Genomic DNA, 116,173 nt, shown 5'->3' with positions numbered 1-116,173 from the left:
GCCAAAGTTATTCCTTTGTTTAAAGCAGAAAAGCCACGTTGTTTTAACAACTATAGACCCATATCTATATTGCCTTGTTTTTCAAAAATACTAGAAAAGATTGTACACAAAAGGATTATGTTTCATGTAGAGTCTGATTCAATTCTTTACAAACACCAGTATGGTTTCCTTAAAAATCATTCAACTTATATGGCTTTACTTTACCTTGTTGATAAAGTTATCTCTGCACTTAATAATAACGAATTTACTTGCAGTATTTTCATAGACCTTTCCAAAGGCTTTGATACAGTAAACCATAATATTTGATTGGAAAAGCTGCATAAATATGGTTTCAATGATATTGCATACAAATGGTTAAAACTGATGTCTCCAATAGAAGACAGTTTCTTTGTGTTAATGGTTGCTACTCCAACAAAGCCAGATTAATATGTGGGGTTCCAGGGGAACTGTACCAATATTAATACCAATATTAATACTTATTTATAATAATCTTTGAATATAAAAAAATATATTATTTTATTATTTTCAGTGGCAAAAGATCATACTCTAAGGATTTATGTAAAATTAAAATTGAATCTGCTGAGATGCCTCAAGTTCCGAGTATGGGGTGCCGGACCCGTTACAACGGGCGATCCGGTCTCTGTACGACTGCAGTAGGAGCTGTGTCCGCATTCTCGGCAATAAGTCAGACACGTTCCCGGTGGGTGTTGGCCTCCGCCAGGGCTGCCCTTTGTCACCGGTCCTGTTCGTGACTTTCATGGACAGGATTTCTAGGCGCAGCCGGGCGGTGGAGAACGTCAGGTTCGGGGGTCTCGGGATCACCTCTCTGCTATTTGCAGATGATGTGGTCCTGTTGGCCTCCTCGGATCGTGACCTCCAGCATTCATTGGGGCGGTTTGCAGCTGAGTGTGAAGCAGCGGGGATGAGAGTTAGCACCTCCAAATCCGAGGCCATGGTGCTCTGCCGGAAACCGGTGGATTGCTCCCTCCAGGTGGGGACGGAGTGCCTACCTCAAGTGAAGGAGTTTAAGTATCTCGGGGTCTTGTTCACGAGTGAGGGTAAGATGGAGCGGGAGATCGACAGGCGGATCGGTGCGGCTGCAGCAGTAAAGCAGGCGCTGCACCGGACCGTCTTGGTGAAGAGAGAGCTGAGCCGGAAGGCAAAGCTCTCAATTTACTGGTCGGTCTACGTTCCTACCCTCACCTATGGTCACGAACTCTGGGTCGTGACCGAAAGGACAAGGTCGCGGGTACAAGCGGCCGAAATGAGTTTCCTCCGTAGGGTGGCCGGGCTCAGCCTTAGAGATAGGGTAAGGAGCTCGGACATCAGGAGGGAACTTGGAGTCGAGCCGCTACTCCTTCGCATCGAAAGAAGGTGGTTTGGGCATCTGATTAGGATGCCTCCTGGACGCCTCCCACTGGAGGTTTTCCGGGCACGTCCAACTGGGAGGAGACCCCGGGGAAGACCCAGAACACGCTGGAGGGATTATATCTCCCAGCTGGCCTGGGAACGCCTCGGGATCCCCCAGTATGAGCTGGAAAATGTTGCGGGCGAGAGGGAAGTCTGGGTCAGCCTGCTTGGCCTGCTGCCACCGCGACCCGACCCCGGATAAGCGGAGGAAAATGGATGGATGGATGGAGATGCCTCAAGTGTCATCTACAACATTCCTATGAATTATTATTGATGAGAGTTTAAGTTGGAGTAAACAGATTGACAGTTAGTAGAAAAATAAACAAATCTATTGGAATAATAAGGAGGGTTAGACATCTTGTCTCCTTGTTCTTTATTACAGTATCATTTATCCCTATCTTTCATATTGTAATATAGGATCAGCACTTTTCCCACTACTCTGCAAAAAATGTTGGTCCTCCAGAAACGTTTCGTTAGGATCACAACCCGATCAGTCACACTTCTCTTCTGCTCCTCTATTTCAGAAACTGCAGATTCTTACTATTCATCAATATTTCTCAAACTTGTGTTTTCATTTATAAGATACTTTCAGGTGAAGGAACATTCCTGATCATTTCAAGACCTACTTTAAAGTCAATTCACAGGTTCACTCATACTCAACTCATCAATCTTCAGACCTTCATCCTCCTACATTACTGACTAGCAGAGATCAACTTTCATAAGATTTAGGGGAACCAAATTATGAATGACTTTTCCCACCTCACAAAAACATGTTCCTCAAATTTCTTTTTCAAAAGGTGCTTAAAATAAAATGTAATTGCTGTTTTTATGTATTAGTGTTCATGTCTTTCTTGTTTTAGCGGTTATATTACATGTATAGTTGTTTCACTCTTAGGGACTTGTAGCATTACCATTGCTTATGAGTTACTGCAGGTGTATAAACTGACATCCCTGAACAAACACAAGCCCACGCTCACTCTCACATGCACACACATGCTCTCATATGCTCGCACACACTCTAACACATCGACACAATTACATTTTCTTTCTCTTTTGTTGTTTGTAATGTATTGATGTTATCATATTTCATATCTTGTAAAAACATCTTGTCAGTAATATTTTAGGTAGTCATATCTTATGCATGTTGATTTTATGTTCTGTGTAATATTGTAACATTTTAATATTATATAGGTGGAGGCTTCAAATAAGCCCAGTTAGCTTTCTGCTTCTTCCTGCACTGTGATATTATTTATCTCCGATATGTTTGTTTATTTAATTACATTTTTTTAATTGTGCAAATAAATAAACATCTAAGTTTTTAGTCACAGAGGAAGAAGTGGCAAGAAAAGCCAAAAAGGATTCCTTCATGGTCTGCTCCCGAGGGCGTCAACCTTCAGGCCGTCAGCTCGGTCGGCCTCAGGGCCGACCAAAAAAAACAATTACAAAGCTCGGGTAAAATGTTTCAGGGTGCTGTAGTCACTAGGAACTTACATTCTGCAATGTCTACGATTAGAGACTTTTTCAGAAGTTGTAAAAGAGAACATAACCTATGTGCGAGTAGTCAGAGACTTCATGGAGGACCTCGGTCAACAGCCTGAGCGGTGCACCTTTTCCAGTGTATCTGGTATCACTGGACCATGTTAAGCAGAAAACTACCCCTGGCACTACTACTGTCGTGCACCCTTCACAACGACACATGGTGTATAGTCTCTACAGTGCTATTCCAATTTTAGTAGATCCTGAGATGTTTTTGTACACTTTTACACCTTAAAACACCCCCGACCACTGCTTACCTTGCTCTACCTCATTCCTAACCAACGAAGGACATATGCCTGGTTTGCTACTGAATCAACCAGGCATTATAATCAGTACCGGTATCTGTGTGTGTGTGCACCTGTGTGTGTGTGTGTGTGTGTGTGTGTGTGTGTGTGTGTGTGTGTGTGTGTGTGTGTGTGTGTGTGTGTGTGTGTGTGTGTGTCCTAGAAGAGAAGTGGAGCAGTTAGTTGCTGACTCAGCCTCCTTCAATCTGCATAGTGACTCCCCCTGGAGGTGCACACACACACACACGCACGCACGCACACACACACACACACACACACACACACACACACACACACACACACACATACCTGAAGCTCTTCCTACAAACTGAAGTTAAAGGTGGTTGCAGAATAAGAATAATAACAAGAAATACAGTATTAATTCCATGAGTCAGCAGACAGAATGAGTTGTTTCAGAGTGGCTCTTCATTACTGCATGGTGAACATGTACAGTTGTGGTGCAGTGAAAGTAATGTAGATGATTGAGGTTAATCATGTAATAATTTTCTGCCCAGAAATTAAAATAATATTTAAAATCCTCTCCTTACTATTGCATCTATGTTGCATGCTCATCGCCGTTATTAATGAACCCGATAACTTTAACACAGACCAATAGTTTAGGTTTGTGGTCATCAAACTGTAAAATCATGACAAAGACGAGTGTTTGGCAGCATGTACGTTCGTATGCCAGCACCATACGACAGTATATCAACATGTCCGTCTCTCTCCCTCCACAGTGTGTACCGTGTGTATATTTTGTGCATGTTTGATTTTTCTTATATTTCCTCCTTTTGTTTTCCATGAATGTGTTATTAGCTCCAGATCACTACCATATTATTTTTTGAATAGCCTAGTATTCTCATGGAACCCCATTGAGCTGTGCCTGCTGAGCTGTCCCTGACTCATAGAGTGCATCCTGGAGGTTCAGCCCTGACTGCATAATGAGCTGCTATCTTACTAAACCAGATGGCTTTTTCACAATCTAACAATGGACTTTATTGTTAGATTGTTTTCAACATCAAGAGTGAACATAACTTCACATTAAACCCCTATAAAGAGGGATTTATATAAAACTGGTGCTCTTTGTGTCAGTGAAAAGAGTTTGGCAGTAGTGTTCAAGTGCCCAAAGTCTACTTGAATGTCCTGACTAATATCATTTGTGGCTGAATTAAAACTCAGAGGTAAACATAGCCGCACTCTTCTTTCTTTTTTTCTTTCTTTAGCTGCTAGAGGGCAGCATTTCACTGTCAATGGTGCATGAATGCAGCAGAGTACCATCTGCATAACCTGCTGGGAAGAGGAGGAGTAAGGCAGAGCGTTGTCTCTTTAAGCATCCAGAGGACAGATGTTGGTGCACAAATGATCTGCTTTAAGACTCATCCGCTGAGCTTCCAGAGCTCAGCCTCTTTCTGCTGGATCCACACATCCCACAGTAAGTGTTTGATGAGACTTTCTGTGACATGTCCAGGTCTTTCTCACTGTCTTCGTCTGTGATGGACAGTTAAAGCAATAGAATGATATATTCATAACTAAGAATTAGTGTATGATCACCTGAAACTAAGAATGGGGTTGTTTTTGTTAGCTTCAAATGAGCCCATCATATTTACACGGGGAGCGGGTCCTCTTCACAGAAGCCACCATGTTGCACCACCATGTTTCTACAGTAGCCCAGAAGGGACAAACCAAACACTGGCTCTAGAGAGAGCCTTTCTCGTTTGAATGTTATCTGAAGGCCACCGCAGTTCTCTGGTGAAGGCTGTGTTGTTGCTGAGGATTCTTGCATGTAACACGTTGAAGTCCGTGAATGGTGAGCAAGACATATTCCATCAAAGGCAAAGAAATAGAAACTGGACTCTGATATTTCACTAGATACAACTACACAATGCTACAGTGAATGTGTCAACTTATTAGCCTGTCTATGCAGCCCCTCAGTGGCTTTAAGCAACAAAAAAAACAACTATTTGTGCTCCTGCGTCTAGCAATACCTGTCACCTGTGTGAAAGTTCTTACCTGCAGTATATTGCACATGATCCTAAGAATAAGCATGCACTTACTGGACCACTTTGGTGTGCTACATTGACTCCATGTGGTTCCTACAGGAGTATTTTGAAATTTGATATTGCTACTTCTACTGAAGTAAAGGATCTGAATACTTCTTGCACCACTGCAAACCCTACATCAACTTATTTTTAACTGACTTGAAGCACTGACTATATACACTGTTGGTGTTGTGGATGCTCTAAACACAAAAAAACAAAACAAGCAAAAAGCCTCCCAGCTGAAATTTGGGAGGATTAAGAAGGGGAAGTCAGAGGGCTGAGCACAAATGGCATCTATTCAATCTTTAGATCCTCTGCGACATTTACAGATTAACTATAACAAGAAGAAGACATTTTGAGACACTCACAATTCTCCAGGATCATTGATAAATAACATCATGAATAAGGCTTGACCCCATTACGCTACAACTAGCATTCACTTACATTCTCCGTTCACCAGAATACTTTCTTAATGGAACCAGGAAACCTGATCACAACCATTGAGTTTTAGCTACATTGGTCTGTCAGTGTCAGAACAGATGTTGAAGTTAAAGAGCGGCCTGGCACATCAGTGCTACTCTGACGATTATCTACCATCAGCCAATGGCCTTCCTTTCATTTACTGTAAAAAGTACATTTTCCTAAATGCTGGTTCTTCAAATATTCAACATGTAGCAGATATAAAGGAATGTGTATTTGGGTCAATGCTGCTTTGTCTCTTCATGCAGGTTGCTCTCTGTGTGATCCCTCCTCTTCCCCCTTCATTACAGTGATCATTACTGTCTGCTGCCCTCCTACATATCCCTTGCCACCTAGTGAGTTTAAACGTTAACTGGATGTGACTGGAGGCACTAGCCCTTTAGTTTGCAAAACTGAACAATAAATACTAGAATTATCTCACTGACAAGAAAAACAAAAAATGCTTCAATTCTGCAGTTGTGTAGCATATCCAACACTGCACCTTTTAGTACGTCATAATCACTGACCTATTCTGACCAAATCCACACAATAATTATAGAGAAAAACAGAACAACATGATAGCAGCATGCAGCCATAACACTAAGAGGGTTAAAATTAGTGAACTGTTATTGTACAGTGTTGAGCTTTAACAGTGTACCGTGACAGAAAGCTGTTAAACAGTGCCAGTAATATTGTACTGAAATGATGAAGATAATAATATGATGACATGATAAAAAATTGGACAAAGTCATTAATGACAGAAAAATATGAGTTAAAATCAAAATATGAAATATCATAGTGCTGTAGAGTTCCTATACTCTACCAGATGTGCACGAATAGGATTATATCATATATATTGCACAGGGCTTGGAATTAATTGATCGACAGTGCCATTTTAGTTTTTTTATATTTCATTTATATTTGCCATTATTTTTCAGTGATAAGGTAGCCCTGTTGTTGGTTCTGTTTCATATCATTTGAACACAGAGCTTAATAACTAAAAGCTTCTGCCTCTTAGCTGCTTTTCTCGCTAGGTTGGCTATTCCATACTAAAAACAATAAGCAGGCCATGTAATATGTTCAGGAGGGTTCTGGGAGGCTCAGAGCCTGTCAAAGGTGTTGCCACACACTAGAAGGTAAAAGGACATCGAAAGGACAGTATCTGACTCGTGTGTTTGCAAACATTTTCTTCCTTAAAATAAAACTACACTTAATTACAATGGAGGTTTCATTCTTGTAGCTTGGGTCATTGGTTGTATTGCTTGTGATATTATTACTAACAATAGTTTAAAAGAGTTTAAAAAAGCCGACAGCCAATCCAGAGGATCTAAGCCACTCTATGCAGAGGTCACCCTGAAACATCGCTCATAGTCCCTCATTGTGCAGGAATACTGTGAGCACACTTAAAGTAAGTACACTAGTTCATGTTGAAGCAAGAGTTTGGCATTGTTTTCCAAAAAACCTTTGGCTGATCAGAGACCTCTGTTAACTGTGTTCCCAGAACAGTATGATGATCTCTGGTTGCTACCAACATAAACAGCTGTAACTGTACAAACAATCCAGCTGACAATTGTGTGCAAATAAAACAATCAGTAATCTGGCACGTCTCAGTGGCAGTGAGAGACGGTGTGACTGCTGAAAATGTTTCATTTCATTCAGTTTGAATACCATAAAACTGCTGATGAAAAAAGTCTGCAGTGTCCAGTGTTCTTTTTGGTATGTGTATATTAATATTGATTCAGCATAGTCATAAATCTGATCAAAACATTCCATTAGCATCAGTTTTAGAAGATGAACCAGAGATGAACTGGTTCCCTCTACAGTAAGACCCCGAGAGAAGTCAAGAGTCAGAGGTCAAACTCACCATCCACCATGTCTTGGCAGTGACATCATAACATAGTTGCCACTTCACCGAGCTGTCTGCCTCACCGCAACCTCCAGGTGTAGCTGACATCGCTATGGAAACAGAGGAGGTGTTAAATGGTCGAGACGGCTTTGGAGAAAAAACAGGATCTGTGGTAATTCCGACCGACTAGCAGTACAGGGTGTGTACAGGGTGTGCTTTTGCTCCTTTTCTCAGTATTAATGTTTCTGTCCTGTTGGAGTTCAGTTCCAGTCCTTGTAGATCCCAGTCCTGGGAGATCCCAGTCCTTGTAGATCCCAGTCCTGGGAGATCCCAGTTGTAGCTTGGTAGAGATTATGTGATAATGTAATAGTGCGTTAATATTTTAAAATGCATCTGAAATCTGTGCTCTTGGTTCAACACATTAATCCAGTCTCAGGAACTCCGACAACAGATTATTCACTCAGAGAAGTTTTAACCACACAGCCTACACAACATAAAACATAGCTTTGAACTACAGAGCCAGCCTGATGCAGCTCTGTTCCTCCTCTCCGTCCTGCTAGACTCCCACTGAACCAAAACACTGACAGTAGAGACTTTCACAAGTCCCGGTCCACCATGTGTTCTACTTGTAGCAGTTATTTCGTTGTTCACCAAGCCTCTTACCTGCCACTCTTCCTATCTCCCACAGCCTCCGGTAAATCCTCCGCACAGAAGCTGTAAAAGATTCATACAGGAGCTGAAATAAAAGTCTTGTGAATTGTTTCTATTCAAGTAAAACTCCACAAGACTGCAGCTTTTGTTAATTAGGTCTCCTCTGATCACCCCCACACACGGCTCAGTACTTCACTCTTAGTCCTCTGTGAGTCCTGAATAGATCCGACAGTTGTTTGTCCAGCGTCTCTCAGCACCTGTCCAGCAGTGGTTTACACAGCGACTCCCAGCTTATGAAGTCCAATCAAGTTCCAGTCACTCTATCTCATTCCAAGTGGGAGAAAAGTACCAGCAACCACTGAGTAGGCTGTCACTCTGAAGAGGCGGATTAGGAAGTAGTAGACACACAGAAAGACACACACACACACACACACACACACACATAAAATGCTTCTTAGGGACTCCTGCAGCTGGTATGACATATAAATACATAACAGTTGTATCATAGATGGTCAAAACACAAATGAGGTCAAACCCGTTTTTAACATGACTTGGCCTGTCTGTGACTCAGTGCCCTTCTTAATTTGAATCCCTCACACCCAAAAGGGTTCTGCAAGAGAACTCACATAATTCTGTGACTTCATACTGGAACCCTTCATGGTGTTGTTGAGAACCCGAAGAATGCACAAGAAGTTGTAAATGAGCAGAGCTTTTTGTAATACTGGATCATCTCGTAATAAGGACATCCTCCCTTCAGTGGTTACAATACCGACATAGTGTCGGTCCAACGATCATTTCCAAAGGTTTCTCTGCCTCTGTATGTACGTGACAAAAGGGCAGTTGCACAAAACATAGTAGCATATTAGAAAATAAATAACAACATGCCAATAACAACATAACACATTGTGGGCTACAAAAAAAACAATTTTACAAAAGAGTCCCTCTTTCCTTTTTTTAGATGTACATGTCCCTTTTTTATTGAGAAGTAACTCTCGACTAGTGCGAACCAACGCAAAAGTGTGTTGTAGCAGCCCTGAAGGACCCATGCAGCAGTGCGTTGCCCGTACCGGCCCAGGACTATGGCTCGGGGAACGAGATCCCTGTATGGGCAACGGACTGCTGCACAACAGTTCACTGACAGGCTTCTAGTGACACATTACACGTACAAGGTTCATTCCTATCCAGAGCCTGCAGTGATTGTTTGAAGAAATATTGTAAGCCATTGTTTACTGCTTGATTTTTCGTTACATATAAGAAAGTAGAGATGTGAAGAGAAGTGCTTTTCAGTTTCAAATATTTACTGAATAAGAGTTTTAAATCAGTAGCACATGTAAGCCTCCTGTGTGAAATACATACATTGGGAACACGGGAACATATCAAGCAGCACTCAGCCCATACATAGAATGGAGGTGGAAAGTAAGAGAAATAACTAGATAAAATGACGTGATGCCGTTGGTCGATTCATCCTGTTCTCCCCAATTTGAGTCTGGTATGGTCACTGATCTTTACATAGGTAATGATTTGCTGCTTTATTAATGCTCTGGACCACCGTGAACTTAAACGTTCTTTGTAAACCAACCTTTTCACTGTGCTGTTACCCTCAGCAGAGAATACTGTGGAGGACCGCAGGTTTTTCAGGGTGTGGCAACAGTGTGGTCAGGTTAGTGTCTATGTCAGCCCACAGAGCTGGAGCCTTTCAGCTGAGGGCTTGAGGTCTCTGGATTAGACTAACCACAGCCTACTGTGGAGAAGGTCAGGACTACTCTACCAAATGTCAAACTCCTGTTTTAGGCTCGCCTTTAACTGGCATCAGTATTTATGGAACCTTGCTCTTTACTGTTCTTTTCAGTGGATGTTCACATTCTATTTACTGCAGCAGGAGAGGAAAGAACGGAAACTTTACCGTAAGAATTTAGCAATGTGAGACAGCCCACCTGCCACCACACACATGTACTTACTGTAAACTAAAACACAATCTTGTAATTAGTAGTCCAATCAATCAACTCCTGGCTTCTACCCCCCCAGTTAATTAGCAATTAACCTCCCTCAGAGGTGTAAACATCCAGCCAATCAGGCTTAAATATAGCAGCCCAAAGCCAATCACAGTGTTGGTCCAAAAGAACAACAAAGAGAACATAAAGAGAGAAAATTACAGGATAGAATGCACACACAGAAATACACACAGTCTCCATTACCCAAACCCCTGACCCAAACAGACCTTACATTTACAGAATGACAGAGCAGAACAGCCCTCTCTTTTCTCCTCTGTGTCTGTAGAATCTGCTGTGCTTTTTCTGTCAATGCACAGCTTTTATTCAGTGCTACGCTCTCAGTCCTCATACATGTGTTCCATAAAAAGTTTCATTGGAACAGATACAAATTAGATATCTGTGCTCTTATGGCTGTATGTTTAAATTGCTGTTTATTATCAAATAATAAGCTCACCAGACAGATTTGATTCAGTATCATTGAACAGAACTTTGGACTTCCTGTAAACTATCATGGCTGTGTGACCAGTAGTTGTGACTGGATTAATCTGTTAATTGCCCCCTTGACAAGTATTTGTTGTTGGGTCAGAGTCTTTAAACCCCCAACAGAACCTGGTTGTGAGATGGTGGACACTAACCACAATGGCCATCTATATACAGAAAGTCACATGATATCAACAATGGGAAATGGGAGCCTATTTTTACCAGCAATGACAGCAAAGCTAGTATTGGTTTCACCTTGTGAGTCTATGTGTGATTGATCATAAGTTTGGTCCTGGAGACACGGAATGTAGTAGAACTACCAAAGGAGTGGTTTGTAGTACTTTTTCAGGCGTCTGTCTATCTGTCTGTCTGTGGACAATAGAGTGACAAACGTGCAAGATGCAGTCACAATACTTTCCACACAAAAGGGCAGCTGGCACAGGGGCAGCAGACACACGTTTCACAAGTCACTGGCTACAGACACAGAGAAAGCATTCCCTCAGTCTTTCACTGTCTCTACCATTGTGTCTGTTGAACTAAGCCAAGTTAACCAACCAACCTCCAGACGACACACAACACACCAGTGCACTCCTCCTTCTCTCTGGTGACTTTAATCATGCCCCCCCGTCCTCCACTCTGCCCACATTCACCCAATACGTCACATGCCACACCAGAGACAATAAAACACTGGATCTCTTCTATGCCAACACCAAGGAGGCATACTCTTCATCACCTCTACCTCCCCTGGGAAGATCTGATCACAACCTGGTGCACCTCCTGTCTGTGTACAAACCTCTTGTACAAAGGCAGCCAGCTGTGACTCGCACAGTAAAACGATGGTCCGAGGAAGCCGAGGAGGCTCTGAAGGACTGTTTTGACTCTTCGTGTGGGAAGTATTCAGTGACGACCATGGGAAAATCTCACTCACTGCATAACGGACTACATCAACCTCTGTGTGGAGAACACCGTACCCACCAGGACTCTACAGTGTTTTTCCAACAGCAAACCTCGGATCACTCCTGATATAAAGACTCTCCTCAAGGAGAAGAAGAGGGTCTTTAGATCAGGAAACAAGGAGGCGCTGAAGACCGTGCAGAGGGAGCTTAGGAGGAAGATCAGGGAACGAGGAAGGAGGACCAGCTGCAGCAGAGCAACATCAGCGGGGTCTGGAGGGGCCTCAAGGCGAAGTCTGGCAACAAGGGGCCCAACCAACAGCCTATGGGGGATCAAAAGTGGGTGAATGACCTGAACTTATTCTTTAACAGATTTGATCAGTCACCCCCCCCCCCCCCCCCCCCCCCCCCCCCCTCCTCCTCCTCCACCCCCTTCCCCACAACACTCGGCTCCCCTCCACACTCCTCACACACCACACTTCATGAACAGTGCCCCACCCCCCCTCCAACAACCTACGGCACACAGCCCCCATCCCCCATCCCCCAACTTGTCCCTTACAAGGTGAGGAAAGAACTAAGGCCACGTCCACACTACTCCGTTTCCATTTGAAAATACATGTTTTGCTACGTTTACACTGAGCGTCCACACGCTTCTCGAGCACCGAAAACGGATAAGTTTGAAAATGCTCAAAACGGACGACTTTCCTTTTCTTAATATTAATGCTTATTTTGCTCTGCACAACTATTTTGAATTCCGCAGATAAAATGTAAAGGAACAAAAGCAGTAATTTCTCTCCAGTAGGTCAGGGACTTCAGTCACCAGCAGCTCCGAGTGAGAACAGACAACAACGAAACCAAGAGGGTTCAGGTTCAGGTTCCTTTCATTGGTACCCGTAGGTAGACTTGGTTTGCAATAGAGGGCGAGGCGTCCATCTCGACAGACATCATAATCATCACAGACAACAAGACAAACATGATAAAAGTACACAAGGCTACAAATCAGTCAATCAATAAATTAAATAAATAAGTACACAAACGTTGTTTCTATAGCATCTGTGCACTATGCTATGGTTTGTTCACCTGAGTGTTGGCTGCTGGAACAAAGCTGTTCTTATACCGCTTTGTTCTACACAGTGGGACCATATACCTCCGTCTAGAAGGAAGAAGCTGAAATTGCCTGTGCAAAGGGTGGGGGGAGTCCTTTAACATGGATCCGGTTATCCGTTGTAACTGTCTGGTGTACAGGGACTCTAGGTTAAGCTGTGACTCACCAATCAGCCTGCTCGACCATTTCACAATTTGATACAGAGAGTTTCTGTTCTTTAAAGATAGGTTTCCAAACCATGACACCAAAGAAAAGGATCAAATCGATTCAATAAAAGCAAAAGTAAAATAATCTGCAGAGCCCAGTGGTGGTAGTGGGAGTGATTTATAAGCGTTCTTCACTGACCCATAACAAAGGTCTAATGTCTTATCCCGCCTGGTTTGACAGGAGACATATTGATAAAAGTTTGTAAGTGTCTTTCTAAGGGAGACATGGTTAAAATCACCCAATATGTAAGTTTGGTGCATCAGGTGAAGTCGACTGCAGTTTTTACACCACATCAAAGATAGTGCTGGAGGCAGAGGCGGCGTTTGCCTTGTGTGGATGTACACTGTTATAAAAAGTTGTGGAAACTTGCGGGGCAGGTAGAAAGGACGCAACGATACAGATAAAAGTTCGACATCTGGCATACAGATGCGTTCTCTGACAGTCACAGAGCTGCAGTATCGTTTGTTAAAGTATAAACATACCCCGCCACCTAGAGGTTTCCTCATCACTTCAACCTTTCGATCCAAACGAACGAAATGGAGCTCCAAAACCGTCGATGGACAGGTCGGTGTCCTGGACTGTCTCAGTGAAGGCCATGACGCAGCAGTCTCTGAAGTCCTTCTGAAAACGAACATTTCCCTGGAGTTGGTCCACTTTGTTCCTCAGGGACTGGACATTCCCCATGATCACCGAGGGCAGAGGAATCCAGGTGAGCCGCTGTTTCCTCAAGCGTAGTTTGACCCCTCCTCGTTTACCCCGCTTCCTCTTCTTATCCCTCGTTGCACCACAGGTTTAATGAGAATCTCTCAGAAAAAAGTCCAGCAACTGTAACGTGACATCTGTCACACGAGCTAAACTCGCAAAGTTCTGTTGCAGCAGCACATCTCTGGTGTACTGTGTCCTTTCCCCGTAGACAGCCCCGATGACGTCGCAGGCAAGCAGTAGATATAACAAGATCCACAAAGCGGCGTTTATGTGTAAGTGTTGATTTTAAAGTAAATTTGATGGGTGAGATAGAGATAGAGTAAGACCCGCAGCGCTGTAACTAACGCTAAGTCTGAAAAATAAAACTTCTAAAACTCTCCACGAAATATGTCTGTTTGAGTTCATGGAGGAAGATTTTAGAGAAGATCTTAAGTATCAAACACGACCTTTCATTATTAAAGACTACTTTATCACTGTCGTATTTTTTTAACTAAGCAACCAATCTACTTCCTGTTTACATCGGCACCCACGCGCATGCCCAGTGTACGTGAATAGTCACGTGATATTCGTTTTCAGGTGTTTTAGTGTGGACGAAGATCATTTCGAAAACGGTGCTGAAACGCTGTGTGGACGGAGATCGTTTTACAAAAATTTAGTTTTAAAACGAAAACGGAGTAGTGTGGACATGGCATAAGAAGGATCAAGGTGAGAAAGGCCACAGGTCCAGACGGCATCAGCTCAAGGCTCCTCAGGTCCAGTGCAGACCAGCTGTGCGGGATAGTGGAGCACGACTTCAACTGTGTACCACAGCTGTGGAAAACATCCTGCGTGGTACCAGTCCCAAAGACCCCGCGAACCAAGGACTTCAACAGCTTCAGGTCGGTGGCGTTAACATCCCACCTGATGAAGAGAAAGAGGCTGGTCCTTGTGCTTCTCCGCCCCCTGGTGAGCTCATCTTTGGACCCACTTCAGTTCGCCTATCAATCTGGCATCGGGGTGGATGACGCTGTCAGCTACCTGCTACACAGATGCCTTTCTCACTGTAAAATGCTGGAAGCACTGTGAGAGTCAATAATCGGTGCTATAATTACACTGTGCAATAAAAAATAGTCTTGTCTGTATATATAATATTTTATTTAATTTAATTTGTAGTTATATTTAGTTACTGTGCATTTTTGTACTTTTTTTATTTAGGAGATATTCTTACTTATTTATAATACTTGCTGCTTTTGTTTCTTTACCATGTATCTTGTGTGCACTGTCCACTTTGCTGCTGTGATCCTGTAAATGTCTCCACTGCGGGACTAATAAAGGATTATCTTATCTTATCTTATCTTTTTTGATTTCTCCAGTGCCTTCAACACCATCCAGCCTTTGCTTTTGAGGGACACGCTGGAGCAGACCGGGCTGGACCACCACCTCACTGCATGGATCTTGGACTACCTCACCAACCGTCCACAGTATGCGGATACGGGTGTGAGTCCGACCTGGTGTCCTGCAGCACGGGGGCCCCACAAGGAACTGTTCTAGCTACATTTTGGGATTTATCTTCTGCTGCTCAGGGCAGACGCCCCCCGATTACAAATCTCCCAAGTGCCAAAGACTTTAAGACTTTATCATCACATATAATCTGTTCATTTTCTTTTCTTTATCTGATTTGTCTCTCCTGATTGAAATATTTTAGCTGAGCTTCTGAAAAAACTGAAATACATTGTTGAATAATGGCTAAGTGAGAAGAAAACCTAATAAAAATGAAGATGATCTTAATTCATAACTAATACTTCATTAGATTATTAGGTTAAATCCTGCTTATGCTGAATGTGTCACACATGGCTGGTGAATACAGGTAACAAGAAAAGGACACAAATGCAGACAATAGAGACGGAGGGATAGAGTTCATTCATTGATAACCTGGATGAAGGAAGTAATGAGGCAGGTATGGGTAAAAACCCGGAAGGCAGTCGAAACAAATCCAAAGGAGCAGACAGGAAATCCAAAGTTCAAAAAAGATCTTTCAGAGGTTCAAAACAGGCAGGTCACTGTTATCCAGTTTCAGGTCTCAGATAATAAGATTGCTTGGTTTCTGAAACAGGCCCTTTAAATAAACAGTACTTTACAATCAAATGAACACGTATTGAAGAAATGTAAACCCATAAATTAACATCTGTATGAGAATATTAAGTGTCAAACTTAGTTTGAGCAGTGACAAGTATATTTTTGTACAGAGCATGTTACATGACAAAGACAAAAGGGGTTTGCTCGTGGTCAGGAAGGGCAGCTGATTCAGTCAGCACAGGTTTTATAACTCACTTCAACTCCCAGCTAATTGGTTTGGGATATGGCGGACGCTCACCGCAAAAATGCAAATGAAGTGGATGTGGGTAGGGGAAGTGTGTAGGGGCCGGATAGGAATTGGGCCAAAGAGGCAGAATGTGACAGGAATACAGACAACTGAGACAGACATTTTGACAACAATAGTTGTATTTCGTAGGTGATTGAAGAATTCCAGTTCTTTAGAGCAATCTAAGCCAGGGAATAGATCGGTCACAAATGGAAGGACCAACCATAAAGACTAAATGTTGTTCCACTGTGAGCCTCCAGACCAGCATTACTGCTTCTTGTCACATATTCTCTGTAGAAGCAAACTGGAGGGATTAGCATTGGATATTCACTCATTTGCTGTTTTGATGGTGGTGGAGAGCCCCCACATATGATCAGTTGGGTTGTGATGTTACGACCAAAAAGGCCACAGCATATAATTCACATCTTTTTCATTCTCATCAAACCAGTCGGGGAGCTTCGGTGTCATATCATATAAACAGCCTTATTTATTTCCATAGAGTCAAGTCATTATATCACTTCTTCTTCTGTGTTATGGGCCCCTCTGGTGGTGCCAGAAAACTAGAGCAGTTCATGAATGTGGAGGGAAACTAAAAGACTCCTTTTATGGCTGCAACATTCCATACATGTCTTGTGTTTTTTTCACACAATTTCTGACAATTGAAACCAAAGTAACTACGTTTTCAGAATTGTATTTTTATATTTGAAAAGGAAAAGAAAATAACTATTTGTTTTTTCAAAGATCAACAGAGACATTAATAATGACTTGCTGAAGTCAGTATGACAAAAGTGAATCTAAAGCGGCCATATTCTTCACTTGATGAGCAGGTGACTTAGATTTGGTGGCTGTGGTGCTCTTCCTTTGGGTCTCTACAGACTGGTTTGTTTATCACCTTCATCCATCCATTCAGCCTTTCTTTCGTAACCCAACTCCTCTTCATCATCCCTGCAACACAAGGCAACAACATTCAGACAGGTCAGTCATTTCCTTTTCACCTATTTGACCTGCAGTTATCAAGGAGTTAACGTTCGTCATACTGCATGAATCCTGATACAAGACTATGATGAAGGCGTTAGAAGAGTCCGTTGTTCTCTAAATGTAGACACCTGTGAGTGAAGGTTTTGTTTGATTCATCAGCGACTGTAGTGAGACATTCAGTTCATCCCATGCTCACAGCTCACATCATATTAATATTCCTTAGAATGAATACTAAGACAGTATTTTGCAATCTGCCACATCTTTTGTCATGCAGGTGCTGTGTGAAATGTGGAATTTGAAGTAACTGAATCACCCAGAGCATTATGAGCTTTTGTGTGTGTGTGTGTGAGACAGTGTGTGTGTAGCTGACCGTTTTTTCTTTAGTAGTCTATGAATGATCAGGATGGTGAAGACGATGAAGAGGAAACCAACTACAGCTGTCAGACCCACCAACCAGGGCTGAAGAGTCACTGATTGAGATCCTGCTCCTACTCGCATGCCGGTCTGCACACCTACCACACACACACACACACACACACACACATGTGTACAGAAAAGACTGGTATTTGGTGATAGGTGCTATAACAGCTGCACTTAAATAATGGACTAATATGACAGCAAATATTTACTGCATGGCCATATTTGACATGAGTGCATTTTTCTTCTCTTTTGAGCCATGTTGAAGACAAACTTTATTCACTTTGTGATGGACACTGAGTTATAATGGGCACTTCTAGAATGAGCTGAGATTTTGAGTAAAGTTGCAAGAAAAAAAAGTATATTGTGGTTTACAATACAGGAAAGAAAATATAAGTATAAGTACAGTATTAAGTCAAACTATTCAGGGAAGGACATTTTCATTTAAAAAAAGAATTCTCATGCAATGACACAAAAGTACATAATGTTGAGAACAATATCACAATGTTTTGAGACACAAACATCAAGACATTTTAGTGGCACTAATAAACCATGGTAGGTTAACAACAAAGGGAAACAGATTACTTCAGCTGTCATCATTGTTTCTTACTTGAATGGGGAACACAAATATATACCGACACATAAACCTCCATGTTCATATGTTGAGAGATGGAACAGAATATAAAAGTTTTACCTTTGTTAGCTGAGCAGCTGGAGGCAGTCAGCAGCACACACAACACAACAAAAGACGGATTCATCCTGAATATAACAGAACAAGTCGACTTAACGCTGTACACCGGGACTGGACCTTCAGCTTAACTGGATTGCTGAGAAACACACACACACACACACACCTAACTAATTATGATCAAAGTTCAGTCTAGAGCAAGGTTGTCACAATCTGAAATCTGGGTGTGTGTTATCTGCTGTGTTACTCATCAGCCAGTTCATGTATACTGCATGCATTATAGTACTAGAGTTCATAAACTCCGGTTGTGTCATTTCTGTGAGAATCTGATGTCATTTGATGCCTATTCACAGCTTGTGAGGTCGACGTTCGCATGTGCCATAAATTGTCAAAAAATAATCCTCTGATGACTGTAATTAGCATCTAAATACACTCAGACTACCTGGCCAGAGCCTCCTTCACTCCAGCATGGGAGGAAACTCCTTTTAAAGAAGAAATATCACTCGCCACCGAATTGATTAACTACTTGTTTTGTTTTGCTTTGTATGGGGATAGGTTACTCTGGTCCACACTCCAATACAGTGGGTGGCGGTAATGCACCTTTCGCTGGATGCCATCCGCCATAAAACTTAAAAGAAGAAGAAGAAAAAAAAGACAAGATACTTGTTGCTGCTGGTGCGTAGAAGAAGGTTCGCTTTCACGTGGAGTTAAACACTCACGACACGTTGATACTCATTTCACTAAACACACGGACAATGTCTCGATTGAAAAGAGCGGGTCAGGCGGATCCTCTGGCGGGCTTCAGGACGGAGAAGACGGAGCCTACAATCCCTTCCGGTCTGTTGAAGGCAGCCAGAAAGAGCGGCCAGCTCGACCTGTCCGGCCGAGGGCTAACAGAAGGTAACCGCACTGGGACTTGTTAGCTAACTGTAAATCCGTGAGGGTTTAGTTCTGTCCCACTGTCAAATCATCGAGTGTTTGAGGGCTCTCTGGCACATATTTTGAGCCCTTTATGAACCCTTTCCCTAAGTCAGTATGAAGGCAAATCACCGTCAAAACCCGAGAGCGCGTATTTTACTTTGACGAGCACTTTTTCACTCTCGCGCGAGCAAAAGTCGCTCGCGAAGCTTAAACCTGCTCCCTCGCGAGTAGATTTTCTTTTTGACAGTAAGTGAGCGGACCCAGTCTCCCTTGTATCTCTACATCTGATTGGTTACAATCCTCGTCTTTGGACAAACCGGATATCAGTCTGACACAGACGCCAGGTGTGTAAGGTGCGTTCACACCAAACGCGATGAACGCGGCGCGAATCGCGTTCATCGCGTCCATCGCGCCGCCGGCATCGCCAGGGACTATTTGTGTTCATTCGCGTGCATCGCGCTGGACGCGCCGGAAAGGGGGCGTGGCTTATCGGCCTGAAAGCTGTTCAACTGTCCGCCATCAACCGTAGAAAAATAGCCTCTATTTCTGCTCAGTACGTGTTGTGGAAGTCCCAGATATCACGGGGAACTAAACGCCGTCATGTCTGGTTCATAACATAGTCCGGAGGAGCTCCGTGGATTTCATCGAGCTCACTGTGTCTAGCGAGGACTTCACTGATGACGGGGGGAGCTACTCAACGCTGATTGGCTATCGCGCTGGAGCGTCACGTGATTTTTTTCGCAGAAGTTCAAATATTTCAACTTCTGCGTTTGGGGCGTTTCGGCGTTTTGACGCGTCAAACGCGCTGCGCTATCGCGTCCATCGCGTCTGTACATAGACTTTGTATGTAATCACGCCGCGTTCATCGCGTTCATCGCGTTTGGTGTGAACGCACCTTTAGAGGTGGGTTTCAAACCGCCACTAAACACTACTGTACTCCACTACATCTCAGGATGTTCTACATTTGTCTGACAGCTGTAAACTTTTCAGACTGTAGAAGCTGATGAAATACAAATTATGTTTATAGCGTTGTTAAATACAATAATTAAAAATGTGTTAAAGTCAAGTTGCTCAGGTTGGTTTAAATTCATTCACTCCATCATTCTATTAGACAATGTGTGTTTGATAGTCAAACTGTGACAAACAGCTTAAAGAAACTCTTTGATCTTAATTGATTAAAACATGATGTGAACATATTTAATCATACTGTTGTGTTTACAGAAGAGATATAATGTAGTTGTATATAATATGAGCAACAATTTGGACCTGCTCAAAGATCTGGAGCCAAGATTAGGGACCACTGTTTGTATATTAACTGTTAAATCACTGACAAGTAATTAGTGGATGAAAAAGTATTCAGATCCTCACTGCAGTAAACGTACTAATACCATACTGATGAAACAATAATTCACTACGAGTAAAATACCTGCATTCAAAACCTTAGTTAAGTATGTTATTATCAGCAAAATGTACTTTAAGTGCAGAAAGTAAAAGTACCCGTGCAGTAAAATGTACATTATTTGCCCCTGACCTGTAGCGCAATCTGAAAATCTCCCCGACGTCTGTGTCAGTGATATCCGGTTTATCCAAAGACGAGGTTTGTAACCAATTAGATGTAGAGATACAATGGAGACTGGGTCCGCCCACTTACTGTCAAAAAGAAAAACTACTCGACTTTTGCTCGCGCGAGAGTGAATTTTGCTTGCGCGAGACGGACTTTTGCTCGCGGAGTGATATAAAATCGCTCGTCAAAGGGTACATGCCAAGTCTCTTAATTGCATCCCCGTTTCCCTCACTTGGCTCCTTTCCTTGCGTCTTAGTCCCTCCCACCAGGGATGCATGGAGAGACGCAAGGAAACCATGCGAGGAGAGAGGAAACTAGGAAATATATTTTAAGAGACATGAGACGTCCTTTCCTCAGTTGCGTCACGTGAAGCGACGTCTGTTTCTGATGACGGAGGATCACAGTCGGCTTTAACAGCTGGAGAGACTTTTGAGAAGTTTGTGTCTGTTCACATGATCACTGTACTTAATAATAGTAACTAATAAATGCACACAGTAATCATGAATGTAGAGGTGTTGTCTCTCTGTAGTCTGTTAACAAACTGTCTGTTTATAAGCGCAGGATCGATTTCTACCGGCGGAATGCGTTCGTCTTATTTATGAATTATTTGTGTCTGAAATGATGATAAATGATGTAAAAAGCTCTATGACTTTAATTGTTTCCTTAATAAAAGTTTTTGAGGGAAATATCAGATCATGAAAACACAAATCTTTCTAATAAATGAAGAAAGTTATTTGTGGTCCTAACCGTGGGAAGGACTAAGACGCAAGGAAAGGAGCCAAGTGAGGGAAACGGGGATGCAATTAAGAGACTTGGCATGTACCCAAAGTAAAATATGCGCGCGGCTGTTTGATTTTCGCGCGTGCATGGATCTCATTTGTGGTCTCGGATTTTGACAGTGATTTGCCTTCATAAATCAGCATTAGATGCAGACTTTGCCCAAGGAAAGTACCCACAATTCTTTGCAATGTGACGCTAATCTATGTCATGTTTTTTTATTTTTTTTTATGTTTGTTAAATTCTCAGTATAACTAAATGATTTGCTTATTATACATATTCCAAACAAAAAATCTTAAAAAACTCTTTAAAAATGTAAACGAATCATTTATTTTTTTGGTATTTTGGTCAGACACATGCAACGCTGATTACCGTAATATGTGTGGTATTTGTTATAAATGTATGTTGGTACATAGAGGGTGATAAGAAGCTGTAGTTGGAGGGACTTAGGACCCAGGGGAATGTAGGTGAAGGAAACAGGAAGAAACACAAACAGCTGTTCACCGCTCGCTTGTGTTAAAAATGTCCGCTTAATAATAAAAAAAAACTACATTAACGCGCGATAAAATAATTGTCTGCATTAATTAATTAACGCATTAACTTGCCCAGCAATAAAGATATATAATGTACAAACAGTCCTGTCTATGTATATGACAACATGAAATACAACAAATTAGTTCTTAATCCAAGAGAATGTTCCTAATGATTTAATCATTTGATGACAGCAGCTGTTTGCACTTAAACATGTCAGGATTACAGATAAAGCATTATTACAGTTATTTCATTTTTCTCAATTAGTGGCTGGCTAGTTAGCTAGCCAACGTTAGCTTGCTAATTCCACCATGTTGTTATGTTAACGTTCCACTGGCTACAGTAAGTGAGCAGAACAGCAGACTGGTGGCCAGCAGCAGCTCTGGGAGACGGAGGCACGAGGGTTTGAGCAGATTGAATTCAGCCGCAAGTCGTTTCAGAAGCTGTAGCCTGCTGTCCTCCCAGTGGTGGGGAGTGAGATGGACTGCACGGTGTAATTCTTGTCTTATTTGTGATTATGATGAACAGTAAATTAATCAAATTCATTGCCCCATGCCATATCATTATTTTCTAAACTACTGCTGCTATCCTTCCTCAGCTCTGGCTGTCATATTTGTCGACGCTGCATTGAGGCTTCAGTCATAGGAAGTGGGCGTGGTTTCCTCTCTCAGCCCTTGCCCACTTTTTAGCATTTTTAAAAATGATGCAGTGGTTGGACTGAGGCTTTAATGAATTTGAATCTAAGTACATGTTTGAAGTGATGTTCATCCTGTTAAGCCCGAGCGTCGTACAATTGGGGGACCCTCAAGAAAGTTGAGTGTACAGTAGTGCTGGGCAGTATACCGGTTTAACCGGTTCTTACAGTGAATGCCTCAGTCCCTCAGGATGTGTATCGTCTGAACATTGACACACCAGAGGAGGCCCACCAGAATGTTTCCTTCGGAGTGTCAGATCGCTGGTGGGATCAGACTGACCTCACCAAACTACTCCTCTCATCCAATCATCTCACACAACTGTCTGATGACATCAGACTACTTCCAGCACTCACTGCTCTGGATGTAAGTAACTCCACCAAGTTATACACATTGTCACAGTTTTCCTCTTCCAGTTCCCGTTTGCTAGTTGTTATGCCTGCTTCTGCGTACGCGGAGTAAGAGCTTCTTCAAAAGTCTCTGTCAAGTTACCACAGCTTCTTTCGACCAGAGTTCTCTAACTAAATGAGAACTCAACTGAAAAGGAAAACGAATCTGAAACGGTGTAAAAATGAACCCCATTCTAATAACACTTGACCCAGAGCTCCTGTGATGTGGTCCGAGCCTGATTCATTCACCTTCTGAATATTTAACCTACTATCTACTGAGACACTAACACAATACAAAGCATCTACTTTATTATTTGTAGGTACTGATGAAAGAAGTTTTAACTGAGACATCCGTCACATTTATGATTTATTCTTATTCTAGCTGTTAAACTATAATGTTAATTTTGCTCTGGCAGCTCCATGACAACCAGCTGAGCAGTTTACCCAGTGCTTTGGGAGAACTGCAGGAGCTTCAGCAACTGCGACTCAGGTACACACACACACACACACACACACACACACACACACACACACACACACACACACACACACACACACACACACACACAGTGCAGACCCGACAAAGCTATTGAATTGAATATTACGGCATGATGCGATGGGAATGTTTTTATTGTAAAAACGTAATACTGCAAATCGTGCAAAGTGGAGGCGGCTGTGCGCAAACTACATGGTCCTGTGTGATTGCACCTAGCTGTGTGTCAGTTGCCTGTTCAGGGGAGGGAATATGTAGAGCTTCCTCTGCTTAGGGCTGGGAAGTTACATCCTGTGACACCACATATCCAGCAGGGGGCCCAGGGGAAGGCAACTGTGCAGCTTGTACTGAAGGATCCGAGGTATTCAAAACCTCACACACAGCATGTGGGACCACAGTCACTCCAGTCTCTGAGGGTGGGGCGCTCACAGCCACAACAAGAGAACAATCGGGTTGGCTGGCTGTAGTGTCCCCATCACTTGCATCATCCATTTGTAGGAGCCAGTCAATTGTCTTTGTCACACTGTCCTGTACAGCAACAGGAACCACTAGGTCACATTGTCCACTTCCAGCAACTGAAGAGCAGCTCGACTCCAAGGCGTCGTCACCTCTCATAGGGAGAAAACTCACAGGGAGTAGGAGGTTTCTATGAACAACTTTTCCGCTTGATGTAGCAGGATCTCTGATGCTGTACACATTGATTCCAGGCCTCACAGAAGCCACTTCATAAACTGTGGATTCCCATTTGTCTGCAATTTTCCTCTTGTGTCTTTCACCGCGATTTGCAAGCAAGACTCTGTCGCCAACAGTGGGGGGTGACCCTTTTGCTTTGCGGTTGTAGTTCTTGGCCTGACGAGCCTGTTCTGTCCGACTGTTCAGCCGGGCAATGCGTGCAGCTTCAGACAGGTCATGTTTCAAGCGAGAGACAAACTCATGGTGGTCAACAACAGCACCATTAGGGAGGGCATGCTGGAACACAACATCAACAGGCAGACACGGAATCCTCCCAAACATGAGAAAGAAAGGCGCAAAACCTGTTGTCTCGTGTTCAGTGCAGTTGTAGCAGAACGTCAGCATCTGAAGCATTTGTGGCCACTTGGCCTTGGACTGGGGCGGTAGAGCTCTTATCATGTTCCCAAGAGTCCTGTTGTATCACTTGACAACTCCATTCCCCATAGCATGGTATGGGGTGGTCTGTGACAAATTTAGCCATTGGCTGAAAAGGCGATGTTTCTCAGTCTGGACGGATAATAATCCATTGACTTACATCTTGACTAAGCATAGGTTAAATGCATGTGAACAAAGATGGGTTTCAAGGCTTGCAGCATACAGTTTTGACCTGAACTATGTCCCTGGCACAAAGAATGTGGTTGCCAATGCACTGAGTAGGGAGCCATTTGTCCGGTCACCGTCTTGTAACTGAACCGTATGCCTTGTTACTGAACCATGTAATGGTATGGTGGATAGGACAGTACAAGATGCATTCAGATGTACTAATAATTGCCATTTGGTTGTTGACCAGTCCAAGGAGGGAGCTGTTGTCACTCCACCTCCTCTGCAGGTTTCCCTCTCTTCACAGGATGTTTCCGGCTGTGTTGGATGCACATGACTCTGGAGGTGTCAGTCAAGTGAGAGGCACAGGACCAGCTATTTTTGCCGATATCAACCAGATTGATTCGCTACCAAGGAGTGAACTGGTTAATCTGCAAAAGCAGCATGAGGTCTTAAGCAGAGTTTTATTTTACGTCCGGCGTCGCAGGACGTAAAAGAAAAACCACTATCCAGGTCACGGCACCAATGTAACCTCTGTGAGATGTCTCCTGGCTAAATGAATCTCTTGGAGCTGGTCAGGCTTGTGGTAACAGCAGGTTTATTCCACATCTGCATCTATGACAAAGGACAACAGTAGGATGTTCATCACTTGTGGACAACAGGAAAGTGTCCACACTTGTCATGTGCCACTTTCAAGACAAGGGAACAAATCTTTGTTCGCGCCACCACCTGGGAAACGTAATTTTTCTCACAATCCTCAACCATGGGAACCCATTTTCTGAACAGCAAATCATTATAGAAGAAGTAGCCATTAGCCGCACTATTTATCTCAAAAACAGGCAAAACTTGCTCAAATATTTATTTCAAAGAAGAATCATCACATTGCTCCTGTACTACCTGACACAGGAAGCTCAGACATAGATGGGACGTCCAACACTACATCAACACTTTTGCTGTTGACGTGACACGTCAGGATCTGATTTGCCCATAGCACGTGTAAATACGCAGGATGTATAGACCTCTGGCAACACTCTGGAGCTCTCGTCAGACACGGAATCAATAGCACATCATGTGACCACAGGTGTTGGAGGAGTGTCAGTGCAAACTCAGCTACCAGCCAAGCTGTTGCCCTCTTCCTCGTTACAGATATTACTATTGTCTAAGTTGACACCTGTGTAAAGTCGGATTCAAAATTCTCACTTTCTTTGAAAGCCTGTCACACGAAACAGCATCAGAACCACTTCCCAGCCCATAAACAACATTGGGAGCCACAGAGCACTCTCTGAAACTGATCTTATGGAGCAACACATACTCATCAGCTGACAGGGCAGCATTAGCTGTGATTTTTCATTTGATGATATATGTCGCAATATGGTCAGGAAGAATATTTTGAAACTGCACCAAAATCATCAAATCACACAGATCTTCAAAAGTAGTAATGTCAAAAACAAAATGTAATTATTTTTCACCAGCACCCCCCTTTAAATTACCTCATAATCCTAGAGATTCACAAACTTTATCCAACAAAGACATTTAATGTTGGATCTGTCTAAGAGTATAATCATGGCTCCCTGATCATGGATCACCTTACCAAACTGTTTGCTGCTGTATCAGTTGTAACTATCTCAAATGCACACAACCAATTAAATTAAATGTCTGGCCTGTGGTGGGACTAACCACATAATAAACTGAAATATAATGTGTGTTGGTTCTCCTGTGTGGCCAGTCATAACCAGCTGACTTCACTGCCAGTTGAAGTGTGTACTCTGAAGAACCTCTGTAGCATCAACCTCCAGCAGAACCAGCTGGAGAGCCTGCCAGACGAAGTGGGACATCTGGAGAACCTGACACAGCTGGTAATTACCACAATATGTATGTATGTAGGTAGTTAGTGTATTACACTCCCACCGGACTGTTTCTGCTGGGTTGAGTGATTGGCTGACGGAGGTGTTATGTTTGGTTGAAGGACCTGTCTAACAACCATCTAAAGGGCCTGCCCTCCAGCCTGGGCCGTCTCATCCGGCTGCAGAAACTGAACCTGTGTCACAACAATCTCAGCTATCTGCCTGCCACCCTGGCCCAGCTCACAAGTAAGACCAGCTCTTCTGCTTCTTTACATGGCTGCCGTTCAAGCCCGGATAGAACTATAATGTAAGGTGTCTGTCGGTCTAACTATGATGGAAGGTGTCTGTCTGTCTGACTGTCTAAATATAAATGTTCTTCACATATCTCGAGAACCGTTCATGTTATCTATTTCACACTTGGTGGTTGTATTGCTGGGAACTCCATTAAGGGATTTTTAAAAAATGTGGGGCAATTTAGACAATATTAGTAAACCTTGTGGAAATAAATACACAGCCTCTCTGTAGCAGTGGGGGCGGAGCTTCATGGCTCTGTAGTCCAGTATGTGGTCTGCAGTGGGCGGACTGCAGTTCACTTTGGATGCTGGATAGAGCCCGCTAACGCTACGTGGATGCTGGATAGAGCCTGCTAACGCTACATTGATTCTGGATAGAGCCTGCTAACGCTACATTGATTCTGGATAGAGCCTGCTAACGCTACATTGATTCTGGATAGAGCCTGCTAATGCTACATTGATTCTGGATAGAGCCTGCTAACGCTACATTGATTCTGGGTAGAGCCTGCTAATGCTACATTGATTCTGGATGAAGCCTGCTAACGCTACATTGATTCTGGATGAAGCCTGCTAGCGCTACATTGATTCTGGGTGAAGCCTGCTAATGCTACAAGGATGCTGGATAACGTTACAACCCAACTTTTCTTCACTTCCCTGGAGTCAACGAGGAGATAGCCTTCCAAAACAGCACCGCTCTCCCACTGCCACTTAAGTTGTCTTAAGTTTTAGCCACACTTTACCCATGTCAAATTACCTCCAGTCATTGAATCTGTGCCATACTTTGTAACTGCGGTGGTTATGTCAAAGCAAGGGAGTCATATGCCTTTATGGAAATGAATTCCTCCAGTGTATTTTACTAATGTTTCTGATAATGGATGTGGTTTCCAGGGCCAGATTTAGTAATTTGATGGCCCCAGGCAAACATCATCTTCCTTTACTTTTCACCCTTTCTCCGGAGTAGTACTCAAACCTTTCTTTCCGAAGTAAAACTATTTACTATTAGTAGTAAAACTATTAATACCACACAGTAAAAATTCTGCTGTAAAATGTGACAGAGAGGCATTATCAGCACAAAATTTACTTAAATTTACTTAACGTCTGATTTAGCAAATGATCAGAGTGGTTGAACAAGATGTTTATCAATTTGTAAAGTGTGCCGTCAAAAACAGACTGTTGCGGCGAACACTTTGGATATGTTCCACCATCTTTGAGATAGTCCTCACCTGTCCAAGTCAAGATTTAAAAAAAACAGGAGGTGCTGATTAACTAAGTGTCACGTAGTTCACAATGTGCCTACGGGCTATAAAAGCTATTCCCATATTTTTTAAATATCCAAACTATAAACACTAACTGGAAATGGTTGATGATGATAATAAATGCTGTAGTTCCTTATCTAAATTAGAAATATTCTGATTAATGATTGTGAAACCGTGATGTTTCCTCTGACAATAAACCTAATATCAAAATCTCACCTGCTGAAATCCTTAGGTTCTAAACAGTTTTGAACGGGCACTGCAAAATGTCTTGAGTTTCATTGACAGTAGTTAAACAGCAATTGTAAAAAGGAAAAGGAGTGGAATTAGTGCTATTAAATGTGTGTATGTATATGTACACATTATATATGTGTATGTATACACATTTAACATTTGAGTTCTGACTTGATCTCACAGATGTTAAGCTGTTGGACTGCAGCAATAACCAGCTGACTGACATTCCTGCCAGCCTATCAGGTATGCTTGCTCTGGAGCAGCTCTACCTCAGACACAACAAGCTCCGCCTCCTCCCAAAGCTTCTTGCACCAGCGCTCAAGGTAACAATAGCAACATGAGTTTCCCCAGGTGTAAAGCTCATTTATGGTATAACTGTGTGTGTGCGTGTGCGTGTGTGTGTAGGAGTTGTATGTGGGGAACAACCACATTGAGCAGTTGGAGACGGAGCAGCTGGCCTGCCTGACAGCCATCTCTCTTCTAGAACTCCGAGACAACAAGATCAAAATCCTCCCTGAACAGATCACCTCACTGAGCACGCTCACACGCCTCGACCTCACCAACAATGACATCACCACGTAGGTCATTGGCATCATGACAACGTTACTGTTTGTGTCCATGAGCCAAACTGACATGTTTGAAATATTTAGTCAGTACCAAATGTGACCACTAGCTCTGCCATTGAAACACATTATTGTTTACATTTACTCCGACACTATTTAAATTATGTGATATAATCCTAAATAATTTCCGTGTGATGGTGTAAACCAACACTGTGGAGTGATCTAGATCAGAGGTTAGCAGCCTAGCCTTCTATATTTAGCAGTAGACACTGTCAGTACCCTATCATCACCTGGGTTTCAGGTATTTCATGTGAAAAGCATCTCTCTCTGTCAGTCTTCCAGCATCTCTCAGCCTGCTGCCCAATCTGAAAGTGTTACTGTTGGAGGGAAACCCTCTGAGAGGAATCAGGAGAGACCTGCTCACTGTAAGTAACACACCGAGACAGACAGAAGATAATGCAGAGCTAGTTCTGAATCCTAGTATTGGTGAACTAGGATTATGCAACAACATGCATAACGACAGCCCTTACATGTAAAATCACTGTAAACCGCTTTTATAAAATGTTTACTACATATTAACACACAGATAATCATTCTAATGCAAAGCATATGTTCTTCAGCAACACAAAACAGAACGGTTGCTTAAAGATTGGGGTAGTTAGTAGCATTTATCTGGACATCACCAATAATTGTGCAGCATACGCTCTCGCTGTAGTTTGGGTACCGGTAGGATTGAAGGGACGATTCACATTGATGTCCCGTCACTGACACCATATCTTTGCATCTCGGCCAGCCTCTGGTTTTTGTACTGTGGTGCTTCTAGAGCAGTGGTTGGCGTAGATGAGAGGTAGCCAACACAGTGCCCACAGGGACCACGTGAGTCACCCGCAAGGCATGTTCTAAAAATAGCACTAGTCTCCATGGAGCTCCGTCTAAAATCCATCTAAATTCTTCTTCAATCGAAAACGCTTGCATTAATGTAGATTTTAAAAGGCAGAGGCCGCCGCACCGCACTAGATTTTCAGGTTTCGAATGGCGGGCGCTTCCCATTGGCGCCGCCGCGAGCGCACCCTGTCAATCCCCCGTCAGTCCTCGGAACAGGCTGCGGGGCGACAACTCGTGGGTAGCGGGGGTAGAGGCGAGGCAACTGTAATGGTAAAAAATATATATCAGTTTCATGAAATGGTTTAGAAACATTTGACGGCTTAGAAGAACAGAGGTAGAGACATTTAGGCTTGTCCAAACATGGTTTACGACCAGACCACATACTGAGTGTTACTGTTTTACTTTCGAGGGTCGTAAAGAGAGACACAGGAAGGTGAGCAAAAGTTCACACTGGGGGTTTCTTCCTCTCCTGGGGATGTTAAAGGGTCACGTAAATGAATCTGACAATGAGATCAAGGGAAAATGGGAGATCAGATCAACCAGCGTAAGACACCTTTGACCTGTCTAAAGGCGGAGACTGTTTCTGTTGTAGTGTATATAGTATGTGAGGATTTGAACTGATGTTGAAGAATGCTTCCAGCAGACTGTGTGAAGAGCTGTGTTGGAGATTCTCCCTCTTGCAAGAGAATAAATGGAACAGGACAACTTTGAATGATTTGGAGACTTGGATTATTTTGATTTGCGAATATCACTCTCTTCTCCCGATTAACATAGAACTATTCTACGACACAACGCAGTCCGACCGAAAAGGCCCAGACTAGAGGTGCCCTTGAAGTAGCTCTCAGTGTTAAAGTAGGTTGGTGACCCCTGGCGTAGATTGTAGCGGTGCCGGCTGCTTTACAAATCTGTGCCAACATAGAAACAAGGACGTTCACTCCCATGGACTCTATACCATGGAGAAAAGGACTCATTATGTTAATGATAACAATACTAAATCAGATTTTTTTTGCACTTTTCAAAGTATTTAGAGAGACTTTAAATTCATTAGAATAAAAAAACTAAACGCATTTGGTATTTTTCACTAATATGTGTGTAGAAATGTTCCTTTTGATCACAAAATAAGCGCACGCGCAAAATTACTGTTGGATTCATGACAATTGCGCACTGGCTAATTTTGGTCTTGACATTGTTCGTATGTTAGTGAATCAGAATTAAATTAAATTCAATTTATTTTGTATAGACCAAAACCAAATTCTCCTCAGAGGGCTTTACAATCTGTACACACGACATCCTCTGTCCCAGGACCCTCACATCAGAACAGGAACAACTCCCCCAAAACAAACCTTTACAGGGAGAAAAGAGGAAGAACCCCTAGAGAGAAGGATGGACAGAATGTGTACAGAATGAACAACATAACAGAGTTACAACACATTCAATGCAAATGACAGAAATGATTCATATGAGAGTAGTAAGCAGAAAAATGATGGAAAAATTACATCTTCTAATAATAACAGCAGCAGTGGATATAGTAGAATAATAATGATAATAAAAGCAGTAATGGTATCGGTAATAGTAATAGCAATGTGACTATTAATAATAAAGATAGTAGCAGTGGGAGTCAGCAGGGCCACGACATCCATCTTCAGTTGTAGTCTGTAGTATTTGTCATGTTCAACCGCCTCAACAAGTAGGACTTAAAAACACAAGCCAATGGTCCAGATATAACCACGATCCATGGAAACCTGTGAGGAGAGAAAGCACAAAGACTCCGGGTCGTCAGTAATGTGTAACGTGTTAGTAATCATTCTCATGCTCGCATACTGCCACGGCCCCCGTTTCTCTGCATACGGTATACGTTTGGTAGATCATGGAGCAAGCAGTGGGTCACTGTGTGACTTAGTGGAGAGCAGGACCGCTCTTCAATCAGAGGATCGCCGGTTCGATCCCCGGCTCCGGCCCCACTCGTTGCATGTCGATGTGTCCTTGAGCACATCCAGCCTGTGGTGATAGAATCTGAATTGTAGGTTGCTTTGGATAAAAGCGTTTGCTAAAAGACTGTAATGTAATGTAAGTTGTTATAAATGAGGGTTAGGGTTAACCCGAACACTGAGATATGGACTGTGGTTCAGGAAAAAAAACAAAAAAACGGTTTGATATTAAAGTTTATGCAAAAAAAGAATAATGGACCAAAAATCAAAAAGTACCGAATAGTGAGAAGCTTCATTCATAACCTTGATATTTGAATTCTAAATAAAAATTTGAATGTAGTTTAATGAATGCGGTTTTAAGATGACATGCATTCATTTAAAAGGTGTGTGTTTAAAGAGAGCCGGCCGGGCGGTCATCATTTATGTTTCATCATTTATGTTTCATCATGGTCCGAGGCCGTTCTAAATTTCAGATGAATCCCTGATTTTTGCGTTAAACGTGCGGACACACTGTTTATGAATGAAGCCAATATTATCTCCTATCAGCAGCTACTATTCTCGTTTTCCCTAAGCTGCTGTCACTTGCCAGCGATATTCTGTTACAGTGTAGCTTCTGGCAACATAAATGGAAAAAGGTGAGCATAATTGACTACAAATCAAAATATGCAAGCTAGCTAACGTCACATTGTTAACTTACAAACGTGGTCTTTTATGGCCTAAATCTTTCTCTGACCCTAGCTGGCTCCTTCCTATTTATTTCAGCATGTACTACAGGCCGCATCACAGCGTTCTATAATAGTTCTGACTACTCTTTTTCACCATGCATGTTTACATCCCTGTACTTTACTACAAGTCTCTATATCATATCAAGATATTATTGTTGAATTGAATAAAAACAAATCTTGACAGATCTAAATGGAGTACAAATATAGAGCACAATAGATTGTTGCAGTATTCAAATAGCGGGAAATCAGCTTGTTCCAAAGCTAAGAAAGTAGCACAGTGTCTATAAACCAGACCGCGCCTGTGTCACCGGAAAGGTGCTCATTTATAAGAAAAGTTTCCATCTGACAGCTTTAAAATCAGTGCAGTCACACATTGTTCCCTGCACACGTCTTGAGATAATAGTACTAGAGCTTTGCAGGTGATGCGTAACAGATGTTCTGTGTGTATTTAACAGCTGGTAATGTTCACAAGAACAAACATTCACATTAATATTCTTCTGTTGTCTTCCTCACAGAAAGGGACCAATGAGCTTCTGAAATATTTAAGGGGAAGAATTAAAGGTACAGTTGACTTTTTGTGCTGACCTGAAACTGTTTTCACCAGTGAACCTGAAAGGGCTCAAACACGTGTGTTCATGAGACATGTCAGACACAAAGTTTTCCTAATTCCATCAGGAGAATTACTGGATCAGGTTGTCATCATGCATAAGGTACTAGCTAGATGTTTCTGAGCTTTTAACAACATTTCAAGGTCGCTCTGTGGAAGGAGGCGGTTGGCTCTCAGGGCTGACAGGTAAGGGGAGTGCAGAGAGCCACCACCCTGACCAGTACAGAGACTGTTTCATCACACGGGGACTCAGAATTCACTGGGAGTGGGTCGGTACTACAAACCACTCAACACCTCCTCCAGACAGGAAGACTGGACGACACGGACGACAGCTGTAGGGGGACCATCAGGTACAGGGCTGTCATGGCTTCAGTCAGAATGACATACACAGTAATCACAAAAGAAACGGCTGTAAAGCAATGAATATGTAATATTACAACAAGGCAGAAGCCCGAGAAAGCCTAAGAGCCTGTTGGCTGTGTGCACTTAGTTAGCAGCGTTTACTGAAGCAGGATGCCATCTTAGAATAGGAGCAAAGGACAAGAGACTGAGCACAACATCAGTGGTCTGTGAACTCAAGAACAAAAATGCTCATCCACTGTGAAAAGGTCAAAAGTCACGGACCAGGAGTCTGACAGCGGAGACCATCTCCTCCATGAGACTCAAGTTCTATACTGAAACTGAGCTGTAATTACAAGTTCAGAAAAAGCTCGTAAGTGGACCTGATTATACTGTGTGACGTGTGAATTCAACCACTGACACCAGTAGTGAGGGCTGTTCATGTCTTTGTTCTCATCTCAGCTCACCTGATCCTCCACATGCAGTGTCTGATGTGGCTGGCTGCCACCAAGTCCACCTGACCACAAATTAGATTTCTTCAATTCATCAAATATTGCAGATTAATTATTGGGGTTGTGAATATAAAAGATAGTTCAGTAAAACAGAGTTGTGTGTGTTGCAGAGGATCCTGAGAGAGCAGATGAAGAACAGACAGCTATGACCCTACCCAGCCAGGCCAGGGTCAATGTACACAACATTATCACTCTCAAGTCATTGGTGTACAGGTTAGTGATCCACTCATGTGTTAACCTTTTTCATCAGAGCTTGGCGAGACACTTGTTAGTTATGTACTTTGTGGTATCTGTGCTTGTTGTGTCACTGCTATGTTAACACTTGCTTCACATACAGTTTGGGAGCAGCTGGTTGTTCCAGGTTTCTGTGTGCATGGTGTGACCTTGTTTACTGCTACATACATCCTTCCACGCAGTGTGCTGAGAGGGTTTTCAGTTCTAATCAGATCAGTCAGGTCGGGGGCAACGGCCAGGTTGCACAAACGTATATGAAGCAGAGAGAACGAAGGTCAATGATAAAGTTATGATGTAAATAAATCCCAATATGTCCGATATGAACAGCTGATATTAGCTTGTCGCACATCTATTGGTATCCGCATATATGTGACATATATGCTAACAACATATATGTCAGCCTATCCGTAAGAAGAAATGTTATAATATGTTTGAGGTCATTTAGAAACCGTGTCTCCGTTACAGAGTTTGTCCACTTTCTTTTATATGTTATTTATAGTGCTGGGCAAGTTAACACGTTATTATCACGTTAAGGCATTCATTAATTAACGCAGATAATAACTTTATCGCGCGTTAATGCAGTTTCTTTTTTATTTTTTATTAAGCTGACATTTTTAACACAAGAACCGGGCAGCGAGCGGTGAACAGCTGTTTGTGTGACATCACTTCCTTCTGCTGCCGCTCTCCCCTCACCGGGTGACACGCCCGGTCCGGAACTGTCAGTTCCTCCTGTCTCACACACACACACACACACGCACGCACAGGATCGTGACAATATCAAAATACATATTGTGGAGTTTTTAAATAAACATATAAGCACAAACTGCTCTTAACTGCAACTCTTTATTAGCATAACTTCCACATTCACGTTACTTCCACGGTACAGACTACAAGCTCCATGCTTCACCTACATTCCCCTGGGTCCTAAGTCCCTCCATGTACAGCTTCTTATCACCTTCTATGTACCAACGTACATAACAAATACCACACATATTACACAGTAATCAGCGTTGCATATGTGTCTGACCAAAAAAAGCAATGATTCATTTAAATTATTTTTTAAAGTTGTTTTGTTTGGAATATGTATAATAAGCATATCATTTAGTTATCGCTACTGAGAATTTAACAAACATAACATGACGTAGATAGGTTTGCAGTTTTCAAGAAGTATATTTCAAATTGCATCTCATCTAAAGTTGTGAACACCGGCTGAATATCTATTATCACAATCATTATAACTGTGTTATAACTGCTACTGTGTAAAGAGAATACTGCTGTTAAAAAAAACCTGATTTGTTTCAAGTGTTTGCAAACCGAATGTTATTGCACTTTCGTACTTTTTAGTACTTTTAAAATAAAAGTGCGCAATATACTACTTTTGAATTCATTATTGAATTCAAAAGAATTATGCGCATAACAATGAGATTAATCTCAGAAAAAAAATGGTAATCGTTGCCCAGCACTAGTTCTTTATTTATTTAATTTTCAATAAAGTTGTATCTTACTTATCTAAAATGTTTATGTGTTTATGGAAAAGCCAGTGGTGTTCTAATATCATGTCAGACTTCCTGCTTCAACTCTGACCGACTCTTTGTTCTGTCGTTGTGTGGACACTTTTCCTTTGCAATGACAAATCACTAGCAACATGTCAGGTGGGTAGTAAAGATTAGGTTCAGATCATCTGCATGTTAGTTAGTTTCAAACCTGTCTGACAGTGTTGTGTGTTGTTATGACGACAGTGTTGTTATGAATGATCAAAATGAAAATAATGGATATATAAGCAATGATACTGAATGCTTTGTGTGTGTTTGTGTTTAGTGAGAAGCAGGCAGCTAATATTCCAGATGAGCTGTTTGATGCTGCAGCAGATCAAAGTATTACCACTGTTAACTTCAGCAAGAACCAGCTGACCTCCATACCTCCTAGGTACACACACACACACACACACACACACACACACACACAATGCAGGTGGTGCTGACATCGTCGCTGTGTGTCATGGACCTCAAAGATTGTACTGCACAGAGATGCCTGACCTGATGTGTGTGCTGTGTGCAGACTGGTGGATCACGTACCCTCACTGTCAGATATCAATCTGGGTTTCAACAGACTGACCTGTTGTTCTCCTGACATCTGCAAGTTCCTGCAGCTGATGCACATCGACCTCAGGTACAGTCTAGAATGCTTGTTGTCGTGGTATAAAAGCTCTGCATCCACTGTATTTACATGGATAATTATTGTCCACGGTGACACAAAATGTCTTGTTTTTCCAACTGTCAGCAACACAAAGATATTAAGTATATGAAGCTGCTAATACTGTCCTCTATCTGGTGGTTCTGTCCTGTTTACCAAACATTTACATATAGGATAATTCAATTAAAAAGCCAATACTTTAACAGTGTTAGAGATCCCATATGTGAAAACAGGATTTTGATATAGAACCATTAGAGCCTGGGTTAATATATGTCTTGCCTCTTCTTATTTCAGGAATAACCAGCTGAGGGATTTACCATCTGAAATGAAGAACTTAACTAAACTATGCTCCATTATCCTCAATTACAACAGGTAACTTATTGATTCAGGACCAGTCCGACTCCACACCCGTTCAGTGGAACTAATGAAAAATACCGTGATACTCATTTTTGGTCATACCGCCCAGCACTACTCCACACACACACCAGAATTCACCCCTTCGAGCTAACCCCCCTACTGGTAATAACAATTTTACTGGTGTATCTCCCTATGCAGACTGTTGTTACACATAGGCACCCAGTGAGATGTTGCGCTGTGTGCAGCGGCTCCCTCTGGCCCGGGCCTCTGCAGTTGATAGCTGTGTCTTTGTGGCCGACAGGATGGTGTTGATTAATGCCGCTCCAGATTGTATTTTTATCAGCACTCTCAGGACCTCAGGCTGGGGTGGAGGGCTCGCTGAGGTGTTCGGGAACTGATTTACTAGTCGGGTAATGAGCACCGGGCTTTCTCCTCACTGCAGAGGACCAAAGTTGGTCGTTGAAATCCATTTGATTGCATCTTAATTTACCCCCCTACTAGGGGGTCTCTGTTAATGCCTTTAAAAATCTGTCAACATCAGGCCAATCTTCATTTGTCATATTCCAATCGAGTGGAACATTTATTTTAAGGTTGTAGTTGTCTCATATAGAGCGCTGCATGGCCAGGGACCTGCTCCATCCCTATATCACCAGCAGGTCACTTAGGTCTTCTGACAAGGGCTACATAATCAAGATGCTTCCGCAAGGAAACACTACCAGCCCATCACAAACCTACCATTTATTTATTCAAAAAATGACCGTTTATCATCATAGCTATGCTGTTGATATCCCTATTTACTAATGACTTTGGTTCCCTAGAATCCCTCTATTGACGAATAGACCAAATTAACAGCTGAATGTCTCAACAATGTCTTTGGCCAAAAGGACAAAACTGAAATAATTGTATTTGGTAAAAAAAATAGAGACATAAAAGGATCTAAAACTGTTAAAAGCCTTGCTGCCCAGCTCTGGAACCAAAGTCCTGATTGTATCAAAGGTAGCTATCAACATTCAAATCTAGACTTAAAACGTGATTGTTCTCAGACGCTAACTGATAGAATGCACCTTCTTTTAGCTCATCTAAAGCACTCTTCCTTGTTTAGTGAATTTTTGTATGAATATTTGACCTGCTCACCTGTGAAGCACGGTGTATGAACTGTGCTATATAGAGCTCCTACAGGAGCATCCTCTCTCCTCTGAGATGGCAGACCTCAGTGGGTTTCCGGGTCAGGGGCGGAGGAGCGAGGATGAGAGGAGCAGCATTCGCTTAACTAGCTAGAAGTTAAGTGAGTCTCCTACAGTTTTTCCTCTCTTGTGTTTTTACTGATCGCAGGTTCAAGTCCTTCCCTGAAGTCCTTTATCAGATACTGTCCTTGGAGACGGTGTTGCTTGGTAACAACCAAGTGGGCGAGGTGGACCCTCATCGTCTGATGAAGTTGGTTCATCTGTCGACACTGGATTTGTCAAACAATGACCTGCTGAACATCCCCCCTGAAATGGGCCTGTGTGCCAGCCTCAGGTATGGAGCACAGTCTACACACTGCTGTCCATTGTCCCGACATGTTGGGCACACCACCACCAGTCAGCTCCTCTGCCTCTGGTGCTCAGTATTTTTCCTGATGCTCTGTAGGAGTCATACTATGATCATGACATGTATCCACATTTCCTCTTGGTTGCTTCTTAATGAAGTTATTCAGCTCTGTTTTTAGTCCCTATCCAAAGCACAGTGTGTTAATGTCTAGTACTTCATTGTGGTGAGGTCTAATTATGTTTTCAAAATGATCTGTGTTTCTTTTGAGTTGAGGAAAATGGATTGTAAGACCTGTATTGTTTCTCAGGTGTCTCAGTCTGGAGGGGAATCCTTTCCGCACACCCAGAGCAGCCATCATGGCCAAAGGAACAGATGCAGTGTTGGAGTACCTCCGCAGCCGCATACCTACATGACCTCAGCCCAAATGGCTCCGCCACCATGCTCACAGATCTGTTTTCATCAATGTTGACATTTAAATGCATTAAAACAAATTGTTCTTGATCTTGATGTTACACAAGTTTGCAATTCAAAATCCACAGCATCCCACAGAATCACTTTCTCTCTGAAGTTGATCTGGTTTGTATTAGATGTATTAGATTGAATGTCATGAATATTTCTGGACAATCTGATTCAAACTGATGCCTACATGTTTGACTGAAAAAAAACACTTCTCTTAATAAAGTTAACAATCAGATGGAGTGGTTGTATAATAGTGTAGCAGCAGTTCTTCATTAGAATAGAAGCTATAATACCAACATTTAAGATGGGACAAAACTTTATTTATCCAGAGAGAATTAGCTGTAAGCAGTTGCAGTACAAAAGTATGAAAACATATATGTGTGTGTGTGTGTGTGTATATATATATATATATATATATATGTATGTATATATATATATATATATATATATATATATACACATACATATATATATACATACATACATATATATACATACATATATATACATACATATATATATATATACATACATATATATATATATACATACATATATATATATATACATACATATATATATATATATATACATGTATATATATATATATACCACCTCCATCCGGGCTCATTACGTGCACAGTGATATCTTCTCGCCCACACTCAACATCTCGTCGTCCCCTTTTCTCCTTGACTAAACTGATAGTTGGGGATTCCATAATCAGAAACATCCATTTCTTCAACGCAGCCACACACTGTTTCCCCGGAGCCACGGCCTCTGACATCCGGTTAAAACTGCCACGCCTGTTGCATGCGCTCTCGACCTCTATTTGGAGAATTATAGTTCAACTTCCACACTCGGCCGTAGACTGCAACAGTTCAGCAGCGTCCTCAGCCTCCACACTTGGCTCAGTTGGTAGACAGATGGTATCCGTCCTAACACCTGGGTACCCACATGCTTGCAGCTATTGTGCAGCACGCTGTTGGATCCAGCCCCACCTGACTAGTTGCACTCTACTCACTCACCCCTTCCTTTTCCTCTCCTCTAAGCTGCCACCTCAGAGCAGAGTTTCCCATGACTGCTCCCCCTACTGGCCCAGCCTGTCATTAACCCCCTCAGCTGTAGTTCTCCCCATTCCGACTGTCGTGACAGACAGGCTGCCCCGTTCACACCGCACTCTCAAAGTCATATACAAAACCAAGCTCTCTTACATCCATCCCAGTGATGTTCACATAAGCTCCCAGCGCCAGTTTATCGTCTACAACTCCACTTCTGTCAACTCAATCCAGTCTCTGTGGACTCAGCACCAGCTACAACCACTCCCTCATTATGACGTCATAACAAACAGCACGTGAGTCCAGCCAACCTCAGAACCCTCCCCAAATCCTCACAACCAATCACAAAACAGTGTATGTTCAACACCAGGTGACAACTAAAGTCTAATCATCAATGAATTAATTGCTGACATTAACTATATCCTCTGTCTATCTAAAACTTGGCAAAAGCACCTGGACTACTACGCACTCAACCAAACCACCCCTACTGGCTATCATTACCTGGACAATCCACGCCCTGATGGCCGCGGTGGAGGAATGTATGCTCTTTACCGCCAACACATAAAAACCAGTCTGACTAACATCCAAAGTCCATCCTCATTTGAAGAGCTGACATTCAAACTCTCCCCATCACTCTCTGTAATATCAAGTCCATCTGTCCCTCATCACTCTCCACCCTCACAGACCTTGTCAACCTTTACAATGACACAGTGTTGTCCTGCCTTGATCAGCTCTTCTCAAAACCAGAACTGTCTTTTTCACGCACAAGCTGAGCTAACCCAACAAGAACCTAAGGCTACTCCTACTCCTGGCTGTCTGATGTCCAGTCGCAGGGAAATAAGATGGATGAAATAAGACTTCAGGCGAACCCAGCGAAAGGAGGTCGGAGGAAAAATAATTGCACGAATAATAAAAAGGTTTTTGCACCTTGTAAGTGTGTGAAGTTGCACCTTAAGTCCCTCTGAAATGTAGAGTAGAAATATAAAGTGTCAGAAAATGGAAGAACTCAATCCACATGTACATAAAAACTGTATAGATATTTCATTAGTACAACTAGCCTATAGATGATAAAATATGTGGGGAAGTGATTTATTTACACCATGCGACCATGATGCACGTGGAACTCAACAGTTAACTTGGCTGAACTGAGAAACTCAGAAGTCAACATCCCATGCTAACAGCTACACACATATCCATCCCTCTTTAAATAGACACTACAATTATCAGCGTCAAATAAAAGGGCTTACTTACTTGTAGAAGTTAAAATCTTCAGTACAAATGAGCCTTCAACATTCAGCTAAACCTGAACCACCTACACAGTGCAATTACAGGATGAAAGTTCCTTATTTCATACTGCTGCTATGCAAACCAAATATTATGTGACACAGCAACAACCCCCAAATGTTCGGAATATTTGGTTTAAACATGATGAACTCACAACGGGGGAGGGAACCTTTTCTGAAAGCAATGAAGACCATAAACACCATGTTATTACAACATCGGATGACTTTAATCCACAACTCCAGTCATATTATAACACAAGTCTATTTTACACTGCTCAGTTAGCAGCTAAGAAAAAAAACAAACAGTGAATTGGACGGGAAGCCAGAATGTGTAGGGAAGAACTGAGTTTAGCCACTGGTAACATCTTGAACTACTGAGAATAAATGATGCAGGACTCCGTTTACACCTGATGATGATTTAGTTGAAAGTTGAGCATTTTAAGTACAAGTGGATGTATTTAACCCCCCATGTCTGCTGATGAATGTCGCCCAAACACAGTGCTCTTCAACCATGTGTCATGACAAAAGTGTGCAGCTTTTCATTCAAAACAATACAGGCGAGAAGCAATCGAGATAAACCAGCATCTCTCGTGGTTTACTGGAATAAAAGCAGGTGCTTGGTCCTCCATCACACGACACTGAAAACCTCTGTTCTACACTAGGTCATTTGGTCATTTGGTCAGGAAACAGGAACGGTTTGGTTGGTAGAAGCTGTGTCCCACTTCAGAGGCTGCCTGCAGAGGTGTGTCCTTCGGAGGACTAAAGTTACAATACTTGACCTCACAGAGACCACCGTTAACGATGCATTCAGGCGGTCCTTGTCAGCTCGTAAAAGTGGACATGTCATATCCGTACACTGGTAATACACACAACAATATTCCGACTTGACAAGTAGACAAAAAGTAACCAGTGCAACAGATTTGGGGATATTGAAGACTACAAACAATGTACCTTTTTGTGTTCTTCAAATGTATACAAAAAGAGGCTGCATCTCAATGGGACAGTCAATATACCTTATCATGTAGTGTGGACTCCACAGGCCTCTGGAGTGGGACACATAGAGGAAATGTTAACCTGTGTTTTATGACGAGAAACTCTTGAACGTATCTCAGGAGAGGCACTAAACGTCCTCCCTCGACACTGACAACACATGGAGAGCAGTGTTTCCAAACAGAAAGAAGATCACATCAGGCAGGTTATGCGTCTGATGTTCTGTTCCTGAGTAAATGCAACCTTGGAGTGAGAGAGAGCAGAATTCTAAAAAAACCCAAACCAGAGAGTGGCTCCCTGGCTGACTGGTGATCAGTGGTAATGTGTTTACAGTGGAAAAGTCTGGAGGGGGATAAGCAGAGAGAGATGATGTCGGAACAGAGGACACAGCAGAGTGCTCTCTCCTCTTCTCACCTCTTCTCCCAAGGTCTAGAGGACGTTTTCAGGTCAACACAAAACAAGAGAACAACCAAACAAAAAGCTCACTTCACTGACTGGTGGGACCACAGCTGTGTTTCATCCAAATGTGCTGATCCCAAGTCAGCAATGAGCCGTTTACTGCTGCAAATCGTAGCTAACATTGGTAATTTATAGACCTTGGCAGGACATCAGCATTTTGGAGGGTAGAGTCAGGGGGTCAGACGGAGGTCAGACGTAGAAAAGTCGTACCCTGGAGGTGCTGACATGGAGGTCGTCATCGTAGAACTTGGTCTCAATGATCACATTACCACTGGAAAACAAAGACACAGTCTGAGGCATTGAAGTCCACTACTGTGTCATGTACACTTTAGAACATTACACATTCATGAATGTGACTGCAAGAATCAACAAAAGGTTTTCAGGAACATTTCAACTGATTACAACGTGGGTCCTAAAACTGTAGTTTTCTTTCCTGTCCGTTACAAACAGGTCAATAAAGAGGTCTGGTGACAAATAAAAAGTCTGACAGAAGAAACTCGCGGGGACGGGTTGATTGTCCAGATGATTTAATTTCAGCACCTGGCTAGACCGGACCTGTGAGTGAGGTGGATGCATGTGGTCTCTGCTCTTGAGAACATACTATCGATAGTGTATTTCAGCTTATATTTATCATCATCAGTTTACAGTTGTAATCATTTAATTAAATGCGCCTGCGCAGAAAGAAGTAAACACGGCAGCGGCCTCCAGAAACTTCAGCCATAACAGGACCCAGTCTTTGGGAAGAACTCATCTAAACCACTTTAATAAGTGTGTTCATTTAAATTCACCATGTTTTATTATCATGAAGGACAATATTATCACAAGGACAATATTGCCAAAGTGTAAAGTAATAATAAGATTATAAAGAAAATGAAAAATATATAATTAATAAAATCTGCCCGTAACAGCTGGCCATTTTGTTGCTTTTGTAGCTCGTAGTGTGAACATAGCACAGGAAATAACACTACAGCAAGAACAGATGATAAAAGTTGAAGCAGGTACACTGTTAACCTTTGTTTTATCTCGTCTAACCAGTGGTTTGTATTTCTAGCCCATCAGACTTTACTGTGGTGATGTTACGGTGTTCCCAGATCTGAACGATTAACTTGGTGTAGACCAGTGGTTCTCAAACTTGTTGTGTCACGCCCCACTTTGGAGGAAGAAAAATGTTCATGCCCCAACAAAATTGTAACAAAATGGTTCATGTTGAACTTTTATTGAAATAACAACATTTTGTGACTCCTCCATCTGTGCTTTTTCAAATAATAGAATAAAGAAAATTGCAATCACTTTCAAGTAAACCAGATTGCTCCATCAGACAAAAACAAATACAATGTGCAATCACCTTTGTTAGAACAATGCAAATAAAGTTCTATCTGTGCAAAAATAACTCAAGACGCAAGAAATAGCTTATTGTGGCTGAAATTAACCTGTTTTGCACTGAATATCTTTTCAAGATAATAACAATAAAGTGCAACCTGTGAAAAACTAAATAAGTTCAAATATTTGGCAATAAAGAGTTTTACTGAGTTTCACACTGCATATCTTTTCAAAACAACAATAACGTGCAACCTGTGCAAAACAACATGAGTGCAGGTATGTGTGATACCAGGAGCATTTTATTTTAAATATGAGCTTCAAAATGTATCATTCTGGTGTACTCTGAGAAGAAAATTAAGTGATAAGACATTTACTTTAAGCAAAAAACTAATTTATTATTCAGTTATTAATCAGTATTTCAGCTCTATTATTATTAACCTTTATTTAGACAAAAGCCAATGAGACCGAGGTCTCATTTTCAAAAGTTTTAGTCAAATAAAACCAAAGATAGCGAGAGTAGCGAGAACCATCGCCTGTACAAAATAAAGAGATTAGTTTTCATTGAACCCTGTTACTGTATGGCTTCATATTAACTTCCACTGTTACTGTACAGCTGTTAGAATTGTGGCCAATCTTCTATTTGCAATTAATATGCATTAAATCCACGGTTTCTGTTTACTACCAAGAGTAAAATAATAGCTGTGATTTAACTGCACATGGGACTGTTGGGACCAGATGTACTCTGGCTGTGGTTATTACACTGAACAGTGTGATGAGAGGACACGTGAGCCCTTGTTGCTGTACTTTATCTCCTTGGACCAGAGGCTGCATTTAGCATACCCTGCCTTACCAATGTATTTAAAACACTGTGACAGCAGGAAGCTGTACTCAAGTCTGTTTAGACCTCCACCTTTATCCAGGCCCAGCTCCACCTTTATCCAGGCCCACCTCCACCTTTATCCAGGCCCACCTCCAGCTTTATCCAGGCCCACCTCCACCTTTATCCAGGCCCACCTCCAGCTTTATCCAGGACCACCTCCACCTTTATCCAGGCCCACCTCCACCTTTATCCAGGCCCACCTCCACCTTTATCCAGGCCCACCTCCACCTTTATCCAGGCCCAGCTCCAGCTTTATCCAGGCCCAGCTCCACCTTTATCCAGGCCCACCTCCACCTTTATCCAGGCCCAGCTCCACCTTTATCCAGACCCACCTCCACCTTTATCCAGGCCCAGCTCCACCTTTATTCAGGCCCAGCTCCACCTTTATCCAGGCCCACCTCCACCTTTATCCAGGCCCAGCTCCACCTTTATCCAGGCCCACCTCCACCTTTATCCAGGCCCAGCTCCAGCTTTATCCAGGCCCACCTCCACCTTTATCCAGGCCCATCTCCACCTTTATCCAGGCCCAGCTCCAGCTTTATCCAGGCCCAGCTCCACCTTTATCCAGGCCCACCTCCACCTTTATCCAGGCCCAGCTCCACCTTTATCCAGGCCCACCTCCACCTTTATCCAGGCCCACCTCCACCTTTATCCAGGCCCAGCTCCAGCTTTATCCAGGCCCAGCTCCACTCACATCTCAACCCTGCGTCAAGCTGCGCTACACAAACAGCCTCCTCTTCCTGAAGCTCTTTGACCTCATCATCTCATCAGTATCTGGGCCTTTCATTCTACTTTGAGTTAAAACAAACAACCTGCATCTAGATCCGCCGTTTAACGTTAACGAGTGCACCTTCCCCGGAACACGGGGGGCTGCATGTTTCCTCTCGTTACGTTTTTTCCTCCTAAATCGCGATAATGACGAACGTTAACAGTCCACAAAGTTCCGCATGCAGTGGACGTTATTAATAACCTCTTTAATAACCCTAGCCCTATTTTTAGGCCTCTGCTCGAAAATTTCATACCCATACTAAAGAGAGTATAAATCTCTTAACTATAAGGTCTATTTGAATCATTTTGATGTTATAATAACAGAAACACTTGTGAGATTTGATCAGATGTGTAAATATCAGTGTATATGTTACTGGTTAATACTAAATGAAGATGGTACACAGCTCAAATTGAAAATATTTGCTTGAAATAAAAGCACTTTTATTGATATTATTTATTTGAAATAATGCAGCTCAAAGCCTAAAAACCCAAATCATAGCACAACATGTCAGTCTCACAAAAATGTGGCTTTGATAAAGTGAAGCAGAACAAAGTTATAGAGGTTTTAGTACGAAAGGTCAAGCCAAATTCTCATTTTGGAACCAGCTGTTGCAGCTGTTCCATTGTACTTTTATATACTATATAACTATATATTTCACTTGTTTTATCACTAACAGTGTTCAATCTAACCTAATACAACAGTTTGGCATCATTTTGAGAGCCAGAATCCTCTCTCAGGCTGTAAACCATGGATGATTCTCATCTGAGCTCCAGTCTTCATGTGTGTGTTGGGAGCTCAGCCAGCCTTATGATTGGTCAATTTTAGAAAATGACACCATTTTAGATGGGTCAGAGTCTTAGGAATGCGGTAGCAGTAGCCTGGTGTTGATTGACAGTCTTTAGCCAGTAATAATCGAAAAAACGCCGCACACCCCCAAGCCTAAAATTCCATTCGCCAAAAGTCTGACCCCTTCGCCCCGGGTCCCACAAGCTAGGTTGACCCCCCTTCTCCAGGAAACAGAGGAGAGAGACACAGGATTGTGCGTAGGAGCAGTGTTTAGCCGGCAAACGGGGAATTATGCCGGTCTTTTCGTGATTCTTCGTAAAGGTAAGGTCCTGCTTGGATTTTCTTTTTGGATAAGTGGTTTATTGTTCTGGCGTTTGTTTGCTCACAGCTCTGTACTGGTTTCACGGAGAGAAATGCTGAAGATATCTCTGGCTTCTGTGTCGAATTCTCATGCTCTGCGATGTATTGCTCGGCCGTGTAGCCGTTAGCTTTGTGATGAAAAATTGAAGCGGAGTGCATAGCTCGCAGACTCATGGCGACAAATACGTGATATTGTGGTACATCTTCTAGTTGCTTATATTAGTTGTGTATAGTTGTGTTTGGAGTGTGTAAAAGGTGACTTACATGATAGTGTTGCCCAGATGTTGCTGTTTAATCTGGTATATAACATGTATACATGCATTTTTTTAGCTCTCGATATGTACATCTTTTCGACGATATATGCTACCCCCTCTGAGCCCGAGAGCCCCTACATTTGGGGGTGTTATGCGCAGGAGGCACGTCTGAACTGTAACGGAACATAATGGAACTTAAACTTTAACGGCGGGAAAGACGGTGTAGACATCTTAACGCTGATTGGCCAAGACTCGACACGTCACATCAAAGATGTTTTACTGTGAAGATCACAACATCACCTTTTCTCCTCGTCTCACTCCAATCTGAGAAACTCTAGGGATCTACACGATTCACGCGGATGATATATTTTGATTCAAAACGGCGAATTTCGCCAGAAAGCGACAAGTTTGCAGGTATAAATAACGTTCTTAAAATTAAAAAAATCTGCATTTCCCCCTGCGTCCCACCTGCAATACCACTAGTGTATTAGGCGCGCCCCACAGTTTGAGAAATACTGGTGTATACAATGTTATCAGAACCAATAAAAATGATGGACAAAACAATGAAAATAAAACCCACACTGTGAAAAGTTTCCTTTTAACATTCCCTACTCATTTGTAAGATTGTACAAATATTCCCAATCCTCTAATCTTCAGGTCATTAGAAATACATTGCCAGACTGGTGCAGAAGGTTTACACTACACAGGTTGTTTCTAATGTGCACACATTTAAAAAATAACCTGTAACACTGTTTTTAGTTTCCTTTTGTGTTGGTTAGATGTCTCATAGCTGTACAAAGTTAAATAGAAAAGATGAGGAAATAAGATCTACTACATGTGTCAGCAGTACGGGAACCTCAAACAGAGAAATGAGCTGATTGGAGACTCACGTTAAAACATTGGCTGGCATCATCTGGGACTCTGGAGCTGCTTCTATCAGAGACTGCCATGTGTTGGTGGAGTTGGGGATAACAAAACCAAACTCAAAGAACCATTCTGGACAGAGACACAGAAAGACAAAGAGTTCAGTGTTGCCCTCACAACATACAATATCATGACTAAAAAGCCTGATTATAAAGTAGTTAGTGCACCATGATGACCTAAAGACAGAAACTAGCAACATAAACATGTTATGCCAGTGTGTATTGTGTGTTGTCTCCTGGGGCTTCCTGTAACCTCACCTCTGTACAGCAGGGCCCCAGGGAGAGCACTGCAAACACACAGTAATAAGGAAATGACAACAGCTAACAGTTCTCTGTTTTTTAAGATATATTTTGCCATTTCGGCTTTATTTGATAGAGACAAACAGGAGAGGCAGGGCAGAGGGAGGGGATGACATGCTGGGCTGGAGCAAACCCAGGCTGCACCAGACAACGTTTGGTAGAAACTCCCCCGCTTAGTCTAGGGGTGGGTAGCATACCGGTTTCATCACCGTCACCGGTGTCACGTTCGATTTATTCATTTATTAATACTGTCTTTACAGTGATAAATACACAAGTTTTGGTTTTAGCACACACACCCATTGAACTACGTCACTCCCACACAGTTCATACTGTCTATTGTTACGCACAAACTACCTTTGTTTCGTTGCAGAACCTATTTATCTTTTCTTTTCCTTATTTTATTTGAGTGTCCGTGTTAACAGGTTGGAGCAGACACACGGCGCGCTAGAGCAGCGAGGCTGCAGCCGCTGCTGTCCTGCCACCAGGCCTCAACTAATAATCTTCACTGTCTATTTTTCGGAGAAAAAAAATAGACATTTCTGAAATGATCAGAAATGCCTCCAAAATACCACATGAAGGAGCATCATATAAAAGTCATGAACTTTTGACATTTGGAGATTTCTGTAAGAATTGCATTTTTCGGAGATTGGATGACGAGCGTTTCTGTTCTGGAAACTGCTCAGAAATCCCCTAATTGTCAATGTCCCTAGGAAAGCCATACATCCTCTGAATGCCATAGGTCTGTAGTTTGTGGCTGTTCACAAGGCTGTGATTATCCAAGAGGTCACAACAGCTCATTTTATACAGTGACATCAACTTTATTTTAAATGGTCTCACTATGTGAAATGGCCACTACCATCATTCTGGCCATGATGAAAGGCAACATCTATGGAGAAAAGAGAGCTTGGAGCAGCACAAATGCTGTTGGTGTCAGATGCAAGACTTATTAATCGATCTCTCATCAGTTACGTTGTATGCTATTAAACTAACAGGTGAAAATAAATGGTATTTATTCTGTCAGAGGGTTGCCATCTTTCCCCTCTTCTTTATATTTTGTAGACTAATGGCTGTCACAGTCTGTATCATCATCAATTTTGAAAAAATGATTTTCTTACAGAGATTATGAGTCTTTTGCAGGAACAGGGTCATGGTGCAGAGTTAAAGACTTTATATCGTGTTGCCAACAGTCATTTCTTCATTTTGATGTAAACAAGACAAAAGGATATGATTAGGGTTCTTAATTTAATTTCTGACGAATAGCTGACCCTCATTAAGCAATCGTTAACTGTTAACCAACAAGATGTATGCCTTGCATGCAGGGTGCTGTGGTTGAAGTGCTTATCAAGCCGCCCAGCTGTAACGATAACACAAACAGCAGGGCGGCTGTGGCTAACTGGAGAGCAGGGTCGTGCATGTCGATGTGCAAGACACTGTGAATGGTGACAGAGAGACTAAAAAGCGCTATAGTACAGTCCATTTACCATTTATGGATTAAATCCATCATGTATCAACTGCATTCACCAGCTGCAGCGAATGTGCAAAACAGGCAACTGAACCTCCAGTTCCCCTGTCTGGGAACTCTAACCTTCTGGGAGAGTTGTCAGCTGTGTGTCTGCCTGCATACTCTGTCCAGTGTATTGTACGCGTGGCAGAATGTTAGCGAGTGTCCAGTCGAGAGAGAGTGAGTGAGTGAGTGAGTGAGTGAGTGAGTGAGTGAGTGAGTGAGTGAGTGAGTGAGTGAGTGAGTGAGTGAGAAGTCAGCAGTATCGCTATAGCTGTGAACGTAGCAGTGCACTGTGTGTACAGTTTGACGTGAATAAATGCTACAACTCTTCAAGGCCCGTAAGGAGACGCAAGTTAAGTTTCTGTGTCGTGTTGTCACCTGCTGTTAGAGTGAAGGGGGTTAGCCCCCTGAGCTAGAAACAATTCGGGTTCAGGCACATTTTAGGTGGACGTAATTCCTCTTTCAGCTTTTTAAAATTTCTTCTAACTGATAGTATTAATCGGTCAAATTCTTATTTTTGGTTACCAGTTAAACGGTTAATAATTAACATCACTACACATGATTGTTGATTTCAGGAAATCTTTCAAATTGTGTCATTGTTAATCTGTCCTGAGCTGACGGGTGTTGGACACCCCTGACTGTGGTGATTGCTTCTTTGTTTCTTTTCAATCAATCTTTATTGCCCCACCTCAGGGCAGCTGCTGCTGATTGTGGGTGGCTGTGAAAAAGATCTGTTCGGTGAGTGTCTTGAGGAATTGTGGGTCGGTTGTTTTGCCTGGCCTGGCACTGCTCACTTCTCTCAGGCCTCTCACTGCCCGGACCTGCCGTCCTCCAACCTTCCACTGGATGCAATCCTGAGCTGCAGTCAAAAGAATGACGTCCTATATCTTTTCCGAACCACTTTTCCTTGATGGAAAACATCATGAGGTCAAGGAAAGATGAGAAGAAGAATGGTAAATGGACTTGCATTTATAAAGCGTCTTTCTGGTCTTCCAACAACTTGAAGCGCTTTACACTTCATGTCAACATTCACCCATTCACAGACACCATGCAAGGTGCCAACATGCCCATCAGGATGCAAGCTAAACTCACTCACACACAGACACACACACCGATGGCACAGCCTTCGGGAGCAATAGAATGCTCTGTATCTTGCCCAAGGACACTTTGACATACGGACTGTTGGAGTCTCGGATCGAACCGCCGATCTAATCATCAACATCCGCTGTTGCATCGTTATGTATCCTAGTACAAGTGTAGTCAGGTTCTCCGAGCACCATGGTTCTCTTTTCCAAAGTCCTTATGAATTCTCCTTCACATCTCTCCTTGACCTCAAAATGTTTTCCATTGAGGGAAAGGAAAAGTCACAGGTATAATTTGTTTGACTTTTGGAACACAGCCCAGCTCTTAGCATGCTACATAGATACTTCTGGCTCTTTTCTTAGTCACCCTCCTGATAAATGTTTTACTGTTTGTACAGAAGAATTAGCTGTTTAACTTATCAGAGTGGTGGAAGGAGGCAGTTAAAACAATTGGCCCTACGACAAAACTGGCTTAAGAATACTTGTATATATTGATAATATGACATTATTCAACATCCTTGGAATGTTTCTACTGCTCTGTCCACTAATTATAATTTGTGTTGCTTGGCAAAGTCTGTTCAATTTTACAAAGAAAAAATAGAGGAAAAGAGACTTATTAGCTTTTCTGTCAGTTAGTGTCGCCATCTTATTTACTTTGTTTCAGCACTAATCTGTGTCTAGAATGTAGGACTAAGGCAGGTTATCAATGTTCTAATTCTTTGCTTTGATTGGTTTTGATTCTTTTTCATATCTTTTACCACTTATATTAGAATATTTTCAATCCGGATATACTAATTGGAGCTGTTGTTAAACCACATGTCAGCATTAAATTATTATTTTCAATAACTGTCTGTCTTGCTAAATAACAATGCCAGACAGGTGAACTCGTGTGTTCCAGTACTGAGTGAGGACCTTTACCATCCTTGCAGATCATTTGGCTATGGCAGGAAGTGGACCGAAATGAAAGGCTCTGCATTGTGTTGCTTCAGGTACTGGTGAGAAGTTGAAATACAATCCAGGAAGTCCAGTTTTAGCAGTACCTGAGTCATCAGATACCACAACACAGCACTTTAGAATACTTTGAGACAGAATGCATCTCCATCCATCAGCTATAACCGATCCTCTAGAGCAGGGGTCTCAAACTCATCTTCACTCTGATCAGCATCAGCATCACGTCGCCCTCAAAGGGCCGGCTGTAAATGTAACTCCTCCGAACATGTTGGTAAATAACTGTCTCTGCATTTGATTATTGTTTATTCAAGTGTTAAAATAGTACATACAGTTATATAAATGTAAAAATATATTTAAGCACATTTCTGTTATTATAACTTAAATCCTTTTAATTTAGGGTTAAGAAACCCACATTACTCTATCAAACTTTAGAGAAAATAGCAAAGACAAATATCAAACACAAGTTATTACAATAACTTTGTTCAAAGCTTAAAATCCTTTCAAGGGTGCGTTTACTTTGCACAATCCCACATGAAGTATTTCATGTGTTGTAAAGCCACGTTTAAAGTATTCGATGTACTCACAATACATTTATATGTTAAATGTAGAGTAACCAGCCAAAGAGCTGCTTCTATCACTGTGTTGAAATATCTCATCATTATGACTTTCTATCTCATAATTTCGACTATGGGGATATTTTTATTATCAAGTCTAAATTTTAATATTTTGTAATATTTTTTTAAAACATTTTTTGAACTTTTTTTTGCTGGCGGATTCGCGGGCCACATAAAATGACGAGGCGGGCCGAAGGTTTGAGACCCCTGCTTTAGAGGGTTGCGGGGGGCGAGTAGTAGGATACACCCTTGACAGGTCGTCAGTCAATCACGGGTTTTGCACATAGAGACGGACAAGATCAGTGGAATAGTGTAAAACCATTGGGATTCATAGTGCCAATAATGGTCAAAACACCCAAAGTTACCTTTTACTGACTGACCTTCAGGTTCTGTACCTTTAAAAAGTTCAGATTACCTTCTAGACACTGTCCTTTGAAGAAAACTTTCTGTTCCAGTCTGAACTTTTCCAGTTTCTCTGAGGAGGAAAAGTTTAATTCTCTGGACACTGCTTTACACTTCAGGATCTTCTTCGGGACACGAGCTGCAGAGACAATGAAACTATAATTAATCACAACAATAAAAACAACCTGAGTCAAATTCCTTGTATGTGCAAGCATTCTTGGCCAAATACAGCTGATTCTGATTAACAGAGCTATAGATTCAAGACCTGAAACTTGTTGATTTAATAAATGTGACTCACAGCAACCAGATGTTTAACACACTTCCTTTGTAGGTGACCTTTTGTAGGCTTCCATTGTAGCCTATCAGCTGAAAGAGGCCTGTGACTGTATAGTATCAATACTAGCCCTTGTATAAAGGGTTTGCAAAAAAATCATTTCTTTTACATGGAGAACAAAATGCTTTACAACGGCTCAACCAGAAGGAATTCTAAGGGCAGAAAGAGACAAAGATCCCTCTGATCAAAAGTTCAATAAGAGTAGAACAAATCATCATCAAAATGTGTGCAGATTTAAACAGGACCAGCTTCCTGTTTTGGTGTCAAGTCTTTCACAATAACGCAGCCTGTAACAAGCTGGAATAAACAGGCAACGTGTTGCTTTAGTAAAGCTCTCCTTCAAACTTCACAATAGAAATAGAAGTTAGTCTAGTGTTGGCCCTGTCGGAGTATCAGATGGACATACTGTGGATTGACAAATCAGAGTTTAGACTGAGTTTAACAACCACTGAGTAGACTGCAGAGGGCCCAACATTTAATACTGTTTGGACTTTTTTCCCCCAGGTTTAATTATTTCATTCTTCTTCTTTTGGGGCATGAAACTGTTTTAAAGTCATAATTGAAGGAAAGAAGAAGAACTTAAATACAACAGGCAGTGTACGTAGTTCAGTCAACCAAAAAGATCTGCATGCACTAAAAAGTGAAATGCAGTGAACTGTACTTCAGGGGCTCCGGTGTAGCCAGCGGATATCCGGACCAAGACTTCCTTCTCTGTGCGCTGCAAACTGTTTACAGTCCGATTAGTGACTTGAGACCGGAGTTAGAATTGAGAGAAGACATGTACGACCAAGGTTGTTTCATAAGTAATCAGTTTACAAGCTCATTTTAAACCAATGAAAAGCTAAATCATGGTCAGACCAGAGCCGGTGGGCTCTCAGATTGCATTTTGGTCAATGCTTTCCGTCTCTTTTGCTCTCCACACGGATGGTTTACCTGTATTTAACCAAAGCATGCCTCCAACGTGATTGGGCAATACTACAAACGGAAACAAGAATGCTGCTGATGCCATAATATTGTTTGATTGCCTACAGACCATGCATATGAATGCAGAATCTGTTCATTGACATCAGGGTAACTGTCTCATCTACCTGTTCGATGGCTTGTTGCCCCCCGTGTCTCCACATCCACAGATCTTATGTAGTTGATGAGGGTGGGGGCCAGGAAAACCATGCCGACCAAGACAGCTGGCCAACAAAAAATAGCCCAAAAACCCCACACTGTGCTACGATACATATACTGTGTGTGTGTCTAATGTACCTTCATGTTCTACTCCTGGAACAGAGAGGTCCTCAGTTCCCTGCCACAGCACTTTGCCCGTCTCTGCATCTCGAAGGTTCATCCAGTTTCTGTCAGGAAAAGGTTAAGTGGCAACAACCAAACTAAAGAATAGACTAAATAAACTGAACTGAAGAGTCTTTGAACATTTACTAGCACTTATGTTATCAACCTTCAGACATCCAACATTTGACATTTTAAGTTCGTAGAGTTTACGTCAACTAAATGAGAACAGCAAAGAGAGCCAGAAGGAGTGAGACGGTGCCTGGATGTGACCAGATTATCATCTGGGTTATAAAAAGGCATCGCAGTGAGAAAACAGACACTTCATACATTGATGTATACAACGTAGACCTGCCGATGAGCATTCAACCCGTGTTGAACCCGTTCATGTGAGACAGCTGTCCCTATGTTTGTCTCTGCTAGTAATGACTTCACTCATAAACTTCACTGATAAACCAGAGAATTGTAGAACATTTTGGTATCATGTCTGTCTCTCTTCAAGTTTTTCCAATTCAATGGCTTTATTAGCATGCAGTCCCATACTGTGCAGCTAAGTGCTGCATGTCATGTAGCTCTGTGAAGCTCTGTGTCGTATGTAGGAACCGAATAATCCACTCAGTAACCATCCCTCCAATTACATTTCAACAGATCACATCACACTGTGTGTGTGTGCATGTCTTTAGGTCATTCACTGTCCCTCAGTTTGTGGCATGTTAACATATGAAGCTCTAGCATAAGTTCAGTCAGGAAGACTATACTTTGCATGCTTAGGCCTGTAGTTTATTTCTCATACATCTGCCATTCACTCTTTTCACTCATTTCATTGCTGTTATTGTTCAGGGCTGTCAGTCATGATATCAGCTGTTCTGATCAGCTGGTCTCCTCTATCCAATAGCACAGTTATCCTGCTGCTGTCTCTTTTTAAATATGACTCTCTACCTTCACTACGTTCACGCTGCTGTTACCTCCCCATCTCCAATCTTCCCATCTTTTCTTTCTCTGACTTGTCTCTCCTGATTGAAATGCTGTGTAGGAAGATATGCCTCGACTCATTTTCCTTGGAGTATTTTTTTTTATGTAGAAAAATCTAAAATTACAGTTGAACTTGTCAATGTAAATGATGTGTCTGATAATATTGTAAACTACTTTGGCTTTTAGTTTATTTGATCCAATCTTTCCCTTTGTTTTTCTCTGATTGGTGTTTGGAGAGCAGAGTTGTCGTGAGACTGGTCCCAGTTTTGTCTGAAAGGGGGCAGTTAGCAACTGACATAGGGGACTCTTCTCTGGGCTCAGCTGTTGGGCTTGGAGGGCTTTGGAGTGTGGGTGTCTCAGGGATTTAAGGTGGTTTAAACGTATGAGTGCTCTCTTTTGAATTTGAACTATTGGTGTGGCTAATTCTGCTCTATGTGCATTTGTTGGTGTTTTTCTGTGTATGTGGTTACCTTATGTACTTATGTATAGTTGACTGGATAAAACTGGTGTACTACCAATAGCCTGTATCCCAGTAAAACACCGTAGATGTATCACCAGATAGTATTTATAATAGCTGAGGTGAAATTCCAGCATATATACATATATAATATCAGGCTTTCATCATGTTGGTCTAAATTCATCTGAGGAAGCATGAAAAGCAGCTGTGTGGAGGGGAGTGAGAGGAAGCTGAAGAAGTCTTTGTCTGGATGATGCCGGCTATAGCTGTCCCATCAGTCTGTCAGTTGGTCAGCTGTTCCTGACCTCCACATTCACTATAAACACAATACAGCCGTCAATCCAAGAGCCTGGAAGGACCCAGTATGTGACTGCACTGTACTTTACAGCTTCTGATTGCTGCGTCTTCACAATCATTTCAACAACAGTCTATGAGCGCCCCAATTAATCATCACACTTTAAATGTATCCATCTACTTACCTACCTATCAATGGACCTTTTTAACTGTGAAACATACAGAACTTTTAGAGCAAAGTCCATTGGTAGGTAATCAGGTAGGTAAGTGGACTGTACTTGTATAATGCCTTTCTAGTCTTTCCAACCACTCAAAGCTCTTTAACACAACATGTCATCATTCACCCATTCACACCCATTCATACACTGATGGCAGGGCTACCATGCAAGGTGCCACCGGCCCATCAGGACTAGGTGTCTTGCCTAATATATGATACTAGTGGAGCTGAGGATCGAACCGCCGATTCTCTGATTGAAGGACAAGACCACTTAGCCACAGTCGCCACATGCAGGCAGGTTTCACACATGTAGGTAGACAGGTAGGTAGCCTGTCCGATCATTATATTGGGGCTGAATTAACTATTTGGGTAGCTTATTACAGTCCTGCGACAGCCACAGATATCAGATCTTTTTTCTTTTGATTCATTGATTGTTGTCAGGAAGTAACGAGACATTCAACCAATATAGCAGGAATGTTTTTGAAGAAGATTACCAACCCTAGCTTTAAGTGTGGAATGTACTTTACACTAAGCATAGATGCTGCTGCAGGAGCGGGAAAGGGTCATGTCAAGGCCAATCCATATATTTTCATTGTTCAGTCTTAAAATGGTTGTCCTGGTTTATCCTCACTAATATGCTCTGCATTTTGAAATTCAAACATTGGCTTTGAGCCTGGCTTGGCATTCGAGATAGTCCTGTGCAGCACTAAAGATCGAGCCGTGTTCTGGCTGGGACTCTAAGTTGATCAGTGTGTTGCTCGTTTATTTCGGTTAAATCAGAAAGATTCTCCAGAGGAACTGTTGAAGAACACTGTGGAAGACACTGATGCCACCTCATTTTATCTTTGGATATCAGACTGACAGACGGCAGTAAAGAATTATCATCCCACAACCTTCTGTTCTAGAAGATTCTCCACTCAGCATCCGGTTACACTCAGAAACTACTTAGTGTCAGACACACTTGACTCCACGCCATCTGTGAAACTCCTCATCCTAACTGCCTCAAAACACACAGCTTCTGAAGCTCCGGGGCCATGTTAGCATATCGTTCCATGAGTGATGACAACAGAGTTGCATTACAAATGCACACAGTAATCTGAAAGGGCAGGATTTCTCTGTAGCATTCAGAGAGTCCCCCTAATCTCATGAGACCATTCTGATAGTCATACATCCAGATATTTTAAAAGTATTCAGTAGAACACACATATGTTCAAGAAAGGTTTGTTCCACTGTAGTAATGACCATCATGTTCACCAGTGTGTCATATATTTCATTCGTTAGGCTACAGATTTGATTATTTAATTTGGATTTATTAACCCTTTCTTTCTGCAAGAGCTACATGTGTGTTAGGGTTCATTTTTATTTCCAACAAGGAAGACATGTAAATGTTTTATGTCTCTAATTAATAACACGGCCCTCAGAGTGGGACAAGTATAAAAGTAGTTTACCAATAATCTGAAACAGCCAGGGTGGACTGATCATATATGGACTAAAGAAAAAACTTAAAAATAAGATTCAAGATCATTTGTTTTTTATATAATATTTACACCTAACTTTTAATCTCAATCAACAAAACACTCAATTCCACTTAAATGTATTCAGTTGATGTTATTACAATTTCTAATCACATCTCAAATATCTTCACATTTTTGTCAGTTAATACCAAATTCTACTACTAGCAGAGATTCATGAAACCTCTGAAACGCTTGATTAGTGACTCTACTGCTCTCAGGGCTTTTTGTAACAGGTATTTATCTATTCAGGGTGTCCACGACTAAAAATCTACAAAGTCAAATGTGAAATGACTGTAATGTAATGATTTGGTGGAGTTTTGGCTGTTAGTTGACTGATCGTCAAATCATGTTCTTTTTCTTCTCTTGTTATGGATGTGAGATCTACACACGGTTTCTTATCCTGCTTGCTTTTCCTGCTACGCCCCTCCTGTAAAATAGATGTAGCTCTGATGGTGCAACATTGTGTTATTAATTAATGATGAATGATCCTTTATTTCATAACCATATTTTCCTGGCGCTGGGACGATTTCACTGTGAGATTAGCAGTCGAATCAGGCACATTAATAGGACCCCTAATGTATGTATAAATACACACACACACACACACACACACACACACACACACACACACACACACACACACACACACACACACACACACACACACACACACACACACACACACACACACACACACACACACACACACGTTTAATCCTTGTCTATCAGTGCTGTACCACTTCCACCATCCCCCACTGCTCCTTCAGGCTTTCTAGTAAAGTGTGCTGGTTTCTCTAATCCTCTAAATCCAACTAAATCCAATCTCCTACATCAAACTCATCATCCTCCACACCTTCCAGAATAATCCAGGCCACACTGCAATGTCTTTCTCCCTCTTCCACCAGGTGGCACGTCTCATTTCTAAATGTTTCACTGTAAACAAAAGAGAACCCACGCATCATTTTAGCAGGATGTCCATAATGAAAGTGGTCGAACAGAGATGGCAATGAAAGAAGTGGAAGGAATAACCATGATCCACATGTTACTGTTCATATCTGATGGGATTATGTGTGCCCTCACAAAATGTGAATGTATTCTCTCTCAAATCACTTCTTCAACAAACTGACCTGAAGAAATTGATTGAAGCTCCAACAACATGATACGAGGTTGTACCGTTGCCTCCTCGGGGCCTGCTGCAGGTTGTGTGTGTGTGTAAACCACTAGGGTCCCTGCACACACACAAGCTAATGAGCCCCGAGTGAAAAGCTGCTGTCACTGTTTAGTCTGCATTTATTTTAATAGTTCAAAGTATATGCAGTATCCTCACCCCAACCTCTATAATAACACTCCTACTGCACAGATACAAGTGCTCACGTCAGTCAACTCACACCTCAACAACACATGGAGGCAGTGGGATGTGTTCTTGCCTTCCAGTCGTTTGAAGGCCACCCTGCCATATTCTTATCAATAAGTAGAATGTTCTTTTTTTTTTTACTTGGGTCTATCAAGTGGAAAAATTGACAAATGTAATGATCTCAGTTTTGTTTGTTCAAGATGAGTATTCGCAACAGAAGGTCAACCAAACACATCCTCAGGTATACTTCAGAAGATGGACGCATGTTCTTTTCAAATGGATTAGGTTACATGCAGTAATCTAAAATACAAAAATAATAGATGAAATATTGGTTGTTACCCAGAGGATGTCCCCAGTGCCACTCACAACCAGATCAGAGGCACGTTTCAGGGTTTACACAGCAGAGTGATCTACGGACACACGATCTGCTACCAACAACTAAGAGCAAAGTCAGATAAGGATCCTATGGCTCAACTATTGCAATTTAACTCCTTCTCTCCATTATTATTGTTAATAAGATACAATATCAACAAACAATCATCTTATATAACAAGTTATATGCTAATGAGGGACACACGGTTAAGCTGTGCTTAAGGCATGTAATTGAAGAAGTTCAGGGGAAAACTACTATTTTGTTCACTGTTGCAACAATCACTACCTCAGGATGACACTAAGTTCAGTCAGTCTTTGGTTTTGAATATGTGAGACTACAAAAACCAGACTATGGCAGGAGCTACCGCTTGTGTCAGCATCTTAGTTGTTCTGCTCTTGAGAAACATTGACAATCAAAGTGAGAGAGTTTCACAACTAGACCGTCTGCCATCTTTGCTGTACGGGTAGTTTTATATTCTTATTTGTGTTTTTAGGATTTTAGATAGCACATGATGCCTTTGAAAAGATGTACCGTTTATTCTGTGTTGGCTGTAATAAGGCAGTATAGACAGAAGGTAGTAAATCCCTGTTCCACTAAATCATGGATTTAGTCATTACCACACTGCAGCAAGAGAGGCCTGACCTCACCAAGAAACATACACAAGCTCACACCTTCATCTGTTGTAAGGACTGGGAGAGCATTATATAATAAGGGGGACAAATAGTTGAAGTATTTGAATCTGCATACTAACTAATGTTGTTTGATATTGTTTTCACTGGCTGGAACACGAGGTCTCCGTTGCAGTAAGGGTAGCATGTAGCATGTAGCATGCTGCAGCTCTGCTGCTTATTCTAGAAGGACTTACTGGTACTAATTGGGTTTTACACAGTCCAGCCAGTAATATGGAAAGCATCAATGTGTCACCTTGGCTCCACCCACACACACCCTCCCACCTGAGACAAAAAACTACAGTTTGCATTCGAAAAAAAAAAAATTCAACACATTTGGTATAGTGTATAGTGTAGAAGAGAAAATGTGCAAACATTGCAAATTAGTCGGTGATGCTGGATGTTGTTTGGCACATATACTGTGAAACAAAAAAAATAGACGCGATGTAAGCAGGCAATTGCTCAAAGCTGTCATTTCAGACTAAATTAATCATTGCGTAGCGGTGGCTAAGTTATATAGAGGTAGGCAGCAGTGTGTGTACGTAGATCTGTTAGCTGTTAGCCAAACAGACTGCAAACTGTTATCTCCTCACTGTGGGCACAGAGTAGCAGACGGAGGGGTTGGAGATCCAATGTCATCACTAGCGGCCCAAACCGGTTAAACTGGAGAGTACTGAGTGAGACGTCAGAAGCAGTCAATGGATAAAAGATAAAAGAGGCAATAAAAGGTATTTTGAGAAAGTGTGAGTCACCACAACCACGAGACATCCTTAAGCATGCAGTCACAACTGGGTACCCAAAATATGAAGCAGTTTACTGCAGCAGAATGTGAGATTAGCCTTGGACGGACACAGAGGTACTCACTCACTCACTCACTCACTCATGTAAACCACACACGCAACCGATCGCATGATCCTCCTTGCAGAGATAAAAGGTTCAAAGAATACTGTTGATGAACTGACTTCAATCTCTTAAAACAACATTTTGGTTTTGGTTCTAGTTAATGTGACCATCTGTCTGAGGTTACTGAAAAATGTAAATGATGTCAAATAATGATGTTCAGGTGCGATGGAGGTTTAAAACCAACAATATCTCAGCTTGCAGTCTGTATCATCCTCCTGCTTTCCTGTGGAACTTGGGTCCAAAACGGATGCGGTTCTGTTTCTACTCCCTCAGGTGTTCATGTTTACATAACAGTCTGCATGTTCATGCGTTTTGACTGAGACAATATATCATGGTGAGCCGTGTGGATCCATGCAGTCATGCATAAGTGGAAAGTATGATTTGGGCTTAAGTGCTGAAGGCAAAACTGAACTGCTGTCCAAAGTGTTGAACCTGGGATCTCCCTGAGCCATTCATTCTGACGGGCAAAGCTTCAGCCCACTTTCTGTCCTTCAGATGTGATGTTGTGTTTTGCAATGTTAGTTTTGTTGTATTCAATTGATTTACAGCTGGCAGCTGGTGTTTAGAAAGCCCTTCACTAAGAGGAGCCTACATGTTTTTGAATTATTCTATTATCTTATCTAACCATTAACACACTTACAAATATAAATCTCCCAATGAGCTAATATCTAATGAAACAGAGAAACTTGTGACTTATCTTCAGTTTAACAATGCATAACTGCTTTTATAATTTAGTTATTTTTTAGATCATCTTACCCTATGCAACCTATTGTCAAACAAAATCACAAGTCAAATAGGTGCTAAAGCATTAATAATCAACAGTAAATCATCAGAATATCAGTCAACTACAGTATAGTAAAAAAACAAGTTCCTGATGCCATTAATACATCCTCATTGGTCACATTCTCCTCTCTCTCTAACTATGTTTTCTGCTCCTTAATATACTATCTATTCAAGGCAAATGACTAACATTGAAAATAAAAAGTGTCCATTGTATGTGTGTTGGAGAATATAACCTGGTTCAGGTATTTTCAGGTCTCGTTTTGAAAGTTCTCTTAAAACAAAGAACTATTTTCAAATGGCAGCAATAACACAATGTGACAGTAAGTAAGAGCACACGTTAATCTCACTGTGACAGAAACACAAACATTGATCAGATGAGAATACCTGGTATGACTGGTGAGAAGTGGCGCTTTGAAGGTGACTGATTTGTGATGAAGTTTGGCTTCACTTCCATAACGTCACACATCTTCCCAAATGTAAAGTTACGTTGCTGTCAAACAGCATCGAGCTATAGTTAACGCGAGCAACGTGTAAGCTAAGAGCTTCAGCTAATATTAGTGAATACAAATGTGACAGAGATCAGTCGCTATCTATCAGCTACGTCAATGTAAACAGTGCTGCTACAGCACGTTACGTTAGAGCAGCTAGTCGGCTAATTAGCCACAGCCCGAAGACACTCAATGTAGCCAGCAGGCCGTCATTCAAACGGGAACTAGCTGGTTCGTAACTACAAGAACATTTATATTTTGTCACATCACATAAAGACAGACATCGGCTGTGAAACGTTACCTGACGTTATCCAGTGAGAGGTGAAACTGACAGGTTAGCCACAGCAGCTAACCTTACTGCACAATCCCACTCAGTCGCATGTCACTAGCATCTTGTTTATATTAGATTACGTTATATTGTACCAAACAGGACAGACAGTACTAAATTACGTGTCTAACCTTCGCAGAACATCAGCAAAAAAGGATACAGTTTGAAGCCCTTCAAAATTTCCTTGGCCCTGTCTTCGTCTGAAGACATTTCTCAAATCGTCTGTTTTCGGTTCTTACAGAAAATCCAGGATCTGCTGAAATAACAAAGCTGCTGTTGAAGTAAGCTTCCCTAGTTAACTAACTAGTCTTCCAGGTAATGGTTGCATGAAACCAGCATAAACTATGTGTACTTAACTCTATATTGTTGGACTGCAGGTTAAATCTGATCCGATAAGGCAATCAGCTAAATATATCCAGCTAACTAACAGACAGCTAGCCTAGCCAGTCAACGGCACAGGGTAGCTCCCAGCAGCCAATCATAGGCCGAGAATGAGAAGCATGGGTGGGACAACTCTGGATAGAGACGCGTCACCAGGGGCAACGCCGCACACACTGAAGACTGATCGGGGCCACGGTGACAGGGCTCGTGCGTGAAGCACCACTTATTTCTCATTTCAAATGGAGGGATGACTGGAGTTGCAATACTTCTTCCATTTATTTCAGTTACTCAGAGACTATTTGTGCTAGCAACCAAATATTATATCTTGCTGCTAATCACGCAATGCAATTTAAAGATGGTTATGTGACCACAATCCGATTCAGCTTTATTGGCCAAGTATGCGTCCACATACAATGAATTTGTATCCGTTTTTCAAACTCTCTCAAACTACTTACACAGAGATAGATACTAGGGACATTGAAAACAAAGCTGGACAGATAAGGGTAAAGAATAGACGCGACTAATGTGCAAAAAAAGTAGTGAAAAATAGGCCTAATTAAATAAATATATTTTTATATATATATATATATATAAAACAATTACCAATAATAAAAAAGCAACACAACGTCGATATAGAAGTCAAGTATTATGTAAGGTGTAAACAAAAAAAACAGTGCATTGGTTATAGAGGATTGTCCTCAGTGTGTGATGTTAAGTGTTCATAAGAGTCAAACCCTGTGGGAAGAAACTGTTATTGTGTCTGCATTGTTTTTGCATTCAGTGTTCCATAGCGCCTCCAAGAGGGGAGAAGCTGAAAGACTTTGTGTCCAGGGTGTGAAGGATCTGCAGTGATGTTTCCTGCCCCTCTCCTGACTCTGAAGGTGTTTTAAGTCCTGAGTGGAGGGCAGGCAGCAATGATTTTCTCTGCAGTCTGTCCGTTTTTACAAGGTTATCTTATTGTCATTGTACAAAAAGATTGGACAACGAAATGCAGTTTGCAGTACCATATTGCAACACAACAAAACACAAAAACACATGAAAAGGTGGAGAATGAATTAAGGAGTCTCACAGAGGAAAGAAGCTGCTTTGAAGTGTGGTGGTTCGACAGCTGATTGTTCTGTATCTCTTTCCAGACGGCAGCAGGGTGTGGCTGGGATGGGTTTTGTCTTTTAATATCCTTTTAGCATTTCACAGGCTTCTCTTCTCACCAATATCACTGATGCTTGGTAGATGGTACCAATGATGTTCTGGAGATGCACTCTGTTCCTGTCCTGTTTGGTGGTGTTGTGGAAATTTATCATATCGTTCTTTTAGATATAACTTGTATCGCTTAAACCTGCATATATGTAGATGAGGCCAACCAGACTCATTTAAAACCTAACGATAAATGAACTCATAGATATTTCACCACCTAACCCTGTTCCCACGAAAAGGCTGGGAACCGGCCTTGGTCTGTGCAGCGGCAGATAGAGGAGGACGACATCTGCGAAGGGAGGAGACGAGATAATGTGCATATACTCTGTTTTTGTCTATTCCTTGTTGTTAGACCTCCGAACCATCTGTGGGGAAAGAGCTCTATCCATTCAGCTGAATTATCATTAGTGTCTTTTAAATAAATATGTTTTTATATTTTTTTTATAGTTTTCTCATCTCGATTATTTCTCACCGGGAGGTTAAAAAGATAATTTTCCACGACAGGTGGCTGTTCTAAACCAGACAGTAATGTGTTCAGAGAACAGACTGGATTATTGCGATGTAGAATTGTGTCAGCAGCCCCTGAGGCAGGTGAATCTTCCTAAACTGATGTAGGAAGTGCATCCTCTGCTGGGCCTTTTTATATGATTGAGGGGAGGGAAGCTTACTTCAACAGCAGCTGTGGTCCTGGAGTTGTTTCTAATCACTCTGACAAGCTGGACTGTTGATGGAGAATATGTGGTAACAAATAGAAGATTAGAGGACACCACTGTAGGCTTGTTATCGTTTATGTCTTGAGACACTTTCTAAGAAAAGACCTAGATTACCATCTGCTGGCCAAATCAAAGAATAGCACCTTTGTGGCTTTTGTGAAACCTCAACAGTTTTGACTTAACTAAGCCAGCATAAGCGTGTTTTGGGTGGTAGCTCGTTTTGTAGAGCAAAGCATGAGTGTCTGTCTCTTTAAAGAAGACTTTACTGTCCAGTGTGTGGGTTTCCTGGAAACGTGCACCTTTAAATGTGGTGCTATCCAAAAAATCCAGAGGTCAAACTACTGGTAGATTTGTCTGTTCTCACTCGTAGCTCTGCTGGTGGCTAAACTATCTGTCCTACTGAATAGCATTTGCTGTTTTTGTTCCTTTTACATTTTATCTGCGGACTTCACAATAGTTGTGCAGAACAAAATAAGCATTAATAAGAAAAGGAAAGTCCTCCATTTTGTGTCCATCACCCTCCCTAAAGCTGCTAACCGTGACTTCAGACGTCTGCTCCGTAGGTCTGATAACGCCGCTGGTCACGCCGCTCACTAATCGCTCCAATAACAGCCGCTTCCTCCGTAATAATGCAGACTTTAACTGGACAACAGCTGCTAGTAAAGACAACAAGGTCAGCATCGCCCGTAATCAGTTGTCCATGTTGAATTAACCTGGTAGTCGATCGGTAATCAAGGCTGTTGTTATTTGTGAGCTTTCGGGTAAGGGTCAGGTGATAGGAGTGTGACGAATCAGGGAAGGGCACGTCATGACTGCTAAGAACCAATCAAGTAGCGAACGCGGGTGTGGGCGTCATCGTTTCTAAACGTATCCATTTTCGACCATCCACACGGTCCGTGTACATTTTGATGTTGTTGTTGACTGTTTTACCATTCACTCGAAAAAATAGAAAATACCATGGTTTTCTCGTTTTTCGCTTCAAACCGAAAACGGAAATGGGCCGTCGTATTTCCGTTTTTGGTGTCTGAATTCAAAAATGGAAAAACCACAGACCCAAAGTCAAATAACGAGCCAAATTTCTTTTTTGTTTTTTCCTTTAAAACGAGACGCAAAGCACAATAGGTAACTCGGAAAGAAGAATATTTCAAAATAAAAATGAAGGCAATAGAATAACCTTATGCAATAAATTAATACATTAACCTGGGCCGATGGGAGTGTGTTAGCATCAGTAGTTGACTACATCCTGTTTAATATTAATGTATCCATGTACTCAGCAAGAATCAACTTTTCGATTAATCAATGCATTGTGTTCGTAATGTAGCTTAATCAAAGTTATTTTTGTGTTCACAGAAATGTTGCTGTTGGCATTGATATTTATTTTTCCACTGTATTGTGCTGTTGGATTTAGTGAGCGCAGAGTGTAGCCTGTAAGGACATGCAAAGTAAGTGTTCACCTTTCTACCGCTAGATGGCAGTATATGTGTATTTAAACCATAGATTTAGTCCTATTTACCTGTGCCTTTGTTAATTATCTAGGTTATTGATACAGATTAATTTAACGCTGATTATTTCATCTGATATTTGATGTGTGGTTAATTTGCAACCTAGTTGTATACATCATGTATTTACATGTTATGTTTGTGTCATTAAAGAACTAAACATACCTACATAGAAGAGTGAGCATGTGCTGATCACGAGGCAATAAATAATGACAATTGAAAAAATAAAGATGTTTGGTTTATTCTTATTGAACATTAAGCCTAATTGACCTACCTCATTGATTTAATTGTCACACTTAAATCCTGAATTGAATGGTTAAACAGAAAAGGTCAAAGGGCCAATATGAGAAGATATAATGTTGATCAAATGCTGTGGTCCAAATAAAATGACTTCAGTTTTATTGCCATTGAGTTACAGAAAGTTTGACTCTCGAACATTTTCAATTTGTTTTCCTAATCTCACAAAACAAGAGTAAAAACCAGATGAATTGGTCTTTTCTTCTATGCTACCATGTTACCTGTCTCGTGACCCCTCAGATTGATCTCTGGAGCTGTAGGGGGATGCAGACTGTCAGGCTGAATCGAGTTGGGAACCAATGCAACAGACTACCTGCTCTTTAGCATGTTGGAGACACCAGCATGACACTGTCTTGTAAAATTAAGTTCCCATCCAATAACACTGGTCTGCAGAAGACTGCTGTGGGAGGAGGGCTGTTGAAAACTGCGACTGTAATATGAGAGAAAAAACATGCCAAGCACAAGTCAAATACTCCCCTAAACGCAGAAACCTTCAGAATTAGTAGTGGCATTGAATTGTGATTACATTCCTGTATTTCATCAGTTAAGTTTCTGTGGTCGGAGAGAGGACTAAATCCATCCTCAGTTTGAGTAGATTTCATTTTCTTCTACAAACTGTCACACGTCATAAAGACTATTGTTGAGGTATCCACCAAAAATGTCCGAGACACACCACACCCAAAACAGATCTCTCTATTCTTCGAGTTAAATAATAGATTCACCAATTGATTAGTTGCCCTATTAAATAGAAGATTAAACTAATACTTGAAACAGAGTAAAACTGTGGTACTGCAGATTAACTTTGATGCTACCTAACACCTCTGCGAGACCCTAAAAAGAGCAACAGCAACGTTCTGTGGTTTGGGCATCTGGCTGACACGTATACATTGGGTACTTTTAGGCATATTTGGGGTTTCACGCCTAACTGACAAATATGAAATCTATAGCCATATAGGAAGTGCTATCTTAAAGTGTAATTTACTTTTTATTCATATGTTTTATCCTCATTTAAGTTTCATTCTCTTTGATGAGTTACGATTTCTTTCTTTATATTGAGCTATCAGTGTTTTGATCTCAGATATATTCTTTACATGTAATGTCATATATTTAGTGTCAATTTAATGATGATAGCCTTCATGTGTTTTTCTATCATTTATCGTTATGTAATCATATGTGCTTCTATGTTGACTGAATGGAAAAGATAAGTAAATTAATTCATTTTGGGTTTAACTTACTCTGACAATTGTCAGAGTCAGCATAGTAAACAGCTTGTAAGTGCAGAAACTGCAACTATAGTAATTGTTAGCAGAACATCCTGTTCAATAAAAGCCAGACAGAAACCTTCATAGGGGAGCTAGCAAGAAAGTGTTAACTTAAAGAACAAGTCTGTCAGAATAGATAAGACTACGTAAACTGCTTTATCCAATGAATTGAGAATAATTAGTTGTCTACCATATATGGACCAGGAGGTTAAAGAAGTGCAGAGTAAGGAGGACAGAACAAAGAATCAGGGCTATATGCCTCTTGGTTTTTTTTTGGGCTGCAGGCCTTCAGGTCTTGGACACTTTTGAAGGTCTTTTGGGGATTTGAATTTTTGACATTTTGTCTTCTCTTTTTTTCTTTCTTTTTTTTCTTCTTTTTATTGAAAACATAAAACTGTAATCTGTATATTTTAAAGTTCTGTGCAATTACTTAAAATGTATTTCTTTGTTTTCAAACATTTCAAAATGTATGCTCTAAATTGCCATTGAAACAATGTATTTAAAGCACATTTTATAAATACAGATTTGAAATATACAGAATTATTTTTATATTTTAAGTAATATTTGAGTGTAATTAGTAGGTAAACATATTCATGCTATTATTTCAATATATTAATTGTACTATTCTTTTGGAATGTGTTAAAATGTATTACTGTGAAAATGCGCCGAAAGCACATTTTAAAAATATATATTTTGATATCTTGCCGTTTTAGTATATTTTATTCATGCTTATACTTATGTGCTTGTACAATTTCATTTCCACACGCTTTCCTGTCTGCGCATGGGCAGAAGTGCTAGAAATTCAAATTCTGAAGGCGGGGATTATTTTCACTCTGGGGGATTTCCGTTGGAAGCTCCGGCATTGCCTTCTGTCCACAGGTCTCAGTTTTCGGTAAGTAAGCAATTTATACATATGTGTGTTATATTTGTTCTAAAACAGTGTTTGATAGAAAAAATCATTTAGCTGACACTATCAATTGTGTACTTTAGCTAACGTTACAACTAACGTTAGCTTAGTTGCTACTTTAGCTAACGTTACAACAGCTAGCTTAGTTGTGTAGTATTTATGTTAACATTAAGCTAACATGATATTGCTCTCAAATGATTTGCTAGGTAAAAGCAATTTTAGTAGCTTTTAGACTGTTTTTGTAGCTTGTGGACTTCACTAACATGCATGCAAATGTTAATGGACTATTTGTTGAGTTGTAGACTGGTCATGATTGCCAACTGTATATTCCTGACTGGTTGCAAGTGTGTTTTCAAATATTTTCAGTATGGTAGAATTAGACAAAGCTAACTGTGAAATCACGTTAGTAATGGTGTTGAAGATGTTCTCAGCAAGGGGTTAATGTTACCATCGCTCATAATGTAAACAGAAAGGCAGCCATGACACGGTAACGTTAACTTATACTGCAGCAGCAAGCTGCCGGTCAGTCAACACACTGACGCTGAGTGGCAGACAGAGCAACAGCAGCAGCTCACCTTTGTAAGTCTTAAGTCTGTGTTCACCAGAAGCCGGCTTCAGTAAAGTAAAAGTAATCACCAGGTTGTGCTTTATGAGAATAACTATAAGTAAAAGTAGTAGGGTCATGTAAGCAGAATAAAGATAATTAATTATTCCATTAAGAGAATGCATAATGAAGTCAGTGTATTTTTGAAGGTCACCATAGGTCCTATATATATATTCTAGACATTTTTTTGTAATTATTGATGTTAAGCGATCTCTTGTACAAGTTGTGAAAATGTTCTTTTTTCCCCTTGTGAAGAATCTTAAGTTTTAAAGCGAAGAGTTTAAACCAAGAAGTCATTTCATCATCAGAGGTAATTTCATGCTATAAGAGGAGGGGGTGAGGAGTGTACTGGAAGCGGGGGTTTGGCAAACCAAACAAAGAAACTGGCCCCAAGAATGTAAGGTAGTGTCTGCTATGGGGGTTTGGAACGAAACTGGCTGGCCTAGGTGTGAAGAACAGAACAAAAGGCATGGCCCAGGAGGGGCTTATTGGATGACTCAATCGTGGAAGATGATCGATAGGCTCAAGAATGTAACTTTGGGGGTGGATCGACGGAGAGAGTCAGACTTCCTTGGGGCTAGGGGCCCCTTCCTTGGGGCTAGGGCTGCAACTAACTAACGATTATTCTAATAATCGATTAATCTGTCGATTATTTTTTCGATTAATCGATGAATCGGATAAAAAAACATGAAACAAAAAAGCATTAATTTCCAACCCTTTATTCAAAAACAGTGAGCAACCTGTTTGTGCACTTTCTGAAGATTTTTGGCACTGTGAATTTGCACTTGGGGCCATTCAGTGAACACACTAGTTTGCTGGGTGGCCTGAACGGGGTCTCATATTTCATGGAATATTATGTTTGTTTTGTTAATAATGGAGTAATTCAGCTTGCAAATGTTCGGCTTCTGTAGTTATTAAATATCTTATGATTTTGATCTGGACCTGCTGATTCCTGCCCTGTTAAGAATGGGAGCAAAGGGGGAGGGGGGGCTTCTTCTCCTCTGTGGGCTGCTTTTCAACATGCGGCTTTCCACAGTTCTGAGGTTCAGGACCTAAAACCCTCAAATACAGAATTGAACGCCTGTGGCGTGATGTGTTCATGAGTGTAACAGGTGTGTATTATAACACCCTGCACTCTTGAGGACCAACACCTGCTTGACATCAGCAACATCCTGCACATATTCTGCTGCCACTACGTGTTTCTGCCACGAATACAGGCAAGCCTGGATGTCTTCAGTGAGGCGTGGGACAACCATTCCATCGGGACAGAGCAAAACCTGACACCAAACCAGTTGTGGCAGGTGGGCCAGGCCCTGAATCCTGTTGCGGCTCCTGCTCCTGAAGTCATTTTTTTAATGTCTCATCACAATCATGAAATAACTCCCCTTCTTGGATTCTAAAAGCCTTGGCTTTGAGCAAGCAATAATTGTGTCCAACACAACTGCACAGTACTTTGGAATAATGTTTTTTTTGCACCTCGAGCGACATGGAGAGAATCCTAGTATAGCTTCGTCTTTTCCATTATATTCCATGATTACCTTCATATTTTACCTCAATCATGGTTAATTATATTCCATTTTCTTTCATCCCAAACTAAGACCTATTTTGTAATAAGCAATGGTAAGGGAACAGTGCTTCTTTAAATTTGTGTGTGCATATTAAAAGGTAATTAAATACAATTCGTATACAGTGGGGGAAAACATTTTTTGTCAGCCACCAATTGTGCAAGTTCTCTCACTTAAAAAGATGAGGCCTGTAATTTTCATCATAGGTATACCTCAACTATGAGAGACAAAATGAGGAAAAAAAAAAATTCAGAAAATCACATCGTCTGATTTTTAAAGAATTTATTTGCAAATTATGGTGGAAAATAAGTATTTGGTCAATAACAAAAGTTCATCTCAATACTTTGTTATATACCCTTTGTCGGCAATGACGGAGGTCAAACGTTTTCTGTAAGTCTTCACAAGGTTTTCACACACTGTTGCTGGTATTTTGGCCCATTCCTCCATGCAGATCTCCTCTAGAGCAGTGATGTTTTAGGGCTGTCGCTGGGCAACACGGACTTTCAACTCCCTCCAAAGATTTTCTATGGGGTTGAGATCTGGAGACTGTGTAGGCCACTCCAGGACCTTGAAATGCTTCTTACGAAGCCACTCCTTCGTTGCCCGGACGGTGTGTTTGGGATCATTGTCATGCTGAAAGACCCAGCCACGTTTCATCTTCAACGCCCTTGCTGATGGAAGGAGGTTTTCACTCAAAACCTCACGATACATGGCCCCATTCATTCTTTCCTTTACACGGATCAGTTGTCCTGGTCCCTTTGCAGAAAAACAGCCCCAAAGCATGATGTTTCCACCCCCATGCTTCACAGTAGGTATGGTGTTCTTTGGATGCAACTCCGCATTCTTTCTCCTCCAAACACACTAGTTGAGTTTCTACCAAAACGTTCTATTTTGGTTTCATCTGACATTCTCCCAATCCTCTTCTGGATCATCCAAATGCTCTCTAGCTAACTTCAGACGGGCCTGGACATGTACTGGCTTGAGCAGGGGGACACGTCTGGCACTGCAGGATTTGAGTCCCTGGCGGCGTAGTGTGTTACTGATGGTAGCCTTTGTTACTTTGGTCCCAGCTCTCTGCAGGTCATTCACTAGGTCCCCCCGTGTGGTTCTGGGATTTTTGCTCTCCATTCTTGTGATCATTTTGACCCCACGGGGTGAGATCTTGCATGGAGCCCCAGATCGAGGGACATTATCAGTGGTCTTGTATGTCTTCCATTTTCTAATAATTGCTCCCACAGTTGATTTCTTCACACCAAGCTGCTTACCTATTGCAGATTCAGTCTTCACAGCCTGGTGCAGGTCTACAATTTTGTTTCTGGTGTCCTTTGACAGCTCTTTGGTCTTGGCCATAGTGGAGTTTGGAGTGTGACTGTTTGAGGTTGTGGACAGGTGTCTTTTATACTGATAACGAGTTCAAACAGGTGCCATTAATACAGGTAACGAGTGGAGGACAGAGGAGCCTCTTAAAGAAGAAGTTACAGGTCTGTGAAAGCCAGAAATCTTGTTTGTATATGGGTGACCAAATACTTATTTTCCACCATAATTTGCAAATAAATTCTTTAAAAATCAGACAGTGATTTTCTGGATTTTTTTTTCTCATTTTGTCTCTCATAGTTGAAGTGTACCTATGATGAAAATTACAGGCCTCTCTCATCTTTTTAAGTGGGAGAACTTGCACAATTGGTGGCTGACTAAATACTTTTTTCCCCCACTGTACACGTATCTGTCTTTGTCAGGGTATACCAGAGATTCAATGGGAGGAGAGTGGATACTCAAATGAGCCTCATCCTGGGGTCAATGTTCCTACACTGGACAGGCCTCTCAGATCCTGAAATGATGCAGCTGCAAGACCACATTGAACCATTGCAAGAGTCTGACAGTTTCGGAGTTGACTTATATCTCAACACTGTCCAGTATGTTGAGAACTTAATTGAGGCAAGGTAATTATTACATGCTTGACGTGTCATACAACTCCAGTCGAATTTTCAGTAAGTAATTAAACTTGAAATTATTTGTTTACTTAACGCTTACTATGTTCAAGTTTATATTTCCTTTTTTTTATTTTTCATGGTGAAGATATAGCATGATGTGCTCACATTACTCCTGAACTTCCCAAAAATGTTTAACATGTGTGAAGTAATGACTAAGAGCATTTAATTTGAAGTTTGCATTGTTTTTACTCATGCCTTTCTTGCATACAATTTGTACATAAAAAAACCCTAAAAAACAACAACAATGTACTGCTTAACTGTGGTTCAAGGGACTGGTCATTGTTATGGTTTAACAGTATTGGTAGTGGTATTGAACACTTGAATAAAATACTCATATTTAAAGAACTCCAGAAACTAAATAGGGCATATGTGGTCATATGTGAACAGGAATTCAAGTGCAACACCTTGATATTTTCATCTACGCAAACCCAAAACCAGAACTGATGGAACTGATGGCCATCATCATGTCCTTATGAAACATCTTATAGGTCTGGTAGTGGCTGGGGAGCTTCAATTTGAAGAAGCAGGTGAGAGCAGTTTCTTGTCAGCAGCTCCCAGGTCACGGAGCACCTCCGGTGATGCAATGGAAGAGAAAATGTTACGCATGCGACACCTCAAATGCATTTAATTGAAACTTGAAATTTGAGCCACTAAAACATGCCAAAATATCATATACACCATGCATAGAATTATATCTGTACCCCAAATTGTAAGCAGATTTTGCATCAGAACTGCCATCTCTTCCTTTTTTGTTCATTCTTAGCAATCGCAGCACGCAAACAAGTAGGTGCAAATAGAGATAAGAGATGCAATAAATATGTAGAGGACAAGTGTTACCTTCCTCTATGAACTTCCTCAAAAATCCAGTTTAAGGGTGGAAAATATGTAATATTTTTGTAAAACTGAAAAAGAGCACAACAGTACAAAAAGTAAGAGCCTTTGTAAGTACTTAATAATATCTAGTACATCATGTGTAGTTGACAGTAAACATCATCAACAATACTTTAATCGAACCAAAGAAATATGAATATAAACATGTTAATATAACTGTAAATAGTAGCACACTTACGGATGAAGCCGATTTTGTGGACTTCAAGGCACAGGATTATACAGATTGAACGCTGAGATGCTCACTCAATGAGTCCATGGGCACACAGCGCTTCTTGAACATCACTTCCTGTTACTCTTGACTATTTACTCTTCGCTGACTTCCTGTTCAGTGCAGTTATTCACAATCGCCACTAGGTCTTGCTAAAGGACATATAAAATAACCAATACATTGAATACAATACATCCATAGACGCTCAGTAGCAAATAAAACGCATTCTTAGTGTTACAGGTCCCAGCTTGAAAGAACCTGATTACAGATTTATGCCAGAGAACACAGGAAATGATTGAGACAGGCAAATGTGTGGCTACATTTAACATCTTCTCAAGCTATATTTATTTCACACTTTTCCAAGTGAAAACAATCTCCTGTATATGTTCCTTCAGTTTTACATGACAGAGTACAAGAAAAATACATTCAATTCTCTTAAACAAGATAATCAAAGTTTACACTACTATCATTACATCAACAAGTTACATTACTATGTTTAATCAACACAGTTGTTGCTTGGGATAAAACCCTTCCTAACTGCACTTTTGTGCTCACAGCTAGTGGCGTATGTGAGGAAGACACTGTTTAAAATGGCGGCGCTGCTCCAACAGCATAGTGAACCGCTAACGAATGCTAACTAACATGCACAACACCCATACACATCCTTCAGTCACATAAATTAACACATTTAGCATGAAACGACCTACCAGGACAAAAAGAGTTGATTCGCTTCATCATAAACAAAAAGTACAATGTGTAGGAGCCAGAAAGAAACAAGGGAATGTAATGCGAGGCTACTATCAGTTTAGCTAGCACTCGACAGTCAGTCTTAAAACAACGTAGCTACTTAACCACATGAAACACAAAGTAATCTATAAAAATGTTCAATAAACATTGGTCACCAATTCATATGTCATATTGAGGAAATTATTGAGACAGGCAAAGGTGTGGCTTCTTCTTTCAACGTCTTCTCAAGCTATGAGGAGATGCTGCACTAGTGTAAGTCTGGACCGCGAGGCTAAACTACAGCGCTGCACTGCCACCTACTGGGCATAGATAGTAATACACTTCTAAAGAAGTTTTATTATGATTAGCAAATCATATAATAAACTAAAATGTGACCATACCTTCTTGAGGTGCCGCCCCCTTTGCTGGCAACTCTGTCACCTGTGCGACTCTGCTACCTGCGCGTCTGTGTTTTTAGTACTCGTGTTTTATGTTTTTTTATGTCTTTTAAATGCCCGGTGGTGTCATCCTGGTCATGTCACGGTGAAAGAGAGCATTTGTGACCAGAACATTGAGCTGCTCGCGGTTACTATTTGCCCAGGGAGTTCTCCCATGTGAACGTTCAACTTCAACCCAAAAGCACAACTCGGAGACAAAAATACAAGTTCTTTACTTGTGTTCAGGCAGGGTCAAAACCATGAGGTCAGTCAAACAGGCGAACAAATCCAAGAAGGGGCAGGCAAAAATCCAAGGTCGAAAACAGGTAGACAGGGTCGTAACAGGCAGATCAAGAACAATATAAGATACGCTGGAGAACTTGGCAATAACACACAAGACAATCTGGTAGGGAACAAGTGCAAGTGAGGGGACCTAAATAGTGAGGGCTAATGAGGGAATGGGCTGCAGGTGAGATGGGTGTGGAGGACCAGGTGAGGGGAATCAGAGGTGAATGGTAGGATCTGAAATGACAGGAGAGTTAATAAAACAAGCAGACAGGATGAAAACAAACTAATATGAAGGGGAATTCGTGACAAGTTGTCTTTATTCCTCCATCGGGTAATGGGAAGTTGGCCACAGAGACCATATCCAGAGTCACCCATGACCTGCAACGCTCCTCTCCAGACTCGCTGGTTATTATAAATGGGGATTTTTAATCACTGCTCTCTCTCTGCCACCCTACCCTCTTTTAAACAAATGGTGTCATGCCCTACGAGGGGTGATAAAACTATCGATTTGTTTTATGTGAACATTAAGGACAATTTTATTTCAAAGATGCTCCCCCCTCTTGGACAATCAGATCATAATTTGATATTATTGACACCCAGTTACTCTCCTTTAATCCGGAAGCTGCCAGTTACGTCCAAGACTGTTCGTGTGTGGACGGAGGATGCATGTGAAACGTTAAGAGGGTGTTTTGAGTCCACTGACTGGACTGTGTTTCTGGATGATGACGATCTGGACAGCATCTCTGACAAAGTCACCAGTTATATTAACTACTGTGTTGAGTCTATCATTCCCTGTAAACAAATAAAAACTTTTCCTAATAACAAACCTTGGGTGACAAGGGAGACCAAAGCTGCTATTAATAGGAAGAAAACGGCTTTTCTCAGCGGCGACAAAGATCTGCTTAAAACTGCCCAAAAGGAATTAAAAGCAGTAATCAAACAGGGTAAGCGTAAATATAAGGAAAGGGTTGAAGGGCAGATGTCCAATAGTCACACAAGGGGCCTTTGGAACGGCATGAAATCTATTACTGGCTATGGGACCAGTTCTCCCAGGGTCCCTGGTGCTGGGATCAATGTAAATGAAGCAAATCAGTTCTTCGCAAGGTTTGATGAATTTGATTTCTCTGCATCTCACGAGAGCATTCTCTCTTCTCTTGCACTGAGTAGTCCTGAGGACTGTAGCCCAGCTATTGTAATAAATGTTGAGGAGGTTTGACAGCAGCTAAAGCGCCTTAAGGTTAACAAGGCAGCAGACCTTGACGGTGTCCATCCACGCACCCTTAAGGTCTGTGCTGACCAGCTGTGCTCCTTGTCTCTGTCTTCATCAAAAATTCCAGTAATGTGGAAAACATCTTGCTTAGTCCCAATCCCAAAGAAAAACAGTGTGAGGAGTCATAGTCTTATTAACCTCAGAGCTATAGCCCTGACGTCACACATAATGAAATGTTTTGAAAGGGTTGTCCTGTGTCACCTGAGTAGACAGGTTTCAGTCTATCAAGATCCTTTGCAGTTTGCATACAGGAAGGGTGTAGGGGTAGATGATGCACTACTTTTTATGCTCCACAGTATTTATAGTCATCTTGCAACAACTGCCAGCTCTTTTAGGATCATGTTCTTTGACTTTTCCAGTGCTTTTAATACAATACAATCGTACCATTTAGCTAAAAAACATATGACCTTCAAACTGCACAATACAACTGTTGCTTGGGTTTTGGATTACCTTCTGTCTTGACCACAGTTTGTCAGGCTTGATAAAAAACTGCCTGACACTATCTTAACTAAAACTGGAGCACCACAGGGAACAGTTTTATCCCCCTTTTTATTCTCACTTTATACAGCTGACTATAGGCAGAGCAATGTGTTCCTGTAACGTCCAGAAGTTCTCAGATGACACTGCCCTGGTTGGGCTACTTACCCGAGGCAATGACCTGGCCTACAAATGGGAGGTTGAATCTTTTGTCAGCTGGTGTGATGAACACTTTTTAAAACTAAAAGTTGGAAAGACCAAAGAGTTGGTTATTGATTTCAGAAGGAAGAAGGAGGAGGACTCCCCAGTGACAATTGCAGGTCAGCAGATAGAAATTGTCCAGTCGTATAAATATCTCAGGGTCTATCTGGACAGTAAATTAATCTGGAAAAAGAATACTGATGCTGTTTTTAAGACTCTTCTTCCTGAGGAAGCTCAGATCATTTGACATCAGCAGGAAGCTTCTTCATGTTTTCTATCAGGGGATCTTGGCTAGTGTTCTTTTTTATGCTGTGCTCTGCTGGGGGGGGGGGGGGGATATCACTGCGGATGATAAAAACAGGATCAATAAGATGATCAGAAAGGCTGGCTCAGTGATTGGCCTTACCCCAGACTCACTAGAAATCACTGTTGAAAAGCGAACAAGGGCCAAGTTAAAAACAATTGTCTTGTTTGAAGGCCATCCACTAAACAGTGTCTTCAATGGACTCCGAAGCTCATTTAGTGAGAGACTCAGGATGCCTCAGTGTTCTACTGAACGACTGAGAAGGTCTTTCATTCCAGCAGCTGTTCGATTTTTTAATGAACACCTTTAGAGGTTTCTATCTTTCTGATGTCAATCATGTTTTATATGGCTGCTATTTATTCTTTTTAATGTGTCTTTGTCTGTTGTGTACTGTGGACTGTGTCGTCTGTCTGAGTTTTTGGGTGGCAAATGAGTTTCTCCACTGGGGATTAATAAAGTTTTTCTAATCTAATCTAATCTAATAGATTTTGTGTGCGTCACACGCTCCCGAACAAAATATAAATGGCTCCTGACATCGCAAAAGAAAACTTATTCAAACACTACCACAGAACCGTTGAGTTCATTCAACCAATTTCACATACTCTAGTGCAGGGGTCTTCAACGTTTTTCAGGCCAAGGACCCACAAACTGATAGAGAGATGGAGCAGGGACCCCCGACTATATATATCGTATAAAATTGTGTTTTATACTGAACTAGGCCTAGTGCCATGTATAAACATACCTCTTTATTGTGCATTCAATACTAAGCTATTCAAATAATACACAGGTTCATATATTCATGTTTTTATTTTAAACATGTGAAGGTACAGTGAGTAGGGGGGCCGTGCCACTGACATTTAGAAACATACCGTGTCAACTGATACCAATACCAATATCAACATTGTCTGTCAATTGCATGATAATCATGCCAACAGGCTATTCAAAGACGTTTTTATTTTAAACATAAATGTGGAAATGAAAATGAGTGATGGCCTATTAGTGCCACTGCCATGCATACACATACCTGTTATCTTGCATACAATACTAAACTATTAAAATAATGGAAAGATTCATGTTAAAATATATATATATATATATTTTTTAAAAACCCTAGGTGTCACAGACCCCCTGTTGAAGACCTCTGCTCTAGTGTCTGCATAGGTGATGTAAGGCATGGCCTGGTATGTCAGTGCCTGATGAGGTATTTGGTAAGATGCCTGGTAAAATGTTGGATAGTGCTCCTGTTGTGACATGGGGCATGGCTGCATTCCCCAGACGGGCATTGGCTGTACCCTTACACAGGTGAGTATGGCTGTTCAGGTGCCTGAGTTTGTGTTCTAAGTTGTTTCAATTAATCTATGGTCTGGTTTAAGGCATCGACCTGAGCCGTTAGTCTCTGAATTGTCTTGTCTTTATTTTCAGTTTCAGTACTCTTATCACCTTTGTTTGTCTTTTCTGGTTCAGCATGAGTACTGTGAGCCTGAGTCACTTTGCGGATGGAGCTGCGACCCAGTCTGCGCTTCCTTTGACTTTCTTCATTGGTAGTTCTGATTACTTGCCTCAGTAGGGATTCATCAGACACGGTGGAGTCAGACAGAAGAGGTTTTAGATCTCGCCTCACAACCTCATGTTTCTCACCCAGACCTTGGTAGATGGTGTTAAGGAACACACACTGTACTGTGGAAGCATCATACTTAACCACAGAGTTAGATTGTCTTGATGTAAACTATCTTCTGCTTTAGCCCAATTATCCTGTATAAGAACTGCTGAGGTGCTGCACTGACACCTACTGGGCATAGATAGTAATACACTTCTAAAGAAGTTTTATTATGATTAGCAAATCACAGAAATTAGTTCTATTAAATAAACAAAAATGTGACCATACATTTTGTGTGCGTCACATTAGCCATAAAATGTACAACGTTTCTCTGATGCTGTTAGCCAGGAATACCGTTCGTACAAATCTCTTTCCTGGCTGGGTTAGGGCTGCTAGCTGTGGGGTTGGCCGACCCTTTCTTATGATGATTCTGGAAATGTCCTTCTCCAGAAAGGCGTTGCCAGTAACTCCCAAATCCGTTTCTCCTCCTCCTTCAGCCATTGAGTATTAGAAAAAAAAAGCTACACCAACCAAAATGCTAAAAATGTCATGTCAATGTCATAACTTCTTACATATCTTTCCACTAAGTTCTGCTAGCTAGCTTCAGCTTCACAACAGTGTTGCTAGCTCACTGACCAATCACACTGCATGTTAATGCTGACGTACTTGTAGGCCACCTAGACAGCTCTGACATGTCAAAGAATACGCCCAACATGTCAAACTAAAAATCTGATTGGTTGAAGACTATGACAATCAACAATTTCGTCCCCATTTATTTAAACTGCAAAGGCTTCCTAGCAGGCCTCAGGCCTCTCTTCTTACCTAGAGAAATAAAGGTGAAATCTGATTGGATAAAAGCTCTACTTAAAACCAGCGCTGCAGGCTGGAAGCAGAGCAACAGAGGAAGACAGTAGCTGTGCAATGAGAAAATAAGCTAATGAGAAAAATAATTATAATACATGTTTATGAAAAGTTATTAAATTACAAAATAACTTTGTGATTCTGTGAACTTTCTGTGAACTTTGCGGCCCTGATGGCCCACCACTGGTCAGACTACATCATGTAGAGACAGCAATCAGGTTAATGTAGATCCCAGCTCATAGCGGCATTGATGGGAATGCAATGGCTCATTCCCTAGCTAAGCAAGCTCTGAAACAGGATACAATCATGGATTTAGCTTTCAGTAAAGCCGAAGCTAAAGCAGTAATATGGAGCAATATTATGTCTGCTTGGCAAAACCATTGGGGTGAATGAAATAAAGGGTGTCATCTATATGAAATGAAGCAAAAAAGGAAACAATTGGAAAAAACTGCAGAGAGCAAACAATCATATCAAGACTGAGGTTAGGGGACAGGGCTAAATAAAACACAATTGAAATTGGGGAAACATTCATCAGATCTGTGTGAATGAAGAAACGGTTGAACATGTTATCACTGCCAGAAGAACAAAACAAAAAAGCTGAAGAATGAATTAAAGAAATGTGGGGTGAATGTATTTATAATTTCGAAAGGAAAATATAAAGCCTTGTTTGAATTTTTGTAAGAAACTGGGTTATTGAATAGAAGTATTTTTTTGTTTTTTCATTTCGTTTGTTTGTTTGCTCCTAGTTCTAAGAAATGGAAAAGGGAACTCTGGCACGCTCGAGTATAGTAGATGGCGGTAATGCGACTTTAACGACAGTTGCCACCCGCCATTAAGTAAATAGAAAAAGAAGAAGAAGAACGCAGGGTAACAAGTACTAGCCAATCAGAAGCAGAGTAGGGCGGTTCATGATAGCGTCATCATAATGAATAAAGTTGGTTTCCGGCCTACGTTACAGGCGTAATGCTTGTTTTTTGGTCAATTGTATAAACCAAGTAGTAACATAGACATCGAATGGTCTGTTCTATTAAGGTTCAGCGGATCTGTTGTAACTGAAACAAATCATGGATATCCCCAATCCCCCTGAAGGTGAGCAGTAACGTTACGCTGCAACGTTTTATTATTGCCATTGTACGTTAGCTAGCTAACACGCTACCTCGAGCTAACGTTCAACACAATACATTACCGCTGCATTTAGCCTTTCGGCCGACTTCGTAACATCAGTAGGTGTGTGTAACGTTACACTGTGCACCAATAAACAAGGGCAGTATGAACAATGATGGACATTAGCATTGGAGCGCAACAGCTAGGCTTTCTTAACGCTAACGGTATTTCTGAAGTATTTTTTAAGTTAACGTTAGCTAACTCCCACGGCTAAATTCATATAACTCGAGTGATTTCCTTCTTTTCGCCTTTCATTTTCCAATGTGTAACACTATGTGGCATGGCGAGCAGTACAACGGACTAAGACACATGGGTTTGTAGTGCGGACTGTTTGTGGATTAGGATGCCCTCTCCTCAGGCTAACGTTACTCCACCAGTTTAGACATTTGGGTGTTAAAGATAAAAAAGCACAAGATCTGCAGAAATGTTCACCCCTTGTTAAGATGTTACACTCTATTTTCACAATCATGGTTTGTGCCTCTTCGTTTTTTCTGAAAGATTAATACTCGGGCAGCAATCTTTGAAAACCCAGAAGATCGTTAAACTCCACATCCACTGGTTTAATAGATGTAGACTCTTCTAACCATGTGGGTGTAAAAATATTCTATCGTGATCGTTTTTCGTTCGTTTCCTAATCGACACATAGATGATACTGTGGCCTCAAGTAACTTATTATTTTGCTCAGTTTGCTCATGACATGAACCAACATTTAAAACGATTCCAGTTACATTTGGGCATATACATGTTGCTTCATATTGTTACACATTTTCATATACAATTGTGCTTATTATATTCAACTGGTGTATAAAACAAGCAAAGAGATTGTCCACGTCAGGAAAGTTCCTAATTAGGAAACAGATTACCTTTTAATCTCACAGTAGATGGGATTCTTCTTTCAATCAGATTGGTACAAAACAGGTGAATGTTGTCATTTCTTGTAGTCTTTTTGGTTTGTTTGTTTGTCACCACTTTTAGACAGATCCCCAGCTGCCGCAGCTCTGACTGTATGTGTTCCCTCTTCTTTCTTCTGGTGCAGATCAAGAACTGAAGAATGTCATCGACAAGCTGGCCCAGTTTGTTGCTCGGAACGGGCCAGAGTTTGAAAAGATGACGATGGAGAAGCAGAAGGACAACCCGAAGTTCTCCTTCCTCTTTGGGGGAGAATACTTCAGCTACTATAAGTGCAAGCTTGCTATGGAGCACCAACAGCGTACGTAGTTAACAGGACAGTCTAGCATAAAACCAGAATTTGCATATAGATATTTTTGTGATGTTGGAATGTTATAGTAGTCTTCACAACGACTCAAAGCTCTTTACAACACAGGTCAGAATTCACTCATTCACAAACGCATTCATACATTGGTGGCAGAGACTACCATTCAAGGGGCCAACCTCCCTATCACGAGCAATCACCGTTCACATGCGCACTCTCACACGGCTGGCACAGACGTCGGGAGCAATTTGAGGTTCAGTATGTTGCTCAAGGTCACTTTGACTTGCAGGGGCCAGTGATCCATCCACTGACCTTCTTATACAGTCATTTAGGCCAATAAGTGATAAACACGTTATTCATGTTTTCAATCCAGCTCACAGAATGCTGTACACATTCCGTTAATACTGACCTCAAACACCTCTGTGAGTCAAGTGAGCGAAGTATCTTTTACTAACAACATTGTCAACTTCAGCCAATAATAATTTCACCGAACAGAGCCTGAACGCATCATAATGTAACTGAATGGAATCTTCGTTCGTTGTCCATTAGCCACGTTATCAGCTCTCCGCCGGTCATTTTCAGCACGTTTTGGTTGTTTACAATGTAACATTATAAGAGATCAGCCAACAGAAAGCATGAATGATGTCCCGATCGCATATTTTACTGAATATCTGAGGACGACAAGGATTGTCAGTGAAACTTTATTTCACACTAGGATTGTTAATGTGCCAAACCGTGAGGGGGGTCAGAAGGGATCACAGATCAATCCGTTACACCACTACATATTTCACATGGCTTCTAGTGGCTGAATCCAAATAGAAAATATACTATACTGGTTCTGCCAGTACTGAAAAACTGTGAAGATGATAATCTCTGGACATAATCTCTACACCCTGCTGCTGTGAAATGATCAGCAACGTTATTTAACTGTAGTATTATGTACTTACTCATAGTTTTGACTCAGCAGACTATTAATACAACTTGTATATAGGTAGTAGAGGAAGTTAAAGCTTCTTACTGCACCTACAGGTTTTTTGGTCACTGTATGATGATCAGATTATCAACAGTCTGGTAATTATAGCACGTGTTGTGCAGGGTTGCATGAGTTCTTCTGTCAGTCATGTAATACCACTGGAATGCATTACTGTATTAACATTTGCTTTTCTCCACTTAGATCCTTCTGCCCACGACGGGGAGGAGTATAAATCTGAAGGTATTTATTGGGAACCAGATTTGTTTGAAAACAAACTAAAATTTGAATTTGTCTGTTACTTTTCTCTGGTTCGTATGTTTTTCTTTGTGAGTATGTGCTGTATTGTTTTGAAGTTGGAGTGACAATATCTCTATCTTGTTGATGGTGCTGATCAAATTGGGCCTAATCCTCCATTTTCAGTCAGGTTTGATTAGACCAACAGAAGGAGACCAGAGGTCTGTACCACAGAGCCAGTTCAACAGACCCTGGTTATCTTTTGGTTATCTGGTTTAACTAACCCTAACAACCGCTATCCTCCTAAGTGGGCCCACAAAGCTGGTTATCAACTCGGTGAATAAACCCAAGGATTCTCAATCTGATTATGAGCCCGCTCACATAAAGGGGCGGAGTTTGCAGCATCTGACCAATCACAGACATGGACAAGTATGCTGTCAGCAGAGCGGTGCATTTTACAAATGTAGAGGAACCGTTAATATCGGACAAATACATAGAAGAAATCGACGACTGTGTGGGTGTGTAAATTAACATAATCTAGTAATTACATGTGTGTATTCCATTAAGTTAATGTGCTGCTTAGATGTGTTCTTATTCTTTCAGCTGCAACCCCGGCGCTGTGAAACAAAATAAAAAAAAATATGAAAACATAATTCAAAGCGGGAAAACCTGAGCACACACACTATAAGAATAGATTTGCAAAACATGAACTAATTCTAGTCCGCTCTATCGGGCTCTAGATGAAGCAGTGATATTATAAATCTGTTAAACTTTTATTTTAAAAGTACTGCTATATGAACAAAAGTGCAATAACATTCGGTTTGCAAACACTTCAAACAAATCAGGTTCTTTTTAACAGCATTCTCTTTACACAGTAGCAGTTAAAATACAGTTATGATTCTGATAATAGATATTCAGCCGGTGTTCACAACTTTATTTTCATGTGTGTAAGAGATACAATTTGAAATATACTTTTCGAAAACGGCAAACCTATCTACGTCATGTTTTTTCTTCTTTTTTATGTTTGTTAAATTCTCAGTAGCAATAACTAAATGATATGCTTATTATACAAATTCCAAACAAAAACACTTCGTCAAATCATTTTAATGAATCATTTCTTTTTTGGTGTTTTGGTCAGACACATGTGCAACTCTGATTACCGTAATATGTGTGGTATTTGTTATAAATGTACGTTGTTACATAGAGGGTGATAAGAAGCTGTACATGGAGGGACTTAGGACCCAGGGGAATGTAGGTGAAGGAAACAGGAAGAGCCGGAAGAGATGCCACACAAAAACAGCTGTTCACCGGCTGGTCGGCTGGCCAGTTCTTGTGTTAAAAATGTCCGCTTAATAATTAAAAAAACTGCGATAAAATAATTGTCAGGGTTAATTAGTTAATGCGATAACGCGTTAACTTGCCCAGCACTAATTTTATTATATAACGATCCATGAACAGAGCTTTGTTGATCTCTTATCTCAAACGTCAACGCTCCGGAGCAGGTTAGGTGTTCAGCATAAATTGATCTATCCCGGTAAGAAGAGAACCTCCCTCAAAGAACTGAAAACCCACAGTTAACCCTGAAATGACCTTGCTAACACCAAATCCTGCCTCGTAGTCCAGGGCCCAGAGGCCTGACATGCACCGCTCTGTTGACAGTGTGCTTGTCCATGTTTGTGATTGGTCAGATGCTGCAAACACTGCCCCTTTATGTGAACACGCTCACAGTCAGATTGAGATACCCTGAGTGGATGATCCAGATAAACCAGATCACCAAAAAATATCTTGGGTATGTTGAACTGGCTTCATAGTACAGGGCTCTGGTGACGTGTCTTGTTCAAACTGTTTGTCTCTAAAATGCTTTTTTCTTATGATTCAGGGCATTGTAGAGCAAGTGCTGCATGATTGTTGGGTTCACGAGTATCTGATTAATTATCTCAGTTCTTGATAACATTTCCACCACCTCACGCTCAAGGATGAATTGAAATTGGATGATGTGGACCCACTGGCTCACACTACTGGGCTGGTGTGTGCATCCTGATATGGATGTCATGATATTCTGCCTGGTACACTTTCAGAGCTCCTGGATGGAATGACAAATGCACAGATCCTGTAATATTATACTGATATCATTTGGGGAAAATATCATAAGCCACCATTTGCCATTGAGTAGCTGCAAGAGAATGTTACAGTAACCACAAATCACAAGGGATCATTCCAATTCTCATGACGGGGAAATGGATTTCATGAGATTTTAAAATATTAAGTAAGGTAAAAAATGATAGGTCTGAATATATTGTATGTCAAGCTCACTAAAGTCATAACACCGTACCATACATACGCTATGGTGTCTAACTGAGGGCAGTGGGGCATTGACAGCTTGCGTAGCCTCAATGAATCACATTAAAAAAAATCCTTAGAAATGGACTTTTTTTTTTACATGACCAACATAACTGATCCCTAAAGCAGCCTACTATTTATTGGCTCAGGACATCCTTAGTTAAAATTCTATTATGATTCATTTTAATAAAGCATTTTTGACTTGCATCTTGATTTGTAGGCTAGGGATTCTGTCTAACATCAAATTATTGGTTTTAAAATATTGCCACATTGTGGGAATGGGACGTCATGTCATTGCAGTAGTTGAGTAACATATTGTAGCTATGTTTGCAAACCGTGGTGCCTGTGATTGTTGGAGGTTCTAACATATTTCCTTCCAGCAGTCGTTTCTGCTGAAAGGCTCAGGGCTCAAGGAACGGTCATTTAAATTATGTTCACTCTTCTGCTCATACTTGATATGTTTCATCAGCTTGCTGATACATCTTATTTGACCTTTTAGAGGTCACTTTGAGTTAAATACTTGTATTTATATGTCTATGATTTATGGACTGCATCCTTCTGCATCACATTAGCAGTGGCACAGCATCACCCCTCCCAGCCTCGGCCCCAAAATCAGAGCGTTACCAAACTTCCAGACTTAAAGTTTTCATATTCTTTTGCAGAAATGTACAACCCAGGCACCAAAGACGTGGTTGATATCCCTCCTCCAACAATACCGATGATTGCTCCGCCTCCGATTCTTCCGCCTGCAGCGCTGGCTCTGGATGAGCTCATCCAACAGAGCCAATGGAATCTGCAGCAGCAAGAGCAGCATCTGCACACACTCCGACAGGTACAGAGCAAGAAAGAAATGAATACATCTGGCAGTGTACATCTTCAGTTTCCTTCTTTTTCTTTTACTTAAGAGCAAGTGCTAGGAACCAGAAGCCAGCTAAAGGATTTTTGCAGTCGCAAAATAAATTATTTTGGTGAGGTAATTTTGGAATGCATTAGCATACGGCCTGCAACATACGGCGCAATTCTTCACAATTTATGGTGTTTTTTTATTTTTTAACAAACTAAACACTGGCTGTAGCCTTTTTACTTTACCTGACGATAGAGATGTGTACCAAAACTCAGTAATAAACGGGCCCTGGTGCTTTTTTGTTGTACTATTTAAATATTACGGGCCTCTGTATGAATATCACTGAACAACAAAGCTGTAAGTTTGGGAAAAGATCATTTCAAAATGATGATATACCACTTAGCAAAACTGGCGGGATACAGAGAAACAAATTCCAAAAAGAGGAGAGGCAAACTGCGTAGTCTGTTTGCATTAGGTATGGGCCACCGAATTATTAACTGCAACAATACATTTGTGTTTTCACCAGATAAGAGTATTGTAAGGAACATACTGTAGGCCTATTGCCTGCATGTTGCTGTGTATGTTACATCATTTTTACCAAATTAATTTCAATTGGCCTCTTATTCGCACGCACACACACACACACACACACACACACACACACACACACACACACACACACACACACACACACACACACACCAATGGCAGCGGAGCGTGCAATGCGCTGGTCTGCCTTTTGGATGCAGCTTGGAGTTCAGTTTTTTGCTCAAGGACACTTAGACACCGTGTGATTATGGACCTGGTTCTAGCTCCTGAGCCACAGCAGATGGTCTTCCTGGATGAGAACCAACTTTAGTTTGGGTTTTTTTACTATTTTGTATCCAACCTGTTAGCTCCTGTTCCACTTCATGACGGGCAGTGGCTAGCTGAACAAGAATGGTTAATAGAATTTTCTTCTGCTTTTCTTTTTCTCTGTCCCTCACAATAAAGGAACAAGTGACTGCAGCCATAGCTCTGGCTACGGAGCAGCAGACCCAGAAAATGCTGCTACAAACTCAGTTGGACATCACAGAGTTTGACAACCTGCTGCAGCCCATTATAGACACCTGCACCAAAGACGCCATCTCTGTAAGCCTGCCATAATAGATTCTTTTAGTGATGCTTATGTTTGTAGATTCCTAAAATATTGATAACAATAACAAAATATTGATATCTCACTCATGTGTTTGTCTTCCTGTCAGGCTGGTAAGAACTGGATGTTCAACAACGCCAAGACTCCACAGCACTGTGAACTGATGACATCACATCTTCGCAACCGCATCACTGCTGATGGAGCGCATTTTGAGCTCCGACTACATCTCATCTATTTAACCAATGATGTTCTCCATCACTGGTACACAAACCAAAATACATTGATAAATATGTCAATCACTTTACTCCTACAGGAAATAGTTTAGCAGCTTTCAGCATAGTCCTCTTTGTAATGTGTTTTGAAATGTGTCTTCACAGCCAGCGGAAGCAGCAGAAGGATTTGTTGGCAGCACTGCAGAACGTTGTGGTTCCCATCTACTGTACCAGCTTTCTGGCTGTAGAGGAAGAGAAGCAGCAGAAGATAACGCGGGTAAACACTTTCAACATATCTACCTCTTCTCAGATTACACTATTGGTCTAAGTAGTAACCTTAACATCATGGGACACTACTCTCCCCTTTATCCCAGAATAATTATGATATACCATTATAAAATAGCATTCACATAAACCTGAATGGAATTTAATCAGTTCTTAATTTGAGTCGGTTCAGTTTTAGGGCTTGCTATTGTCAGTTAATGTGGTAGTGTTATTTAAAAAATATATGACACTATATACACACGTGGACAAAAAAGTTGGTACCCTTCCGTTAAAGAAAGAAAAACCCACAATGGTCACTGAAATAACTTGAAACTGACAAGAATAATAAATAAAAATGTACTGAAAATTAACTAATGAAATCAGACATTGCTGTTGAACCACAATTCTAAAGCAATGTCTGATTTTTTGACTTTTGTCAGTTTCAAGTTATTTCAGTGACCATTGTGGGTTTTTCTTTCTTTAACGGAAGGGTACCAACTTCTTTGTCCACGTGTGTAGTATAATGAATTAAGTACCATCGTGTCAGTTGTACTGACTTGAGTGTGTGTTGTTTTTAATAGGACAGTGTCAACCTTTAATGTATTGAATTGGAAAGTTAGAAAGAATCTGTTCCTCTTTCTAGTGAAATTGTTTTCCCTGAGTCTACTGTTAGTTTTCTCTGATCATCCCTTTCCTTCCCAGTTGTTGCAGCTGTGGGAGAAGAATGGGTACTTTGACGAGGAGACCATTCAGCAGCTCCAGAACCCAGCCCTGGGCCTCGGCCAGTTCCAAGTGAGTGGAATGAAAAACTTAAGGCTTTGCTTATTTCTCAAGACAATATTTACCTCAGGTTTTCGAAGTCCTTTAATTGTCCCTTTACTGTAAGGGAATAGAATGTTGTTCTACCCTTTTCCAGGATGTAAATCTCTGATCTGTTTCATTTGGCTTCTTCCCGGGATCATAAGCACACCATTGAAGTATTCGTAGTTTATGATCTAGTTTATATTATCCTCTTATCATGTTCCAGATGTTTAATTGGAATTTGATCCATGGATTTTGCAAATTGTCTCCCCAAATGTTCGTGAGCCAATACTGCATGAATTGTGGATCTTTCATAATGGAGAGTTAGATGTCTTTCCACCTTGCATAATAAATTGGGGTACACAATTAATTAAGGGTTTAATCTGGGCAGCATAGAAGTAATCCTTAAAATTGGGTAGAGTCATTCCTCCTTCCTCCTTTGGGAGTTGTAGTTTTAAATTGAACCCTGGGTATTTTTCCCTGCCAAATAAATCTCAAAATGATTTTATTCAATTCAGAAAATTGTTTTGAGGGAATTCTCTACAGGAAGTGCTTGAAATAGGAAGAGATATCGTGGAAGAATGTTCTTTTTTACAGTTTACAAAATTTGATTCAGATTTAGTTTATATCCTGCATATCTGCCAAATGTTTCTAGCAGGTTCATGAATTAAAAAAGATTCAGAGGGGGCACTTAAATAGATCAAGATATCATCGGCATACAGGGCCACCTTGTGGTCTGATCCGTTTATACAAATGCCTTTCATGTCTTATCCACTGTGCAAGAGGCCATATATGAAGTGCAAAAAGCAGTGGAGAAATTGGCATCCCTGTTCCACGCTCTGTCAATGTATGAAAAGTTAGACTTGATAATACAAATACCCCCATGGTCAAAATGATGACATAGAAAGTCCAAATTGTGAGATACTTTAACACAACAGTCATAGAAGCAGCTCTTTATAGGTTACCCTATATTTGACATAGAAATGGATTGTGAGTACATGGAAGACTACTTTAAACGTGGCATTACAACAGATGAAATACTTCATGTGGGATTGTGCTGAGCTAACGCACCCTTGAAAGGATTTTAAGCAAGAAGCAGCTCTGGAGTAGAAAGAATAAAACCGATGTGGCTGAGGTGGCGACCTTCATTGAACAGCAACTGGAAACATCTGGTCAGTGTCATGGTTACAGATGGATGCACTAAAAGTGCCATGGGGATATTTTCATTATCAAGTCTAACGTTTCATCTTTTTTTGTAACTTCTTTTTTGCTGCCGGAAATGGGCTTTCATATAAAAGGCATGTGATTGTCTTAAAATTAAAGTCTATGCTGCTTTACAGTGTTGGGAATGAAGGAGCATTTGGTTATCAGCAAATATGAAACTAAACTATCAACATCAATGGAGTTATTAACATCAATAAGTTCATTAGCAATTACTAATAATAAAGGGGCACCACCCTGCAAACAGGGACCGATAACCAAACTATAAGTTGAGTCTCAAAATGAGTTCACTCAGAATGTCCACAGTCAAAGTCCTGTTCTACACTCAGAGCGAACAGTGAAGGTTGAATTCGAGCACAGGCCACTACATCACATGCATATGCACAAGTAATCACAGAAGACTGCTCTTTAAAATATAACAGTTTATTAAATCCAAATAATAAATGATCAAATCAAATAATATCAAAAGCCAACAAACACTATCATGCAATTATATGTCTAATACCTAAAGTCAAGTGAACAAACTGGTGTGAGAATATATATATATATATATATATATATATATATATTAGAGCTGTGAAAAATAACGCGTTAACACGTTATGATTAAATTACAGGATTAATTCGTTATTTTTTTTTAACGCATTTAACGTATGCGCAGAATGAGCTTCCAATATACCCACAATTGACCGTTCGCCCCCTTAGTTACTGTTGCTATGTCGACAAAACTCCCAGGACTGTCAACCCAAAAGCATGGCGAGGACGGGGACCAGCGCTATATCTGTCAGTGTCAGTGATACTTTTTGGAGTAATATCTCCGCGATATTCTCCGGATCAAGGCAAAGGGACTGCAATATGCAGTGGAAGGATATATCCAAAACATTAAGATCACGAAGGTGACACAACAATAATCGAAGCAAAAGCATACAGGTCTCAATCAAAACATCTCTAATGCAGTCAGACGTTAGCTGCTATCCAAACAAACTAATGTAACAGACTGTCTCATGTTTGTCCTTTCTGGTGTTGAAGATATGTCCCATCAGCGTTGCCGTAGAGAGGGGGCAATTCCCGCCTCTAGGAAAAGGGGCGTAAACGTAAACGGGAAGACGTTATGGTTTCACCGTAGCACTACCAGCCTAAAGTACCATCTCCACGCGACGCATGCGTTGGCCGGTGAGGGGAGTTTAAGTGGAATGCGCCAAATCACCCTCACTGAACAACGTAGTTCCCTCACTAAGTCTGCCTGTGACAAGTTGACTAGCACAGTTGCCAAATGATTGCAAAAAGCTGTAGACCGATTAATATTGTTGAGGACGAGGGGAAGTTTTGCGAGTGGCAACGGGGGACTCGAGCATCAAAGCACCGCAAAGACGCACAATAATGACAAAAATGGGTAATATGTGATTAATCATGATTAATCCACAGGAACCTGTGATTAATTTGATTACAATTTGTAATCATTTCACAGCCCTAATATATATATATATGTGTATGTATGTATATGGGGGTGTATGTGTGTAGGGGAGGAGTGAACTACTCAGACAGTGGTAGGAGGTAATCTCAAGCGTGGGCCTACAAACAAGATGGCGGAGTGAAAAGAACTACGACAAAATAGGGGGAGGTGGCTACGTACGTAACGATGTGAATTGAGACAATAGACTACGTTCCTATGTGTCTGAGATGGTTAGCTAAATCAGTATGTGTGTCTAACTATGTGTGTGCATGTTAGTAGGAAGAGAGAGAGAAAGAAAGCTGAACTCTAAAGCACGGCAGTCAGCACCGCCATAAGATGTAAGAACAGCTTCTCTGTCACGTAAAAACTTTGCAGTCGGATTCTGATCCGTTCAGCCACGTTTATACAGTGATAGTTATGGTTCTAAATCCTACTCGCAGAGCTGATTTAAAGAAGAGAAAAGAAAACCGAACAAAATAAAATAATCCCCAAAACAAAGCAACTCTTTATCACTGCGGTGAAATACGAATATTGCTTTCTTATCACCCTGAAACCCGGGCCGGCGAAAAGATGAATAATATACCCTTGAAAACCCCATTCTCTTTAATTGTTCATGTTTTGATTGGGTGACGTGTGTCTCTTGCAAGAGCTCAACTTGTGCCTTTTCATTTAAGACAGTATTTGACTTCTCTTAGCTGGGTTCACAATCCCAAAGGACATTCATTGTTTCCAATGCCATCAACGTTGTACAAAGTTGTATCTTTCCCAAGGAACAAACCAAAAACAACAAGAAGGTGAACATTTTTTTTTAATTTAAAATCACCGAACGGTTTAGAACAGTTGTTTATGATGTAGAGGCTTGTTTCAAATGAACCTTAAAGGACTTTATACAGTAAAAACTCACAGAAAGGACACGTTGCATCAGTGGTGGGGCCCTAAAGTGTGGCCGCATGTTAGCTAAAAAACAAGCTAATTAGTCCAGAATCCTTTAATTAGCCAGAAAATAAAACTGTAGGAGTAGTTGCCTATTTAGATTACCATGGCAGTCTTCTGGACAAATAACCAAGATGAGTATCACTACGGAGTCGATTACAACTTCTCTCCTGCTGTGGGAGGATAGCCTTCTGATGAGAGCAGTGTTTGTTTATTAAGTCATGGTCAACGTAGAAGCGAAAATTGTTGTAAAAGACTTATTTTTTCTGCCATGCTCTCCTGCAGCACCTCTTCCTTCGTCCGGTATCTCCTGAACTTGACCACTATAGATGGGGGCTTTGCCTGCAAGCCGTTGAGCTTTGGTGTCAGTGTTCGGTGTGCCCGTTCTATTCTAAAGTCTCTGTCACGGGGAAGGTCGTGCGCGTTTTTTGTAGGTTATCCAGAAAACCAGCCAAATCGGTCCCCTCTTTATCTTCGGGTGTTCCGTAAATCCTTAAATTATCCCTTCGTGCTCGGCCCTCCTGGTCTCCTGGTCCATCAGCTGTGCTTCCAGATTAGCTTGCCGCTGCGTTAGCCGCTGCGTTAGTGTTGCTCGAAGCACAGTCTCAGTTTCATCAATTCTCCTGTCTGCCTCGTCCAGTCTGTCATTTTTCTTCTTGTTTGATGTCAGTGAGTTGTACCCTGTTATCTCTTCTGAAGTTCTTTGAGGATGCTTCGCAGGATAGCTTCGGAGCTATCCTCGCCATGAGTATGGGCCGGGAGAGCTACAGTCAGGTCATAAATATTTGGACATTGAGACAATTTTCATAATTTTGGCTCTGTACACAACCACAATGGATTTGAAATGACACAATCAAGATGTGCTTTGAGTGCAGACATTCAGCTTTAACTTGAGGGTATTTACATCCAAATCAGGTAAACGGTGTAGCAATTACAACAAATTATATACGTGGTATTTGAAGAGACCAAAAGTAATTGGACAAAGTAACATAATCATAAATCAAATTGTCACTTTTAATATTTGGTGGCAAATCCTTTGTAGTCAATGACAGCCTGAAGTCTGGAACCCATAGACATCACCAGGCGCTGGGTTTCATCCTTGGTGATGCTCTGCCATGCCTCTACTGCAACTATCTTAAGTTCCTACTCTTCTCTTTCCATCATTCTGGTACAAGTTGATCTTTGTCTCATCTCTCCATAGGATGTTGTTCCAGAACTGTACAGGTTTATATAGATGTTTTTTGGCAAACTCTAATCTGGTCTTCCTGTTTTTGAGGCTCACCAATGGTTTACATCTTTTGATGAACCCTCTGTATGTACTCTGGTGAAGTCTTCTCTTGATTGTTGCCTTTGACACGGATAAGTCTACTTCCTGGAGATATTCTTGATCTGGCCAACTGTTGTGAAGGGTTTTTTCTTCACCTGGTAAAGAATCCTTCGGTCATCAACCACAGTTATTTTCCTTGGTCTTCCGGGTCTTTTGGTGTTGCTGAGCTCACCAGTGCTTTCTTTCTTTTTAAGAATGTACCAAACAGTTGATTTGGCCACACCTAATGTTTTTGCTATCTCTCTGATGGATTTGTTTTGATTCTTCAGTCTAATGATGGCTTGCTTCACTGATAGCGACAGCTGTTTGGACTTCATATTGAGAGTTGACAGCAACAGATTCCAAATGCAAATCCCACACTTGAAATTAACTCTAGACCTTTTATCTGCTCCTTGTTAATTAAATAATGATGGAATAACACACACCTGGCCATGGAACAGCTGATCAGCCAATTGTCCAATTACTTTTGGTCCCTTCAAAAGGGAGGGACCACGTATATAATGGCTTGTAATTGCTTCACCGTTCACCTGATTTGGATGTAAATACCCTAAAATTGAAGCTGAACGTCTGCACTCAAAGCACATCTTGTTGTTTCATTTCAAATCCATTGTGGTTGTGTACAAAGCCTAAATGATGAAAATTGTGTCAATGTCCAAATGGTCCTGACTGTACTTCAGCTGACATATTGGAGCAGTCCATTTCAGCAAGTTGACTTAGTGGTAAAGGAAATAATTCCTCATCTTGGACATTAGAAACATGAACATTTCCAAACATTTCCACCTTATAATTTTACTAAAACAACTCCTCCTTCAGTATCTTTGTATGAGCCTGCAACAGAAAATGACAGATTTTTTAATGGTAAACCAAACCAACCCACTCCCAAAAGTATTTATTGTGTTGCTCATTGTCTAAATGTGTTTTCTGTAAGAATTCTATTTGTATTTTGTATTTTTTAAGAGTGTAGGGCAGATTTCCTCTTAAAAACAGATCACAGCCATGTTCCATGTACATTCCTCAATACTAATTTACAACTAATTAAGATTGTATGCTGCATTACAACAATTGCTGTTTCATATGACTTGGACCAATCTCTGACTTTGAACTTTATCTGAACTCCAAAAAACAACAAAAATAGAAATAAAACAACCAAACCAAAATGAAAAGAGATGAGAGAAAAAAAAGAAAGAAAAGATAACCAAGTATTGCAAAAGTACAGCTAAAGGGGGTCAGGGAAAAAAGCATTACAGCTACCATCCCCATCTGAATAGAAGCAGTAAAGCGCTAGTAAATGTACAGCTAGGTTTACTATAATGAAACAGGTGGTAATGATGATAATAATAATAATATATAAAATATTGTATGTAGCTGGTAGAAGTGTCCCATCCCACAAGTGTTGGTTAAATAATAAGGACTCTGTTGTGTTAACTCACCAAGCACAGCCAGGTCAGGACATGACATTAAGCCCAAAAAATAGGGGGCACGTGGCATAAGAGTAATCTGAGGAGTCTGTGCAGGTGATTAAATACCTGCAGTCTCTGATGTGAGAGAGGGGCTGTGTGTAATTGTACAGTATGACACAGCGGTAGCAATGCAATTCATTATTTAAATCTCCAGACATGTGACAGGATCGGTCAAGATCTAGACAAAGGTGTTGTTCACAGATTCCAATAGTAAAATCATCCGGAATAACACAGCTGAAAATTGCTCCCGTAGCTGTGCCTATGGTGTATGAATGTGATAGAATCTGAATTGTAAGTCGCTTTGGATAAAAGCGTCTGTTAAATGACTGTAATGTAATGTAAAGCTGTCACCAGGATGGTGAAAAATTGATTCATCCACAGAGTCTAGTTACATGATTACGTGTAACCTCACCCCCAGCTCTGAGCTTAAATCCACCCACTGCATAGTTTTGCAAAATGCAAAGTGTGCAGTGGGCTGAGAGATAAAACCACAGCCACTTTTGGGCGCACTAAATTTAATGGATTTACTGTTTATCAAATCGCATGTGAGACAAGAATTTCACCCTCCGCCTCACTTCCTGCCACTGGTAGACTACTTTGCCCAGAGGAGAGCGTACGGTTTTCAGAGACGGACCGTTGTGGCTGTAGCAACTCAAATTCTGCCAGCACAAACCCAAGAGCCTCCGTCTCTGGAGCGCACGTCTGTTCTCCTCCAGTCTGCTGTTCTGCTCATTTTCTGTAACGTTAGCATGAAAACATGGTGGAATTAGCAAGCTAACATTAGCTAACTAACTAGCCAGCCGCTTAATCAGAAAAATAAACAATTTAATGCTTCATCTACACACCCTTGTCACAGCGTAGGAAAGCACATTGCATTCGCCAGATAACCACTCATAGATGAATGCCCTCTGATTAGAGGGCATTCATCTGATTATTCTGATTAGAGGGCATTAACATTCTTTTCTTTTATGATGTAGATTAGTCCCAATCGGTCGACTCTTATCTCAGCATTTGCCTTTCAAGATTACGGCTGATTAAAATCTGTAGATTGTGTTTCGATCCGTTTTCAACCATGAAATGTTGATTTTTATAGATTTGGTAAGGAATGTCGATGTGTTTCATCAATTTACAAACAGTTACTCTTTAACTTACCAAAGATTATTGTTGTCGATTGGATGGATGCAACAACGGGCTTTTCTCTTTAGCTTCTAAAACATAAATCCCTGTCGGCTGTCTTTGTTTTTTTTGCTGCCATCTTTGTGTTTTTTTGTGCATCGATTGAATTACAGCAGAGTGTATTCCTGACCATTTCTGTCCAGGCTGATCATTAGGACTTTAAACACCATAGTCCGTTCAATGCTCTTGGTGTTGTGTCGAAGACTGTTCGCCCCTCAACATGTGATTCCCCTACCTAAACCTGAACCAACCGTTATCCCTAACCGTTAAGGGGGGGCGCTCTCATTTTAACAGGATTGAAACTATGCGATGGGGGAACAGACTTCGACATAACACTGTTTCCTACCTTTTCTAGCCCTTTGATTTCTCAGTAACTTCATCATGTCTACTTTCTTTTTTGTCTTCCTCTTCTATTCTGTCCATCTCCTCACACCACTTATCCACACTTCGTCCACCCAGTAAAACAAAGTCTGCCATTTTGTAACATTGTTTGGCACAGTAATACTATTGTAATCCAATAGTCACAGCTGTGTGTTTGTAGAGTATTTTACATGTATTTTTTTTATGTTTTATTTATGTTGTAGTTTGACGCTTCATGGAGAATTTTTCTTAAAAGGATCTCAGGCTCTCTACTTCTGTTTCATCTGCTTGTCCTTTTTAAAGGGAATGAGAGGAGTTCATCTGATTGGTCATTACCAAATCTTGCCCTAACTCCACTTGCTGATTCATATATATATATATTTGAATTTGAAATATACACCTTGAAAACTGCAAACCTATCTACGTCATGTTTTATTTGTTAAATTCTCAGTCGCGATAACTAAATTATATGCTTATTATACAAATTCCTAACAAAAACACTTTAAAAACTCAAAAAAAAAAATGAATCATTTCTTTTTTTGGTATTTTGGTCAGACACGTATGCAACGCTGATTACTGTAATATGTTTGGTATTTGTTATAAATGTACGCTAGTACATAGAGAGTGATAAGAAGCTGTACATGGAGGGACTTAGGACCCAGGGGAATGTAGGTGAAGGAAACCGGAAGACACACCACACATACAGCTGTTCACCGCTAACTGCCGGCTGATCCTTGTGTTAAAAATGTCCGCTTAATAATAAAATAAAAACTGCGTTAACGCGCAATAAAATAATTGGCGATAATAATGCGTTAACTTGCCCAGAACTTATATATATATATAAATAAATAAATATTCAGTTTCTTTTCCACATTGTGCAAGCTGTGCCTGATTCGCGCCAATGCCGGTGGCAATTACAAAAATGTGCTGGTCACGCCCATTTATACATGCACCTGGTGATTTTGCTTGCATTTGTGACCCATTTCGGGAAAAAGTGGTTTTAATTCACTGATAACCCTGGATCAATCTCAGATAATCTCAATATCTTGCCCTCTCTCTCAGGCGTCTCTGATAACAGAGTATGCTGCGGTGGTGCAACCAATCCAGCTGGCCTTCCAGCAGCAGATCCAGGCTTTAAATACCCAGCACGAAGAGTTTGTAGCCAGCCTGAAGCAGCAGCAGCCGCAGCCTACCCCTGTAGCGCAGCTAGTTCCCCTGGTTGAGGCTGAAAAGGCCCCGCCTATGACCATAAAAGCTGGTGAGAACACACACACAGACACTTAAAGAAATTAGAGGCACAGCCTGATACATGAAGCTAGATTTATTGTTACCATTACAGCAAAAGCAAAATGTTACCATTTTATCTTAGAAAAAACGTAACAGTTGTGTACAACATCAACAATTCTTACTCAACAGTTTTTATTTTTTATATTGTTAAAAATATTGTTAAAAAGGTGGTTTGTGATCTGCTCTACAATAGGCAGGTACATGTATGTTTGTGCTGTAATGTGTTTGTGTGTGTTTTGTGTGCAGGGGATGTGAAGCCGACCATGTCAGTACTTCCTCCAGGGGAGTTTGATGGGGCTTCATCCAGACCACAGGACCCCAGCAACCCCAGTGGACCTTCAGATATCACTTCTAACAAACCTGCGTGGTATGACACCCAGCACGTGGGCCCCTGGAATCCCAACCAGCCGGTAAAGACCTGTGTGTCTGTGTGTTGATCTAATGTTTTGATGAATCTTTTTCGCGACAGAACAGTAAACAAATGGGCAATCCCAATAGCAATGGTGAACATTCAGACAGATGGACAGGAAGGCAGTGGCTCATCCTCGTGATCCATCACCCGCATTTACATTTATTTGGTTGGCAGAGGCTTGTGTTCAAAGCAACATATAAATGAGATACAATCCAACCTACAGTAGTTAATGGCAAAGCCTTGCAGTGTCTCAACACTGGGTTTTGTAGCGTGAGTGAATCTTGCCCCGGGGAAAGCGGGGCAGGATTTTCAGCCCACGCATTTTATATGCCAAATATTGTCCTCCACATGAATTACATACAACATGGTGGCCAACCATACTTGGTGACAAACTAAATATTGTGGACTTTCTTCCTTCACTGAGTCACTTGGATCCCACGGTTGCAAAACCTCTTAGTATGATTTCGGCATATTCCTCTCCAATAAAATCCACAACAGGCTTCCAAACAGAGAAGAACCCGTTTATGTCTCCTCGGAGAACATGTGTGAGCCTTTCCAGTGGGATTAATTGTAGAACATAAAGCCAACTTGAAACAGATGGTTTTGCATCATCTAGCCAATGCTGTAAGATTGATAACTGTGCACAGTACCATAGAAGACTACGGGTTCTTTTATATCTGCTTAATACAGGTGAGGCAGCGCCTAGGCCCAGGATGCCAATTGCAACCCAAAATGTACAAATTACCGGGCAGAACCACATTAAGTGCACATAGGTGCCTACATGCTGCTTGCACCTTACACATACTCCGGAGCAGTCATTGTCATATTTGCTCCTGCAATATGGGGTAGTTTGTAATTTATGTATGATCTTAGACTGAGTTTCTTGGGATTTGTAATTACTACATATTCTTTTGCTATTCAACATGATTGCTTTCCATTGGAGATCAGTGATTGCAGTTTTAAGGTCTCGTTCCCATGATTGCCTGCAGCTGTGAGTACTTATATTACTTAAAGAACAGTTTATGGTAAATGTAGCTTATGTGTTTGTTCTTCAGCTGACAGACCTGGTGAATGATTGTCTCTATCTGCTCTGGTCCATGACCTTCCTTATATTGGGCTATGGAGTTTAAGAAACTGCGTATTTGTAAAAATCTGAAGAAGTGAGTCTAGGGTAGCCCGTACTCTTCCTGAAGTTGATTGAACGATTTCATAGTGCCACCTTTATAGAGATCATTTATCACCTTAATTCCATATGTGTAAAACCAGGATCCATGCAAGAAGGAGTCAAATCTGGGTTATTAACAATCGGTGCATAAAAGGAGTATCTTCTGTTGATGGAGAATGCCTTTTTTACCTTTATCCATGTGCTTAGGATGTTACTTACAATAAAATTGTCCCTGATGCTTGTTTAACATTATTTAAGAATGGTATGCTTGACAATGAGAACGTGTTACATGCTTGCAATTCAAAGTCAAACCATATTGATTTGGGGTCTTGTGCCACCCATTCTGATACATTTTTCAATTGTATAGACCAATAATAGTATTGAAAGTGTGGTACTGCTAGACCCCCGTTTACCACTGGCAGTTGAAGTTTCTCCAGTCTCATTTTAGGATGTCTATTTTTCCAGATAAACTTAGATATAATCCTATGCAGATCTTTAAAAAAAGCTACTTGGGATGTCATTAGGTATCATTTGCAAGGGATATAAAATTCTTGGGAGTATATTCATTTTAATAACGGCTGACCGTCCCAGCCAAGAAATTGAAAGTGGCATCCATCTCAGTAAATCCAATTTAACCTGTTTAAGGATAGGAGACAGATTCATCTTCACCAGATCTTCCAGTTGGTAGGAGATCTGGATTCCCAGATATTTAAAGCCATTGTAAGACAAATTAAATGGAGATATTATACCATTGTCTGGGTCTCTACTGCCTCCTAGTGGTAAGGCAGTAGATTTACCCGCATTGATCTTATAGCCAGAGAGACTACTACATTCATTGATTGTTTCTAGCACAGAGGGTATTGATTGTTTAGTATTGCAAAGAAATAGCAGTATATTGTCCGCATATAATGAAATAATATGCTCCATTTCCCCAGTGTTAATAGCTGTGGTTTTATTAAGGGTTTCTCACAACTATCACCAACAACCATTTCAACTCAATGAAACAGTCTTAGTGCTACAAAAGCTAATGCTGACAGTCCTGCTGTTAACAGTCAGCTCTCGCTGTGAGTTTTTTTTCATGCTGTCTTCTGCTAGCAGAAATGTCTTCTTATCCCCTCTCAGGGTGAAGACTTTTCAGCCTTTTCTTCTGGTAGCAGAAGTGTCTTCTAGTCACCCGTAAGGGTGTAAGACCTTTTAAGCCTATTCTTCTTATTAAAGAAGTATAACCAGACTCTACGCTGGAAATCACTGTTTCTCTCAGCTCTGCTGGCTCTTCTGATGCTGGTCTGAGGCTGGTACCGCCCTTATTTCATGTGTCACTCACACTTGAGTCCTCCTGTTTATTGGTCAGACACAGAATGTAACTGGTTTGATCCTGTTTTGAACAGGAGGGATTATATAATGTTTGAGGGACTATTTTACATAAAACGTCTATGCAGTTTATATGTTTAATGACTTGTATCATGAAATAAAACAGGTTATATGTTTTAATGATTATACTTTTAAATCAAACAGGTTACAGGTTGTAATAGTTATACTTTATGCTTTCATATTTGTCTACAATCTTCTAACAGTTTCATGTTTCACCTTGCACAAGTGCCAAAAGGCTGCAGGTGCATATTTGTCCAGTGGCTTTTGAAAATGGAAAATTATTTCCAGCTTTGATGCTGGATGCAAAGAATGAAACACTCCTACCTAGCCTAGATGTTTCATATCAGCCAGCTCCACAGTGTGGGATGTGATGTCTAATGTGCGATATCCTTGGCTATTGACGAGTCCACTGACAACAGTGACTGCTGTTTTCCATGTCAACTTTTTTTCAAACATGAAGTGAACAGGCTTTTCTTCCTGCCTCCTGCAAGTGTTTTACACCAATCATGACACTGCATATTAGTCATAATCGTCATAGTTTTAATGCTATTCATGGTCTCTTTGTAGTTACAGTACAGTCATCACACCTGCAGAATAGCTTCCCGTCATGTTTTAATGACTGTTAATCTGTGATATGAAAACATATTTTCAAAGACATAAAAAGTCCTGGTTATAGTTAAGTCATAAAATTCTAGCATACCACGGAGTGTTTCTCCTGAGTAGCTGCTTACCACACGGTCAGCCCAAGGGTCAAACTGAACAGTAGTAGAGAAGAGTTTCCATCTCTGTTTCTATCACAGTTCTATAGTAAGGTCAGTCTATTGCCTGCCATGCTAATGCTACAATGATGCCTCTAAAACTCAAAGAACAGTGTTTCGACAGACAAAATGCAAGTCTGCTGGGGGAGCTTCTCGACCGATGATTCAAATCATCATCGTTTGGGGGGAAGCCCCGACCTCTTTGTGTGCAGCAGATTTTGCGTCAGTGGTGGATCCCAGCAGTGGTTCTTTCCCCGTCCCCCCAGCCATGCCCGGGTCCCACCTTCTTGTGATAGTCCTTACCCAGCCTTCAGAATTCCTTGCTTTGGGTTTGTGCAGTGTATGTGTGACCTCAGGCAGCAGACAATGTTCAGGCCCTTTCTCATACTTGTCCTTCCCTAGCCTCCTTTTGACCCAAACCAGCCTCCCCCTCCTTGCCCTCCTTGGAACAGCCACGAGGGGATGTGGAATGAGCAGAGGGACCCAGGAAATTGGAGTGGAGGTCCACCCAGAGAAGGAGGCTCCTGGAGCGGTCCTGGTGGGTCTGACCAAGGCCCTCCATCTTGGAACTCGTATGACCAGCAGCCGCCATGGGGGAACCAGCCTGACCAGCCTCCATGGGGCCAGAGGGAGCCCCCATTTCCTCCACGCATGCAGGTATGTGGTAGATGATCATTGTCGTTGGACTGGCTTTGCTTTGATTTATTTAATTTATTATTGATTTGATTTGTATTTTATTGCATTGTATACTCTACATTTGCAGTTTGTCTATCCTTGATGACCTTTAAGATTTTACTGCTCATTTACATGAATGACGGTATCCCCTGTGTCCAACTTGCATTTCTACAGAGACCTCCCCATTTCAGAGGGCCCTTCCCTCCACACCAGCAGCCTCCTCCTTTCAACCAGCCCCCACCACCACACAGTTTCGGACGCTTTCCTCCGCGCTTTATGCAGGATGACTTTCCTCCCAGACACCACTATGACAGGCCGCCGTACACCCCGCACCACTTTGACTATGCGCAGGGAGATTATCCTGCAGGTGAGTGCAGAGACAGTAAGTGATTCCCAGCTACCTCTTTTTGCACCCGTAATTGTATTTATTTACTAGTCTCAAGTATTTTAACAATATATACCTCCGTTTGCCAGACATGCCAGGTCCTCCCCACCACCATCCCAGTCAGAGACTCCCTCCCCCAGGTATGGTGGCCGATCATCCTCCCTGGGGTGGAGGCCAGCACCCGGATTTTGGCCCACCCCCACACGGCTTCAATGGCCATTCCCCCCACATTCGTCATCGTCAGCAGCCAGTGCAAGATGACCCCAGTCTGGTGCCTAATGTACCCTACTTTGACCTGCCAGCTGGTCTCATGGCTCCACTAGTCAAAGTATGTCACCTTCTTCTGATTAGAGCAGCAGCTATTAAAAGTGTGGGGCACGCCCCCCCTCGTGCATGTCGTGGGTAAAATGTAATACAGAAGTAATGTTTTGATGAGTCTTTTTCACGACAGAAAGTTAAACAAATCAGCAATAACAATGGTGAACATTCAGACAGATGGTGACAGTGGTAAAGTCTGATGAAGCGCTGTCACAGTGGCTTACTGAATGGTCAAGGTATAATAATGGAAAAGGCCAATCCAAATCTGCCATAAAACTGTCATTTTCAAAATAGAAAAGACCAGTACAGTTTTAGAATTGACTCCTTAGACCCATTTACCCACAACAGTCAAACCTGCATCTCTCATGGTCCTCCTTGTTATGTTTATGGCTCAGCTAGAGGACTGTGATTATAAACCTCTGGACCCGAAAGACATCCGGCTGCCCCCTCCCATGCCACCCAGTGATCGCCTGCTAGCTGCTGTGGAAGCATTCTACAGCCCTCCATCCCATGATCGGCCCAGGAACAGGTACACACACACACTGAAACTCTGTCTGCAAGACAAATCGGATGGAAATTTCAACATTGCGAATACATCAGATTTGACCAATTGGTCTACCACCTTTAACTGGCTGTTGAAATATAAGGATGAGGAAGAGATGCAACCATTATTCCTTAGTTTCACTGTGGGCTGCTGAAAACACCAGCATTTACAGAACCCACAGAGTGAGAGGAGCACACATTACTGGGGGGCGCCAGTCTTTCAGTTGTTCGATGTCTTAGTCAGAGCGAACGAGGGAGGTGAATGTTGTCATGACTACAGTAAAACATTTTCAGCTTGTTGGTTTGTTAGTGACAGATTTGATCAACATTGAACCAGATCTAAAGTTCTTCAGTCTGTAGTTCCAGTGCTTGTAGTTATGCCCAATAGGAATTCTGCAATTCTGCTACGTGTTTGTATTTTAGGATTTAATTATAAAGTAGCTGTGTATGTATATATAATGTATATAATACATCATTTGTTAGCAACGGAGCACCATGGAACCATGAGATTATTTTCAGTTACCACAAGCAGCACCTGTGTAGTGCTGCTATCATCTGTTAGAAATTGCTGTAGTTCCTAGTCTACAGACAGCTATGGTTTGTTCCTCCACCAGTGAAGGTTGGGAGCAGAACGGCCTGTATGAGTTCTTCAGGGCTAAGATGAGAGCCAGGAGAAAAAAGGGACAGGAGAAACGCAACAGGTGAGCTTCCGCTTCACTATCTTTCTCTTTTTGTTTGTTTCTCTTGTATTTGTCTGTCAAAATGAGCTTTCAAATAGCTGTCTGTGTTCATTCTGATCAAAGTTCTGGTTGACATCCGTTGTAGGGAGGATGTCACTGTTGGATAAATAAGGGCCCACCTAACCAACAATGTGATGCTCTCTTTTCCCCGCCCTCTGTCGCTCACCTCCTTCCAGTGGTCATGGAGGCAGTCGCTCCAGTAGTCACTCTCGCAGCAGAGGGAGATCTTCATCTCGCTCCAGCTCTCGCTCCTCAAAGTCATCCAGGTCACAGTCTCGTTCATCCCGCTCCCAGTCCCGCAGCCGCTCTCGCTCCTACTCACGATCCAGGTCTACAAGCACACATATATCACACACACACACATATATATACATACAGTATATATCAGAATGTAATGCTGCTTACACTATGGAAGAAGCAGAGCTGATACGGTTGTCTATTTTTCTTACGGGCATGCTTAACTTACCTCTTATTAGGTCCAGGAGTGGATCCAGATCATCTCGGAGTCACTCTCGCTCCAGATCACGTTCACGCTCGCCTTCAAAGAAACGCCATGGCCCGAAAACTCAGAGCTCTTCTCCTCTGTAAGTCCCCTTTGCTGTTCTTTGACGAGATGTTTTCCTGAAAGACCGTTCCTGTGCGTACTGTAGTATAGATGACCACGTCTCCCGCTCTCTACAGCTCCACATCAGTGTTGGTTGCCGCTCCCTCCAAACCATCTACAGATCTCAGGCTAGGGGAAGAGAACAAGGGCCATCAGCTGCTAATGAAGATGGGTATGCTTATAATATTTGAGATGTTTGTAAATTGATTCCATCCTGAAATCTACAAGCTGCATTTGGCAAGTTTAATGTCCTGGTAAAATGAACCACATGCAGTATATACTGATTTCTAGCTGTTCTTGTGTTGGTCTACTCTAGGCTGGAGTGGTTCAGGTGGTTTGGGGGTCAAAGAACAGGGCATCCAGGATCCAATCAAAGGAGGAGACGTCAGGGATAAGTGGGACCAATTTAAAGGTGTGGGGGTGTCACTGGACGACCCTTATGAGAACTATCGCAGGAACAAGAGCTACAACTTTGTCGCCCGTATGAAGGCGCGAGAGGAAGGTACATACCGTGTTATGTTGAATTTGATATGGAATGGAATGCTGCTTACGCTTAACAGCCAAGATTAGCCATTTATGTTATGGTACTGGCCCAAATAAAATTGTCCTGATGCAAGAACCACTAGTACGAACACATTTTTTCTCAAGTGGTTTGTACGAGTGATTTAGGAGAACTTGCCGCATGCTCCAATTTTCTCGAAAACAAAAATTTCTCTTATGTGTTGTCAATGCCTGACATTGTAACATCACCTATTATGGCAAGTATTCTTTCGTCCATCTCCCTGATGGAGACTTCCCTTTGACCCCCTTCTGATACAGTCTTCAGTCACCTTGCTGTGGCAAGACTTTTTACAAAAAAAACATTTTCATATCGAACCATTTCTTCAGTGTTTCAGTACGACCCTCAGGTTTTTTCCCATTCCATGGCCCTAGAATCTCCCTTAATCCACTGCTGACGATGTTAAAAAGTATAGATTTTCCTTTATGATAGCATGACTCAAATGTATTCCATGGTGCCACTTTCATGAATGAAAACTTCCAGACATATGGGGCAGGACGCTTAGCCTGATATGGTATTATTGGGCGTTAATTATGCTACTTTCAAATGATCGAGTGCTCATTTACAGTTATCTGAAGTTAGGAGCGTTTGATGAATTTGACGTGGCCCACCCTTATGGGCCCACCGTACGAAAAAAGGAAGCGAACGTTAAGATAAATACGAAAATGTTCTTGCATGATAAATGCCTTTTTGGGGGTTGTAATATATAAGGACTGTGCTTTTATCATTTCACAAGAGTACATGTATAAGAAGCGCAAACCGAGAAAAGTATTCAGTTGCACCTTATCTTTATATTAGAATTGCTGTTAATGAAATGCGGTTCATTACCACGCTCTGTAGACAATAAGTCTGTTCTCTTCTTTCTTTTCTTGACTCAGTCAATCGGGAACCCCAGGAGCCCCCTCCAACTGATTGATGTCATCAAAGAACGTCGAACAACTCCTCCTCCCCCGATGCCTCCTCCACCATGGATCAGAACTTCTGTCACTTTTCAATCCAGGATTTTAGTCAGCAGTCCCAAATCCATCACCTCTCCTCAGAAACCAGAATGACGATACAAAGCATCACCACATTTGTGAAACCTGTCTTTTTGCTCTCTGCTTAATCAAGAGCTTGGATTGATTTGTCCAAGCAGAAAGTATCTCATTTTTCGATGGACCAGTCAGCACTAACACTAGTAACACTGCAGAACTCAACAAGGATTTTTACATCAGCAGACTTTGCAGGGACACTGGAACTACATTCCAATGAAAAAGGGGGGTCGCAGCACTAACTAGTTAACTCCCAATGTTTCGGATTTGACAATTATCGGTTTCTAAAAAGAGTGTCAGACTTCCTACAACATGTAGGCTGATAACAGAGGGCTGACTCACACTGTGACTTGACATTTAAGATAGATGCAGAAAAAGATGTGACGGTTCAACATTGAGAATATAAAGAAACAAAATGTTCTGATTATCAAGGCAGTGCTTTTGGAAGTGGTTACCCTTTAATTTAATTTATGCATGAAAAAAATGTAATAAAAATCTAATTCACTCATCATAGAATCTCCAATAAAATGCACCGGTTTCATTTGCAAACACTTGAAAATATATATATATTTTTGAAACATTCAACAGCAATGTTTTGTTTTGTTTCCAGAAATAAGGCATACAGGAAGATACCACAGGTCTCACTATGGAAGTCATTTCTGCTGAATGTATAGTTCTAATGAAAACTGCTCACTGGTTGGTGTCAGAAATGTCAATGTTGGAAACCTCAAAACTTCGGCAAATAAGACTGAAGTATTTTTTCTCCACAAACATAACTAGAGACATGACCTAAATAAACAGAACTCTGACTCACAAATGTGCCTTTTTTTATTATGTGTACAGTTGTGTTCAAAATAACAGCAGTCCAACATCACTATCCAGAGCAATCACTGTTTTTGGTAGAAATTATATTTCTACATGGCAAATAATGTACAAGTATGTGTAGTAGAGTAATAGAAAACCAACAGACCCAACCGGCATGACATGTATGCTGCCAATTCTGTGAAATTGAGTCATCAATTGAAAGGGGGTGTGTTCTAAATAATAGCAGTGTGGAGTTCAATTAGTGAGCTAATTCATTCTGTGAAAAAGTGTCAAACAGGGAACCCCGTAAGGACGGTAGCACATGTCGTACATGCTGGTTATGGTGCATTTTTCACTGACAATCTGAGTAAAAACAGCGTACTTTGATTAAAAAGTTGATTGGAGATGGGAAAACATAAAGAAGTGCAGAAAATGATCGGCTACTCATATAAAATAATCTCAAATGCTTTAAAATGGCAACCAAAACCAGAAAGACGTGGAAGAAAACGGAAAACTACCATTCGAATGGATCGAAGAATAGCCAAAATGGCAAAGACTCGGCAAATGATCAGCTCCAGGGAGATCAAAGGTCTGAAGTTAACAGTACTGTAACAACGTGAAGCCAAGCCACCGGCAAGAAGCCCCCGCACAGTCCCATTGTTGCAGAAACGTGCTGAAGAGGTTACAATTTGCCAAAGAACACATTGACTGGCCTAAAGAGAAATGGCACAACATTTTGTGGACTAATGAAAGCAAGATTGTTCATTTTGGGTCTAGGGGCCGCAGACAGTTTGTCAGACGACCCCCAAACACTGAATTCAAGCCACAGTACACTGAAGACGGTGAAGCATGGTGGCAAGCGTCATGATATGGGGATCTTTCTCATACCATGGTGTCGGGCCTATTTATTGCATATATTAAGCAGAACTATGTTAGACAAAACTCAACGTAGAGTGTCCTTGGCTTTTCTCCGACAACCAGGTCTTCATTTCAAATCCTCCTTCCTCTGGTTCGGAACTTTAGTCCATGTAGGTCTCGGAGCTCCTTCACGCCGCGTGCTCTCTCATCTCCTCTCCTCCTGCAGCTCTCTTAAGTCCGGCCTCAATCAGGTGGCCTAAACACCCACACCTGGGTGTGGTGCAACCGACTGGTTTGATTGGTGGAAGGTGACATAAGGATGCTGAAGTTAGACTATAAGTGTAAGAACGCAAGAACTCATACTTTGGACTTTTTGGATGTCACTGTTGCGCATAAAAACACTTCCCGCTGGTTGCTACTCCAAGAACTGCGTCTCTTCACTTCATTTCAGCCACAACCTAATTGGCCTATACACCCACACCTGGGTGAGTGGTGAGGCCTTCTGGGAGCCGTAGTTGTTGCCTCCGCGGCCACACTACAAGACCGGAGCCGGTCTTGTAGTGTGGCTGCTGATCCTTAAAGGGGAAGTAGCACCCCTCTAGCACCTGGCCCCGTGTGATGCCACACAATACATATTCATATTGAACCGTTACGAGGCTTACGGTTTGGTACGCATTACGAACCGAACAATATACGTTGGAATAATACTATTGCATTTAGAAAATGCAGAAGCTTAAATTGTGGGAAATATAATGCGATCAACAAGGCAAACCACCCGACGTAACAAATAATTATTTAATAAGACAAATGCATTCCGCTGGTAGAAATCGGTCCTGCGCTTATAAAAAGGACACACAACACAGTATAAAAACGCAATGCAGTTTATTAAAAACAGGCTGCAGAGAGAAATGACCCATACTCTGGCAATGATAATTACTGTGTGTGTTTATTAGTATAGTACAGTGATCAAGTGTGCAGACACAAACTCCTTAAAAGTCTCTCCAGCTGTTAAAGCCCACTGACTGCTGATCCAGCTGTGATCAGCGGCCGCTGTCATCAGAAATAGACGTCGCTAGACTTGACACTTTAGAGGAAATAACATCTTATTTCTCCTAAAACATATTTCCTTGTTTCCTCTCTCCTCGCATCCTTGGGCACTAAACCTTGAGTATTAAACGGCCCCCAGTGCTAAATTATTTAAGATCGGAGTATTGATAAGCTTCGGCTTTACTGTTGTTTTTTATTAGTACTTTTAAATGTTTTAGTGTAATTAATTATCAAGTGTTAGACCACATCTCCTCTGCTCTCTCAGTCGGAGCTGAGCTCCTCCAACTACGTACACACAAGTACAAAGCGTCAGCGGTGGAGACACTGAAGTGAGCCAGGTGAAGTGAAGAATACTCGAGTTGATCGCAACAATGCTTGTTACTTGTTAAAAGCCAATACTTTATCAATACATCGGTTCAACAAGCATAAACAAAGTCAAAACCTATTTCAATCGGCTCTGTCTGCGGACATCCACCGTTGCTGTTTACAGAAGCACAAAACAAGCGAAAACAAAAGCGTTTATCTGTTTCTTCTTGTAAACTTCTCTTTTCTCGGAGACAAAGCAGCTAGGAGGACAGAACAGGAGGAATGACACACTGACTGATGTATTTGTTCTTCATTCTTTATAAACTTCACTCAGAAATGGTTCTTGTTTCTTACTGTTATGTCATCTTTCTGCCTTAATTATATTGTAATTACTTTCATTGTTGCTGTTTTTACCATGTAAAGTACCTTTGAGTACTTTTTTTAAAGCGCTATACAAATAAAATGTATTATTAATAATAAATACACTCCTCCAATAACATCACGCTCCTTTAGCTCTGAAACAGTTAAGCTAATCACAGTGGTACATGACGATGACAGCTAAACAAATAAAAAGATGCCTCTCCTGGAAATCGTATTGCTCTCTGGAAGGTAGAAAGCAGTGAACACACAGCACCACAAATCTGCAGTCAGAGGCAGATGGTGTGGGTTTTTATTACAGTTAATTGGTACAATGGGGATATGAAAAAAAAAAGGTTGTCAACATTCTAGTTTTAATTATACTGTATGTCACAATATGAATGGTCACATCTTATAATTGATGTTAAGGCAGCGTTTGCTAAAAAAGATGATGGAGGCAATGACACAGGATTCATGAACCCTGGTAATCCAACGTTTCACTCATAAACAGCAGAAATACCAAGTTCAAACTAACCTTTTAATTTAGTACATTTACTTACCTTATTTTCAAAATTACCAAACATGATTGGTTTCCACTATGAATAAGCGCAACATGTTGTGGTTTACAACATCATTCAAGCATTCTAAAACATTGATTAAAAAGGTTTATTAACGAGTGATACTTACTCTGCTTCTTCTAGATTATTTTCCCCACAAAAATGTATGCTACTTCCTTAGTCACATGACTTGAGGTAATTTCAGGGGGCGTGTGCAGGGAGATTTGCATCATAGTAACAGGGGGGACGATCAACTCAGGGACAAAACATATCTTACAGATTTTAAGCATTAAGAGCGCATTAATAACAAAAAATAACATTTGGTGATGAATATTATAAATATAGCTATACAACAATGAGGAAAAATGTGGAATTTGTTTGATTTATATAACTTATATCTGTATCTTAATTTGACCAAACATGATTGGGGACATGGCAGTTGAGCCTACTTGTGCTAAAATTAATTATTTTCAATTAAATTATTCCTGTGTACATATTATTTTGTTTTATGGTAGAGAGGGGTTAACCATGCAAGACAATCTTTTAGAAATAATTATAAGCCCATCTTTACACAAAATATACTGTATTATGTAGTGGGGACTCATATGGCACCAAATGCTAGGAATGACCCATTTAACGTCTCAGATATGTGTATTTAAGATGATCATGGCTGAACAGCAGTCCCAATTAGCCCACCAACAGGGATTTTCCATTGGATAATCAGCTAGTCCAGAAAGTTTTCTAAAAACAGAAGCGGGGGACTAAATGATGAATCATAGGTTATTTGTTTGAAACCAAAGGCCATAAAGTTTGGCTGCAGGGAGAGAGAAAGCAAGTCATGGACAAGTATGTTTTCTTATCTCTGCAGCACTGGCTGTTGGTCTCTTTGAATTGGCAGTGCAGCTCTGAGAGATTTATCCATTCATTTGTTGTGGCTACGCTCTAATGCACCCAACAACACACCATTTCTATTTTATTCTACTAGTCTTTCACTCTGATGGGTGGCTCAACAGAATTATGTCCCCAATAATAATTATCAATCCATATTATAGTCAAAAAAATTGGAAGCAGAGGAAATTGCTTACCAGGACATCAAGCAGAAACAGGACTACAAAAAGAAGTAGTGTGATAAGAGTGAGAGGTGAGTGAAAGCAAGGCGAGATAGAGGATTGGCATCTGTGAAGTGTAAGCAATGATGGTTTCTGTCAACTTATGGCAGTAGTCGGCCGTCAATCAAGGCCGTCAAAGCCTTCTCTGCTGGCCTAGACAGAATCACAAAATTATAGCCATTTTATAATTTAATTATTTTTCATAATTAGCTTCTTTTTTCATTGCATAACTACCGCCTTCTCTGTTGTGCTGCTTCTATCCAATCAGATTTCACCCCTATGCTGTCCCTAGGTAAAGAAAATCTGCCTGGAGACCTGCAGAATTACAAGTGAAACCCTTTGCAGTTTAAGTAAATGGGGACGATATTGTTGATTGTCATAGTCTTCAACCAATCAGATTTTTAGTTTGACATGTCGGAGCCTTCTAGCTGGCCTACAAGTACGTCAGCATTAACGTGTGGCTTGATTGGTCAATGGGCTAGCGTGACTGTTGTGAAACTAGCTAGCAGAACTTTGTAGTAGTTTTTTTTTACCTAGCTTTGTTTTTTTGACACTCAATGGCTGAGGAAGAGGAGAAGACATGGATTTACTGGCAACGCCTTTCTCGAGAAGGCCATTTCAAGAAAAGCTGGGCCAAATCCCGATGTCCCCCCTTACGGACTCGCGGACTTTAAGGCGCGCTCCTGCGAAGTCCGTGAGGGTTTAGCGCTGTCCCTCTGTCAAATCATCAAGTGTTTGAGGGCTCTCTCGCAGACATTTTGAGCCCTTTATGAACCCTTTCCGTAAGTCAGCTGACTTAGCCTAAGGGAATTACCCACGACTCATTGCAATGTGACGTTAAACACGAGGTAACCAGTGGGCGCATGGAGAAAAAAAAAGGTAAACAAAGAGGACGGCTCACGTGTGTTCAGCTTGTCATAATAAATTTACTCAGAAACATTAAGGGTTAAAGATGGAACAAAAAATAAACATGAAATCAGAGAATATTTATTTATTTACTCATCAAATATTTGATTTTGGAATTGAAGCTGTTTTGACAAAAACGAGTAAATAGATTATATGAAATTACTTCTCATCTTGTGAGGAAAGAGCCTGGAAGACTTTCAAATCAGGGAGTACAAAGTATAAAATAAATACACACAATTATACATCATATTTTTTGTTGTTTTCATGGTAACGTCATATGTTGCTGCAAAGTGCTGTCCCGTTCATATTTACACCATTTCAAGCCCTCACAGTCTCTCACACTCAACCACTTACCAGGTGACGTCAGTAAGTCCTTGAGGGTTCAGGGTTTGAGGGTTTAGGGGGGACATTGGGATTTGGCCCTGGAAATCGTAAAAAAGGGTCGGCCAACCCCTCAGCTAGCAGCCTTGACCCAGCCAGGAAAAGGATTCGTGCGCCACTTTCAGTCCAGCAACTATGAACGGTATTCATGGCTAACAGCGTCGGAGAAGCGTTGCACATGTTATGGCTGGGAATGCGTTTTATTTGCAACTGAGCGTCTTGGTGTTTGGAGCTACGCTAGATTTGCTAACCTGAGTTGCCTAACCAAGGCAGCAGCAAGACACCATAGCACACAGGACACTTACAAACTACGGTGCTTTTGAAAGCTTTTGCTGAGACCAGAGTGGATCTACAACTGAACCGCACCGATGATCTGTACAACTGCGCTATTAAACTTTGTAATCAAAGAAAGGAGGATGGACTTTGTCTTTAAATAGCGAACAGCAGCTTTGGTAAGTGAACTGCTTTTTTTTTTTTACATCTGCAGTAGCATTGCTACTTTGTTAATTTTTCTATTGTCATTTTTATGATATGGTTACTATTGTTCCCTCTGATGTGAATAATATTTAAATGGCCCGTGCTCTTGTGTGTTGTGGAATGTGTGTTTTAGCGCCGCAGTTTTGCTGAATCGATTAGTCATGCTTTGTTGTCATATAAATATATGTGACTGGTTCTTGTGAGTTTGTTCTCATTGTGTTAATTACAATGATTTTGACTATATGCATTGTCCGTTAATGACGCAGCATCCCGTCATGCACGTATTAATGTATCTGCAGTTAGTGTATTTGTAGCCCTCATAGGTGTTGAGCTTCATGTGACATTTTATTTCACTTGTCAAATGTTGCAGTGTTATGTGAATATGCAGCTTTTACACAAAACAAATAACCGTAGCTGTGGCATCATAATGAGGTGGTTCAACTGTAGTAGGACAGCACTGAAAGCCCAGGTATAAAATACCATAGACGAGCATAAAAATACTATTAAAGCTCTGCCTAGAACCTGGATAGCTAGAATGAGCCTGTGTAGACCGCTGGAAGGATTGAAATAGGAACTTATCCTTTTTGTCAGGCACATGAGACAGAAAATAGCGCTTGAAACACCTATATAGACACGCCGTTAGTCTGCACAATGTTCTGAAGTGGGTATCATTCTTGCTTAAATTTCATACAAGTAAATTGACCCAGGGTATATTTAGGGCCCAAGCACCGACGTAGTCGGAGCGGAGGACCTATTGTTATTCTATTGTTTATTATTATTCCGCGTGTTTCGTTGCAAAAAGGAGGTGCTTGGGATACTGGACATTTTTTTAAATTTAGCACGCAAGCCAATTTTTGCGAAAATTGCAGTCTGATTGGTGTGTCCAGCTGTATGAAATATTGGCTCAATAGCGCCCCCTATTGAGTAGCCACAACATTGGGTTTCACCTAGCTGCATACAATTTGGTAAGCAGATGTATCACATGTAGACTTAAAGTCTTAGTGGTCTATGCTCTAAACCCAACCGGCAGTCAGCCATTTTGAATGAATTTCTCATGTTTTTTTGGCAATTTCCAGGTGCTGTACTTTAACGAACTCCTCCTAGGGAATTAATCAAACCAGGTAATATGCCACATATTTATATATAAAAAATTGCTGTTAGCCTGGTGTGTGTGCTGTGCTTGGATAAATGAGACTGCTGAAAGTGTCACAGACTGATACATGTCAATTACTTTGTTTCTCATCTGTTCTTGAGTTTCTTTAGATGTGTTGCTTTTTGAGATCTTTTAGCCTGCTTCACTTTGTCAGACAGGTTCTATTTAAGCAATGTCTTGATTCAACAGGTCTGGCAGTAGTAAGGCCTGGGTGTGGCTAGTGAAATTGAACTCAGCTTTCCAAAAAATGTGGTTAATCACAGTTCATTCATGATTTATCAAGGGTGGCGGGGGGCAATTACTTTTTCACAAAGGGCCAAGTAGGTTTGGATAGCTTTTTTCCCTTAATAAATGAAATCATTTAAAAACTGCATTTTGTATTTACTCGGATTATCTTTGTCTAATATTAAAATGTGTTTGATGATCTGAAACATTTAAGTGTGACAAATATGCAAAAAAGTAAGAAACCAGGAAGGGGGCAAATACTTTTTCACAGCACTGTAGGCATACATATTGCAGCGTCGTTTTCATTGTTTGTACCATATGGTTTAAACACATACAATTATACACATAGTTTGGTTCGGTCTCTACTAATATGAGGTATCGTAGAGCTCTGGGTAAACACCTACAGCTACGATATATTTTTTCTCCATAATTTCTAATTCAACAACGGCAGGACGTCAGTGATGACAGGAGTATCTCATCGTAAAGAAAAATGTAAACTTGCGTGAATACGCAAATTAGGCGAATTTCCGCCCTGCACAAATTTGCATTTACTCGCGTCAAATTGCGTCTTTGCATTGACTTTGTATGTGTCACGGTCTTTTTTAGTTGGTTTCCTGTTTTATTTTGAATTTCCCTGCCTCTTGTGTCCTGTGTTCACTTCACTTCCTGCCTTTGTATGTTTTCCCGCCTGTGTGATTGTCTGCCCCGCCCCTGATTGAATCCTCCTGTGTCTAATCACCTGCACCTCCCCAGTGTATTTAAACCCTGCGTGTCCCCTGTCTCAGTGTTGGTTTGTCTGTTGTGTTTCCTGCTCTGCTGTGATTATTAATAGTATGTTCCCTG

The 116,173-nt window shown here is 41.2% G+C and overlaps 3 protein-coding genes across 4 annotated transcripts; 2 read left to right on the top strand and 1 right to left on the bottom strand.

Annotated features, from left to right (window-relative positions):
* Positions 1 to 18,676: 18,676 nt before the first annotated feature.
* Positions 18,677 to 38,667, top strand: lrrc40 (leucine rich repeat containing 40). Its single transcript, XM_079158022.1, has 15 exons — positions 18,677 to 18,930; positions 22,700 to 22,881; positions 23,321 to 23,394; positions 26,396 to 26,525; positions 26,636 to 26,759; positions 28,477 to 28,616; positions 28,699 to 28,871; positions 29,191 to 29,281; positions 32,910 to 32,955; positions 33,963 to 34,065; positions 35,905 to 36,012; positions 36,145 to 36,255; positions 36,574 to 36,651; positions 37,969 to 38,154; positions 38,474 to 38,667. Exons 1-15 carry the CDS (start codon positions 18,786 to 18,788, stop codon positions 38,577 to 38,579), a joined length of 1,797 nt encoding a protein of 598 aa, XP_079014148.1. The 5' UTR covers positions 18,677 to 18,785; the 3' UTR covers positions 38,580 to 38,667.
* Positions 38,668 to 41,174: 2,507 nt separating this feature from the next.
* On the bottom strand, positions 41,175 to 62,881 carry pde6d (phosphodiesterase 6D, cGMP-specific, rod, delta). The gene is made up of 5 exons (XM_079157274.1): positions 62,681 to 62,881; positions 54,149 to 54,237; positions 52,571 to 52,696; positions 47,672 to 47,777; positions 41,175 to 42,683 (listed from the first exon to the last, which is right to left on the bottom strand). The coding sequence occupies exons 1-5, from the start codon at positions 62,728 to 62,730 to the stop codon at positions 42,602 to 42,604; spliced, it is 453 nt and encodes a 150-aa protein (XP_079013400.1). The 5' UTR covers positions 62,731 to 62,881; the 3' UTR covers positions 41,175 to 42,601.
* Positions 62,882 to 81,143: 18,262 nt separating this feature from the next.
* cherp (calcium homeostasis endoplasmic reticulum protein) lies at positions 81,144 to 107,961 on the top strand. Of its 2 annotated transcripts, none has more exons than XM_079157285.1 (20): positions 81,144 to 81,282; positions 82,394 to 82,567; positions 83,745 to 83,783; positions 86,780 to 86,949; positions 87,955 to 88,092; positions 88,206 to 88,357; positions 88,474 to 88,585; positions 89,275 to 89,364; positions 98,365 to 98,560; positions 98,836 to 98,999; positions 102,698 to 102,952; positions 103,145 to 103,337; positions 103,445 to 103,683; positions 104,069 to 104,202; positions 104,831 to 104,917; positions 105,133 to 105,285; positions 105,433 to 105,540; positions 105,638 to 105,732; positions 105,877 to 106,062; positions 106,998 to 107,961. In XM_079157285.1, the coding sequence occupies exons 1-20, from the start codon at positions 81,258 to 81,260 to the stop codon at positions 107,033 to 107,035; spliced, it is 2,748 nt and encodes a 915-aa protein (XP_079013411.1). In that variant the 5' UTR covers positions 81,144 to 81,257; the 3' UTR covers positions 107,036 to 107,961. The 2 variants fall into 2 exon arrangements, with proteins under 2 accessions (XP_079013411.1, XP_079013410.1); XM_079157284.1 differs by having other exon boundaries at positions 103,145 to 103,352.
* The last annotated feature ends 8,212 nt before the right edge of the window (positions 107,962 to 116,173 follow it).

This window comes from Pholis gunnellus, assembly GCF_910591455.1.
Source record: "Pholis gunnellus genome assembly, chromosome: 4".
NCBI lineage: Eukaryota > Metazoa > Chordata > Actinopteri > Perciformes > Pholidae > Pholis > Pholis gunnellus.
This window is presented reverse-complemented; position numbering and strand designations above follow the sequence as displayed.

What these genes read in the sequence shown, in the direction of transcription:
- lrrc40 (XM_079158022.1), top strand. Translation starts at nt 18,786, where the DNA reads ATGTCTCGATTGAAAAGAGCGGGTCAGGCGGATCCTCTGGCGGGCTTC. An exon ending in CGGCCGAGGGCTAACAGAAG is followed by an intron (nt 18,931 to 22,699) that starts GTAACCGCACTG and finishes TGAATGCCTCAG; the next exon opens with TCCCTCAGGATGTGTATCGT. An exon ending in ACCAACAATGACATCACCAC is followed by an intron (nt 28,872 to 29,190) that starts GTAGGTCATTGG and finishes TCTCTCTGTCAG; the next exon opens with TCTTCCAGCATCTCTCAGCC.
- pde6d (XM_079157274.1), bottom strand. Translation starts at nt 62,730, where the DNA reads ATGTCTTCAGACGAAGACAGGGCCAAGGAAATTTTGAAGGGCTTCAAA. An exon ending in CAAAGGACAGTGTCTAGAAG is followed by an intron (nt 47,778 to 52,570) that starts GTAATCTGAACT and finishes GTCTCTGTCCAG; the next exon opens with AATGGTTCTTTGAGTTTGGT. An exon ending in ATGCCAGCCAATGTTTTAAC is followed by an intron (nt 42,684 to 47,671) that starts GTGAGTCTCCAA and finishes TTTGTTTTCCAG; the next exon opens with TGGTAATGTGATCATTGAGA.
- cherp (XM_079157284.1), top strand. Translation starts at nt 81,258, where the DNA reads ATGGATATCCCCAATCCCCCTGAAG. An exon ending in GGACAGGAGAAACGCAACAG is followed by an intron (nt 104,918 to 105,132) that starts GTGAGCTTCCGC and finishes ACCTCCTTCCAG; the next exon opens with TGGTCATGGAGGCAGTCGCT. An exon ending in CGCTCCTACTCACGATCCAG is followed by an intron (nt 105,286 to 105,432) that starts GTCTACAAGCAC and finishes ACCTCTTATTAG; the next exon opens with GTCCAGGAGTGGATCCAGAT.